At 42.7% G+C, this 144,179-nt stretch overlaps 2 protein-coding genes across 2 annotated transcripts; both read right to left on the bottom strand.

Annotated features, from left to right (window-relative positions):
* Positions 1-2,440: 2,440 nt before the first annotated feature.
* Positions 2,441-13,696, bottom strand: LOC136373418 (hypoxanthine-guanine phosphoribosyltransferase-like). Its single transcript, XM_066338320.1, has 5 exons — positions 13,609-13,696; positions 10,963-11,069; positions 9,327-9,510; positions 3,201-3,266; positions 2,441-2,485 (listed from the first exon to the last, which is right to left on the bottom strand). The coding sequence occupies exons 1-5, from the start codon at positions 13,633-13,635 to the stop codon at positions 2,441-2,443; spliced, it is 429 nt and encodes a 142-aa protein (XP_066194417.1). The 5' UTR covers positions 13,636-13,696.
* A 39,401-nt stretch (positions 13,697-53,097) lies between these two features.
* On the bottom strand, positions 53,098-92,855 carry LOC136373385 (PHD finger protein 6-like). The gene is made up of 11 exons (XM_066338294.1): positions 92,744-92,855; positions 87,632-87,811; positions 87,353-87,454; positions 77,577-77,710; positions 77,232-77,275; positions 66,077-66,240; positions 65,761-65,904; positions 56,874-56,978; positions 55,875-56,008; positions 55,108-55,237; positions 53,098-53,526 (listed from the first exon to the last, which is right to left on the bottom strand). Exons 2-10 carry the CDS (start codon positions 87,767-87,769, stop codon positions 55,108-55,110), a joined length of 1,095 nt encoding a protein of 364 aa, XP_066194391.1. The 5' UTR covers positions 87,770-87,811; positions 92,744-92,855; the 3' UTR covers positions 53,098-53,526.
* Positions 92,856-144,179: the final 51,324 nt, after the last annotated feature.

The raw sequence follows: 144,179 nt of genomic DNA, 5'->3' as shown, positions 1-144,179 counted from the left end.
GGGTGACACCAGACCAAAAACTGACAATGAACCCACAATCAGCGTTACCTGAAAACATCAGTTGCCCTCAGAACTGTGAATGTTTTTGCTACCCCTGGGTGAAGTTAGAATGTGTGGAGTGTAGGTTGGATAGGTGGTATCAATTTAGGGGAAGCAGCTTCCCCAGGTGTATGGAATATAGACGTTGGCACTTCCAGGAGTTTAATAAGTGGGTGTTGTTACCCAAGTGACAGGAACAACGGTTAATTCCCCTGAAACCTGTAAGGAAGTGCTGAGCTTGTTTGAATCTCAGGAGCATTTGGGGCAGGCTATAACAAGCTCCGGAAGCTTGAGCAGAAAGAGGGGGAGAAGGAAGTCAAGGCGATTGAATGTGGGAAAGGAATATTTATCCCTGGGACTTGGGGTGTTAGACCTGATCAGTGGGAACAAATAAAGCCGAGGTGGGAAGAGGAGGACCAAAGAAGATGAAACAGGAGAAGGGCGCAAAGAGAAAGAGACACAGTCAGTTTAAATTTTCCCTGATCTCACAGGGGAAGCTTTTGTTGTTTTTTTTCCCTAGTGATAAAGATGAAGAATAGTTTTAGATTAGATGTGAGAGTTTTTGGGGGTTTCCCTCTGTTACATCAGTAGTGTAGAAAAAATTAACCCGCTGGGATGGCATTGGCAGAATATGTAGCCTACTTGGGCCAATGCTACTAGCGTAAACTCCTTTCATTTATGTTTAGCCATCCCAGGAGACCCTTTCCACACATGTTTAATTGGTATCCCCATGAGTAACTTAACTGGTTTTACAAAATGGTTTATGAGCCAGAGGAAGGATATACATATATATGTCTTGGTTTAGGGCAAATTTGGGAGGAAACCTCTGAATGGGGTTCCTCTGGGGAGCAAACCCAAACGGCCCCTCCCCCAGCCAGTCCGGGAAAAAAGAATTTTCTCAGAGAAAAAGTGGAAAAAACTATTTATTTAACAAACAAAATGCCCACGAGCATGAAGAATGAAACAATTAAACAACAAAACCTCTCGCTGCTCCAAAGAGAGATGGCAAAACTGAGGAAGTTTTCATCAGAAGTTAGCTCGGCTCTCTCTCTCAGTCTTTTATCAATCCCAGTCTCCCTGGTGCTGGAAAATGCTAAGGTCCAGGCCCCGGTGGGCCACGGATTCCGGATCCCAGAGACTTCTCTGAGTTTTCAGTCCAGAGCAGACTTAAACAGTCCCAAGAAAAAGGAAAAAAAAAAAAACAGTCCAGGAAGCTTCTTTGCCTCAGCTAGCTAAACTAACTAAAAGGAAAAAAACCTCTCCCTGGTCACTGTCCGAGTATCCGACAAACACACCGTTTCGAGGAAGAAGGAAAAAAAAAAGGAATGTGGAGGAGTGAACACTTTTCAAAAACAAACTGCGCGCATCTTCTTCCCTGCTCACCCTCAGAACCACTCTTAAAGGTACAGAACACAACCTACAGCACACACAGAACAGACGATTGGGGATACAGAGGCATCATAGTCACCCCAGGACAATATATATATATATATATATATATAAGCAAATGGATCAGGTGCAGAGAATCCCTGGTGTAACATAACCAGGAGTGGTACAAAATTGGACATATAAAAGACTGGGGATGAGGCCAAATGGTGAGGTCTTCCAAGCAGGCTTGATAGCACCATCACTGAATGAAAGAGGACTACAGTCTCAAGAACTGGACCTGTTAGGATCGGTGCCTGGAAATTATTACTTAAACTCTCCATGGCATCAGAATGTGACTAAATATTGCCACAATGGGATTCACCCTGAGAGTGCTGGTGAAATCTGTAGAGACAGGGCATGGCCTGCAACTCCGAGTACTCCATTTGATGGGCCTTGTTTAGAGAAACTACGTAAGATGCTGAACCAGACAACTTAGAGAGTGGGACATAGAATGAAAACTAAAGCAGCTCCTGCAATCATCTCTATTTGCATTAAAAACTAATCAACGGTAGATTTCAAAGATATTACTAATAATAGAAATACTTAATGTAGTTCAAGGCAATGTATCTGAGGCTTCCAGTAGTATGCAAGCACAATTGGTGGGATGCTCTCTTTAGATGGTCACCAACAGCAACTGGAATCTTAAACACCCTATGTCACCCCATCATTATTTTGCTGATAATACTGGACATACATGAGATAATATTAAAAGGAGAATTATCGAAATAGTTGACTAAAGGCTAGGAAGAAGCCTCAATAGTAGTAAAAGAATTTACTAGGTTTATAGAAAAGGGGGGAGATGAGACATAGATTTGAAAAATTCTAGCTGATCCTTTATAGTAGATTTAAGAACATATACTGTATGTTAGAATGTATTCCAAGTAGTACTTTAGAATATATGAGATCCCATTTTAGAAGACATTTAGTAAACACTGAATACTGTGTCTGTTACCCTTTTGCATATTTTTAAGCACTACAAGTACTGAGAGCCTTGGCAATAGTCAGAAGAAGAACTAGCCTAAACAGCAGAATAACAGGGCTAAGGGCACAGATAAAGAAAAGAACACAGGCTCTCCCTTGAAAACGTGCTAAGAGGGCCAAAGCACACACGGGAGAGATAAAGGTGAAGAGGTGAAAGCCTGACCACCACCACCACTAAGGACTGAGCATGCATAGAAGGGCGTGGACTAATTACCATACCAAGAGAGGATGGGCAGGGTCAGGGAATGAATATGCATGAAGAGGGTCTGTGGAATGTCATGCATATGTAAGACCTCAGGGAATAGGAAAGAGGGCAAGTTCGGGGGGGGGGGGGGGGGGGCTATGCTTGTCTTTGGTGAAATTATTCCCCACGCATCTTGATGTTGATAAAAACATACTGCTCTAACAACTATTATTAGTTGTGGAGTTCTTTCCGCTGCATTTCACCTACATCCTTTACATTGACATGCATGTCTTAAAAATCACCTATAAGTGAGGAGAAACGGAAAGTGATGTGTTCTGACAGAGCAGGAGCAGTGGTGCTTTACCCCCTGACATCTGGCTCAACAATCTCCATAGAATCACTGGAGAAAAGCAGATTCTTAATTTACATTCTCCTATTTCCTCCTCTTGTCACTGCCTATCACGGGGACCTGTGTGCCCAGTGTGGGCTGCACCTTACATATCTCAACAGTATGAATTCCCACCACTCCTTCAGTGGAACACCAACACAGACAGACAGAGAGCTGTACCTTTCCAGTCAGGGTTGAGAGGTCATCTCCCCCAATGACCTTGATATCTCCAGTTGACTGATCATTCTAAGAAAGAGAAGGGTGAACATTAGCATGACAAGAATTAAACTGATTTTCTTCTTGCAGTAAATGTCAAAACTGTGAAGTACACAACTAGTAAATGCTAAAGCTTTTAGAAGAAGAGCAGCAACAGCATCTCTCTATGAACAAAGAAATTACAAGTGATTGACTTCAAAGATGGTATTTCAGATTAAAGACTGTTTGACAAGAGATTTGCATCAACACAGGCATAATCTCTCATCTGTGACCATTATATACACATATGTATCTAAAAAGAAAGGACTTACTATGCATTCTCTACAGATATAGAAACAGGACAAAAAGAACTTCTGGTTTCCAAGCTACAGGATGCTATATAGTTGGTAATTTACATTTTAAACTTTATTGCTTTAGAAAGTCTTACTCTGAATAAGAATAGGCAATCATAACAAGAATAGCCAGCAAAGAAGGCACTAATTGCTACTTAGAACAATGAACTACAAAAATAGCCAGAAAAGCTTATGCTTAGTTTACAGCCAATATTGGTAACAAATCAAATTAGTTCTTATACAATTGAACAGTGTTATAAATGACTATTATAAAGTTGGCTTTTCGCAAGATGTGTGCTATATGATTAATAACTTTGTGGTAAGGATATAAGTTTTTATTTCTGCTGTTAGTAAAGAAAATTAGGCATAGTGGTAGTAGTGATAGAGTATGCTTAAACTGTCTGTTTGGCTGGGATAACATCCAGTGAACATGTAAAGAAGACTCTGCTATTGATACACCAGCTATCAGCATCTCCCATCTGAAGAAAGCACGGACCAAGGCCCAATCTGGAGGTGATAATGAAGACACAGCCAAGAAACACGCATGCTCTAAAAAGGTGGACCCAAGGAGGGTCCATGCAAAACAGTCCCTGGAATATGGAAACTAGTTTATGGAAAAATATGAATATTCAACAGACTGATACAACAGAAAGGGTATCTGTGAAATAAACCTGTGAAATAGCAATTTGTGGACTTGGCTAAATGCCAAGTCACCCGGCCGGCCGTACTTTGCTTTTTTTCCTTGGCTAAATGCCAAGTCACCCGGCCGGCCGTACTTTGCTTTTTTTCCTTATCTCCTAATTGAAATGAATGAGATGTAAGAAATTCCCATTTTTTGACACAGTCTGTCATTTGTTAAGAAAGTTATGCTGTTTGTACCAAAATTTGTACCCTCAAAACCTTATTCCAAGTTGTATATCCCCTCTAAAACCCCGGGTTTCCTTTCCCTTCCGTTTGTCTAGGCTGTCCCCATTCCCCACCAGCTCCTCGAACTGCTGGCCCCGCCTAATAGGAAAATCCAAGGACTTCCATGGTGCATCGCTCCAAACCGAAGTGCAGTTACCGGCAAACGGACCCAAAAGCCGCGACCCAGCACAAAATCCAGATAAAAGAGAAACACTACAACACCGAGAAGACCCTCAGCTACCTAAGGACCGAATTCTGCTTCTGCCGCCTCGCCATGACCACAAAGAGACTGGGAAGAAGTGACGCCCCTAGACCACACGAGCCCAGTTGAGTTCCTGGGGATTCCCGCGAGGCAGGAACTCCCGACTCTGCTGCGGGGAGAGCAGCAGATTCGTCTGACACCTGATCCTCAGCGGCGACAGAAGCGAGAACGGCGACAGGAGCAGCGACGGCGCAGGCGACCCCTCGAGTTCCCCCTTGAAAGAGCTGACTAATAAAGGCTTTTCAAAGGAGCAGGTCTCCTGGCCCATTTATAACACTAATTGTCTTATCTTTTATTAAAACCTATTTCTTAAAATCTACCAAAAAGTGAATCTCGTTTTTAACAACAGCAACACAGGTACACCATTACTACACTGCACTTTGCTTCAGTAATTCTAAACTATGATAAAAACGTAAATGAACTGTTATATAGGAAAGTTAAAAACAGCTACTAGGGGTACCTCACAAATCTTTGCAGTTTATTACTCACTCAACTGACTTTAAACCTTGACAGTGTCTCACAGTTCCTATTAGATGTCATATGCATGTGCTAAGTTCCTGTTGGGGGTTGGGTTTTGTTCCTTTTTACTCTAAAGAATTTTTTCCCCATAAGTTACCAAGGAGACGAAATGTCGTACTTAAGACTATTTAACAAAACAAAGGGATGGTCGAAGCTCGGAGGGGGGTGGGGTTTTGGGGCGGAAAAAAAAGGACAGAGTTTCAGGTAGCCAGGCTGTCTGGTTTTCGGCATTCGGATGCTCTTGCTGGAAGATTTCGCTGCGGCCCAGTCTCGGGAAGTCTGTCATCGTCTGCTCACCCTGGAGTTCTGGGCTCCTCTGCCGCCCTACGAGAGCTGAGCCAGCCCTGCCCTGCCGTGGTGGTTCCATGAGCGCTGCTCGTCTGCTACAGCGCGACCCTGCATCCCTCTGCCTTGCCGGGACCCTGCCTCCACTCTGTCATGACATTTCTGCCACTCTACAGTTACCAGCCCGAGACTCTTCTTTTTTCCACTATTCCCAGCTTGGTGCTCTGAAGATCCTGCAGGGGCACCGAGACCAAACTGCCCTGGGTTTTTCGTGAAGCAAAGTCCTCGAAGTTCTTGGTACTGTTTTTGTTATCAATGCTGTAGTTGTGTTTGTTTGTTTGTTATATATTAGTAAAGAACTGCTATTTCTATTTCCAAAATCTTTTGCCTGAAAGCTTTTAACTGAAAAAATTATAATTGGGAAGAAGGGTGGTGGTGGTGGTAGTTTACATTCTCCATTCCAAGGGAAGCTCCGGCTTTCCCTGGCAGGTACCTGTCTTCCCAAACCAAGACAGTTCCTGAGCAATGAAAGGGTGAAAAAACAGTTAAAGATTTCTGACATTGGTTGTAACCAGATTTCCACTGGCAAGAACTTTGTTTAATCATTAAGCAATGTTTTTATTATCTTCAGGAGCCTTATTTCTGTGTTCAGTACTGGTAAGACTTTAATGCTTCATGGTTTAACATATAAGAGTTTTACTGTTTAGATCTGTTTTCACTGCCTCCCTGTTGTCACTGCTGGAAAACAATAATGTTTTACAAGATTGTAACTCCTGACTCAAGTGACTCCAAGATCACCTTTTAAAGTGGCATTTTAAGTTCCTTACAGTATCTGCTGTTAGCAGATACCTTTAAGAATACTGCTGTGACCAGCCTAACCAGAGTTTACCATGTACTCCACCGAATTTTCACCAGTGACAGTGCAACACATCCACTATCTTTTGGCTGCCTTTCATGACTATACAAGCAACATTTGCTCATTTCCATGCTTAAATGCAGGAGACTGGTGAAAAGCCATTCTTTTTGTAACACAAACAGAATAAACTGCTTGTCAAGAATACTGAGAGTCAGATCTGATCACAAACACTATCCTTCCATTTCTTAACAGCCTGCCAGATCATTAAAATACATCTGTAAGGACTTGGAAAACTGGAGTTACAAGTAAAGTTTAATCATAGCTTGATCATGTCAGTATTCTTAGAGAATTATTTTGGGTGCAGTACAGTATGAACTTTACATTGCAACACAAAAAAAAAAAAAAAAACCAAAAACAAAAACATATGCTTGTAAATATTAAATTATCAGTTTGAAACAAGAATAGAACTTCAATTACATCAATTACAGAACCATTACAAAAGTTCATCTGCTTCATTTATGCGACCAGGATATTTTTAACATCTTTTATCCAGTCTGTAAAGGCAGGCAGCATGATCCAGTAATCACATCCAGAGACAGTGAGAAGAGAGTTGAAAGCTCCACTTTCAACTGTCCATTACAGTTAGTGATGATTTTCACACCACTGAACACAGATGCCTTCCTGCAGCAAAGCACAGATCAAAACTGCAGAGCAGATTTAGCACTATGACTGTTACTGATGGAAGACCCAGTCAAGCTGTTACATACATGTCCACAATAGGATAATCTTATCCAGTCTATCAAGTTATGCAATCTAAAGGACCTAAATTTGGCTATTAATAACCACCTAAGAGAGTCTACAAAAAAGAAATGCTCATGAATAGAGTAGTGGAGGCATCACATAACAGCAGCTCCTCACTCATCCAGAACAAGAAAACATTCTTTTTTAGATCTGGCTGACAAAATCAAAAACCCTCAAGCCAACACCTCAAGGAAAATGTTTGGCTTCAACAGCTTTCTGTCTACATTTCTCTGCTTTTCTCCTCATCCACTTGTTTCTATAGTAAAAACAGGATTGTAATCTCCATAAAACTTACTTTGCTGCTGACTCCCCTATTAATATCAAGGCACTGTAGTTCTGAGGGGGAAGAAGCAAAACCAGCTATAGTAAAGAAATGAACCAAAACACACCTGGGACACCAGTAAAAAGGTCAGTCTTGCTTTTTAGCAGACTTTTTTTCAGGTGTTTCAAACTATTTCTCCAGTATTTTTTTCTGAGTTAGAAAGTAGAGAGCATGAAGGGTGTAGTCTTTGTACTGATTTTTTAAACAAGGTAAGTAAGTTATTGGAAATGTTCCTAAGTGGAAAAAGCAGAAGATACACAATTTTCTCTCCAAGAAAAAACAGGTGGAAGTAATAATTTCCTATTCTTTAATAGAGAAATTAAGTTTTCTGCAGCTTTTACAGGCAGAATATAAGGGCATGTGGAGGCTTTGGAGTGAAGTGGACTGGAGGCAGGAGCCTCCCCTTTTGGGAGGCACAGAAGCAAAGAGGCTCAGACTGCTCTCCCTTCCTGATTTTAACACAGTGCACAAGCACAAAGTGCCTTGTGAGATACAACCAAAGGCTGGCACGAGCCCTTCTGTCCAGCCTTGCACTCTCATTAAAGCACATAACTAAATTAGTGCCTCGTGCTCTGCAAACCTGAGTGTGGTCTCCAGGAAACCAACCCCTGGACAGGCTGCTGTGTGTGCACCTCGGGCAGCCAGGGCTGCTTGTCCTGCAAAAGGACTGGACCAAAGCCCCATGCAGCTCTTGGCTTAGTCTGGACTGTTGCAGAACTTGATAAATCCATGATTGCTATCAAGCTTTCTGTTAAGATGTCATGACAAAGTCTGTAAATAATTCCATCTCAAGTTTCACAGTTTAATGAAACAAAGGATGAGAGTGATGTTTTCAATTCAGTTATCTGTATTTTTCTGCTGGAATAGGGTCTGGTCTACAGCTGTAACAAGTAACCCTGACTTCAATGCAAAGCTGCTGATACAGAAGAAACAGCATAACATTGTGAAACAATGTATTCAAACACTCTAAACTGAAACAAATAAAAGTCATTATTTCCATCTTATAGATGGTCTTAGGAAAAAAAAATAATTCTGAAATCCCAAAAACATGAGACTTGGCTGTCAGTAAGCTGGAAATCATACAGTGCTGACAAACAGCTGCTTCTTCCCGACCTGCACAATATAACCCTATGCTTCCTTCTGTAAAACCTAAGTTAGCTCATGTTACAGAATGTTCTGTTTCCTTATAAAGTTCAATACCTGTGTTTAGAATCAAAAGAAATTCTTTCCCTAAAAATCTAAACCCAAGGCAACCTGCCTTGTCTTGAAAAGGTAATGCCATATTTAGAGGCTATTAATCACAAATCTAGGTTTATGTATCTAGTGTTTCCTCATGGCCAAATACAATAAATTTTGTTCATTGTTTAGTTCATCCAAACAAAAATGAGATAGGGAACCATTTCTGCAGCTTTCAAGTCATCCTGTCCAAGAATGATGTCTGGGCCATATAAAAACTTCCAGACTTAAATTTTTGTAATAATAGTTGCAGGAGAATTCTCTGTACCAGTCTAGAGCCACAGCTTTAGAGATGAGGTTGAGGGCAGAGAGGAAATCATTGAACAAGTAAATGACATGTAAAGGGTCTCTCTCCTCAGCATAACGATTTTACTGGGGTGAGGAGATATCAAAGTCTAAAAGAAAACACATATAATAAGGTAGAGAAAGAGTAAATTGGCTTGTGACTCTTAATTCCCTTAATTATTTGTTTAATATTAGCATATTAGGGCAGTAACAATATTAAACCACCTCTGTTAATAATTTGTAGTCAACTTAGCTAAAAATTGCACAGTACTGCATAGATACTTACACAGTAACTCTTCAACCTAATGAAGTCGACTGTCATAGGGATTGATTTGTCACTGTTTCTGTTCAGGGCTTTGATGTAGTCTAATAAATCAGCAAAAAATTTATAGCCACCCTTGAGTACACAGAGTGCCACAATGTGGTGTCCTCCCATGCCTTTCATAATTTCTCGTGCCAGTCTCTCCGTCCTAAACAAAACCAAGGAAGAATGAGCTGTCATAACATTTCATTTGTTCATCACAGCAGCAGCATTTGATACTCCCAGCAGCAGCAAACACACACAGCAAACTTGGAAACACATTTTGCTTGGAAATATTTGCTCACCACTTCGGTCACTTTTACATGTTACTGGTCAACAAAGTTTGTTTTTCAAGGTTAATCCAACAGTAGCACTGCCAAATGTGCTTGTTATCCTATGTCACAGGCAGCCAAAGCAAACCTTAACACCCTGAAACTGTTTCACTGTCAGATATGAGACATGAAGGTGTGTTTTCTCCTTCCAAAGACAGGTTCAGCTTCCATGAAAAAAGCAATGTAAACTAACACAAGCCCAAGAGCAGTAGCCCTCACCAGCTGATGAGCAAGAAAACTTTCAAATTGTAAACTGAAGAGTTTATGTTTATTTGCCAAATCAGAATGTCAGAAACTTGTCCTGAAAGCAGAATACAATACTTTCAAGGCGGAGCAAGAGAACACTGCACCGTTTTTCTGCAATAATTGTTTCTAAATTTATTTTGCAATTTATTTTAGAAAGCATAGTCTGCATTTGTGTGCCAGCTGACAGCAGGTTTCTCAGGGAAAGCCAACCATTATAAACTTTACGTGAATTCCTTAATGACCTGTACTTTGTCTAATTATTTCCTCTATATGGACTTCCAGTGTAAAGTTTTAGTATTTAAAAATACATTTTTTTATAGGGATGCTCATTATATCTAGTCAAACAGAACCACGCAAAATCTAAATGCATTCCTAGTCACAAGATCCCCTGGAAGACCCATACAGCACCACTCATAGAAGGCTTAAATTCACTGAATTTGTTATTCATTCTCATAAAGGAAATTAGCAACTTTCAAACATAAAGTAAAACAAAAATGTCTTGTAGGCATATGAACACATTTCTGATCACACAAGATAAAACTTGCACAGCACATCACAGATTTCAGCAACCACAGAAGTGACAGATTGATATTTGCAGAGGAAAATGTCTTTCTTGGAAGGCAGGAGAAAGTTGGGCATTATTTATCTACCACATCGACATGAGAGAGTCTAAAATGATGTGCTTGATAGTTTACTTTTATTAATATCTTATGGAAATTCAAGAGACTAAATTATCAGACTGAACTGATACAACAAAACATCTTCTAGTTAGATTTTAAGAAGGTAAATCATCAAAGAAACACTGCAAAGTCCAAAGTTGCTACATACTACAAAATTTAGCTTGAGAATTATGACTAATTTTCAAAGAATAGCATGACTGCAAATGAATGAACTCTTAGAGGCCAAAAAAATTATATTTATTGTACATTTGAGTCTCTAATTAAATGTAATCTATTTAGACAGTCTCCAAGCAGCAAAATTATCACTGGAAGATGTTGATTCCAGTTTCATACAATCAGTGTACTGTCTGAAGTCAAACAAACCTGTCCATGATGAGCCCATGAGGAATATAGACTTTTTCCAAATCATCTGCATAATGTTTAGGTATGCAGAACAAATCCAGGTCGTAACCTTGTTCATCATCACCAATCTGAAAAGGAAATAAGGTGAGATTTCTACAAAGCCTTTTAGAAAGTCTGTGCTGAGAAACTTCAAGTCCTTTGCTTTATTCAGTAAAAATTATCAAACCCATGAGTAAAACCTATCAAACCCACAATGCTCATCAGAACCACCTTACTTTCCCCCTCTAAAAACATGTCACACTGAACACAGAGTAATCTAAGAGTTCACAAGGGTTACTTGAAATATTGTGAGTTGTTATGCAATGTGTGTGTCCTGGTTTAGGGCAAATTTGGGAGGAAACCTCCGAATGGGGTACCTATGGGGAAGCAAACTCAAACAGCCCCTCCCCCAATTGGTCTGGGAAAAAAAAAATCTCCTTAGAGAAAAGTGGAAAAAACTATTTATTTAACAAGCAAAGTGACCACAAGCACAAAAAATTAATAATATGAAACAATAAAACCTCTCATTCTGAAGTGAGATGGCAAAATTGAGAAAGTCCTTGCCATGGGTGTAGCTCGGCTCTCTCAGTCTCTTATCACTCCCTCCAGTGCTGGAAAAATGCTGAGGTCCAGGCCCCACTAGGCCACAGGTGCCAGCTCCTGGGTTTTTCAGTCCAGAGCACGTTTAAACAGTCCCAAGAAATAGAGAAAAACACAGTCCAGGAAACTTCTCTGCCTCAGCTAGCTAAAAACTAAAAGCACCACTGCTCCACTGTCTGTCTGTGCTTCACACGAACACAGTCCAGGAGCTGGAATGTGGAGGAGTGAGAGCAGTTTCTCAAAACAAACTCCGTGCTGCTTCTTTCTCCCCCTTCGCTCTCAGAACCACTCTTAATGTTACAGAACACAATATCCAACATAAACAGAACAGACAATTGGGGATACAAGCATCATAAAGACCCTAGGACAGCATGAAATACAAGGTTCTCCTCCAGTAGAGAGCAGGAAAGTGAAGTTACTACACCTCAGTGAAACTCTATATTCCATTACAAAAATAAGCTTTTTAACCCCTTTGATTTTCCTAGTGTAATGCAAAATCTGCATCTGCAATAAAGCAAGCAGAGGTTATGACATGGACACCTTCCAAATCTCCATAACACTCAACGACAACAAAACACACGAGCCAGCTTGCAGGACAAGACAAGAGCTACGTGGGCATGACAAGTTATGCTGCTATGAAGCAACTCTGCTCTGACCACTGTTTCCAAATGGGGAGGTTCAAGATCATTTGGAATCTGAAATTAAAACTTTCAACAACCTGTTCCACATGGGCAAACTCCCTGTATGAAACAGCCTGCAACACTGGCAAGTGCCTATTAATTAGGACAAGGGATTGGCATACATACATAATGATACCAAACACTGCTGAGGTTCAGGGCACGCTGTCTCATCAGTCTTCCTCGAACCCTAACCTTGCTGCAGCTTGAACATGATGTGTTTTTTTAATTACTTCCCTCTCTGGTTATGTAGCTGAACACTACTATGTGAAAAAGAATTTCAGAGGGAAAACAGAAGGTTAGTGCTGACAGTTCACCAGGGCAGACATTTTAAGTACCCATTTTGGCTACAAGTACCCTTGCAGGACTCAAATCTTATTTCAGTGTCTGTGGAAACACTTACCTGGCCAGTGGTCAGACAACTGTTAGTATTTCATCTGGGGAATTTCATTACTATTTCACCGTCTCATCCAAAACTGACCCTGTATGAGCTACACACACAGAGCTCCAGCTCATGGTCCCTGCAATCCACAGGGACTTATTTTAAGACATAAGGCAGGTTCTTCCCAAAACTCATGAGGTTTTTCTTTGGTCAGACCCATCGTTATATCCAGCGTGTCTACTAAACCTTCCGTTCTGCATCTGGCAGGGAATGGGTCCTTTCTACAGGTTTTATCAGGTTTTTTATGGATTGCAGGGATTTACTGTCGCAACCTCGCGGCCATCACAGCTCTCGGCCATCAGATACCGCACGGACTTCATCAGCATTGGCACTTGCTTAAAAACGATAAATAAAAATGAGCATTAGCTCATTAAGCGCCGTAGCAGATGCGGCAATTACGCAAAAATATAAAGGAAGCTGCTCCTGCAGAACCAGACCCAACTCACACACGTGGGGTTCTTTCGACCAGAGCCTCCGGCACGCCGCGAACAGCAACAGGAATAGGAAATTGTGCCGCACTGGGGGAAGTTCTTCCACCTTCGCTCCGGAGGCGCCAACGCGGGCTTTGTCCATCGCCCTCGGACTCCGGATCCCCCTGGATCTGATCCCGAGGGACCCGCGGCCGGTCCGGGAAGGGACGCGCCCGGCCGGGGGCAGGGATGGGCAGCCCCGGGCCTGGCGCTGGGAGGCCGGGGCTGCCCTCAAGGTGACTCCGCGGGTCGGCGGCTCCCGGCGCCCAGGGACGCGACGCGACACGACACATCACACGTTGCGACACGCCACGCCATGCCACCCCCCCGCGTTCCCTCACAGATCATCGTATTCCAGGGAGCAGGCGGGAGACGGCGGGAGACAGCGGCCCCGGCGCCCAGCATCCTCCGTCCCGCAGGCGGCAACTCCTGCACTCACCACGATGCAGGGGCCGGGGTTCGCCATGGACCGCGGCCCCGCCGGCGGCGGCTGCAGGCAGGTCGGAGAGGCGGGAGCAGGCACTAGGAGCGACAGGAGTGGTGGTGGGAGCAGGAGGCGCCGCGCCCGCAGCAGCCCCGGCGCCGCCTCCGTGCCCTCCGCGCTCCCCGCCCTCAACATGGCCGCGGCGGAGCCGCCCTCTGCACCGCCGTGCAGCGGCCACGGGCGCGGGGAACAGTCCGAGGGACGGGGGAGAGGGGACACATTACCAGAGCTGTTCTCTCGGTGGGACTGTCCCCATCCCAGCAGGGTGCAGATGTCCCCGCGCTGTTCCACGTCCCCACTCTTGGTCTTGAGAGTTGACCTTCGCCTCCCACAGGACGATGTACATTCCCTGTCCCCTCAGGATGACATGGGAAGGTGACAGTGCTGTGTCCAGTTCTGGGCCCCTCAATTAGGAAGGACATTGAGGTGCTGGAACGAGTCCAGAGAAGGGCAATGGAGCTGGGGAAGGGTCTGGAGCACAAGTTTCATGAGGAGCTCTCGAGGGAGCTGAGGGTGTTTGGCCTGGAGAAGGACACTCAGGGAGGACCTTATCGCTCTGTACAACTCCCCGACAGGAGGCTGTAGCTAGGTGAGTGTCGGGCTCTTCTCCCGGAAAACCAGCGACAGAACAAGGGGGGACAGTCTTAAGAACAGGTTTAGGTTGGGCATTAGGAGGAATTTCTTCACAGAAAGGGTGATTAGACATTGGATCGGGCTGCCCAGGGAGATGGTGGAGTCACCGTTCCTGGAGGTTTTTAAGGAAAGACTGAACGTGGCACTCAGTGCCATGGTCTGCTTGACAAGGTGATGTTGGGCCATCGGTTGGACTCGATGATCTTGGAGTTTTTTTCCAACCTAATTGATTCTGTGCTTCCGTGACTCCTATGTCTAGAGGGAACAGGGTGAGTAACTGCTGTCATTCCAGAACCAGGCACAGGGATGCACATCCATCGAGTGTTCACATCCATGGAGGGGCTCCACAGACAGAAGTAAAATAACAAGAAAGCATGGATAGTTCCAGTGGTCTCAAATGAGAGAAAGAAAAAAAAAAAGTGTCAACTTTTCCTGTAGATGTGGACAATAAGGACAATTAAGGACAATACAACAGTGCAAATGAAAATTCGTGTTATATTATGTAGCAGCTGAAGACTTTCCCTCTATTTCTCTAAGGGGTGGAAACCAAGTTTTATTTTATGCTGCATAAAATCTTTGTGTCAAGAAAAGGATAATGATTCTTAAAAATAACTTTACTCATAAAGAACTATAGCAATCACCCTCTGATATGCATCTAGCATTATTACTGTTGGCTTAGAAAATACAATAAAATCAAATTAAGTGTTCCTTTGTATGAAACAACCAATTTAAGCAAATTTTAACTAAGAAAATGGGCACGATCTCTCATGAGTGCTATATTGTTACAGTCTGGGCAGGTTAACTGGAGTGGGTGGAAGGAGCCATTATCGAGTTGCCTGGAGCAGCAGAATGAAACACGCCCTGCAGCTAAGGGATATCAGGAACATGTCATAGCTGGGCTGTTTCCAGAAGGCCAGGAAGAACAGCTGCCCTGTTGTAAGGAATAAAATAAAAATCCCTGATGATTATACAAAAGGTGTTAACTCAACTGAGTGTTGTTACTGTAAAGTGCCTTCTCTGTTAAATGCCATTTACCTTGTACCTGTTGTTATTGTAACTGCAAATGCCTTCTCTAAATGCCTTCTCTGTAAAATGCCACTTACCTCGTACCCATACCCCTTTTTTGTAACTGTATCCTTCCCATTGGGTATTGCCTCTGCTGCTCCCCGCATAGCACCCGATGACACCACCTGGCATGCAGATGAGGAGAACTCCCATGGGCCTTAGCACCCAGCAAAAGTAGAATTGACATCTAAAAACCCCTGGAGCCAGCGAGCCATTGCCCAGACAGGACTCCAAACTACGTCATTGAGCAGGGAAAAACATCAGGCTACCTGCTGGGGCTCTGTGTCTTGTCACTGTGAGTTGAACAGCACCCTCTCTGCATGACAACCCTAAACTTTAAACGAGCTAGGGTCTCCCCAGGGACTCTCACAAGGATGGAAGTCCCAACTCTGCTGTGTGGCAAAGCTGAACACCTCCTCTGCGTCATCCATCGGGAGCAGTGGCAGTGTGTGCGGCCCCTCGAGCCCCCACTTAGAGCTGACCCTCAATAAAGGCATTGAAATGGAGCAGGTCTCCTTGCCCAATCATTTCACTGTCAAGTTCAGGGAGAGCCTGACATTAGTGGGCAGTGGGCAGTATCTATGGAGAGACGGCAATCTCAAAAGAATTGCAGGATTGGATTGTATTTGTTACTGAAGACATTTCTCATTAGACTAAGATCAATGTCTGCCATGGAAAGTAGTGTGGTAAATGTAACGGATAAATTCGTGTATCAAAGATTTGGTCTATTAAAAAGCCACTCCAGGGCATCTCTGAGATTCCAAGACGTGTGGTGCAAGCTGTGAAACTGTTAGGATAGGGTTAATAATTTCAGTTACCAGAGAAGCTGGGAATAGAGTCTCCGCTTCACTGCAACCAGGTGTTGCTTTCATTGTTTTAACCAAATCAAGTATAACTCTGCCTGGGTAATCGGGATGGGGGGAGAAAGAGAAGATTGGGACAGCTTGTACGTAGAAATAAAGTAGGTCGGGTGAAACTGTACCTAATCATCATAAGATAGATGATCGAATTGTAATGATTTTTGGTAGCTGAACATGATTATTATTTCAAACTAAAATTGTAAAGAAGGTATTTACAAAATTCATGCTTGGATGTATACAATAGAACAATGTAGGTCTAATGATTAACATAGAGTTATGTAACGAAATGGTATAATACGGGGCCCTTCTTGGACCCTCATTGGAGTTGGATTTGGGTTTGTACCCTGGCTCCCAGAGCTCTTCAATAAAGCACCTCATAATCATTCCGATGGTTATGCGTTTTCCTCGCTAACAAAACCACATTTGCAACAGAAATGACATGGCCGGACTGGAGATGGCCCATTCATCAGGGATGGGCCTCCACTTCACAGCTGCTCGACATCGGATATCAATCTTGATAGGGGATCCAGAGGATGATCAAATCAGCACCCCAAAGACGAGATCCGGGAAGACTCCTGAATCGTCTTTTCATACTTATGGGAACCCCTTTCAAGACCTCACTTGGAAATAAAGAGATACATGAATATTTGGACTTTCAATGGACTTAGCCTCAGAACAAATAAACTGTATAAAAACCTTACACCGGGACCCAGTATGTGCGGTTGAGGTTTTATGGTACCATTGTTACTGTCACTCTGCCCACCCAGCATTCAATCAATGTTGTCCAATTTTATTGCGGCTTTTTAATTTGGTTTTGGAAATTTGCTAAATAAATTCTGTTATTTCGAATTGGCTTCTAATCATTTATAACAGTAGCATCTAACAGCATCTTTCTGATGGCATGCAGGAGTTGTTGGCTTGACTTTCATGTGGTTTCTCCCCAGCAAACAAAACCATTAGTCCTGTTTTGCTCTTCTGGATGAGCAATTTCTTTTTTCCTCCTGCCAAAGAGCACATTCCTGGATCCAAAGCATTTCTGGTCCCTCTGGCACCCCATTATGGAGGGAAAAACAGATTTACAAAAGCAAAAGTATTTGCTGATATTATAAAAAGTTGATTAGCTGAGATCAGCACCAGATTTAGTAGATGACCAGCTTTGCTCTTGCTGGTTATGAGTCCACTGAGGCTTGCAGGGCAGGGTGAGGGAGGGGGTTCAGAGGTACCTGGGAGCTGCACGTTTTCTGTCTAGATGATGCATAAGGTGGGAAAGCCAAAGTTTTGATTTCTCTGGTGTGTGATGCCATAGTTTTTTACAAGGCAAAATAATGTAATAAATGTGTAGAGTGTTTTGTCTCTGAGTAGACCCAATTTCATAATTATTTTGTCCTCTGTTGCCAGCTAGGCATATCTCAGTGCTTAGGCCCAGTGAACCATGGCCTGTGTGAGCAGCAGTTGCAAATAATTTTGTTAACAGACATTTAAAATTTTTTCTTGCTAACCACATGTCCCCACTGGTGAGGCACTTGGAGGTAGCAGCTGAGTATTCATCTTTTGGAAGCACCTGAAATGGTGTGCGCTGGGTCAGATCTTCAGGTCAGTGCCCATTCACCAATATCCCACTTTTCTCCCCATTTTTCCCTCCCAGCTTTGCCATTGCTGCTTGATGACTCACAGGGAATCAGCAGAATTTATCTGCTGGTTTTGTTTCACAAAACAAGTCTCCTAAAAAAGCAGAGAACATTTTTCAGCAGATTAACTAGATCAGCAGGACTCCTTTGTGACCAGAAATTTGTCTGTGCAGATAGAATAGGGGGAAATGGAGAATTCCAGGGATATTAACCCAGTCCTGAGAGGAGCGCCACCATTTTTAATCAAGAGGAAAACCAAAAATAAGTATCTGATTAAATTATATAGAGAGCATTCACTAGAATGTGAATTTAGCGCACAAGCATCCCATCTTCTTCATGGATGCAAAGAAATCCTTCTACTCTGACTAGCAGTTTAAATAGCATTTAATTATTTTTCTAGCCAAATGTTTCAAATGGGAGAGGAAGCCAGATGTACCAAAACATGATTTAAAAAGAGACACACCCTTCCTAAGAAATAGGAAATAGATGTTTGTTGCAAAATATCTTTTAAAATCATGTTTTTGTTCTCTGTCTTGTTGATTCCTGTGAAAATTTGTCATCACAGTGATTCTCAATGGTGACAGTCTCCATGGATTTTGGAAAGTGGTGTCTATCTACTTATTGGTTTCAAAACTGGGATATCCTGGATGGTTAGAGTTTATCAAGTTTTCTCTCCCTGCCCAGATAATAAGTGACAATTTACTTACCAAAAGTAAGATAAGCAAAACCTCTGAACTGACGTACTTCTCTGGAGCTGTAGATAACTTCCCTTTTTCACTAAAAAGGTTTTTGCAGTCCAGGATGGAGGTTAGGGGAATTAGAGACATTTGGTCTTTATTCAGTAGTGCAAGGACTGGTCAGTGACACAAAAATTACACAATTAGTACAAAACACTCAGCAGTGGCTGATAAAAACGTGAACCATCCTGAGAAATGCAGCCTGGATTGCTGCAGACCACGCCACTCTGTGGGCTGGTATTTATGGCATTTATCAGCTTTCGTTTGCTAACATCCATTAGGAATTGTCCCAGCTGCCCTGGCTCAGCGGGACCAGACATGCGATGACTCTGTCACAACAGAGCGGAGGGGCTGGTACTTGGCACTGTGCTCACCCACGGCACCCACAGCCCTGCCTGGCAAGAGGGAGGGACCCACAGCCAGCCTGCTGCTGAGGGCCGGCTCGCCTGAGGTCCCACATAAACTGAAACAAGGTTCATTGAAAATGGCACAAAACAAGCAAAGGCAGATCCCGTCACTGAAGCAGGGGATGGGCTCAGTGCTGCCAGACCTGAAGCACTACCCTGTGCTGTAGGGCCTTGTGCCCATAGAGGTACTCAAGACTTTGGTAGCCCAAGCCCCACGGCTGTGACGTGTGGTGAACCTTCCTCTAGTGGCTCTGGGGTCTGGGCTTGCTCTTCTCCCTGCTCTCCAGAGGCCCATGTTCCCTGGCACAGAAGAGCTATGAGAAGTGGCTTGGATGGAGAGGAAAGCGCACCTGAAATCCAGAGACCCGCCCAAAGGACACTGTGTTTGTTTGAATCTGTTCTGACACAAGGGGTTGAAGCCTGAGCAATGACACTATCAGAAAGGTATTTTTCTTTTTTCTTGTTGGAAATGGCTGTTTTCCGAGCTCAGCTTGACTCACTGGATGGTATGTCCTGATGGAGTTGCTGACTGAGTAAGGAAATAAGTTCTTAAATACAACCACAGCTCAGGATCAGCTGCAGACCCACTTTCAGAGCTGCATCACCAACCTTTTGCTGTATGAGCACCATCCCTGCTTCCACACGAGGGGGACACCAGTGTTTATCAGCCACTGTCATGTGGTGCTGCAAACCCATGCAAGGACACGGTAAGGCCCAGGCTGACCTCCTTCCACTCCTCCCACACCTCCATTGACTGCAGCACAGCCCTTCCCACTCTCAAGGAGTCATCTGAGGTCCCCAGCAATCCCTTGCAACAGCAAAGCAGAACAAAGAGCAGGGCCATGGAAGTTACAACAACCAGATTCCTTTCTTTGTTCTACAGCAAGGAATAGTGAGAGGTACATTTTCTCCAAGGGAACCTCTTTTGCTCCCCTCATTCAGCAGCACACACATCAACAAGATACCTGGGTGACCCAAAAGATTCTATGTGGCACATTTCAGCGTAAACTTTACCAAAATTAATGTGACTGATGGCAGCCACATTACCCTGCTTGTTTTCTCAAAATTAAATGGTCTCTGGGAGCACAGGAGAGGACAGATGTCCACATTGCAACATGCATGTGAAGCAAACTCCCAGGGCTACACAGGAGTAAAAGGACTTCTGGGAGTTGGGCTGTGCATGGGAAATGCTCTTGATCTTAGTCCAGCAGCTTATTTTAGCCAACAACTTAGTTAACACAGCATCAGTTTTCTCAGTCACTCCTTAGATGGAGGCATGAAGCAAGAAAACAGCCAGGACTTCAGCCTGGGATATCTGCACTGGAAGCTCATTGGCACACACCTTCCACTGAAGCCTGAGGGAAGGCTGGACTACTCCAAATGCAGATGGTTGGTGCTGGCAGGTCCTCCCACTAGGGAAGGACGATTGAGGGAGGAGAGTTGTGGGGTTCTCCCCCTTGATCAGTTGTTTTCAGAGGAGTGAACAGGTTAATCTGATTCCACTAGGTACCTGAGTGCAGGAGCTGCCTGCAAACCGCAGGAGCATTTCTAAAAAGCTGTAAAACACTTGCTGTGTCATGTGTCTGAGAAGAGGTGTCTGTACAGCCACACACAGGTGAGCCAGGTGCAAGGATTGCTTAAAAAAAACCCAAACCTGGAGCCTGTTGGCCCCATCTTGGACAAAGGGGCCAACAGGTGTGAGGACAGAAACTCTAGAGAAGGCAAGAGGCAGTGGCAAGGCTATTTGAGTACCAGGGGAGAAGGAAGAGGAAGAGCAGCACAGCTCACAGCCAGCAGCCTGATCAGGTAATGTGGAGGTGGGCGGAGCCCCGGCTGCTCTGCCCTGGAGGGAGCCAAGCTGAGGAGTCAAGGAAGAATTTTGCAACTTCAACCTGAGCCCCTAGGACAAAAAGGCAAACCTCCTAGCTACGGTGACCCGTCTGGAGACCCACAAGCCCCCTCGGGATTTTATGTAGATCTGTTGCAATTGATTGGTTCTGTACCCTTTTCCTCCCACCCTGGTGTCCCATAAAAACCCCTGAGTTTCCTCTGGTCAGCAGAGGTTCCTCGTCCCTGGATCCCTTTCGCTGGTACCCTTGCAATAAAGTACCACCTGCGGAAATTCCATACGAGACCTCTCTCTCTCTCACCACAGCCAGCTAAAAGAGGGGCTAACTCACAAGGGCAGGAGCTGAGAGCACTGGGCTGAAATCACTGAAAGCTGAAATCACTGAGCTGAAAAATCACTGCTCTGCCCGATGCTGAGAAGCCCCTCTGTCCAGCTGAGGAGCGCCTGACCCCCCAAGGAGCTGTTTCGAGCGAGACATCCTTTGGGGTGGCTGTGGCTCTCTGGGTCCCAAGCGGCGGACCCCATCCACCAGCTGGCATAAGGTAACTCGCTGATGAGACAGAAGGGCTGCACTCACCAGGGCTGGCGGATCCAGCTGGCACTGCCTCAATGCACACTAAGCATCAGGTGTCAGGGCTCACATGCCAGGGCCCCTGCCTCCCATGCAGATCATGGCAGCCATATAAGTATCTCAGAAATCTCTGGGCAGATTACAAGGGAAGCAGAGATGAGACACAAACACGAGGCCAGCAGGGAGCTGCACTTCAGGACTCCCCTCTCCTTTGCAAGTCTTGAGTTGTGTGTGGTATGAGCTGGCAAGATTGTAATTCAGATCCTCAAATATGAAATGCTGTTCTAGGAGTAAAACCTGCTCTGAATCTGGATTTATGTTAAGGGTGCAAGATTGGATGAGGTGCCTGGCAAGGACAGAGTGCAATACTTCAGTTGAAGAGTGCTTTTAGAGCTCAGTTTGTATTTAAAAGGGAAAATAAATTAGTTGTTAGAGTTCCCAGCTAAACGACCAGGCAGCAGGAGCTAGAATTCCTGATGTCTGTTACCCATACAGAACCTGCTTGAGCCAGTGGAAAACACCTTCAGAGAACTATCCTCAAAAAGTCCCATGAAACGGGTGGGAAGGGGGAGAACTGCTCTCAAAGGACTGTCAGACCCCATAGCACTGAGAGAAAACTTTTTTTCTGGGACAGAGAAAAAAGGACCTCACCCGAATCCTCCCTCCAGACAGCAAGAAAGCTGAAGGTCTCAGAAAAAGAAATAGGATTGATGCTTTTTAAAGCTGTCTAGCTGCAGATGCTGATCTGACTTAGTGAACAGTATGTTCACATGCTTGCAGAACAGAGCACCTGTACCTGTGGCTGCAGAAATGTAAGATATCATAAAGTGCTCAACGGACATAACAGTAGGAGAATTTTGCTCCAAATACCACTTTTTTGCCAAACCTCTGTACTTATCTCTTACCTGAAATCCATTCCTCAAACTGTAAATCTGTGATACCTGATGGGCTTATACAAGTTTTACAGTGATATCATCAAGAGTTTTTAAATTTACCAAGGCTTATCAAAGTCTCAAGTTGCTTGGTTTCTTCAGAGCCTGGAAAAGTATTCCAAAACTCAGTTCCCTGCTGGTGTAAATATTGTTTGGCAGCATCAGAAAGGCTTTCTCTTGGTTTGGGAAGACAGGTATCTGCCAGGGAAAGCTGGAGCTTCCCTTGGAATGGAGAATTGTCATGGTTTGACATTTCCCAAATTTGGTTTATCAGCTGGGAGATAGGGCTTTGGGAGAAAAAGGCAAAACAGGCACAACTTAAAAGTAAAACCAGATAGATTTTCTTAATATACGCTAAAGAAAAAAAGGGAAAAAAAATGAGACATTCTGAAACATTCAAACACCTTCCCCCTCCCCCTCCCCAACTGTTCCCTTTCTCACACACTACAGAGAGAAAACTATGATTTTCAGTCAGTTGCCACCATTTAAACACGATCCTACATTACCTTGGGAGAGAAGCTTCTCTAGGGTTATGGAGAAAACGCTATAAGAAAAAGATCTAGTGGCTTTCAAAGCCACAGATCTGCAACTGCCCGGAATTTTTGCAGATTCTGTGCAGTTTTACCCATATAACAGTTTTCCACACTGTTTATGGGCTTCCACATGTTTGGGGTATCATTTTAAGAATGTTTTTCTAGTACAAAACAGGGATTTTCTTCCATCTCTAAATTCACTTCTATCTCAAAAGAAATAGAGACGTCCTTATTCTTTCCCAGGAGCCGGGGACATATTCTAATCAAAATTCTCAATTAAAACCCATGTATATCAATACACACAACCCTTTGGCTAGAACTTGCATTCCCCCAAGCAGCATTAGGATATTACAAAAACAGTCCATTTCTCCATAATTCACATCTAGAGAAGTCCGGTCAGAAATGTCAACTTCCTCCATCCTATCTTAAAAATAGTCTTTCTCAGTTCTTTCATTGACTTTGTCTCTCTACATTTCAATCATGCTGTCTTCCACAGAGGAGGAAAAAGGGTTAAAGTCTTTGCTCAGAGTTTTTTCTTCTTCAGCAGATTCAAGGCCACAGGTGATGGTGGGGGAGAGGAAGGGGGAGAGCGCAGGCTCAGGAACGCTGATGGACGAAATCTTCTCTGCCCCTGGTCAGATCTAAAGCGACACAAACTCTGATCAGCTCCCTGGAGCTCCGGAGAAAAGTTCTTAAAAGTCTCTCCTCCTTCAGACCAGTGGTTTTGGCAGCCAAAGCCCAGAGCACAGCCATCATGGTCCTGGCACAGGGCCAGACTGCTGGTCTGCAGTCCTCCTCCTCCTCTCCCCATCGGAGGAGCTGGGAGGGGACACAGGGGGTACAGCCAACCTCACCCACTGTCCCACATACAGGGCCCCCTGCCGAGGCCCGGCAGGCCTGGCCCCAGTGGGACCAGCCCGACCCCAACTCACGAGGTGATGTTACCTTCTCGATGACTGGAAAAGGAAAGAGACTGAGTCACTTGAAAACTTGTGATTTAAGGCTGTGTTTCCAGAGGCGTAGAAACACTCCCATTTGTCAGCCAACCTGTAAATCACAATCCATGCTAAACCACCACAAGAATGTAAACTACCACCCTTTTTCCAATTAATTTTTTTTCAGTTAAAAGCTTTTAGGCAAAAGATTTTGGAAATAGAAATTCTTTACTGGTGTGTATAAAACAAACAAGCAAACCAACAACAACAACAAAAAAAAAAACCCTACAGCATTGGTAACAAAAACAGTACCAAGAACTTCAAGGACTTTTATGCCAGCTGGTGGATGGGGTCCGCCGCTTTGGGACCCAGAGAGCCACAGCCACCCCAAAGGATGTCTCGCTAGAAACAGCTGCTTTAGGGGTCAGGGCACTCCTCAGCTTTCAGAGGGGCTTCTCATCTGGCGGGCAGAGCAGTGATTTTTCAGCTCAGTGATTTCAGCTTTCAGTGATTTCAGCTCAGTGCTCTTAGCTCATGCCCTTGTGAGTTAGCCCCTCTTTTAGCCGGCCGTGATGAGAGAGAGAGAGGTCTCGTATGGAATTTCCGCAGGTGGTACTTTATTGAGAGGGTACCAGCGAAAGGGGTCCAGGGACGAGGAACCTCTGCTGACCAGAGGAAACTCAGGGGTTTTTATGGGACACCAGGGTGGGAGGAAAAGGGTACAGAACCAATCAATTGTATCAGATCTACATAAAATCCCGAGGGGGCTTGTGGGTCTCCAGACAGGTCACCGTAGCTAGGAGGTTTGCCTTTGTCTTAGGTGCTCTGGCTGAAGTTGCAAAATTCTTCCTTGACTCCTCAGCTTGGCTCCCTCCAGGGCAGAGCAGCCGGGGCTCCGCCCACCTCCACAGACTTTGCTTCACAAAAACCCAGGGCAGTTTGGTCTTGGTGCCTTTGTAGGATCCTCAGAGCACCAAGCTGGGAACACTGGAAAAAAAGTCTCGGTAGCTGTGGAATGGCAGAATGTCCCGGCAAGGCAGGGGGATGCAAGGTCACGTAGCAAGAGGAGCAGTGCTGATGGAACCACGATGGCAGGGCAGGGCTGACCCAGCTCTTGCTGGGCGGCAGAGAAGCTCAGAATTCCAGGGCGAGCAGATGATGGCAGATTTCCCAAGACTGGACTGCAGTGAAAATCCTCCAGCAGGAGCAGCAACCCAGCCGTGCCTTCTCCCCAAACGCTGAAAACCAGAGAGACAGGCTGCCTGAAGCTCTGTCCTTTTTTCTGCCCCAAAACCCCACCCACCCCCCTCCGAGCTTCGACCATCCCTTTGTTTTGTTAAATAGTCTTAAGTACGACTTTTAGTCTCCTTGGTAACTTATGGGGAAAAAATTCTTTAGATTAAAAAGGAACAAAACCTAACCCACAACATTATCCAGCCTGAATTTCTTTCCCATACCTACATATTACAATGAGTTTAAACCTTTAAAATATATACACATATATACATGCAAATATGGATACAGGCACAGTGTCATGGGTAGTTCACCCCAAAACAAGGTCCCCTTGAGGTATGCATCGGGTCTCTCCATCCTTTTGCATTACTTACCCGGTGCAACCTGGTACCTGAGCGAAGACAACCCCACGGATGGGATTGTCTTTGCTCGAGGCAGAATTAATCCAAACAGTTTTTCCCAGCATACCTCTCATGTGTACCACTGGAACCTTATCTCCATCTGTTGTTTGCAAAGGCTCAGATTGGGCAGGACCTGCTCGGTTGGTGGAACCTAGACTGTACACCAACCATGTGGCCTTTGCTAAATTAATCTCCCAGTTCTTGAAAGCCCCCCCATCCAGTGCTTTCAACGTGGTTTTAAGTAGGCCATTGCATCGTTCAACTTTCCCAGCTGCTGGTGCGTGATAAGGAATATGGTACACTCACTCAATGCCATGTTCCCTAGCCCAGCTGTTGATAAGGCTATTATTGAAATGGGTCCCTGTCATGGGTTTTAGTTTAGCATGTATTCTATCACCATCTTCAGTTAATGGCCCATCAATGCCTTGTGCAAGACTCATAAAAAACTCCCTCCGGGTGTTATCTCTCTTTAAGGGGCCATCAAGAACCTCCTATATGAGTCATCATCCCATTGTGAGATGCTCCGCCCATGAGGAGGAGCCAAGCATTCTCACCTGGATATAAACAGAGATTTGGGACAGTACAAGCAGCCCTCACTCACTGGATTCCCAGATGACTGTAGCTACCAGACCTTTCTAGGAGACCACTGCTTCAGGAAGACCACCTCGTCTGGACTGCTTCCAACACCCTGATCAGGTTGTATTCTGACTCTGTCAGTGGTGGGGTTTTTTTGTATTATTGCATTTATTTTATTTTATAGTGTTTTTTTCCTTTTCTTCTCATTAAATTGTATTTCTGACTTGGAGCCTCTTACTCAGTTTGTTTTCAAGCCACAACAGTCCCATTATCTGACTCGATTCTCTTAGGGGTACCATGCCTCCACAGGACTTGCTTTTCCAGGCCGAGGATGGCGTTCTGGGCTGTAGCATGGGGCACAGGGTAGGTCTCCAGCCACTCAGGGGTGGCTTTTACCATGGTCAGCACATGGCACTTGCCCTGGCAGGTTTGGGGAAGGGTGATGTAGTCAATCTGCCAGGCCTCCCCATACTTATATTTGGACCACCGCCCACCATACCATAGGGGTTTCACCCGCTTGGCCTGTTTGATGGCAGCTCACGTCTCACAGTCATGGATAACCTGAGAAATACTGTCCATGGTTAAATCCACTCCTCGATCTCGTGCCCACTTGTAGGTGGCATCTCTGCCCTGATGACCTGAGGCATCATGGGCCCATCGAGCTAGGAACAACTCCCCCTTGTGTTCCCAATCTAAGTCTATCTTTGACACCTTTATCTTTGCAGCTTGATCTACCTGCTCATTGTTTCGGTGCTCCTCATTTGCCCGACTCTTCGGGACATGGGCATCTACATGGCGGACTTTTACAGGTATTTTCTTTACCCGAATGGCAATGTCTTTTCAATCATCTGCAGCCCAGATTGGTTTCCCCCTACACTGCCATTTGGCCTTTTTCCACCTTTCCAGCCAGTCCCACAAAGCATTGGCTACCATCCATGAATCGGTGTAGAGCTTTGGCCACTTCTCTCTTTCAGCAATGTCCAGGGCCAATTGAACAGCTTTGAGTTCAGCAAGTTGGCTTGACCCACCTTCTCCTTCAGTGGCTTGTGCGACCTGTCATGTGGGGCTCCACACAGCTGCTTTCCACTTACGGTTCATCCCTACGATGCGACAGGAACCGTCAGTGAAAAGGGCGTAGTGTGGTTCTTCTGCTGGCAGTTGGTTGTACGGCGGAGCTTCTTCAGCACGTGTCACTTGTTCCTGCTCCTCTTCATCCGTGAGACCAAAGTTTTCACCTTCTGGCCAGTTTGCAATTATCTCCAAAATCCCAGGGGGAATTGGGTTTCCAATACGGGCGCGCTGTGTGATGAGGGCAGTCCATTTGCTTCATGTGGCATCAGTGGCGTGGTGGGTAGAGGGAGCCTTTCCTTTAAACATCCATCTAAGCACTGGTAGTTGGGGTGCCAGGAGGAGCTGTGCTTCTGTGCCAATCACTTTTGAGGCAGCTTGAACTTTTTCAGAGGCAGCCAAGATTTCTTTCTCTGTGAGAGTGTAGTTGGCTTTAGACACTCTGTAGCTGCGACTCCAGAATCCCAGTGGTCGGCCTCGAGTCTTCTCAGGTACTTTCTGCCAAAGGCTCCAGGACAGACCATGGCTCCCAGCTGCAGAATAGAACATATTCTTCACATCTGGTCCCGTCCTGACTGGGCCAAGGACCACTGCGTGAGCGATCTCCTGTTTGATCTGGGTAAAAGCATGTCGCTGTTCAGGGCCCCAGTGGAAATCATTCTTCTTTTGGGTTACCAGGTAGAGAGGGCTCACAATCTGGCTGTACTCTGGAATGTGCATTCTCCAAAAGCCTATGGCGCCTAGGAAAGCTTGCATCTCCTTCTTGCTGGTCGGTGGAGACATCGCTGTGATCTTATTGATGACCTCAGTGGGAATCTGGCGCCATCCATCCTGCCACTTTACTCCTAGGAACTGGATCTCTCAGGCAGGTCCCTTGACTTTGCTCTTCTTGATGGCAAAACCAGCTTCCAGGAGAATCTGAATGATTTTCTTTCCTATCTCAAACACTTCAGTTGCAGTCTTCCCCCACACAATGATGTCATCGATGTATTGTAAATATTCCGGAGCCTCACCCTTCTCCAGAGTAGCCTGGATCAGCCCATGGCAGATGGTGGGGCTGTGTTTCCACCCCTGGGGCAGTCAGTTCCAGGTGTACTGCACGCCCCTCCAGGTGAAAGCAAACTGAGGCCTGCATTCTGCAGCCAGAGGAATGGAGAAAAATGCATTGGCAATGTCAGTAGTGGCATACCACCTTGCTGCCTTGGACTCCAGCTCGTACTGGAGTTCCAGCATGTCCAGCAGAGCAGCGCTCAGCGGTGGAGTCACTTTCATTCAAGGCATGATAGTCCACAGTCAATCTCCATTCTCTGTCAGACTTGCGCACAGGCCAGATGGGGCTGTTGAAGGGTGAGTGGGTTTTGCTGACCACCCCTTGGCTCTCCAGCTCACGGATCATCTTGTGCATGGGGATCACGGCATCTCGATTTGTCTGATACTGCCAGCGGTGCACTGTCGAGGTGGCAACAGGTACTTGTTGATCTTTTACTTTCACAAGTCCTACTGCAGATGGGTTCTCTGAAAGTCCAGGCAAGGTGTTCAATTGCTTAATGCCCTCTACTTCCACAGCAGCTATCCCAAATGCCCATCTGAGTCCCTTAGGGTCTTTGTAGTAGCCATTCCTGAGGAAGTCTATGCCCAGAATACACGGGGCCTCTGGGCCAGTCACAATCGGATGTTTCTGCTACTCCTTCCCAGTCAGGCTCACCTCAGCTTCCAACAGAGTCAATTCCTGTGATTCTCCTGTACTCCATTTCCATTCATGTATTCCTGTATTCTCCTGATTTCCATTTCCAGCAATGGAAATCGGTTCTGCCCCCACATGTCCCGATGGCATTAGGGTACACTGCGACCCAGTATCAACCAAAGCTTCATATTTTTGTGGCTCTGATGTGCCAGGACATCGAATCCACACAGTCCAAAAGACCCGGTTTTCCCGTGCCTCTTCCTGGCTAGAGGCAGAGCCCCTCTAGCACTGGTTATTATTCCCTTCCTGGGCATACATGGTAGAGGTTACTTCAAGGGGATCTGACATATCATCCTCACTTCTATAATACTTGGTGACTTGGTCATGGGAGGCTGAGGCTAGCTTCATTTTAGTGGAACCCCCTCTGTAAGTGTTCCTCTCCTTTAGCTCACGCACCCATGCTGCCAGGACAGAAGTGGGTTTCCTATCACACCTTCCCATGTCTTCCCCATGGTCGCGCAGGAAGGACCACAGTTCAGCTCGTGGCGTGTACCCTCCCTCTCTAGCTGGGGGACGTTGGGCTCTGACTCTGGGGCCTGTGACTCGTACCGGTGCCACCTGGGAATTGTTCCTTCTCATCTCCTCCCTCACCACCCTTTTTTCCTCTTTGAGTTCCTTTACCATGGCAGAGACCTGAGCCTGCATTGGGCCATTGATCATACTTTCACAAATCCTGAGCTTGCTGGCTACAGAATCCACTGTCTCTTGGTTGTTATCAGGATTAATTGTGGCAATGAATACGGTGTAGTCAAGTGATCCCTGAGTTGCCAGCGTCCACAATATGTGCTCTGTGCATTTAAGCTTGTCAGGGTCATTATCATGCTATCCACTCCTCCCAAAGAGTACCTCCAATACTGCCACTTCTCTCAGCCTTTGGATCCCCTCCTCAAGGGTCTTCCAGTTCGTTGTATGATGGTGCTGCTGCATTTTTTCTCTGTTGACAAACCTCTCCCTCATACTCCTTAAAGGCCGCTCCCAGAGGGAGAGGGGGCCTGGCTCTCTTACAAATACCTGATTTATACCTGAGTCCTGGGTCAAGGGTCTGAAATTCCTTGCTTTACTGCTATCCAGTTGTATACCTGTACCTATAAGGTCCCAGTCCCAAAGTAGCCAGGTTGTATAAGGCTCACATCCCTGTCATGCAATATCTTTTTGCAGGTTACGGAGACTTTCAAATGACAGGGACTCGGTGATGATCTCAACCTCTGTTTCCCCTGCAGGTTGTGAGGGCCCTCCTTTCTTATCCTTATTACCTGGCTGGTCTGATTTTATCTTGTACTTCCTTGATTCTGAAGGGGCGACTGCTGCTGGCTGTGGCTGCCTCTGTGATTCAGCTGGAACCTGGATGGTTGTAATGTCTGTGGGCTCCATTGCTGCACCATCAGACTCTGCCTTTACAGGGCAGGGGGAGGGTTTCCCATCAGCTGGCGCTAAGGAGGCTAATGAGGCCACCACTGGGGAAATGTGCTCCTTCATCATCTGGCCTATCTCCTTCACCAGAACCCCCACCCAATCCGTGTGGTTCATTTCTGAGGTGGGCTGCAGGGCAGGGTCAGGCAGTGGGCCAGCATCTCTATTCTGTGGGGCAGTGTCAGGTCCTATGGCAGTATCCCCAGTCTCTGGGGCAGGTGTCTGTGCAGTGATCCAAGTTGGCCTCACTTTATCTCTGGAAACTAATAGATAGACTATGACTATTAACCACACATGGGTAGTATCTAGAGGGAATTTAAACCCTTCAAAAGCTGGTAGGGTAGGCACAAAGAACTAGTTGAAGGGCTGGGAGAGAATTTCTCCTCCTGTCATTTCCTCACAGAAAGTACCATTCTTAAAGTAACCCCAAAAACATAGGCTTAATGTGTGATAGCCATGTATCCATGTGCCTGCCTTCCAGAGGAAGTTAAAAATCCATGAATGCCTCACCTTATCCACCCATAAAACAAACTGGATGACAGCCACAGTAGCCTTAGTTATAAGGCCCATGTTTAAATACAGGCCTGCAAATTGGAGGAATATAGCCACAACCACGTGCCATCCAAACCAGGGCAATTTAGACCACATGATGCTGCCTGATGAGATTTCTATATCCAACACACATAAGAAAATACTAGGTTACTTAAGAACCACTATTTCTTTTTCTCTTTCTTTTCTCAATGCCCCCAAGCCCCACACTTGGGCGCCAAAATCTGTCTTGGTTTGGCAAGACAGATATCTGCCAGGGAAAGCTGGAGCTTCCCTTGGAATGGAGAATGTAAGCTGTTGAGAAAAGGGGTCCCTAAACAATGGGAGGTCGGAACAGAGCAATGACACGTCTTAACTGGTGCAGTTATCACATCATTCTCACCTTTATTGCTTATCACAATGGCTTTTATACATTAGCAACATAGCTGACATTATAGATCACACAAAATATGTAAATAAACCTTGCCTTAAGGTGGCTAAGATCAAGAGGCTACAATTCTACATATCAAACCCTGTAATTCCCCAAGACACCTTAATGTAAAAAGTAAATTCTTGCTGCCCACAACTGAGAATTTCTTCTGCGCCACAGAGGCCTACAGGTCCTGCAGTCCCAAGGGGCCCACAGGCCTTACAGGCCAAAGGGCTCAGTTCTGGAATTGCTCAAACCTTACTCCAAATATAAATCATGTCCTTGCTCCTGAAGAAATTCCATTACAATTCTCCCTTTTTCTTTTTGAGCAATCAAGACCGAGTTAAAGGTGCGACTTATCATTTTTTGCATACATCACAGCAAACAAGGCACACACACCAAAACAACTATAATTACAATACCAAATATAATACCGAAGGGAACCAAATCTTTGATCCAACCAGTAAAACTCCACGAATTGAACCACTGATTAAAAGGAGTGTTGACAACTGTAAGCTTTTTCAGGTTGTTCTTCAACTGCAAGAGATGCCTGTAAATGGACTGAGAATGATCATATAAATTCATACAACACATGCCCTCAAATTCCTCACACCCATGTCCCTGGGAAAGAAGAAGAAAATCGATGGCAGCCCTGTTTTGAAGGACTGAACGACGGAGGCTGTCGACATCTGTGGCCAGTTCACTCAATATATTAGATGTTATATTTATTTGTTTCTTCGTCCAACAGGCTAGGGTCCGCAGCTGTGTGAGAGCTTGTGCTGAAGAAACTCCTAGGGCAAAAAATGAAGATACTATGACAATAGGACTTTTCCATAGTATTACTTTATCTTTGCAGTCAGGACCTAGTTGAGACACACTGCGTTTGGTTCGTCGGGATGGTTGAGACAATCCAAGAACTTGGTGAATAGATGGAGCAAACAGTGTTAACTTGCCAAAATAACATGGGCCTCCTACAGCTTTCCTTGGCAATGCAGACCAGGCTCGATCCCCACAAATGAGAAAGATCCCTGGTGAAAGCTGTTTGGAAACTTGTGTTATCGGGGTTACAGATTGAGTCCAATTATTACAATACTCTGGGTAATTGTAATACAGTGAAGATTTTTGAGAAATCCAGGAACTACTATTTTTTTTTTAAAATTGTCCTTTCAACAGGAGATCCAAAAATTAAACAATACTTGTTGAGCACAGAACCAAGAAGGTCGAGCTCTTGCGGCTCAGGACCTGCAGTGTTTAAATATTGTGCAACTAGAGCAGCTTGTGCCCCTAAAGCATTCCTTGAAATGTGGTACTTCTCACACCAATTCTCATAGCGTTTATGGGGGGAAGAGTGCATGAGAGGTCTCATACACCACATGTTCCAAACATCATCCACATTTTGATATATCTGCGTTTGAGTCCAGCCCTTGAATTCTGTCATGGAATTCACTGACACTCCAATTAGACAAGTACGAAACGGATTGGATGGAGTGTCCAAGGATAAACAGAAAGAATCTTGGCCAGTTTGGTTGGCCCAGGTGACCCACATATTTTGCCTTCGGTCAATGTCAAGCAGCGCAGAGACTGCTTGCATCAAAACACTGCTTAGAGCAAATATTTCAATCCAAAACATCCAATGCATCTTTCTCAAGTTCTGGGCTTATCTCTTGTTATGACTACAACATAAAAATTACTTATACCTTATATTAAACTTATCTTAACTATAACTTAAACTTAACTCAAACGTAACTTAAACTTAACTTATCTTTGCAAAACTTAACATAACTAAACACAATTAAACTTAACAAAACTTAATATAACTAAATGTAACTTAATGTAACTTAACATACCTTGGCCAAGTTATAACTTATACTATTTACTTATACTTAGCTTAACTCTATAACTATAACTATGTAACTTATTTTTAATTTCTGTATTCTACAAAATCAGTTCTCAGCAGCGCCAGAGGTGTCACAGGGCACTTCAGGTAAATCGCTGTTGATTTTTGACTGGGGACATGCACGGTTGAATCGACTCGGCACCCAAATAGATCCAGACCCTGTGGAGACACACATATAACCACGACCATTAAACAACACAGGACTAGGTCCTCACCATTCACCCGTTCGCATATCTTTATAATAAACATAGAGTCCTGGAATTGCCTGTAAAGCTTTCTCTCCTGTCTGAGCGGTTGCCCAAATAAACTTCGAAAATGTGTCCACAGTCACATGGACATATTTCAATTTCCCAAATTCAGGGACGTGAGTCATGTCCATTTGCCACAGTTCTAGAGCTTTCAGTCCCCTTGGACTCGTGCCTAGACCAAGACCTGAACCATGATGACTACATTGAGGACAGGCACGCGCAATCCCTTGTGCATCATTCAGGGGAATCTCAAACTGGCGATGTAGGGGTCTGGCATTTTGATGAAAAATGCCATGACTGTTGCAGGCTTCTTCAAACTTGTTCCGTGGGGGAGCATGAACAACACAGCTGACTGCAGCGTCTGCTCAAGTGTTGCCTTCTCCCAAACCTCTGTGACATTGATGACTCCGAATGTGCATGATACAGAAACATGCTGATGCTGCTTCAGCGTACCCCGCAATTGCAGAAACAGTTCCCCCAGGAGTTGATTCTGGGTTTGCCTGATAAGTGCATCTTCAATTCTCTGCACAACTCCAACTACGTACAGAGAATCGGAGATGATGTTGAGTGGTTCTTTATTCCAGGTCTGCAAAGCCCAACACACAGCTTTTAACTCAAGCGTTTGCAAACTATCTTTTGCATCACCTTTGATTAGATGCTGCAATCATTTTCTTTGCTGTTGCAAAACACATGCAGCCTTTTTTGTCTTTCGGCTGGCGTCAGTGAAAACTGTCTGTCCCTCAACTGGTGTCAGGGAACACAAAGGTCTTTCCAACCACTGATGACGAGTAATCAGATGCCACATCAGGCCTTTTGGATTCTTATTGTGAACCACACCTGCAAAACCCAACAGTGCTTCCTGCAGTGGAACAGAATGCCTTAGCAACCATTCTAAATCTGCATTTTTCACAGGAATACTGATATCTGCTGGCTCTTTTCCGTCTATTTCCACAATCCTATCTCTGCCTCTCTTTATCAATGCAGCAAAACCCTCTGTTCGGCACATGACACGACTTTTTGGTTGAACAGGTAAAAACAGCCACTCAAGTATGATTGGTGCCTCCCCTTTTCTTTTTGCCATTGAAAAACAATGGCAAGCGGGCAGTTATGAGCATTAGACAAGAAAAGTGACAAAGGGAGATGCTCCAAACGACAAGCACTCCAACCACATTGTAATTTTTCTGGCACTCGGCATAAAGCTTTACGTTGTTCTGGAGTGCAAATTCGAGGGCTATTAGCATCAGTGCCCTGGAGCCAAGGTAAGAATGGCTGTAGGTCTTCATTAGTAATGCCTACAATGGTACGAACCTACTGTAAGTCTCCAAAAAGTCTCTGAGCATCATGCAAGGTAGAAATTTTGGTGTGTAAAATAATTTTCTGTGGACGAATCTGTGCATCAGTGATCAGCCAGCCTAAATATTTCCAGGGGGTTGATGGTTGGATTTTTTCTGGAGCTATTGTCATTCCATGATGGTTCAACTGCAAAAGCACCCATTTCAAGCTTGCATCTGGCAATGGCTGCTTAGTAGCAATAAGAATGTCATCCATATAATGATAAATAATTGCATTAGAAAAACGCTGACGAATTGAACACAAAGCCCAATCAACAAAAAGTTGACACATGGTGGGAGAATTGCGCATGCCCTGAGGAAGAACAGTCCATTCATACTGTTTGGTGGGGGCTGCTCGGTTGATAGACGGCACCGTGAAGGCAAAACGCTGGGTGTCCTTTGGGTGGAGTGGAATGGTAAAGAAACAGTCCTTTAAGTCAATGACAACAATGCTCCACTCCTTTGGTAGCATGATTGGTGCTGGTAATTCAGGCTGCAGGGCACCCATTGCTTGCATTTGTTCATTGACCTTCCTCAGGTCATGCAACAGCCTCCATTTACCTGATTTTTTAGGTGTTATAAAAATTGGCGTGTTCCATGGGCTCACAGATGGTTGAATGTGTCTGGCATCAAGCTGTTCCTGAATCAGTTGTTCTGCAGTCCGCAGCCTATTTTCAGTCATTGGCCACTGCTCAACCCAAACAGGAGTTTCAGTTAACCACGTGATTTTCAGAATGGGTGGCTGCTCTACAGTGGCCATCAGGAAAAATGCTGATCTGTAGTTAATGAGACACCGAACTGAGATAGTACATCTCTGTCCAACAGTCCATGAAGTTTCGGATGCAAAGGCATAACATATAAGTGAGTTGCAATGACTTGCTTGCCCTCAAAAGTAACAAGAATAGGGTCCTTACTCATGGCAGGAATTTTCATTCTGCCCACCCCCACAATGTGGGTATCTGGAGCTTTCAAGGGCCAAGTAGATGGCCAATGCATGATGTTCACTATAGAAACATCAGATCCCGTGTCAAGCAAAAGCTCTCATTCAATGCAATGAGAGTCATGTTGTAGGGTTATAGTTTTAATTGGTTCTTCTGTTAAATCCATGGCAAGGAAAACTTCATGACTGGTCAAGCCAGAACCATTATCTCCTCTCTCTTTTTCATTTGGTTCTTTTGGATGCTGACATTGTGGCAGGAGGTTCTCAAATGCTATAATTTGAGCAATCCTGCTACCTTTTGGAATTGTCACAGGTGGTTGCAAAGCAAATGCCAATATTTTAATTTTTCCTGTGTAATCTGCATCAATAAGTCCTGGAAGCACAATGACACCTTGTTTGCTTGTGGAGGACCTTCCAAGTAATATGCCACCAACTAAAGAGAGCGTGCTATACATTGGACCATAGACATCAGTAGGAATCACAGTTATTGCATCATTTTGTAAAGTAACTTCTTCCGCTGTTGAAACATCAACCCCAAGGCTTCCCCAAGTGGCAGGTTTGTTCTTCACCAAGAAGCCGTTCTCAGGATCTTGCGGATGGAGGCTTTGATTTATGTCCTGGCACGCTGCCTCGGCGTGCTGTGTTTCAAGTTTCCCGACATGTGACAAATTTCTGTAGCATGAGTGTCAACATTACATTTTTGGCACCACACAGTCTTTTGACAGGTCTGTCTGACATGACCTGTTTCACCACATCGGTAACAAATAACATTGGACAGTCTGTTGTTATTTTTATTACATGTAGATTTGTTATTACGATTAGAGTGCTTGCCTTTTCCACACGACAAAGCGGCTGCAATGATGTGACCCTGTTTTTTCATGGCATCTTGGACAGCTGCTGCAAATGCTGCAGTTTGATCATTTTGCTCTGATCTGGTTGCAACTATTAACATTTCATCCACTGGACTACCTTGAGGAAGAGTAGCTAGAATGGTTCTCGTACATGCATTAGCATTTTCAAAAGCCAGAGAGCGAAACAGGTGTTCCTGTACTTCTGGTGTCGCATCTGGTGCATCTTTCAAAGCAGCTGACAACCTGTCAATAAATTGTCCATACGGTTCTGTGGCACCCTGCTTTATCGTGGAGTAGGGTGCTGGCTTTTTCTTGTCTGGAACTAAAAGCAATGCCTTGTGGGCCAATGATTGAGAAAGTTGGTGGATTTCCATCGGGAAGGTTAATTGAACATTAGTTGTTGAGTAGGGTCCGTGGCCTGTTAACATGTCTCGCTGGATTACATACAATGGATCTCCCATAGTTTGGTGTCTGTTAGCTTCCTCAGTTGACAAACGTCTCCATTCTCGTTCAAAAATAAGAAATTGTGAAGGAGATAACAACAGTGCGGCAATACTAGTAGAATCAGCAGGGCATAACACATCTGCTGTAAAAATATACTGAATGATGTTTCTGGCTGCCTCTGACCTGATACCATAAGTTGTGACTGTCTGTTTTGCTGACTGCAGAACCTTCCATTCATGAGGTTCCCAAGTAGCATTTCCATTATTAATGATAACTGGACAAGACAGAGCACCAGCAGTTTCCCAGTCCCCATCTAACATAGCATTTTTACGAACTGCAGTCCAGCATCTGTCAATGGGGTTGGTTGGCATAGCTGGCAGCGACACCTGCTGGGTCAAAGGGAAAACTGTCGGTGCAGGAGGGGCTGTCGGCACAATCAGAGGAGGGTTATGCTCCTCCTGTGACCGAAGCTGTGTTTGCTTTTCCAGTAAATCCTGTCGTTCAGATAGCTCAGAAAGCTTAGCTATAATTTGGTGCAAGTCTTTCGCACACTGCAATTGTGTCTGAGATCACTGCTGGTTGTGTAAATTGCCATTAAGTCCTTCATTCTCCGATATCTCGATGTCAGAGTCTGAATCACGGGGAAGAGGGCACTGCGCAGCTGCTGTGGAAAGTTGTGTGTATGTTGTTGGCTGCTGCACTGCGACTCCTGCTGCCGTTGCCATAGGAGACGGAGTCACCCTGCCTCCCGCAGGCCTCAGTGCCTCCCGAGTTCCGGGGGAGGGAGGGGGCTGTGATGCCGCACTGCTGTCTCCGCCCCGCACTCCGTCCCCTTGTGTCATCCCTGGGGCCGGCCCCCTCTCGTCACCGACTCCACCTGAGTTCTCATCTTTCACCATGCCCCCAGACTCTGGTGGGCGTGCTCCTTTCTGGCCAGCGTTAGTTCGTGCTGGAACGGATGGGGGAACTTCTGGTCCGCAGGCATGTTGGATTACATCTCGCAAAGTGGGGCTCACTGGAGCCCGCACTCCCCTCATGGGGCAGGTGTTATGAACACCAAAAAATCTCGCGATCCTGGAGGATCTTTGCACTTCAGCACTTTCGGTTCCCGCACTGACTGTGGAGGATGTCCACACCTCCGAGCTCTCAGCCCCAGCCCACTCCAGGGCTTGGATCGTGGCTTCTGCAGCCTTTCTCTCTGCTGAAAGCGTTTGTAAGGTAACTAAAGTCTTTTTCCACACCATGCCTAGTTCTTGAGCGGCTTTTCCTTCCTTCCCACCGCCGATAGCACAGTCCCATAACATTTCTCCTATTTCTCGCCACTCCATCTCGCTGAAGACGGCTTGCTCAGCTTCCCTCGCTTCCTGGCCCATAAGCCCAATTGTTCTAAGCCAGTCTTTTTCAGTTTTTCTCCTCTCTTAGAGATAATATTTACAAGGAGCTGTGTCACTGCTTGTAACTCTCTATCCATGCTTGTTTCCCGCTCTACCTCTTTGTTCTCACCACCGCAGCGAGCGTAGCTGACCTCACCACGGTCTGTCGCTGCAGCCTCACTTTTCACCGCGAGGGAACGCCTTTGGACTTCACCAGCTCCCACAGTTGTCTCCCCTGCCAGGGCTGATTTCTCGCTGGACCCGGTCCCGAAACAAAACGGAGCGGTCCTGCGTCAGAGTAACAATTCCTGCGTCCAGGACTCTTGCGTAGGCGATTAAATCTGTGAATTGCTCAGGGCCAGTGTATATTAGCAATTCTTTCTCCACATCAAAGTGCAGCGTATTTGCGTCCAAATATGCCGAAAGACCTGGGTCAGCTTGCGTCCAAGCTCCATATCAAAACGAAAAATCCCTGTTCAGGTGCCACTATGTTGAAAAAGGGGCCCCTAAACAATGGGAGGTCGGAACAGAGCAACGACACATCTTAACTGGTGCAGTTATCGCATTATTCTCACCTTTATTGCTTATCACAACAGCCTTTATACATTAGCAACATAGTTGACATTATAGATCACACAAAATATGTAAACAATCCTTGCCTTAAGGTGGCTAAGATCAAGAGGCTACAATTCTACATATCAAACCCTGTAATTCCCCAAGACACCTTAATGTAAAAAGTAAATTCTTGCTGCCCACAACTGAGAATTTCTTCTGCGCCACAGAGGCCTACAGGTCCTGCAGTCCCAAGGGGCCCACAGGCCTTACAGGCCAAAGGGCTCAGTTCTGGAATTGCTCAAACCTTACTCCAAATATAAATCATGTCATTGCTCCTGAAGAAATTCCATTACAGTAAACGACCCCCTTTTTCCAATTATAATTTTTTCAGTTAAAAGCTTTTAGGGAAAAAGATTTTGGAAATAGAAATAGAAGTTCTTTACTGGTATGTATAAAACAAACAAACAAACAAACAACAACAAAAAAAACCAAAACCTACAGCATTGGTAACAAAAACAGTACCAAGAACTTCAAGGACTTTACTTCACAAAAACCCAGGGCAGTTTTGTCTTGGTGCCTTTGTAGGATCCTCAGAGCACCAAGCTGGGAACACTGGAAAAAAAGTCTCGGTAGCTGTGGAATGGCAGAATGTCCCGGCAAGGCAGGGGGATGCAAGGTCACGTAGCAAGAGGAGCAGTGCTGATGGAACCACGATGGCAGGGCAGGGCTGACCCAGCTCTTGCTGGGCGGCAGAGAAGCTCAGAATTCCAGGGCAAGCAGATGATGGCAGATTTCCCAAGACTGGACTGCAGTGAAAATCCTCCAGCAGGAGCAGCAACCCAGCCGTGCCTTCTCCCCAAACGCTGAAAACCAGAGAGACAGGCTGCCTGAAGCTCTGTCCTTTTTTCTGCCCCAAAACCCCACCCACCCCCCTCCGAGCTTCGACCATCCCTTTGTTTTGTTAAATAGTCTTAAGTACGACTTTTAGTCTCCTTGGTAACTTATGGGGAAAAAATTCTTTAGATTAAAAAAGAACAAAACCTAACCCCCAACAGGCTTTCCAAGGGACAATGAGAGAGACTGGAGCTCCTGTCTCTTTGAACCCTAGCCAAATGCATCTTAAATTACAAACTTAGACTAGTGTGGTCCTGCTCTTGATGAGAGTTTAAAGAGAATGTAAAACACAATGACACTGATCGTCTGTTTAATTACCATAGAAACCAGATAATTGGATACAGAGGATTAAAACAAAAACTGAGTATTTGATAATACAAAAATTTGAGGCAATAAAAACAGCTGTGCAAAATTGCTGTGTTATCAGTGATTCTTGATCATTTTCATAGCTGAAAACGACCCAGAGATTTAACTAGTCCTGGAAAATGTTTCTCCTGGGTTGTAGTATAGGATGTGCACAAATTATTCTATCACCATCTTAATGAACTGATGAATCCAATTGTTGGAGCAGTGCTCTTCCCAGGCCCCCCTGCCTCTGGAGTGCCTTCTGTTAATGGCCCATCAAATGCCTTGCTGCATGACTCATAGGTAACTCCCTCTGGGAGGTATCTCTCTTTAATGGGCCATCAAGGACCCCCTGTATGACTCATCATCCCATTGTGAGATGCTCTGCCCAGGGGGAGGAACCAAGCATTCTCACCTGGATATAAGCTGGGATTTGGGACACTACAGGCAGCCCTTACCCACTGGATTCCCAGAGGACCAAAGGTACCAGACCTTTCTACAGGATCACTGCTTCAGGAAGATCACCTCAACTAGACTGCTTCCATCACCCTGCTCAGGTTGTATTCTGACTCTGTCAGTGGTCTTTTTGTATTATTGCATTTATTTTATTTTACCTTTTTTCCCTTTTCTTCTCATTAAGTTGTATTTCTGACTTGGAGCCTCTCAAACAACTACACATCCAAATGGGCAATTGGCCTTGACAGCAGGAACAGTAAAGCTCTAAAATACCTTTTCCTGGGTAGGCTGTGGAATCTCTGCAATCTGAGATTTTAATGGAAGTCTGTGGGCATGGTACAGGTCTGGCATAGACGAGGGTTGGAGGTGCAGGGGATAAGAGCAGTGCAAAGCTCTCGGTTCATACACTGTCCTGTGACCCTCTCACATCCAGACCTCCAAGGGAGTCCGAGCTGCTCTGGAGCAAACACTGTGCTGGCAAAGCTCTGGAGCATGGCCTTGGGGCTCACAGCCATGTGTTTCCTTTTTCATCCCTTCTTTTAAAATAGCACTTGTGGTAATAATATCTGTGGGCACAATGGCAGTGTGGCCCACATCTGCAGTTAGTACAAACTTCCTGACACTGCCCAGTGCAAGGCACTCTCCATACTTCCATTTCAAATTTTTGGGAGTACTTCAGCCTTCACAGTGAATGCATCCTATACCTTAAATGTACTTTTTTGTTGTGCAAGAATGAGCAAAGTGACAGTAGAACTTCATATGAATGTAGGATAAGTGTATACAAACCACTTCTTAACTGTGTGTGTATGTGCACTGGGATGATACAGTTTGGAGTGGTTGCTCTCTTACCCAATTACTGTGGCAGGAATCTTAAACCTTTATCTGAATTTTTGCCAGAGATGGAATCTTACCTTGTTTAAACTGGGTTCTTTGCTTTTATTTTTCCTAAAACAACATTCCAGCAGAGAAGAAAGCAACCAGGGCTGATGCTGCCAAGCTTTTCATACCCTGGGTAGATGTGCAGGTTGCTTGGCACACATGCAAGACCCAGTTTTACTCTGCTGGCCAAAAGAAATTCCATATTCCTGTGCAAAAACTCGCATCAGGCTCTGCCTGCCAGTGAAGAGCATTTCAGAGGCTTGAGACAGGGGGAGGAAAAAATTCCCTCCCAAACCATACACTAAAATTAGGCTGATGCTGTGCAAACAGCTTTACGGTGAACTCCCTTCTGGCAGGCAGCCATGCAGCTGCCTGAGAGTTTTAAGCCCAAATACCTCTCCAAAACAGAAAGTCACTGAAGTTAAGCACAGTTAGCAATGCTTTTAATCTTACCATTCCTTGCTGTGTTTCAGCTTCTTCCACTGTGCAGGCAGCTTATTGTTCTAGGTTTAAGTTCATAACTGGGCAGAAACACCAAAAAATGTGGTGGTTTCACATTTGCCAAATTCAGTGTAGTGGTTTGAGTGTTTTTTCTGCTATGAGATAGAATTAGGAGGAAGAGTCAAAACACGTTCAAATTAAAGGTAAACAGATAGTTTTATTAACATACACTAAGAAGAAGAAAATAAGAAAAAAAACCAAAAGTAACTTCCAAAAACTCTTCCCTCCCCTCCCAAGTATTAATTTTCTTACAAACAACATAGGGAGATGTCCTGGGTTGGAGTTTAGGATGTATTCTATCACCATCTTCAGATAATGGCCCATCAATGCCTTGTGCATGACTCAGAGATAACTCCCTGAGAGAGTTATCAAGGCCCATCAAGGCCCTCTTCCATGACTCATCATCCCATTGTGAGATGCTCCGCCCATGGGGAGGAGCCAAGCATTCTCACCTGGATATAAGCTGGGATTTGGGACAGTAGAGGCAGCCTTCACCCACTGGATTCCCAGAGGACAGGAGCTACCAGACCTTTCTACGAGATTTCTGCTTCAGGAAGACCACCTCGTCTGGACTGTTTCCATCACTCTGATCAGGTTGTATTCTTACTCTGTCAGTGGTTTTTTCTTTTTGTATTTATTTTATTTTATTCTATTTTATCTTCCTTTTCTTCTCATTAAATTTTATTTCTGACTTAGAGCCTCTTACTTGGTTTGTTTTTCAAAACCACAACAGGAGACAAAAACAACTGTAATTTTAGTCAGTTATACCATTTTAAAAATAATCTTTCATGAGTTTTTTAGGGAGATGAGTCTCTCTTAGATTACCTTGGAATTTTTTTCCTTCACTGACAACCTAAAACAGTTCTCTTGGGGGTTGTAACTGTTACACAAACAGCCGTTTGAGGAAAACCTGTTTTCTATAAAAATCTCCTCCCATCAGCAGTTTCCCAAGCTGCTTATGTGTCATGTGAATTCAGGCATATTGGGGTGTCACCTTTTAAAGATGAATAACTTCAGAGACAAAGGATTTTTCATCTCAAGGAACTGAGATATCTTCTCACTTCTTTACTGGTGCAGAGGGCTTCTCATTTCTCTCTGTTCATGCATCTTACAGGACCACAAGAATCACAGATTCTAATACAATATTACTCAGTCCATCACAAACATCTTTGCTCAAAAATCCACAAATAAACAGTCATCTCCCCAAATGCATATTTTTTTTTCCCATGATTTAAAGGATAATCTACATATAGAGTTCATTACCATGGCTTGCTAAGAGAGATTCAGCTTAAACTAGCAAACTCTTCAAATCCCTCCTCCCAAAAAGTCTTTTCATTCTCTCTCTCTCTGACTGTCATGCTGGGGCTTCTCTATGTTCACTCTGTCTTTTTCTCCTCTCTCTCTTTCAGTAAACCTTGAAAGCTTCATATTGCCAAGAAAGAGTTAAAAGATCTGGGCCGGGAGGGGGCATGTGCTCATCCCCCTCCCCTGGCCTCGGAATCACTGAGCCCGCACCTTTGTCAGGCCAGGTCGTCCCGGCCCTCCCTCCTATAATTAGAGAGCTGGGACTGCCCCTCTCACCTCCTGCGAGGTCGAAAGTGATAGTATAGGGTTAATGACTTCTGCAGCCGCAAAGCTGGGGAATAGAACCTCAGCTTCACTGCAACCAGGATGTTGCTTTCATGCTATTGTTTTAACCAAATCAAGTATAACTTTGCCTAGGTAATCAGGAGGGAGGGAGGATTAGGACGATTTGTACTTAGGCCTATGTATCTTAGAAATAAAGCTATTCTCTACTAGGTTGGGTGAAACTGTACCTAATCATCATATGATAGATGATATAATTGTAACGATTGTTTGTAGCTGAATGTGATTATTACCTTAAGTAAGAATCATAAGAAACACAAGGGAAGATCTTTACCAAAATTCATACTTGGGTGTATACAATAAAACAATGGGAGGGCTCAATTATTAACATAGAGTTGTATAACAAAAGTATATAATACTGTACACATTTTGAGCCCTTGTTGGAGTTGGATTTGGGTCTGTACCCCGACTCCCAGAGCTCTTCAATAAAGCAGCTCATAATCATTCCGTAAATATTTGTTTTCCACACTAACAAAAGTAAAAGGAAGTCACCAGGCTTCCCAGGCTGTCTGACCTGGAGGTGTATACCTGTATTGAATTAGCCAATCTGGCCATCAATCTTGCAGGTCAGTTTTTACCATCTGTGCTAAACCAACACACTTATTCAGGATCTAAGGTCAGGAAATTTTTTAACCTGAACCATGGCTGAGACTGGTGCTGTCAGTCCCTGGAGTCTGCAAAGCTCAAAGCAGGGAGGAAGCCTCTGATCTAAAACTGGAATGCTCAGGTGACTCTTTCCTGCAGAGTTGGAAGTGCAGTAGCTGGGCTGCAAAAGGTTTTAAAAGTCTCCAAAATTCTGTTAACCAAACATCCTTAAATCCCACTGTGGTGATATTGAATTATTAAAAATATGGATATTGATCTAATACCAATATCCAATTATGACGGACAAAGACTCTCTAACAGTTTAAAGTTAGAAAGTGTATGTTTATTACAACGCTGGGCAGCATGCGGGATAGCTTCCAAATACACACGCGCAATTTACAGATGATCAAAGGGTGTTTTTACATACAGGAGAATTGAATATCCAAAACACAAATGCATATTCATAACTCTAGTCTATCCCATTCCCTGCTTTGTATGGTAATTAGCCAAAAAGCTATTAAGCATGTGTAATTTGTTCTTTGAAACGGTTCAGTGGTCCTTCTTATGAGGAGGGGTTTCAAAATGATGAAGTAAGATGCATCCTCTTCGCTTTGACTTTTTAACCTTTTAGTATTGCATAACAAGTGAATCTTGTATTTCCAGGACTGTTTTGATTTATGATTATATTGTATTCTTGGAGTCTGTTGATTAGTCAGAAAACACAAACATAAGTTGTCAGGCCTCATGATTCATCAGTTCCTTAAATCCAGCTCCTGTTAACAAAGGGAAGTTTATCTATCTTACCTCAGCAATATCTAGTTTAACTAAAGTCCTTAATTCTTCAAAATTAATGTCTCAATATGAAATTGGAAAGTTCGTTCCTTAAATAAGACTACTTTAAAAAGAATAAACACAAGACTCTGGGCAATTGGATTGAATGACAGTAGTGATCCATTCAGGCACTGAAGCCTATGAGCTATTCGAGTTTTTTGTATTTTCCAGTGTTTTTACTGCTTATTAGTGCCAATATTTTCCCCTAAAATAAATCACAGCACATTCTTCTGTACATTTTGACTATGAAGACTGATGTTTCAGTTTCAGTATCAATCTTCCTTCATTTCAATAGTTGCGGATTGCTTTGACATAACAAGATTCACATTTTCCTTTATCACAAGTTTTTAGGAAGAACATTGTAGTGGTTCGAAAGCAAAATGAGTGAGGCTCCAAGTCAGAAATACAACTTAATGAGAAGAAAAGGGAAAAAAAGGAAAATAAAATAAATGCAATAATACAAAAAGACCACTGACAGAGTCAGAATACAACCTGAGCAGGGTGATGGAAGCAGTCTAGGTGAGGTGATCTTCCTGAAGCAGTGATCCTGTAGAAAGGTCTGGTACCTTTGGTCCTCTGGGAATCCAGTGGGTAAGGGCTGCCTGTAGTGTTCCAAATCCCAGCTTATATCCAGGTGAGAATGCTTGGTTCCTCCCCCTGGGCAGAGCATCTCACAATGGGATGATGAGTCATACAGGGGGTCCTTGATGGCCCATTAAAGAGAGAGAGCTCCTGGAGGGAGTTACCTATGAGTCATGCACAAGGCATTTGATGGGCCATTAACAGAAGGCACCCCAGAGGGAGGGGGGCCTGGGAAGAGCACTGCTCCAACAATTGGATTCATCAGCTCATTAAGATGGTGATAGAATACTTTGTGCACATCCTATACTACAACCCAGGACAGGTTGTCTCAGCTCAGAATCTCCTGCTGTAATAGAATCTATTTTACTTGTCCTACCCGCAGCAGTGGGAGAAAGCGTTTATTTCCTTCTTTGCACCTACCTCTAACTGATTTGAAAACATCTCTCCCATCACCTCGAAACCAGCCCAGTCATCCATCCTGTCACCCCTCTCATTGCTTTTCTCCAGTCATCTCCAGCTGATCCCCATTTTCCAGGAAGTGCAGTGCCCACAGCTTGATACCATGTTCCAAGAAAGGCCTTCTGCTGCCACATGAGGAAGAGGGACCATGCCATGTATCTCACAGATTACATTCCTGTTCATACATCCCATAACAACATTGGGGTTTTTTTCAGGAACAGGATGTTGAATTATGTTCAGCTGGTGACTGGCTATAACCCCAGGAGAACTCTTCTGCACAACTGCTACCATAGCAGCCTATCCTGTCCCATCCTGTATTTGTTCAGCTGATCATGGCTTCTGCTGAAGTCTACAAACGCGCATTTGTTAAATCCATTGCTGGTCTTACTGCATCACATGCTAACTCTTTTGAATTTGTCAAGTTCACTTTCAGTTGTATTTGTCTTCCGTTCAGTCAGTAGTTAGCTCAAGTCTGGTGCTTGCTACAATTTAATCAGCATATGCCATCCAAGTTGTTAATGCAAATATCAAGTATTCTCAAATCAAAGAACTGCAGAGAATCCCCCTCGATACATCCCTGCAGTGTGAATTTTTAATAATTCCTGAGTAGGGTTTTCCAAACTGTTTTTATCTCCTCACTTTTAAATTTGTCAGACCATATTTCCCTGCTATCTTATGTAAAGTCATTAGAGTCACTTAAAATAAAGCTGTGCTCACTGCTTCTCTGCTCAAGGAGCTTGTTAACTTGGTGCAGATTAACAAAATGTGATCTTTCTTTTAGACACTCACTGATAAGCTTCCCTTTTCCATTAATTTTCCAGTTTAAACCATTGACCCTGAGTTCTGAGCAGGCAGAAGGAAGCAGAGACAAGCTGAGTCTTCAGAGGTTACAGCAACCCCTTTCTCTCTAATGCTGGGAAGTAATTTACCATATGGGGTGCCCGACTTAGGCACAAGGACAACTACAGTTGTTGTGCTTGTGCTGCAATCCCTTACACAGGGCAGAGCAAGCAGAGCATGTCTAAGTGAGGACCTGACAGCCCTCAAAGCATTCACTGCTCTGTTCTGACATCATGCTACACAAGGACAATGAAAGTCTTTTCCTCCTGTGCCTATGCGTCTCCCCTCCACTGCTAGATGTGTCCAGCCATTCCAGTGAGAAATCACATCCATGAATAAGAGAAGGCTATTCCACAATATCCTGCATTTGCCTCAAAGATCTCAGGTGACTGGAGTAAAACACAAAAAAATCCAGCAAATAAAGTAAACATGCATCCAGTAATAATTTCCATGGCATCTGAAGCCATGTGATGAAACTACTCCCAACATCAACTTTGGCAATAGAAGTTTTAAATAGCCTTTTCAAGAAACCTTTGCAAAGATGGCTGTGGATTGCAGCATCAATAATTACACTCTGGAGTTGTCCTGTGCAGAGCCAGGAGCTGGACTCAATGATCCTTGTGGGTCCCTTCCAGCTCAGGATATTCTATGATTCTCTGACTTCATCAACAAGACCTGATCATCTGGCAACTCTTAATTGAACATGATGCTCAACAATTTTTTCCTGACACCTAAGTCTGTGCAGACAGGATATGATTGTTCTCAGGTCCCAGTAATTACCGACTGTGCTCATTAAATCAACTCTTTGTTTAAGGTGATGACATAATTATAAAATCTTCATCAACAGGGCAATAGTGCCCTTTCTCCTATGGAATTTTCCCAGCATATTTCTTGATTCTTTAAAATCGCTGACAGGTATCACTGTGTTGAGAGTTAGATTTGTTTCTTTTTTACTTATAGATTTTTTCCCATAAGTTGCTAGGAGACTAACTGCTGAGTACTTGTGGGTGCTTGACCAAAACAAAGAGATGGCCAAAAGTCGGGAGAGGAGTATAGCATTGGGCTACACTTCTTTTGTCTCTGTGAGTTTCCCTCAGAGGGGGAAGACACGCAAGTTTTGGGAGCAGCTACGCCTCTCTTGCTCTCATTGGAAGGAGGACGGCCAGGCTGTTGCTTGCTGCGGGAAGAATTCACTGTCATCACCAAGTCCAGACCTAAGAAATCTACCACCATCTGCTCATGTGCCCAGGAATTCTGAGCTCACCGCCTCCTGCCCTGCTGGAGCTGGGCCGGCCCTGTCCTGCCACCGCCACTTCTTTGGCATTGCTTTGAGGCTTTTTACTACACTGTAGCCCCACACTGCCCTGCCTTGCTGGGACATCCTGCAGTTCCAGCTACCACTGTGGAGCTTCTGAAATATCTCATCCACCAGCATGGGATTTTCCACAGTTCCAGCTTGGTGCTCTTGAAGTCCTGCAGGGGCACTGAGATCAGATGACCCCGGGCTTTGTGAAGCAAAGCCCCTTGAGGTTCCTGGTTCTGTTTTGTTGTTAATGCTGTAGTTGTTGTTTTGTTTGCCTTATTATAAATACTAGTAAAGAACTGTTATTTCTATCCCCATACTGTGGTAAATATATACTATATAAAATTTGTGTATTATTGTATCAAAAGTTTAGACTATTAAAAGGCACTCGAGGGTGTCTCCGGGATTCAAAAGCCTATTGTACAAGCTGTGAAACCTCAAAAATTCGCAACATAATAGCAGGGCTGGACTGGAGATGGCCCATTCATCAAGGATGGGCTCCCGCACTTCACAGTTGCTCAACATCTGATATCAATCTTGGTGGAAGATCTTGAGGATGATCAAATCAACACCCCAAAGGAGAAATCCGGGAAAACTCTTGAATCATCTCTTCATGCTTACGGGAACTCTTTCAAAGCCTCGCTTGGAAATAAAAAAATACATGAATATCTGGACTTTCAATGGACTTAGCCTCAGGACAAATAAACTGTATAAAAACTGCACGCTGAAACCCAGTATGTGTGGCAGGGTTGGAAGGCACCTTTGCTGCTGTTTCCCTGTCCACCCAGCATTCGATCAACGTTGTCCGATTTTATTGTGGCTTTTCAATTCAATTTTGGAAAAATGCTAAATAAATTGTTTTATTATGAATTGGCTTCTAATCGTTTATAACAATACCTTTGCCTGAGAGCCCCTTAATTCCAAAATTATAATAATTCGGAGGGAAGGGGTTTATATTTTCCATTCCAAGTGAGGCTCTGGTTTTCCCTGGCAGGCACCTGTCTTTCCAAACCAAGACACACTGTCGTGCTCTAGGCAGTTACATATTTGGACAAATCCAGTGATTTCCAAGTGAGCCTTTGCTTTGGTAATCTCTTATGCTACATTTCTATGGTTCCAAAGTGCATCCCGGATGCAGTTGCATGTGTGCAGTGTGCTTAACTTGCACTGTCATGGAACCCCAGCTGGTAACTCAGCCCCACACAGCCACTCACTCACTGCTCTTCCCGGTGGGAGAAAACTGGGACAGTTAAAGGAAGAAAACACATGGGTTCAGATAAGAACAGTTTAATGGGGCAGAAAAAGATGAAAATAATAATGGTGATGATTGTGATATATGCTATAAAATAATTCGTGCTTAAGAATTAAAGATTTCAGGAATTGAAAAACTACAAGCGGTGGCAGGAGAAGAAACTGATTTGCAATAGAAAAGGAGATGCCATCAATCGAGGATGAACCTCTTCCCAGGATGGGCCTGACAACGCCCTGGTGGTAAGCACCCAATATGCATCTATGATAAGATAATCTGCATCGTCAAGGGTGTGCATCCCAATACCAGATTCCCGCAAGAAGGAACCAAGTATTCATCCCTTCTTGGAAAACTTCAATAGACCGGCAGCCAGAAAAAAACATGATTACATTAGAAGGACAAGAGGGACAAAGGAATGAGGAAACCACTGCCCAGCAGAAAAACTATAAAAACAGACCCTCCGAAGGCAGAATTTGTGAACTGAGGGAGGTTCGGGGTGATAGAGACCGAATCTAAAGTTCACCCAGTGCTGACCCCAGGCTCGGCACTGTTTGCTTGTGGCTTTCTCAAAACTTATACTCCAATTATTCAATAAATTCTGTTTTTATTGATTCATTTGGCTAATCATTTATTATAATGATCATGATAAAAAATTTAAAATATACTTATCAGGTGACGCACTATCCAACTCTCACCACTTGCTGATAGATGCTTGGCCAGTTTCCGAGCAGCCGCCCCAGCCAGTTTTCCCTCCATTTATGACATCATATGGTAGGGAATATACCTTTGGGTCAGCTATCCCGGCTCTGTGCCTTCCCAACTTCTTGTGTCCTTTAGGCATGAGAAGCTGAAAAGTCCTTGACTTAGTATAAACACTTACTTAGCAACAACTAAACCATCAGTGTGTTATCCACTGTATTCTTACACCAAATCCAAAACACAGCACTGTGCCAGCTACTAGAAGAAAATGAACTCTATCCCAGCTGAAACCAAGACATACTCTGCATTCCCTTGATCTCTTAAGTCTAAATTAATTCACTCTTGGGGAAAAAAAAAAAAAAAAAAGTTCTTGAAAGGTGAGAAAGGGAACCTCCAGCAAGTCAGTCACTTTGCATTAAGCAGTGGTAAATCCAAAGCAGCTTGCCCAGTGCAGAGTTAGGAACGGAGACAAGCAGAGTTACCACCAAGTGCCACACTGTAAGCATGATGCCTTCTTACCTCTCTCCTGGTAATGTTTTCCTGGGCCTGTAACCTCAATAGGAAATACTGCATTTATGCATTAAAATGACAGTTTCAAAAGTTATACTTTTGGAAAAAGGACAGATATGCAAACATGAAATTCATAACTCATTTATTGAATATATATATATATATATATATATATGCAAGGATACCAATAAAAAGAAACTAATACTGCAAACTACAACTTTGGAAGTAAAGCCAATATAACAGGAAGAAAATATACATAACATTGTAGATAGCAATGCATTTACCCTCTTCCATACATTCCTTGTCTTTACACCTAATGTAAATATATGCTACAGCAAAAGCTGCAAACGTTGGCCTAACCTGAGTGCTTTCTGACAAGCAACAGCTCTCCAGGATTCGCTAAGGGCTGAGATGTCACTGCTGACTAATGGCTGTGCATACATATGCATGTATAGGAACTGCTTCACCAAGTATATAAATCAAGGGCTGTGTTCTGTTTTTTCACCTCCATCACCAATATAGTGGAATATGACTCTGATGACATGGAAGAGGAGTTACTAATTGCTATCATGCACTTTCAGTTCTCTTCAGATTAATTTAATCTAATGCGGATTAATTTTCTTGTCAATCTGATTCAGCATATTAATATTTTTGGAATGCACTGATTATCACCTGCCAGATAAATCTGATATTTCAAATAGATTATCACCTCTTCATTTTTCACTCTGTTTCAGCATGAAGTTCTCTTTCCTATAGGCAGGAGTAACAGGCAAACTCTCTTCTGTTACACTACATTTTAGGGCCAGATTTGGCAGATTCAAACCACTGTAGATAAGCACAGCTCTTTGTACCTAAAGCTGAGACTTTGTGGAGTGTAGGTAAGACTCCTACTAGAGCCTTATCACAGAATCTCTTGTGGATCAACCCGTACTGAAGGAGTAGATCCTCTGCTCACCTCAACATTGGGAGCTGGACTGACACTGAACCAGCCTTTTCCCCCTGCCCTGGACAGCACAGCCCACTGCTACAGGGTTTGACCTTGGGACTCTGGCATTGCACCAGCTGTATCCTCAAGATATTAGAACAGGATCCTTGTGATGCCTGTCCTTCCTTGGCATGGTCCTTTCTGGGAATAGCACAACCACAGATCTGTGAGACCACAGAGACACAGTGAGTTGGGGAGATCTCTTAATGGAGAGGTGCAGGGAGCTGGAGAGAAACCTCCCTCCTCAGAGGTTCCAGGCATCTTAAACAGCACACAATCATCTTGTGAGCTAAAGAAATGCCCAAAGGCAAAAAGTAACGATAATAAAATAAAAAATAAAAGTGAAACCATTTTTTAAGACAAGTTTTGTTGAATTCATGATGTTGAATTCTTTGATTGTGAGATGAAAGCAGAAGGTGCCTAGTAAAAAAAAAATCTCAGTAATGAAATGACTATTAATTTAACTAGCTAATTGAAACATACCTGGTTCACCTATAAAGCACTTTCATTACTTCTAACATTTCTGGGAAGGCAGTAGATGCTCCAGAATAATCTTCAATATATGTCTGTAAAGATTACATTGCTTTACAAAACAAAACAAAACAAAACAAAACAAACAAACAAACAAAAACAAAAAACAAACAAAAAAAAACCCCAACAAAAAAACCCCCTGCAAACCAAAACAAACCCCCAAAAATTCAGACAGACTGTCTGAAATTCCAAGCTAAAATACACATAAAGACAGTAATGGTAGTATTTTGTCTTTTTAAAAAATGATGTAAATGTTGTATACTATGATACATTGTCATGCTTTTTAAAACTACAATTGAGGACGTAAGAGATGTACAGTAAATACACTGCTGAGGTACATACATTTCTTCTAACTATTAACACCACAACTGAATTACTCCCCAGCAGCTGATGCTACTTGGGAACATATAAACACAATTTTTACATTGTAAGGCACTTTTACCCAGCATACATGAGTTGAAGTCAGTTATGACAAATTTGAGGCTTGTAAGAAAAAGGTTTTGCTTTTGACTTTGCTTCCATGAATTCTGAATTGATGACAGTTTCACCAGGCCATTTCAGCACACAGGGGTAACAGGGAAACCAGCCACTTGCTTTTCTGCTACCTGAAGGTAAAGTGCTGATCTGGTTCTTTGAGGCATGGAATGGGGTCCTTTATCCATAACAGGTGAGCTATTGAACTGAATATTATACTAAGCCACTGACACAATGAATTAGTGCTCAGTCTCAAGTACAGTCAGTATGCTAGCAGATCTACCCCATGCAAACTTAGTTAAATACAGTAGCTGCAAACAAAGTGCCTTTTTTTCCATGGGAGGGCCGTGTCTGAGGCACAAACCAAAATAATTTAAATATTGAAGGATGCTATTTTGCATTCTAAAACTGTTCTGAGTGGCTGAAAAATGTTCCTATTCTAGGAGAAAAAAACCACCTTGATAAACAATTTCAATAATGGATCTGTCATTGCAATTCAAGTCACGCTTTTAATTTTGAAAGTTACAAATACAAAATAAAAATGATCAATGGCATCATGTTTAGAGCAGTAACTGAATATTTTCTGTACATAGCAATATTTCTTTCCAAACAGGATTATTCTCCAGGAAAGCAAACAGAATTGATTGAATTCTAACAGGTAAAATGTTAGAAACTCCAATATACAGTAATTGAGTCCCTCAAGACATTAAGGGAATGCATAAGAAGACAAATGACACACGTTAAATAATTTAAAAATACAAGTAAAAAAATGCTACAGAAACTCATGTTATAAATGAACCGTTTTTGCAATACCAATCACAGAAGAACTGTAGCAGTTTATAGTCAAATCAGTGTCTTTTGCTTGTTTCCTTCCTTCAAATCCAGAAGTTTTGTTGGGAGTTCAGAGTGAAACAAGTCAAAACCCTAAACAAACAATAAGGTGATGGTAGCAACAGACAAACATATGGACTAGATTCAGCTTTTTGGTTTTATTTAAGTAAGTCTGAGGATGTGCTGTAACAGACCAATTGAAGAAGCCAGTAGCCATTAGAAATGACAAGGTGTTTTGAAAGCAGTCAGAGGACTGTTCTGTTAGGTTTGGTATAGCCTAGATCTGGTCGTTCCCTCAAGGAACATCAAGTTCTAGCAAGTAGAATTCCATGATGTGATTGTTGACTTGACAGAGAAAGGAAAAAAAATCACTAAAACAAGGATGATATGCGAAGTTTCCCATATAGTGGTCATATGATTAAAAAACAAATACCAATCTAGCAAAAAAGGTTGTTTCCTCATTCTTCTTACAGAATATGGGACCTTTATGCACATTCTTGTCAAAACATGAAGTGTTCCACACAACAGAGAACACCTGAGGTATGGACGTCAGATATGGTGCCTTAATTTCATAGTGAGTTGTGTTGTAACTCTCTGAAGTAAAAGAGATTGGGCTGCAAAGTCCAAACATTTGTATAGTAGGGTTTTAATCATACTTGTTGAAGTGTTCTTTGTAAATCAGGACTCAGAAAGAGGTGGGTTTTTGGGGAAAGAATTAGCTACAGCCCTTTGACTTGAGTTCTAAAGCTCACAGCTCAGAACCAACAGCTGCTCAAGTAAATCTCCCGCAAACAATGCCGGGCAGAATGAGCAATCACAACAGGAACAGCCTGAAATGTTCAAGCATGCTTCATGTACACCAAGTCCTTTCCTACTGGGTGCTTCCCAAGCAAAAACAATGTGGCTTTGCCATGTACAGCCTCCAGAACTTGTGCAGGAAGAAAATGCAAAATTCACAAAGTACCAGCTCGTTGCCCCTACCGACTTGTCCATGTTGTTAAACTAGCTAAGACCTTCCCTCATTGTGTGAATCCACTAAAGAACTTACACATTCCAAATATTAAAGTTTTTATTCAGTCCAGAAATATAGATCTTACTTCAATTCAATGTCTGCCTTAACTTTTGACACTGTACATATTACATATCATTTATATAGTGTTTCATTTTTTTCCAGACACTGCAGACTACAAATGACATAATATTGACATGTAAAACTCTGCCACTTACTGAAGGCTCACACACATGAACGTTTCAGGCAGTTCAATGAAATTCTAACAGAGTTGGGTAGTAAAAAGTTACTAACCCTTTTCTGATTTTTAGAAAACAATTTAAAAGAATTAGTAGTTATGATGTCTTAGCCATTCCCAGTTCTATAACTGTCTCTTGAACCTGTTTAAAAAATGATGAAAACAATAGTAAATTTAAAATCATACAGAAAAGCATTTCACAGCTCTGACATTACATCTACATTTAGCAATAGAAATGAGGACCTCCCTTCTTACACTGTTACAAAGTCAGTTTTAAAAAACAACAAATCCTCCCCATTCTTCTATAGTACGTCAATAAAAAGTGCTCTGCATACACTAGATTTAAATACTTCACTGCAGTAAACTACATTAATTGTATATTATGTTTCAGTCTTGGTAACAGATCTGTCAGGAGTAGCTTCCATACCTAGTTTCCATTGAGCTGCTGCTGAGGAATGTCATTATGGTCAGTGCCTGATTTGCCACGGCTTTTGCTTTCTCTTTCTTCATCCTCTTCATCTCTTTCATCATTTCCACTATGGTTTTTACAATAGAGTCTGGCACAATAAAAGGAACAGTGAGGATTTACACTGAAAATATCCATCAAAACCTGACTTCTCTCAATTAGTATTGAGATGTGCTACAAGTCAGTTGCAAACTCTTAAGTCATTCACAGCCTTCAGCCAAGCACCAGTTAAACTGGGAGGAAAACAAAGTTCGAGAGCAGCCAACAAAACTGTGACCAATCCCAGTTTTGCAGAACTGCCACCGCACTGCTCAGCAAATGCCCTCTTGTAGGCACAGCTCAGCAGCTCAGCTGCAGCCAAGCCACAGCTCTTCAGGAAGGATGGAAAGTAGTGGGGTCCAAAAAGCCCCGTAAGGAAGCTACAAACACATCAGTATGAAGGAATCGTGACATCAATTTTCTTGATCTAAATGACAGATTACTGGAGAAGGAGAATATAATACAAGTCAAATAATTTTCTCATTTCTCCTATTTACAACACTACAGAAATTTTAAATTAGCAGAGTAACTGAAATGTTTTGTAAAGTCAACGACTACTTAAAAATACTGTTTTAACTTAGATAATATCCTCTTTTCTAAGAACACATTGACTAGTCAAGTTAGGCAGAAAAAGTGTAATGAAATATCTTTACTTTTGTAATAGATTCAACAATTACATTAGTCCTTACTTATAAATTCCTCGTGACATATTCTCAATGTATTTAGCTTTGTCTTCTACTCCACAGTGGTAATGATATGTTTTTATGCAGGCTTTGATTTCACACCCAATAGTAGCACCAGGCTGGCTGCAGAGTGTGCATTTCTGTGCAGGGGAAAGAAGAGAACAGCAACGTTCAACATCTCAGTATTTTGCCTCTTAGTATTCAGTTTAGTGTTCCTCATATTTATGGCTAACATTTTGGAACAGAGTAATTCCTCTGGCAGATCATCCTTCCAATGAAAAGTTAATCCAAGACATGGTAAACCAGAAACTATAAGATACCAACCCACTAAAATATGAATGCTAGGATTTACCTGCCTGTTGCACAGAAAATTGCTACATGATTGCAAAACATGTTATTGCATTTCCAAGGCCATTTTATTGCTGCTGAAGTTAGTATGCCAATATATAAAGAGTCTTAAATTATTTTTTTCAAGGAACAATATTGCTAGTTTTTTATTCTCTCTCTGATCCTCCATAAATTTCTTAGCACTTAAAAAACATCCTGAGTTTAAATAAAATACAGTGTGATGTTTTACCAGCATCCCCATCTCTGAGATCTTAATATGTTTTCCTACTAAAACACCAAAACAGTTGGAAACACTGATATTCACTGCAAGAATTGCATATTCTCCAATTTTATGTGCAGCTTCACATAGTGTCTTTGTAGTAACACAGGTCCAAAGCTGTTACTCTCTTGCAGTTACAGCATGGCTAACATGAATCATATGATTCTATGATAATAACAATTATGTACATTGTCAAAAAGAATCCCAAATACCACATGCCCAAACACCACTAATATTAAGGTGATTCCTATCTGGCTGCCCTTCCCACAAGTAACAATATACTTTAATTTTGTGTTTAGAAAGAGATGGAAAACATTGCTCCATAAAAGGAAGAAGGCAGAGTTACACAGACCTTAGCAGAATCACTAACACATTCACTGCATTCTGCAGGTACATACCATTCTTTTTCCTCTCTTGATTTCTTGAAGTACAGTTTTGATATCAAAATCACCAAATTCTGCCCTTGAAGTTGTTGTTAGCTGGACAGTACCAGAAGAGAACAACTGTAAAACAAGCAAGTCAAAGTAATGTCAGCTCACCAAGATGTTTGGAATTTTTTTCTTTACAGGAATAACTGAGCACTGAACATCCTGTTTTGTGATCTCAGACAGCATGTACTTTACCAACAAACTAGGAAAAACCCTTGCTGAGAAATTTAAGTATTCCTTCTGATCCCCACTTGACTGCTTTAATTAGAGTTGTTGTGCCTTGGAGAAATATATTTTAAAAGACAGAGGAGTAGACGAGAAATAATGATAGGATGAAAACGTAAAGTAGCCAATGGGCAATATTATCAATTACACTACTCAACTTTTTAGGAATATTCCATTTCCTTCCCTGTGACATAAATGTAATTCAGGTTCAACCCTGATGTCAATATAGCTGTGAAGTCCTGAGGGATGAAAATGGAGGACAGGAGTACCATCCTTTCTATCATCATCCTGGTATATTCAACTTTAACTGCCTTAAAACTGAAGTTTGGGTAGACAAATTAACAAAGAGCTTTCCTAGAGTAAGACTCGAAGCTGCTGGTGTTAGGATAGGGTTAATAATTTTGGTTACCAGAGAAGCTGGGAATAGAGTCTCTGCTTCACTGCAACCAGGTGTTGCTTTCATTGTTTTAACCAAATCAAGTATAACTCTGCCTGGGTAATCGGGATGGGGGGAGAAGGAGAAGATTGGGACAGCTTGTACGTAGAAATAAAGTAGGTCGGGTGAAACTGTACCTAATCATCATAAGATAGATGATCGAATTGTAATGATTTTTGGTAGCTGAACATGATTATTATTTCAAACTAGAATTGTAAAAGAAGATATTTACAAAATTCATGCTTGGATGTATACAATAGAACAATGTAGGTTTAATGATTAACATGGAGTTATGTAACGGAGGGGTATAATATTGGGGCCTTCTTGGACCCTCGTTGGAGTTGGATTTGGGTTTGTACCCCGGCTCCCAGAGCTCTTCAATAAAGCACCTCATAATCATTCCGGTGGTTATGTGTTTTCCTCGCTAACATTTTGGCGACCCAGGCGGGACCCTGTGAGCGCTGCTGAGGACCTCCCGTCCCGATCACGCTCCAGCCGGCACCGAGGGATTCTCGGGGAGCCCATCGAGGTGGGACCCCCCGCCGCTCACAACGTCCCCTGGAGAAAAGGTAAGGTGCTTTATTCTGGTCTGGTGCCTGCCTGTCAGACACGGCGAAAGCTGCACGTGGTTGGGCTAAGGAATTCCTGGTAATGCCTAGGCACCGTCCGTTAGACAGGGCGAAAGCCCTGCAGGTTCGGCATTGGTGGTGTTATGTACTGTAACATATGGAGAAGCTGAAGGGTTTAAAAGTAGGGGTTATGGGCGGCAATGCCCCCATACCCGCTTCTCCTTTGGGGTGCTTGGCAGCACACGGGAAGGATGAAAATTTTGGTCAGGAATTACAGAAGGATAAATTGATTAATTATTGCAATATATGGTGGCCTGGTTATGTTTTGCCTGATAATCAGAGGTGGCTGGAGAATGGATCTTTGGAACCGAATCTAATATCACAGCTGATGGAGTATTGCGAATAACGGGGGAGATTGGATGAAGTTACGTATTTGTTTCATTTACAGGAAAAGCCAGAGTGGCTGGCTGAGTATGGGTTAAAAACAACGATCTTTGAAAACAATCAGTGCCTGGCTTGTGTCCAGGATAAGCGTTGTGTGGAACACTTGGTTTTGAGTGCAAGTTTGGGGAAAAGGGGTGAGAAAATGATTTAGAAGCTGATTTGTTAGTGGGACCCACAGTTCCCACCAGTGCCCCCCCCCCCTCGACATTGAGTTCCCCTTCGCTTGGTCTCACCCCACCTAATTCTCTTACCTCTCCCCAGCTTAAGCCTATCTCTTTCCCCTGCTGACACCTGCTCCTGTCCCCCTGACCTTCGTCTGTCATTTTCACCTGCTCCTTCCTTCCCCGAGAAATAACCAAGATGTAGCTGTGATAAAGAGACATGGGGAAGGTGCAGAAGGAGTGGATAGTAGTGGGAGTGATAAAGATAAACCAGTAACCCCAGTATCTCATTGGACCTGGTTAAAATTGGCCCCTGCCTGGCCTAAGGCAGGAGGGGCAAGAGTTAAGAAATTTGGACAAATTACTTGAGGTGGCTTAAAGTTAATAACAATAGAGAAAAGTGGCTGCTAAGAAACAGGGACAGAGTCTTTTGGCAGTTTTACAAGGACAAGGGTGAGGATGTAGTAGAACTGGTCGGAGTGGTAATAGAAGTGGTTTTGGCAGAAGCCATGAAAAACTAATAATAAATCAATGCTTACTTATTTATGCTTACTTACTTATTAGAAAGTCATTAGAAAAAGAGTGCCCAAACCGGTTTACCCAGAATGGTCAGCCCCAAGCAGACAGCGTAGCTGGAGTCATGGTCTTATGTGAAAGAAAGCCAGGATTAAAGGAACCCATGGTGACTTTGTGTTTAGAAGGAAAGAAGGTTACCCTTCTTACATACACATTCTATATTGAACTGTATGGAAGGGCAAATTGAGAATAAGCTGACTGTAATCATTGGAGCCACAGGGAAGGAAGAAACACGGTCATTCCTGCAACCCCTAGATTTGAGTTTTGGGAATAATGTTTTAACACATGAATTCTTGTATTTGCCTGAGTGCCCAATTCTGCTCTTAGGGCATGATTTATGGGTGGCACTTGAAGTGGTAATTACTTTTGAGAATGGTGAACTTGTAATGATACCTGAGTCAAAACAGGAAAGATTTTAATGATAAAAGAAAAGCCAATCCCTAATATTCCTAAGGAGGTAGAAGATGCAGTGATTCCTTCTGTATGTGAAATGGATGTACCTGGAAAATTTAAATTGGCACAACCAGTACATGTAGAATTGAAAGAAGGAGAAAATGCTGTATAGATTAAACAATACCCTATAAAACAAAAGCAAGGCAAGGAATAGCAAAGGCTATTGATAAATTTTTAAAATATCAAATTCTAGAAGAATGTGAATAAGAATACAATACTCCAGTTTTTCCAGTGAAGAAGCCCAATGGTGAGTATAGACTTGTACAGGATTTGAGGGGCATAAGTGAGATAACCAGAGATATTTATCCAGTGGTGGCCAGTCCTTATACATTGTTAGCATCTGTAAAGGAGATATATAAATGGTTTACTGTATTTGATCTAAAATATGCCTTTTTCTGCATACCCCTTGACCAAGATAGTAGGAACCTATTTGCCTTTGAGTGAGAACATCCTGGAAGTGGAAGAAAGTCCTAACTCACCTGGACTCGATTACCGATGGGTTTTAAAAACTCCCCAACCCTATTCAGGAGTCAGCTGGCAAAGGAGCTGGAAATCTGGACTAAAGAAGGACAGGTACCAAGAGACCAGTACCTATTGCTCCAATATGTAGATGATATTCTGATTGCTACTGAAGAAGAGACAACCTGCATAAAGGTAACAACTGAGATTTTAAATTCCTTGGGAATGGGAGGATATAAGGTATCCAAAGAAAAGGCCCAAATCGCCCAACAGACTGTTATCTATTTGGGATGCGAGATCTCCCAAGAGTAAAGAAGGCTGGGTACTAATCGTATTCAAGCTATTTGTGATATTCCAGAGCCACGAAATCTTCATGAGCTGCGAATTTTCCCTGGTATGACCAGGTGGTGTCACCTGTAGATCGTGGACTATGGACTGATTGCAAAACCCTCATATGAGGCTCAGGAGACTCAGCTGTTCGTCTGGGGCAAACCACAAAGGAGGCCTTCCAGAAAATGAAGGAAGCATTGACACTGCTCCTGCATTAGGGTTACCTGATTTATCTAAAGACTTTCAGCTGTATGTTCATGAGAGGCAGCACCTGGCACTGGGAGTCCTGACCCAACGATTGGGAAGTTGGAAAAGGCCGGTGGGTTACTTTTCCAAACAGCTTGACAACGTAAGTGCTAAGTGGCCCTCATGTCTGCGGGCAGTGGCAGCTACTGTGCTACTGATACAAGAAGCCAGGAAGCTCACGATGGGAAGACATATTGATGTCTTCGTGCCACACATGGTAACCACAGTCCTGGAGCAGAAAGGGGGCCACTGGCTCTCTCCGAGTCGGATGATGAAATTCCAGGTAACCCTGACCGAGCAGGATGATGTGACACTAAAAACAACTAACCTTTTGAATCCAGCCTCGTTTCTAGGTACTACAGCTGAAGAAGGTTCACTGGAACATGACTGCGTAGAGGTGATCGAATATACCTATTCAGCAAGAGCAGACCTGAAAGATACTCCTCTGGAGCAACCTGAATGGGAACTCTTCACGGATGCAAGCAGCTTTGTGGAAAATGGAATGAGATACGCTGGATGTGCGGTAACCACAATTAACACAGTAGTGGAAGCAAAAGCATTACCACCTAATACATCTGCCCAGAGGGCAGAGCTGGTTGCATTAACCAGAGCACTGGAACTGAGTGAGGGGAAAGCAGTCAACATATGGACTGACTCAAAATATGCCTTTGGAGTAGTGCATGTACACAGAGCATTATGGAAGGAAAGAGGACTACTGTCCTCCCAAAGGACACATATTAAACATCAAGATGCAGTCCTACAACTAATAAATGCAGTACAAAAACCCAAACAAGTAGCAATCATGCACTGCAAGGCACATCAATTGGGCAGTTCTAAAATTTGTGAAGGGAATGGAAGAGCAGACTGGACAGCCCATCAGGTGGCACGGGAAGTGCAGAAAACAATGGCCTTGATTCCGTCAAAACTTAATGTCTCTCAATTCAATTTACCTCCCAAGCCAAAGTACACAAAAGAAGATGACAGACTGGCACATCTGCTGAAGGCACAGGAGAATGCAAAAAGGTGGTATGTAACCACATAAGGGCAAATAGTGGTACCCCCCTTGGTAATGAGAGAAATCTTACAAATAAGACATAATGAGTGTCATTGGGGTGCAGAGGCATTGGTAAAATCGCTGAAACGAGATATAATCTCGGTACAGATGCAAACAATGGCAAAATCAGTAATGTCAAAATGTGAGATTTGCTTAAAGAACAATCCAGTGGCCAGACAACAAACACAGCTAAGAAGAATTCGGGTAGGGACAAAACCAAGAGATTATTGACAGGTAGATTTTGCAGAATTACCCAGAACTCAAGGATATAAGTATTTGATAGTAGGGGTTGACACATTTTCTGGATGGCCAGAAGCCCTTCCCTGTTGTACCAATCAAGCAAAAGAAACAGTTAAGTGGTTACTACAGGAGATTATTCCCAGGTTTGGGGGTGCCTATAGGGATATCATCAGACAGAGGCCCACATTTTATAACCAGGGTGGTACAGGAGGTGAGTAGATTATTGGGAATCTCCTGAGACCTCCATACCCCATGGAGATGCCAGTCAAGTGGACAAGTAGAAAGAATAAACCAGACACTGAAGAGGCAGCTTAGTAAGATATGCCAGGAAGCCAAATTGCAATGGCCACAAGCATTACCAATAGCATTGCTGGGGATTCGGATAAAACCTAGGAGTGGAATGTCAGTCAGTTCCTATGAGATATAGTATGGGAAGCCATATGTATCTCCAAACCCTAATCCAAATGTACACGTTACAGAGAAACAGGATGTGTATAATTATGTTCTGTCTCTTAAGAAAACTTTAGCACAGCTCCGGAGAGCTCTCCTGTAGAACAGACCACTGAGTCTTGAAAATCCAGTCCACGACATCAAACCAAGAGACGAGGTGTACCTCAAGACCTGGGATGAGGAGCCATTGAAAGACTTGGTCCTCATCAAATACTACTAACCACCTTTACAGCTGTCAGAGTGGCTGAAGTGGAACCCTGGATACGCTACACCCAAGTGAAGAAAGTCCCTCATGGAACTGTGTCGTAGCCTGCGCAAGCTGTAAAACCAACAAAGCTGAAGATAAGACGTCTGTAACTGTTTTCAGTGGTGTCAGTAACCATGCTCGTTTGGGGATTAATGTTAACTTCATGTATTTTAATGTTACCATTAGGAATTACTTTGGGATATGGAATGCACAGAGGTCTACCAACTGCTCTTCATTCTAAAGTGAAGAGAAAGGTACAAACAGGAACACAGGTAATAGAAGCTCCTAATACAATTCAAGCTGAAATGTGATGATTGGATTAATCAAAGACTTTGCCAAAATGCAAAACACCACTAGAATAACAGCCTGCCTGCCAATACCAAAGGCGGCAAGAGACCCAATAAGTTGGGGAATCATAACATCAAAACTACCTAATATAAAAAAGAACAAAACAGTTAAATGTAAACAGGTAACAGAAAATGTGACAGGAAACCCATTAGTGTGGAAGTGTGAAGAAAATGAGTGGAAAGGATCAGAACCGTGGGAATAGTGCATGGTCTGTGGGTATATTTCAGAAATTTCAATATATGGCAAACACTCCTTGGTGCATTAAATGGAAAAGCCCTGAAAATGAAACAGATCCAGCAATAGTAAACACTGGTACTGCTAGCAGAACAGAAACAGCAAAAGTAAATTGGTAGACATGTGATAAGATTTATGACTGCACCTCTGACAACCTGGAGGTAAAACAATGGTCACCCTTGGCTGTAGCCTTGCAAATTGGTTGTGCTTGCAGAGGAATCAAACACAAACAGGGCAAAATCGCACCCAGGATCATAGTAGGATGTAGTAAGAGTACAGTCCGAAGTCCTGGGCAATTTGTGTGGGCAACAAGTAATAGTGCTTGGACAACACACTTGCCAGTAGATGGGGAGGTAAAGGAAATCACTCTGGCTCTCCCCACCTTATGCCCAATCTGGAAAAGGTCCCCATTTAATGGGAGCCGTGAGCTCCTGCAGATAAAAACAAAACAAGATATCTCGAATAATCAAAATCAAGATGACACCTGGCAAGAACCCTCTAGTGGAGTAAAATTCGGGTGGGCCCTGGAATCTCTGTTTGGTCCTGTTGCAAATTATCAGAATAGGGAAATGCTGTGTAAAATCACAGGTCAGGTAAAAAATTAGCAAGAGTTGCACAAGAAGGATTTAGTAAATTCAATATGCAGTTACAAGCTACTACCAAAATGACTTTACAAAATCAATTGGCTTTAGATATGTTACTCCTGAAATAACACGAAGTGTGTGGATATTTAAAAGGACAAATTGACCATTTCTGCATCCACATCCCAAATGTAACAACAAATGTAGAACATGATATTAGCCAGTTAGGACAGATAGAACATGAGGTACAAGAGGAACAAAAAGATTTAGCTACTACTTCGTTAGACAAAATTTTTAAAGGATTAGGATTGAATATTAATTCATGGGTGAAATCTATCCTTCAAAATGTAATAATTTTACTGATTATGTTTCTAGTGATCTGGTTAGTTTATAGGATCCTAAAAGAGGAAATACAAAGAAGAACATCCTGGAACAGAACAATAATGAAGGCGCTGACACGAGACAAGACTGCACCTTCAGCACCTCCGATCTGCACTAATGAAGCCCACATCAACCACGAATTTGAAGCTGAACATCCAGTATAGAAGATGAATGGACTGTACTGAATGAAAGCATTTACACTTAGTAGATTTAAAGTGAAATACTTTCAAAGGGGGGAATGTTAGGATAGGGTTAATAATTTTGGTTACCAGAGAAGCTGGGAATAGAGTCTTTGCTTCACTGCAACCAGGTGTTGCTTTCATTGTTTTAACCAAATCAAGTATAACTCTGCCTGGGTAATCGGGATGGGGGGAGAAGGAGAAGATTGGGACAGCTTGTACGTAGAAATAAAGTAGGTCGGGTGAAACTGTACCTAATCATCATAAGATAGATGATCGAATTGTAATGATTTTTGGTAGCTGAACATGATTATTATTTCAAACTAGAATTGTAAAAGAAGATATTTACAAAATTCATGCTTGGATGTATACAATAGAACAATGTAGGTTTAATGATTAACATGGAGTTATGTAACGGAGGGGTATAATATTGGGGCCTTCTTGGACCCTCGTTGGAGTTGGATTTGGGTTTGTACCCTGGCTCCCAGAGCTCTTCAATAAAGCACCTCATAATCATTCCGATGGTTATGCGTTTTCCTCGCTAACACTGGCAGACATCAACTCTCTGTTTAGTGAGGCTGGGTACAGAAAGTCAATGAGTAACTCCACAGATTGTCTGGACTATTTATTCATTTTGAGGTACAACATGAACCAGTGAAGTTTGCTACCCAAAGCCCTACCTCACTCACAAGAGTGATATGAAAGATGGCACTGTCTGCTCATGTTCATTGCAGTTAGATCCTGTTCAGGCTGACAGTTCTATAAACGTGATCACCTAAAGGCAAGAGCTTTCTTGAACTTCCATATCCCACACTCTACTTAAGTCACACAGACTGAATCCACAGGTCAGAAAATTAATGAAGGTCATGGTTTTTTCTCAGATTGTGCCAGAATGCCTGTGAAGCTGATTAATTCTTAGAAAGGATTCTTTTAGTTAAAACTGTTTTCTGTTTTCCTTTTTAAATACTTCATATACATTTAGACGCTAAGGGAGCATTTTTAATAAGCTAAAGAGTCTCCCTGAGCTAATTCCATCTCTTAGCATGAAGCCAACTTTTATTCATATTGTCTGCAGTGAAAATAAATGAATTGCACACTTTGCAACACTTCAGTGCTTAAGGAGATCATCAGCATACAGACAATACTCAGCATAATTACATGTGAGGGTACTGTATTAAAATCCAAAATAGCAATTCAGACACAATTCACAGAATAGACTGGTTAATAACAATACTCTTACTCACCATGCACTTATAGTGTGCTGCAGCCTTTTTGGCATTAAATATATGAAGCTTTCCTCTAGCTTCATTTTCTTCTTCACCTGCATGACAGAATCCACATTTAGGTTTTGTATCACTGGGGCTGCTTCTGTGGGGAGACCTGTCTCTCTGAAAGAAAAACATTTTACTAAAATATACTGTTACAAATAAGGTTGCAATTTTAAAAGCCTGAGGCCACCAGCTGGAGCCTCAGACAAATGCAAATTTTAATAAAACTTTTATTTCAGAGAAGAAATATGCAATTCTGTCTTCTAAGAAGTTTATCATATTTACTGCTTACATAGGAACTGCTTTCTATTTCATCTGTGCCATGTGAGGTTGTAGATCTAGTGTCTTCTGATTGCCCTTTTAAATTTGTTTTTCTTGGCTTTCCCTTACGACCCCTCCTTTTTCCTTTGGGAGGTGAAGGCTCCAATTCGTGTTCATTGATATTTTCTTCTAAATCTGTTTTAGAAGTCAGAAAACATAATTAAATAAGATTCTCCACAATTTTATAAAAAACAAACTAAGAAAAAAACCCAAACCAAACAAAAAACCTCCACAACCCACCAAAACCAGACAAGAAAAAACACATGTATTTTCTGAATTTTGGTTAGAAATAAAAAAAGCACCTTTTCCCCTTTTATTACAAACATGCAACTGTAGATCGTGAAAACATTACTTTTTATATGTCACACATCTTTGCATCTTTTTAACATAAGAAGTTTAGTGTTTCTTACAACTTCTACTTGAAGACCTAAATGTGTCTTCAGATACACATCTTCACCTTCACTGAAAATAACATTCATTTAAACTACACTGAAACTGGAAAGTGTTTTCATCCATGAAATATGCTAATAATTTATTATTTTAAGATGTACAACTCCAATGTAAATTGACAGTATGCCAGTGTACCCAAATAATACCTCTCTCCGTGCTTTATTAATCGATGCCTGTTGACTTAAGAAAAAAATTCACCCATTGGGTTGTAACATTAACATCAAGCTTGAAAACTGAAAAGTATTTTGCCTTCAGTGGAACAAATCTACAATTTTATGTCATTACAGAATATTTTTAGACCTGCAGCTAAAAGCAGCCTGCAGTTTAGAGGAAATCATCCCCGCTGACAATATCCCATATCAAGTATTTACAGACCATTAAAAATATAAGAACACATTTTTTAATACAGACATACCAAAGAGGTCTGACAAATTCCTTTGCAAATGTCAGCTGAGCTGTGAATGCTACACAGAGCTGAGTCCAGCCTTTGGACAAGCTGTCCTTTGCACAACTCACAGCTCTACACAGGATACAGATCAATTCTGCAAGATTAAGATTGCTTCCAATGTGATCTAGTTAAATTGTGTCTGATACCTACATCTAACAATGAGCTCTATTCAGTCACCAACAACTTTCCTACTCACAGGAGCATCCTCCTTTTTTTCTTTTAATATGTAGCACCCACCCCTGGTTGAACTACAAACATATTTCAGCACACTTGTTTAAAGATCATGCACAGACCCCACTGAAGGACTTTTCTTCTCAAAATCCAAACCACAAACATCAGTATGAGCCCTCAAACAGAAGGAAATGTTAATCAGAAGACTTGGAACATTCACTTGATGGATATTGCCATACTGTTTTAGTATCCAGATAGGACATCTTAGTTGGAGACTAAATACTGCCTTCCCAGAACTTGTCTTTCTTACCTATTATACATAAAAATCAGATCACATTTCTATCTCTTGATAAGGGTGACTCAACTGCACAAAACTTGAAGTCAAAGTGCTGAACATATTCCACAGCCACCAAGTGGGAGCAGAAGACAACTGAAGCTCTGGCCCAGCCTGGTGCACAAGTACATCCTGTTCGGCTCCATCTATTGTATCTGTCACTAATCTCCAAGAAAGCTACAGCTTCTGCTCAGTTATTAAGGAAGGACAGAAAACTCATCCAAATGCATCACAACAGGTTATACTGAAATTTATATAAATCTGCAAATTATTTTGCTTTAAACTTACAGATTATTCAGCTACATACAGATTTGCCCAAGTTGATATTAAGACACATCAGTCTGTCTACAACATCCCTATACTTTAATATAAAAACTACTCTTTTCTAATTACATGTCAAAAGCACAGTTTATTTTACTCTGATAAAACTAAATACATGACACAGATTATGTAATGAAACAATACATTTTACATTTTCTTCTCAGCATTTCCTATCTAACATTATTTTTCATTTGTCACCACTTGCTAAATTGCCCAAGCAAGATGATGCAATTTAGATAATGATCTCTTAGACTGCATATACCAAATTTTATTACAATCTGAAAACCTCTTTCAAAAAGAATTCTCTTTTATCTTGTTCATCATATAAACTCTCCACTGATTATTCAAAGAAATTTGTGAATATTTGTCTCTATTTTTACATTTACAGAAATCATTGACGGTTATTCTAGAAAATCAATCTTACAAAAACGTCACTATTGAATCCATGACCCTTTAAATGACATCAATAAGAAGTTAAAAATATTCCTTCCAAAATAATTCAATGGACTTCCCTAGTGTATTTGATGAAGCAAAACATAGTCCATTCACTGCCATTCCTTATTTTTTCCAAAGCTCCTTGTCAATTTTGTCAGCCAAAATGCTTTCCACCTCAGTTCACCCTTATTTTCTACAATAACATTAAAGCATGTCCTGAACTCTTTACAGTACCTCTTACAAAACTAGAAGTGAGTCATAATTGCTAAAAACTAAGCACACCTTATGAAAACAAATTTCTTATAAGAAGTGTCAATCTCCTAATAGAATAAGTTCTTAAGTGTTATTTTTTTGTCTATAATTATTAGCATATTTAAGATTTGTAAAGTAAAAATGCTGTATTTTTAAAAGATAGTTTCAGTGTAAGATAAAAAACCATGAAGAATGCACAGCTTTCCTCAAAGGAGAACCCCTCTTCTGTGCTCAAAACTACAACTTTCAGAGAAGTTCAGACATCATTAAAATCCAGATGCTACATGACCCAATCCTTCACTAAAGTACAATTCCTTGAAGATTTACATCTCCTACTTCAAGTGACGTGGACCTATAAAGTTAAAGCACCAAGATGTGAGGATCTGCTCTACCACATCTGTCCTTCAAGACTGATACCTCAAAACATTAAAGCTTTTCTTGCTTTTACAGCACCTTGAACTCACAGAATACAACAGGGAGACTGTAACCAGCTGTCAAACACATCTGGCTGGTCTTCATGTTTCATTTACAGCTTGGTGGGTGCCCTATCCCTCCCCTCAAGCCCACTGCCAGCTTATCCTGTGTCCCTGGCATCTGATGGTTGGGTGTTTCCAACTTCTCATGTCAGTTTGAACTAAGGAAAACACAAAAAGTTGTTCAACTCCTCCCTGACCAGGGGATATTTTATCATGGATATCATTCATCCTCTGAATCCCCTGAGATTCTGGAGAATTCCCTCTTCAACTACCCCTCATCCCATATCCCATTACTGCATTGATTTTTAAAATCATGACAATTTTTTCAGTATAACTTTATCTAAAGTGTTCCAAGGAGGTTTCTATGAGCTTCCCTCAAAAGTCCCTTGTTGGGGGTTAGGTTTGTTCCTTTTTACTCTAAGGAATTTTTTCCCCATAAGTTACCAAGGAAAATAAGTGTTGATACTTAACACTACTTAACCAAAAAACCCCAAAGGGGTAGTCAAAGCTCGGAGGGAGAGAGAATGCGAGTTTTGGGGCAGGTAAAGGACAGAGCTTGAGGCAGTTGGGCACTCTGTTTTTCGGCGTTTGGGGAGACAGAACGGCTGGGTTGCTGCTCGCTGCTAGAAGAGTTCACTGTCTCTGGAGGAGTCCCGTCTTGGGAAATCTGCCATCATCTGCCCGCCCTGGAATTCTGAGCTTCTCTGCCACCCTGCGAGAGCTGGGCCAGCCCTGCCCCGTCATTGCAGTTTCGTCGGCGCCACTCCTCTTGCTATGGTGTGACCCTGCACCCCCTGCCTGCAGGGACACCCTGCCCCCGCCTGCCGGGACATCCTGCCACTCCAGCTACCAGCCCGGGACTTCTCCACTGTTCCAGTTTGGTGCTCTGAGGATCCTACAAAGGCACCGAGACCAAACTGCCCAGGGTTTTTGTGAAGCAAAGCCCTCGAGGTTCTTGGTACTGTTTTTGTTATTAATGCTGTAGTTGTTGTTTTTGTTTGCTTTATTATACATATTAGTAAAGAACTGCTATTTCTATTTCAAAAATCTTTTGCCTAAAGGCTTTTAACTGCAAATTTATAATTGGAAAAAAAGGGGAGGAGGGGTGGTGGTTTACATTCTCCATTCCAAGAGAAACTCCAGCTTTCCCTGGCAGATACCCGTCTTCCCAAACAAAGACATCCCTAAATGCTAGATCTGAAAAGAGCCCAATACACAACATGGCCTGAGAAGGGGAGGTAAGGGTAGAAATCAAGAGGAAACAATCTACATTTTAAAAAGCACCTAGGAATATGATATTTTAAATTCAGACAAGTAGCAACAAGCCCCTAATTTGCATTTTAGAAATCCATGAGCAGTATAAAGTACCACAGAAGGAAGTCTGGCAAAATGTTGTATTACATCAACTGTTAACAGGGAGATTCAGCTGCAGAAAGAAATCTAAAATTTTCCTTTGATCATGACTAGAAGGAAAAAGGATCAAGATGTTTTGCTGTTTCAAATAAGGCTTGGCAGAGAAGAGGTTGAGATATCACTGATCCATACTGCATCAGCTTGAAATACACATGGAATCACCCCTTTCCAAAAGCCAGGTTAAAGCAAAGTAATAAAGAATTATGTAATTTAAAGGTTGTGAAAGAACAAGTAAAAAGAGGATGTGTACCATCAATACTGTTCTGTTGACATCCTACATTACCTTAAATAACAGAGTAAGAGAGACAGAAACAAAGAAGGCTAAGTTTGTATGAGGAAGATAAAAACCAAAACTACTGGCAAAATATGTTTGCAAGTAGGACTGGACATGAGAAGAAGCAAAAGCGTAGAATGAGGTGGCTGAGACATGCTGCTATATAAATCTGAAATCACATATATGCAGGTAAAGTTTTACAGTGCATTTGGGATAAAAGAGAAACTAAAAATTAAAGGAACAAAATCAATCTTATTAGATTTTTAGAAGAGAAATGGAATATAACAAAGAAAGAAAAGAGTACTTCAGCATGCTAAAGTAAAATCTCCTTAAACTATGGCTGAAACCAAATAAACCATATGATCCAACATAATTGTTTCAAATTGAAAAGAAACATCAAAAAAACCCAAAAAGAGCCTTATTGGCCCAATAGTTAATACTAAAAATGTGGATGCATCTATAAGCAATAATAAGAATCAGGGATTTGCATAAAACCCCTTGCAATCAAATACAAAATCAGGTAAACTAATCATGAAACAATAGTAGTTTTATCAGCAGCTGATGTGAAATTAACGACTAAAATGCTGAATATATTTTTGCATTATCTTTTTCAATGGAAAAAGAATAAGTTACATTAAACACATCTAAATTAAAGTAATAATGGAGAGGAAAAAATTAAATTACCCCTTAGGTCCTGCCACTAATATGTTTTCCAAAAGCCCCAGATACTTCAAGAAACTGATGATTCTCATGCAAAAGTTATATGTTATGAGGTACTTGAGATTTCTTTAAGTACATTTAATATAGAAAAATAATAAAACAGTCCTTGCTAACCACACAATTTAAATGCATTTTCAAGCAAAGAAACACTGGCAAAGACTGAAGACAGATGATGCACTTGGCTTATTTGCACAATCACAAAGCTTATGACCCCTGGTCTGATGAATTTGTTGAGTAGCTGACCAAGCCTCTCTGTGTAACACCTTGCCTAGATGGGAGGGGGAATTAGAACACTACAGGAGAGCTCCTCAGACAGGACAAACCATTCACCACATGACTTTTACATTTTTCCTTTTACATTAGCCATGGGGTTTTCCATAAGAAAATCCTGGTGTGATACTTCTGCACAAACCCTCATTAGTCTATATAATAGGACACTGCTAATTCACTGCCTGGACCAACTGTTTCTGTGGTCTTTTAGGTTGTAAATCAAGATGTAACCAAAAGTATGTATTCTATTGCCATCTGTTAAAACCAGGTGGAGCAGTGTTCTTTATCTCTTCCAGGACCCATCCTCCCTCCAGAACTATATCTTCTGTTAATGGGCCATTGAGTCTCACTGCATGAATGATAAAATTACATTGCCCCATTGTGAGATGCTCCACACAGTGGGAGGAGCCAAACATTCCTACCTGGATAAAAGCTGAGAGTCAGAATACCAAGGCAGCCTGTTTTCCACTTCCTAGAGGAAGACCAGACCCACCTCACCACCACTGGACCTTCAGAGGAAACCTACACCCTTCTACAGGACCACTGCTCCAACAGAACCACATCTGTCACTCCAGGAGGACTTAATTGGACTGCTATAATCACCCTGACCAACAGGGTGTCAGGTTGTATTCTGACTGTGTCAGTGTTTTATTTTTGTTTGGTTGGGTTTTTTTGTACTACTATATTTTTATTTTAATTTTCCTAGTAAAGAACTGTTATTCCTATTCCCATATCTTTGCCTGAGAGCCCCTTAATTTCAAAATTACAATAATTCAGAGGGAGGGGTTTTACATCTTCAAGGGAGGCTCCTGCCTTCCGTAGCAGACACCTGTCTTTCCAAACCAAGACATGTGGGAACACCATGTACACATTTGATGCCACACCCAGAGCATTCTCCAGGAGACAGACACCAAGTAGGCGGAGTTAGCAGAGCCTGGGAAGACTTTCTCACCATCAAAATCAAAGCAACCTCAAACTGCAACATTACAGAAACATTTTCACCTGACTATGTTAGTGTAAACAACGTGAGGCAAACCTGTGCTAGGACCAAGGCTACAGAAAATGCAACAGGGAACAAACACTGCTTGAAAAATCCAAAGATGAATCAGAATGCTACCTAACTAGAATGTCAAAAAATTGCAGATGTTTTTCCTGCCAGTCTCTGGTTTTTACAGCACTTTGGGTAAGTACTCAGTGCACTATAGGTTGTGGTGTCTCTAAATAGGTCTCAGAGAAATATCATCCTGACTCAACTTACTGAGCAGTGTGTGAAGCACAGATTCCATATCTGATCTTTATAATGACATGAAAAGGATGCTAAGACAGGGAATGTCCTTATTTCCACTGTGGAAACATAATTCCCTGAGGCTTTGAGCACAGCTACAACAGAAATTACAGACATTTTATTTTCTGACCCCACAGTTCTCAAGCATTTGCTTTAAACATTAACAAGAGAAGTCACACAGCTCTTTGTTAGTCTTTGTCTTATCACTGTCCATCAGATGAAATTACATTCTTATCTTAGTTTATATTAAACTATTCCTCATCAGCTGAATTTGTTTTAAATTCAACACGAGCCAGGGCAGCCCCACCTGCAGGGAACTGAGAGGCCATTTTTTTAATTTTTCAACAATTATTTCCAGTACATTGGAATAAATTCCAACAAACAGTTCCAAAACATTAGTTCAACAATACTTCATTCTTCAAAAAGAATAAATGCAATTGTATCAAACTGAACAGTAATTCAACTAATGGTTAGCTGTGATCCTTTGAAAGCACTGGCACCAATTCCTGTAACCTCTTAGGTACTGAAAACTTAGACAGCTTGCCTAAAATTATGAATGAAGCTGTTACCTGAAGTTCAGTTATTTTGTTAAATTTGTAACCAGCAAGGCAAAAAGCTAGATGTCCTTTTTCCAGTTAATGGGAGCAAAGCACAGAAAAAATCACACTGAATTACACAAAGGAAATATAGGAGAAATACAATTTTCCTATTCTATGTCACCTAAATGCCAAGCCATATAGATAAATTAGATAAACCCAAGAATCTGTTGAAACAGATAATGAATTTAAGACCACAGTACTCTGCTGCCATGTTTCACATTTTTATATTCAAAGAAAGCAGAAGCTAGTTCATCAAGTTCTGTGAAGTGAAGAAAAATTAATTCCCATCACTCATTAATTTTGTCTTGATGAGTAGATACCAAGTTGGATAAATCCTCAAACCACCTGAATTTCATAACAGCAATAAAAAACATCTATGAGGTCCTTTTTATTAAATCTCAGCAGGTAACTTAATTCCAACATAGGTCCTTCAACAACATTTCCATGCAGCCTCATATGGGTTTTACTTACACTTCTGACGGCCAGCCTGGCAGAAATGTGGCTAATATTAATTAGCAAGACCGCATGATCAAGTGTGTCTTGAAAAATCAAAAAGGTTTTAATAAAGAAGGAAAATAATACAAAAAACAAAGCCAAGCACAGCACAGAGACAAATCTTGCTTGCTACAACACCTCGAAAAGCATAGAGTTTCTTTGTTCTCTCTTTAGTACTTAACAGCTTAAGTGGGCTTTTTGGCCCTTGGCCCAATGAGATGAACAAGACTTGGAGTTACATTCTTGGAGTCAAATCCACACTTCTGTGCTGGCTCCGAGCCAATTACAATGAGAAACCTACAGAATCTTCCAGTTAAACTTCCTAACAAGTCTAAAGGTAAACTGAAACTCTTTCCCTATCTGGAAGCACCAGCTGGGTGTGTAGGAGATGCTTTACTACAGCCTCAAGAGATTTTCTTTAACTGTTATTAAGACAGACAGTCTTTTTAAACTAGAACTTTGAACAAAAGTACATGAGCCAGATCTCAGACTTGGGCAAGTATGCCCCCAGAAGCATCCATATTCTAGGGAAGGGAAAGGAAGGGAAGGAAAAATCTCACTGTTATGCAGCAGTGCTGCCTACAGAAAAGAAACTGTTCTGGACAAATCAAACACTCCTAAAAACTCTTTGAACATCTACTAACATAAGTGACAGAATAAAAATACTTGGACTGGAACAATTAAATCTGGATAAAGAACTAAGCATAAGAACCTACAGATGTTCTAAACTGACCAAGAAAAAACCCCGCAATAAATAATAATAAAAAAATCCCCAACCAAAAAGCAACCCAGAGAAGGAGCAGTTAAGTTTCCCTTATAAAGGACTGATGGTTCCAGCACCTCCATGCACCTGCACTGGGTGACAGAACCACCGACAACCTTTAACTGTGCTGTTAGGAAAACACTGCTAAGCAAAGATTAATGAAAACAAAACTAAAACAAGATTAAAAAAAAAAAAAGCGCCACTATGTTAGCATCTAGTTTCCCTGCCTAATCTAGTCACATTTCTCTGCCAAGTCCTTTATCTGGTTTCACACACCACCATTCTTTCACATTGAAATGCCTCCTCGACGTTCACATTTTCATCTAGAAACAAACAAAATACATATATAAAGCTTAATCTCACCATCCAACACCTTCCAGCTGTCATTTCACGGAGCAAACTTCAGCATTTAAGTATTAAGGAAAAAAACCTCAAAAGTCCATTCTGAAACTCTGAAAACCACCCTGTAATTTCTGTCTGCTAAAGTTAATTAGTGTTCAATGTAGCAAAATACCATTGCTATGGAAATTACTTATAGCATTGTATCAGGCATATGCAATTTTTATTTCTACTTTCTTTGATTTAAAGGAAGTCTATCACATAAGAGCCCTGGCTTCTGACATTATCAAATCCACAACTGTAAATATCAATTATTTGACAGGTAAAGTTTCCAAAACTGTATGGACTAAAAAGAAAACATATTCTTTGGGAAAGAGCACTGAGTGGAATTTCAGTGAAATATTAAATAAAGAACTGAAAACAGGAATGTGAAGTATAGTTCTAGAAGTGCAAAGCTATTTCTAGAAGTGTAAAGCATGACAGAAGTAAATAATTTAAATAAAAAAATGTGTGCAAAGTGCTAAATAATATACTATTGGGTTCTTTGGCCTCAGCTATTTTGAGTGACATTGTGTATTTCTTCTCTCCTATCCTCAGTCTAAGAGGCTCTTTATATGAGTCTAGATTAATGTTTAATAAACTACCATAATCAACATTTAATAAAAAACCCCACTATTTTTTCCCAATAGATCTATATAAAATTTAAAAGCCTTTGCTATTAGAAAATGACACTGTAAAATTGGAGATAATGGTTTCCAAAAGCTCTTAAAGAAAAGCACAAGTTCAGATCCTGCAAGAAATCCCAAGGAGAAAAAGTAATCCATTGGTTTTGAGCTCCATGCAGAGTTGGAGGCATTTTTAAACACACGTCAAACACTGAGTCATTTGTGAGTAAGTATAAAAGATTATTTAAAATATCAGTTAAAGAAATTAACCTCTCTGGACTCAAAATGTCTTTCATATTCTGTGTCTGCTAACACACAAAGCAATCCCCAAAACAAAGTGCCAAACTACAAGATAATGTGTCCCCTTCTCTTTGGAGAACTGATCATAACATATATATTGTTTTTCTCGTTTAAACCCAGTAACAGTAAAATAAGAGTTTCATATATAGGCACACAATAATTATGTAAATAGACTAAAAAAAGAAATCCATTTTCTTTGGTATTTTCTGTTGCCATTAGAATCTTTCTGAACATTGAAATAACATCCAAACCTTTGCCATTAATAAGTCTACTACCCGTAGCATAAAAAGCAAAATATTATCTTAAAAATACATTTGGCATAGAGACTGAAGTAATTTATGAAGTTTAATCTTCAGTAAAAAGCTATATACTCCTCATTAGTTATATCTGATGACATTTCAGTTGAAAGCAATGCAAGAAGTAAACTACCGTTTGCTTACCCAAATTCAGATACAGTAGAAAAAAGAAAAATACCTTAATAAATACACAATAAATAAATACACGCTAGTCTGGAATTTTAAGACCACACAATATATCGACATTTGTGGCATTTCACTATTCTTTTCAGCAAAGCTACACAGCTTTCATGAATGGATCCATAAAACTTTTTTTTTTTTAATCAATATGATTCAGAAACTTATCTGTAAGTGAACTCATCACAACCCTTTTCATTTACTGTCAGGTGTTTCTTTTTTCAAGAGTTAAACTCTATTTACTAGTAAAAAAAAAAAAAAAAAAAAAGAATATTCAGGAACATTAGCAGTAGCAAAAATCAGCTGTTACCTGACAAAATATTTCAGATGATAATATTGCGAATACTTAACTACAAATATAAGCCAGCTTCTTCCAAGCAGGGAATTTATAACTTCTACCCAAACTTTGGTTTTATGGAGCATCATATTTTTTTTAACATCCTAAAATTTATGGTTGGGATTTTTCTCCACCTCAATCAATAATTTTTAGAGAAAATACAGAAATCAGATGGACTTCCAAACTCATTGTTTCTCAAAAAAATGTAGTTCTAATTTTTACTGAAAACATTTATATTCTCCAGAAAAATAAAATTTAACCAAGTATCTTTCTACAATGGGAAAAATTTATATTGAATAGTTTTACCTTCAGAGTTATGCGTAGTTTTCTTGTGCTTTCGACATAAAATCCTATAAACAAAGTAGTTGAAAACTGTCAAGTCAGTCACGAATCACGGATTATTTACTCATCTTTTAAATTTAAAATGCCAGTACAATTTTCTCCCACTTATAAGACTCACTGATACACAAATCTCGCAGTGAAAATATGTTTTTCTAGCACATCACTATTTTGAATGCCACAATCATAGTTAGAATTTTTTGCAACAGTTTTGTTTAGATTCCAAAGTGGGGTTTTGGTTTGCTTTGTTGTTTGTTTTTTAAACAAAGAATGTAAAATAAAAATTAAAAAATAAACATAAATAATAGTTACATGTAAATGCCTTGTGAAGGTTTCTCTCTTATCTGAGCTTTATCATGCAAAGCACAGTAGTAGTGATATGTCTTGTGACACGTTTTCACATCACAGCCAATGGTCGCTCCGGGACAGTGGCATAAAGAGCACATCTGGAAAGGAAAAGAAAGCACAATTCATGGTACTTTTTGTTTAGTACTTCTGAGTTCAAAAATAATATATTTACCACTCCTAGTGACAAAACAAATGGATTTATGCACTTGGTATTATTCTTCCTGCTCTCAGGTGTTTTGCATAATTTATTTTAAAATTAAGAAATTTGTTAAAAGTGTGCAACAGTGCAATAACCATCAGATGCATTATCAACTCAACCACCATTATCAACTCAATGAAGAATATAAGTAATTTATTTCTGTGGAATGTATCTGATGAAAGTGACAGCCATTCACCTGAATATCCCTCACACAAGGAGAGCCTCTTTGTACTAAACATTTTCAAAAAGTTAAAATCATAATTGTACCTGTTTAATTCTGAATTATATTATAAAGGCAAGAGGGAAAAAATGACATCTATTTGAGAATGAATCCTGCAGTCAGAAATACTGATGATCTGCAAATTTACCTCAGCATCAGCAGCTAACTTTACTTTTTTTTCTACAGTGATATCCTTAAGTTCTTTCCAAAAAACTGAATTTAGTGAAATATTTGGTAAACACAATTAATTTATTTCAACTCAACTAAATTTTGCTCTTTATACTTATATTACAAAAAATAAATTAAAAGTGAGGCTGTTGCTTTACTCTTCTTTCCCATTAATTCTTCTAGTATCAGACACATAGATAACAGCAGCTATCTGCCTTCTAAACTGCTCATGGTCTTTGTTATACTGTGGTAGGAAAGGAAGTAATTGACAGTATCACAACATTTTTCTCTTTATTGTTCTCTACTGACTTAATATTCCCCAAAATCTCAGAATTTCCCATTAAACTCACCTCCCAATACACTGGAGCTTTTTCTTTGTATCCTGCATATTGCCTTGTTCTGGGTTGACCTGCCTCCTATCCCATATATCCCATATCCTGGATACATTGTTGTGTCTGGCAGCTGCCCCTCCCTCTCTGGCGGGGCCTGCTGTTTTTTGCTTTTGCTGCTGCTGGCTCTCTCTGCTGCTGCTGCTGCTGGCTTTTCTGCTTCGTTTTTTAGCTTGCTTTTGCTTGGCCTGCTGTTTCTCTTTCTTTTATTTCTTTCTCTCTCTCTCTCTGCTTGCCCCTGCTTCTGCTGCTTCTGTTTGTTTTCTTCCTTCCTCCCCCCCCCCCCCCCCCCCCCCCCCCCGCCAAGGTCTGAACTAGCTCCGGACCTGACCTGACAAGTTGGAGAAGTCCTGGGTCTGCAAGAGAACCTGAGTACCCTTCCCGACAGTAACGCGGTTCCTTTTCCCACTTTGGTGTTGGGGAGTGTTCTTTTCATTGTCAATAAACCGGTTTTTTCCACTTTTCCTCCAAGGTATTTTTCCTTCCCGAACCCAGGGCTGGGGGGAGCGGTGGTGGAGGTTTTGGTTTAGGGGAGTCTCTTTAGAGGTTCTTCCCTAATTTATTCCAAACCAGGACATTTCTTGGTGCGTTGGCCGGGAAACAGGCCAGAGAAAGTGGAAAAAACCTTAATAATAATATTGGTGGTTCTAATTGTTTTGTGGGTGTATTGGGATGGTTTTTTCTGGATTCATAATGTCATTTGGGGTGAAAGCCTGCCAATATTTCTGGTCCCCAGGGGTTTTTGAGGTCTTAATACCTCTGTGGTACCTAGGCTTATTCCCTTACTTAGAAAAAGCTCTGGTATTGCTCCTAATACGTAGGTTTTGGGGCTGTGGGGCACTAACCAGAATATTCATTGGACTGGGCTTGTTTGTGGTGTTTTATAGGAGAGCTGTTAAGATGCTTGAATCTATTCCAGGAGTGTATAGTTCGTTGTTATGGTGGTGCATTCAGTTTGTTAGGGGAGAAGCAGGGGGAGAGTTTCTTCAGCCTCTGTCTTCCCTCTTCTCCTTTGAATTGTTTACATCTCTATTAGAAAATGTTCAGTTTCCCCTGAGTGTTAAAGAGACCATCTTTCTGGCATTTAATTTAGTAAGTTTTCCCTATACTGTCTGCAGTTTATATAAAATGAGAGCTGAGATTTCCAAAGGGGCTAATGAGACTTCTGATTCAGGGGTAAAGCCCACAAAGAGAAATCTTGAGTGGAGTGGGAAATGGGAAGATATGGGCCAAATTTTAAAGGAATTTTCTGATCCTATAGTCTGGGACTTCCCATCTGAACAAATTCAGAACCCAGCTGAGGTGGCAAAGTATTTGAAAGAGAAGTGCTGTGGTAATACTAAGGAGAAAAGGATTATTGCAGTGAGCTGGGCCCTGGCATATGTTTATCGTACTCTGCTAGATACTGAAGGACAGCAGATAGAAGAAAGGGAACAGGGAGATAAGCTAGTTACCATCCCAGTCACTCAGGCTGCAGCTAATATCCCGGGCTCCAGGCCAACAGCTAAACCAGACAGGGAGTCTAAGACACTGGCAGTTGCCGGGGCAAAGAGCACGAAAGACTGATCAACCAGTGGAGGATGATGATGCAGGTTGAAGGGCCCTCAAGGCCTCCCGAGGACACCCAATCAGAGGCTGGACAAACTGACATAAAATCAGAAGCCGAACCAACTGACACCCGATTGGAAGCCGGACCAACTGGCCTAATATCAAATGCCCAACCAGCTGGCACAAGATCAGGACCCACTATTGATTCTTTTTCCCTGAAGGACCTTCGAGGCTTAAGAAAGGATTACGCTCGACGACCAGATAAGTCTATAATTAGTTGGTTAGTCCATCTCTGGGATGCTGCAGGTGAAGCTACAATTCTGGATGGCACTGAAGCAAGGCATTTGGGCTCCCCGTCACATGTTATTGACCAAGGAATGATGAGGGAGGCTACCCCTTGCAGTCTCTGGGAACGAGTCCTGGGAAGTGTGGCACAAAGATACCTGTGTGCAGACGATCTCTACATGCAGCAGACCCAGTGGAAGACCATAGATCAAGGGATTCAATGCTTGAGAGAAATGGCAGTGGCAGAGATAATCTTCTCAGATGACCTAAACACTAAGAACCCAGACTTGGTACCATGTACACCCGTGATGTGGCAAAAACTTGTACGACTTGGACCATCTGAATACGCTTCTGCTCTAGCAATAATGAAGCAGGAGGAGACATACAAAATCGTGCTCGATATGGCAAGGAAGCTTCGAGCATATGCTGATGCAGTACATGGCCCAACTCACGCCAGGATTGCAGCTGTGGAAACACGACTGCAGAAATTGGAAGATAAATTAGAGGAAAATCACAAAAAGCTCAGGGAAGAGATTAGGGAGGACTTCCTCCAAATTTCTGCCATTCAAATTAGAGGCCCTGGTGTTCAATGCGGGCGTACCTCTGTTGGGGAGAGAAGGCGCATCCCGTGAACCGAGTTGTGGGTCTTCTTGCGTGAAGCTGGGGAGGACATGAGGAGGTGGGACGGAAAACCCACGGCAGCTCTGGCACAACGGGTGCGTAAATTGAAAGAAGGTAGGATTCAAAGAGGAAGTCCTACTAAACAGAGAGCAGCACCAGTTGTCTGCAGCCGGGACGATGATGATATGTCTGATCCCCTGGAGGGAACCTCTAGGACATATGTCCAAGGAAAGAAAGACAATCAGGCTTAGAGGGGCCCTGCCTCTAGCCAGGTAGCGGCTGGGGAGAATCGTGTGTTTTGGACTGTGTGGATTCGATGGCCTAGCACATCGGCGCCACAGAGACATGAGGCTTTGGTTGACACTGGATCACAATGTACTTTGGTGCCATCGGAACATGTGGGGGCAGAACCAATTTCCATTGCCAGGGTGACAGGGGGAGTACAAGAGTTGACTTTGTTGGAGGCTGAGGTGAGCCTGACTGGGAAGGAGTGGCAGAGACATCTGATTGTGACCGGCCCAGAGGCCCCGTGTATTCTGGGCATAGACTTCCTTCGGAATGGGTATTTCAAAGACCCAAAGGGATTCAGATGGGCATTTGGAATAGCAGCTGTAGAAACAGAGGGTGTTAAGCAACTGAACACCTTGTCTGGACTATCAGAGAACCCATCTGCTGTAGGACTGCTGAAGGTGGAAGATCAACAGGTGCCAATTGCCACTTCCATAGTGCATCGACGGCAGTATAGAACGACTCGAGATGCAGTGATTCCCATCCACAAAATGATCCGGGAGTTGGAGAGCCAAGGGGTGGTCTGTAAAACCCACTCACCCTTCAACAGCCACATATGGCCTGTGTGCAAGTCTGACGGAGAATGGAGATTGACTGTGGACTACAGGGCATTGAATGAAGTGACTCCACCGCTGAGTGCTGCCGTGCTGGACATGCTGGAACTCCAGTACGAGCTGGAGTCCAAGGCAGCAAGGTGGTATGCCACTATTGACATCGCCAATGCCTTTTTCTCCATTCCTCTGGCTGCAGAATGCGGGCCTCAGTTTGCTTTCACCTGGAGGGGTGTGCAGTACACCTGGAACCGACTGCCCCAGGGGTGGAAGCACAGTCCTACCATTTGTCATGGACTGATTGAAACTGTATTGGAAAAGGGTGAGGCTCCAGAACATCTGCAGTACATCGATGACATCATTGTGTGGGGGAACACTGCAGTTGAAGTGTTTGAAAAAGGAGAGAAGATTATCCAGATTCTCCTGGAAGCTGGTTTTGCTATTAAGAAGAATAAAGTTAAGGGACCTGCTAGAGAAATTCAGTTCCTGGGAATTAAGTGGGAAGATGGATGGCGTCAGATTCCCACTGATGTCATCAATAAGATCACAGTGATATCTCCACCAACCAACAAGAAGGAGACACAAGCTTTCCTAGGTGCCATAGGTTTTTGGAGAATGCATATTCCAGAGTATAGCCAGATTGTGAGCCCTCTCCACCTGGTAACTCGCAAGAAAAACACTTTCCAGTGGGGCCCTGAGCAGCAACACACCTTTACCCATATCAAACAGGAGATTGCTCATGCGGTAGCCCTTGGCCCAGTCAGGACGGGACCGGACGTAAAGAACGTGCTCTATTCTGCAGCCGGGAGCCACGGTCTGTCCTGGAGCCTTTGGCAGAAGGTGCCTGGGGAGACTAGAGGCCGACCACTGGGATTCTGGAGTCGAAGTTACCGAGGGTCGGAAGCCAGCTATACTCCAACAGAAAAGGAAATTCTAGCAGCCTATGAAGGGGTTCGGGCCGCCTCAGAGGTTATAGGTATGGAAGCACAACTCCTCCTGGTACCCTGACTACCGGTGCTAGGGTGGATGTTTAGAGGAAAGGTTCCCTCCACCCACCACGCCACCGGTGCTACCTGGAGCAAGTGGATTGCCCTCATCGTACAACACGCTCAAGTTGGGAAATTGAATCGCCCTGGAATTTTGGAAGTAATTACAAATTGGCCCGAAGGTGAAAGTTTCAGTGTTGCAGATGAAGAACAAGAACCAGTGACCCGGGTTGAGGAAGCTCCGCCATACGACCAGTTGCCAGCAGAGGAAATATGCTATGCTTTATTCACTGACAGTTCCTGCCGTGTCATAGGGATGGGTCAGAGGTGGAAGGCAGCTGTATGGAGCCCCACACGACAGGTCGTAGGGGTCGCTGAAGGAGAGGGTGGATCCAGTCAATTTGCTGAACTCAAAGCCATTCAACTGGCCGCCCTAGATATTGCAAAGAGAGGGAAGTGGCCAAGGCTCTATCTATACACTGATTCTTGGATGGTAGCCAATGCTCTGTGGGGATGGCTGAAGAAATGGAAAGAGGCGAACTGGCAGCGTAGAGGAAAACCAATTTGGGCTGCTGAAGAGTGGAAAGATATCGCTGCCTAGTTAGAAAACCTACCTGTGAAGATTCGCCATGTAGATGCCCATGTCCCCAAGAGTAGAGCTAATGAGGAGCAGCAAAATAATCAGCGGGTAGATCAAGCTGCAAAGATAGGGGAGTTGAAGATAGATCTTGACTGGGAACACAAGGGAAAGTTGTTCTTAGCACGATGGGCCCATGATGCCTCAGGTCACCAAGGTAGAGATGCCACCTATAAGTGGGCACGAGACCGAGGGGTGGATTTAACCACGGACAGCATTTCTCAAGTTATCAGTGACTGTGAGACGTGCGCTGCCATTAAGCAAGCCAAGCGGATGAAGCCTCTCTGGTATGGAGGGCGGTGGTCTAAGTACAAGTATGGGGAGGCCTGGCAGATTGATTACATCACACTGCCTCAAACCCGCCAAGGCAAGCGTCATGTGCTGACCATGGTAGAAGCCACCACAGGATGGTTGGAAACCTATCCTGTATCTCATGCTACAGCCCGCAACACCATCCTGGGCCTTGAAAAGCAGGTCCTTTGGAGGCACGGCACTCCCGAGAGAATTGTCAGACAATGGGACTCATTTTAAAAATAATCTTATTAAAACCTGGACTAGGGAACATGGTATTGAATGGGTATATCATATCCCCTACCATGCACCAGCTTCAGATAAAGTGGAGAGGTACAATGGGTTGTTAAAAACCACCCTGAAAGCATTGGGTGGGGGGTCCTTAAAAAACTGGGAGCAGCATTTAGCAAAAGCCACCTGGTTAGTTAACACTCGAGGTTCCACCAACTGAGTGGGTCCTGCTCAGTCCCAGCACCTTAACGTAGTAGATGGAGATAAAGTCCCAGTGGCCCATGTTAGAGGTTTGTTGGGAAAGACAGTATGGATCAACCCGAACTCGAGTACAGGCAAACCCATCCGTGGAGTTGTCTCTGCTCGAGGACCGGGTTGTACATGGTGGATAATGCAGAAAGATGGAACAATACAATGTGTACCTCAGGGAGATCTGAATATGGGGTAAGATTGATATGTGCTGAATGTTACTACCATTGTCTGAGCGTTAGATCAGTCAGACATGAAACAGAAGGAAATGTGTAAGTGTCAAAGGTCTGAGTAAGTGAGATAAAAGTTTTAATTGTGTATTCACGATATGGGATAAGGGGTGGAATGTTCTGGGTTGACCTGCCTCCTATCCCATATATCCCATATCCTGGATACATTGTTGTGTCTGGCAGCTGCCCCTCCCTCTCTGGCGGGGCCTGCTGTTTTTTGCTTTTGCTGCTGCTGGCTCTCTCTGCTGCTGCTGCTGCTGGCTTTTCTGCTTCGTTTTCTAGCTTGCTTTTGCTTGGCCTGCTGTTTTTTCCCTGCTGTTTCTCTTTCTTTTATTTCTTTCTCTCTCTCTCTCTGCTTGCCCCGCTTCTGCTGCTTCTGTTTGTTTTTTTTCCTTCCTTTCCCCCTCCACCCCCCCCCACCCCCCCCCAAGGTTTGAACCGGCTCCGGACCTGACCTGACCTGAGAAGTTGGAGAAGTCCTGGGTCTGCAAGAAAAGCTGAGTACCCTTCCCGACAGTAACGCGGTTCCTTTTCCCACTTTGGTGTTGGGGAGTGTTCTTTTCATTGTCAATAAACCAGTTTTTTCCACTTTTCCTCCAAGGTATTTTTCCTTCCCGAACCCAGGGCTGGGAGGAGGGGTGGTGGAGGTTTTGGTTTAGGGGAGTCCCTTTAGAGGTTCTTCCCTAATTTATTCCAAACCAGGACATGCCCACAGGCCCAAAAGGTTACAGTCAATTCCAAATTTAAGTATGCAATGTAGGATATTCCCTATGTATATATATGGATACATTTTTTCTCCACTGCACTCATTTAGTCAAGTTCTCCTTGCTACCCTAAAATAGGAAAAAAAAAAAAACAAACCACCAAAGTTACCAAATATACCACCAGCCTGTTTTTCAATTTTAATGAAGTCAACTGAACAGTAAAAATGTCAAAGCCTTGGATCATCTCCATTTACTCCTCTGCAAGCTCTGAAATGATACAGTTATATACTGTTCCCTAAATGTTATCTAATTTGTATGGGCATTTTATCTCATAAATCTGTTACGCATTATGGTTTTATATATAATAATTGCTGATCAAAGTCCTTTAGAGAAGCCTAGGCTTATATATGCAGCCAATCAAGTTTAGTCAGAACCTCAGTTTTTTTGAAAGCCAGAAATGACTAAAAGAAAACTATATTTTTATCAACACCATGATATGTCTGTAAAACAGGGCACACACGTTTCATCCATGTTTCCAATAACTAATAAAATGCTTATTCCATTGGCGTGTGTCTGCTGTCCAAGTGGTCACTAACTGAAGTTATACTGGGTATTAAAGAAGTTTGATAAGCTGTAAATTATGAATGTTCTTAAAAAAACCCCAAAATTTTCCCATTCACAGATACTAGAAATAACACAGATAAATAAAATAATTAAGATATCGGCGACTTGTACTTCCAAATATTTAGACTTCATAAGCTTTTGTGACTGGCCTACCAAGGTTTGAACCTACCACCTTTTCTCAGACAGATCTATTACCATCAGAAAGTCTTTACATTCTGTCACTGTCACTCTGGTAATGAGGTCCCCACTGTCAGTGCCCACCTGGCCAGCAGCACCTCCTGAGGGAGGACAAACTGAGCCCAAGTCATCAATATATTCACTTAACCCAGTGCACTGAGGTTTTTGCTGAGTGTCTTTCCCCAGAATGGACCAGGCTAGACCAGCAAGTAGACCTGAGAGAAGGGATTTGGACTAATGATAAACCTTTACCCTTAAACTTCCTACATGCCAATGGAGAAAGACAAGTTCCTCCAGAGAGTGATTCAGAGCTGCAGCTTTCTGACAGCTACAGACACACGGCACCTAACTTAAGATCTAAAATTATCTTGTACATTTTCTCCAAAGAGAAAACAACTCAGGACTATGAATCTATTAGATTGACCAGAACCAGGTTTTCTACAAAAACCTGAACAAAGTGTCTAGTACACACAGCTGGTGAGCTACAAGAATGGAGCCATTGCAATAGAAGGAACATAAAGAGATTCAGAAGCAGAAAGAGAAACCACCAAAGACATAAAAAGAAAAAACCTTTAAAACCTGTTAAGAGACACAAGAATCAAGAAGTTTCTTTATGACCAGTAGTTTCATTTACTACCATGTTCTTTGGGAAGTCCTAATCACAACATGAATGACTTGTGAACAATTATTTCTTTATGCTTCAGCTAATTAGAGCAAATGAAGTTCCCTGGACTGGAAAAGATTCAAATGAGACAGTGGATGAAATAGTAGACTATTATTATAAAACTGTAGTTCTACAATAATACTTTGGACTTCTCTTAGTGGTCCAAGAACTGGTAAATACATAGCTTTAAACAACTAAACTGAAAGGTTTTAATGTGAGGAGTAAACTGATAATCTGCTAAAATTATTTTAAAAAGAGCCTCACTCATTTCCCCAAATGGAAAACAACTAGTTCTAAATAAATAATAATAAATTTCTCATGAATTATCTTCTCAGGAATTAAAAAGTCATTGCTGCTCAATCTCTTTAATTTGGTGGAGCTGCAATTACTACTGTACCCACATATGTCATAAGCCGTCTATATTCACAGCATTATTTATTAAATCAATATAAAAGAGCAAAAAGTGTATTTGGTAGTTAAAACTAGATTTTGATAGCAAACCCAAATACTAGTAAAGGCACAATAAGACCCTTCCCAGGACCCTAGAATGTGGGTTTCTTTCAGAAATCTAACAGAAAATATTAAATACATTAAATACACTCAACAACTTCCTTGCAAACTTTATGGAAGATATGAAAATATCGTTTTCCATTTTCAGAAGCCAAAATAGGGACTTACCAGTTTTGTGCCTCTCTTTATTTCTTTCTGAATATCTTCAATAGAGAATCCACCAAGACTCTCATTATCAGTGTGTGAAGAAACCAGTGCGGATGAGAAGAGCTAAAATTGCAAAGACAATACCTGTATTTTAATTTTTAAGGGTATAAGTGATAGAGGAATTTATAGATATGAAACCCACCAAATTGCAGTGGTTAACCATGCACACCAATTCCAATCTGGTAGGCTCTTCCACGTGTTTGCAGCGTTTTCGGCTCTGTCCCATTCCCGGTCACTCACCATACACTTGTGATGTGCTGCCACCTTCTGGTTCTCCGACATCAGCAACTGCCCACATTCGTTATCTTTATTCGACCGACAGAACCCACACTTCCTTTGTCTGGAGGAGAATTTCTTCTGTCCGCCTGAGCTTGTCATGATTTTAAATGACCTTAGAATGCCACTGCAATCCTCTCAATGCTACAGGGAAAAAAAATCCTGCAGTCAGCATGTTAACAGCAACAAAAGGCAAATTAACATAGCTTTATACAGTATTGGATGCTTGGAAGTGATTTGTCCCTTTTTGTTATACTACTTTAATATAGCCAAATAAACAAGCGACTGGCAGAGGCAGTATTTTGCCAAATTTTAATGACATTTCTTTAGCAAGAAAAAGCAGTTTCTTTATGCAAAAAAGTTTGAGAATTAAAATAAAACTTTGGATGCTAATACAAAAGCAGAAAATGGAAAAGAAATAAGTGGGAAATACAACAAGAGAATCACTGGGGAAAAAGTTACTGTAACTCATTTTTATAAATATTTATTACATGAAAGGAATTTGTAGAATATATATTTATATGTACATGCAATGAAATTCATGCTACTGAACGTCTTCAAAAACAGAAGCAAAGAAAAACCCAGAGTCCAGCATAGCCTCGAGCACAGGTTTTGGCTGTAAAGGCTCACAAAGTCTCAGGGCAGATGAGTAGAGATGAGATTATAAAATGTTACCACTTGGTATCAGAGGTATCTTGTGGCTACTCAAAAAGCATTAGGAACAAAACTTTAGACACCTCTCTGACTAAGGTGTTGCAATGGAAACCTCTCCATGACCCACAGTTAGTTTGGCAGTACCACACCAGGTTTCAGTAAGTGCATGAGAGCTGCTGTTCTCAGCTCAGAAAAGTAACTTAAAATTAAACTCAGTATGAATCACAAACTTTTCATGTGCTACCAGCAACACATTTTAAAATGTAACACTGAGGTCACAGTGCCCAACTCAGGCAGACATGGCTCATGCAAAAGTGAAAATACTCAATGAGTATATATGAACTTCTTGGCCCAGTATTAAAAAGTTTGTGTTCATTTGCTTCTATATCTACCAAGGAATAAAAAAAATCATCTTCTTCAAATAGACTTTCTTAAAGCTTTTTACTTTCGAGATTTGAGCCTTACTATCAGAATTTGCCACAACTGCAATAAAATCCTCCTCAGCCTTTCTCTTCATTTGACTCGGCTAAGTAAGAAAAGCCATCGTAGAGTTTGATATTTGTGTTGGAAAAAAGTGTAAAATCCAGCCATAAATAAGAGCAGAGTTGCAACACATCTGGACTGGGCTACAATGGCACAGGATCTGCATGAAAATGCACAACTACTCTCTGGAATTTGCACAGGCAGACCCGGTGCTCCCCAGTGCTGTCAGAAGCTCATAATTCTGGTATCACTCACTCCTTCTCTAACTGAAAGCAGCACGTCCTCCTGCTGACAGACACTCCTGCTGCCTCCTGCTTCAACAGATTTTCACAGACTGAGTTGTAGCTGTTGGCCTTGCACTGTTTACTGCAATACTCATGCCTCAAAAGGTGCCTGTCCTGTCTCCCTCGCCTTTGCTTTCCCAACAGCTTCATTTGCTTTCTGTTCTAACTGTGAAGAGTTTACACCACTGACGCACACTCAGCACAAGAACACAAAGATTTCGGATCTTGCTGATTTGCACAAAAAATGTGCCAATCTGGATAAACTGGTCACACCCTTTTGCAGTGGCAATAGGGAGTCCTTAAGAGTTAAACACAAAAGAATTATTATACTGTATTCTTCTAAAGAAAAAATAAAACAAGACTATTCTGTAATCTCTTCTAAAGAGAAAGAATGGTTCCTGAAGAGACAGACAGATAGATATATAGATATGTATGTATGTATATTAAAAAATAAAAACCTGGGTAATTTTTAAAACTTAAATAATATTTGGGAGCAGAAAAAGACCTACAAAAGACAAGTAGGAAGTAATATCACAAAGATTACCTGTTTACATCTCACACTCAATAGATCAACATAAATCACACAGGGATGTTTAGAAATATAAAATAATGTAAAATGCAAAAAGTTCTGTTTTTGTATAAACAGTGCAGTATATACACACAATCACTTGGGTCTACCTGTTTCATTTTATATTCAGATTATATTATTAAAATATTGACATCAACCATACCAGTTATTAAAAGGAAGATCAGGAATTTCCTTGTATATGTGCAAAGGTCCTACTGACTCTCAAGAACAAGAATTACTACTAAAACAGAGCTACCCTTGAATCTAAGCAGCATGTTTGTATTTTGGAAAATGAAAGTAATTTATAGCACACATAAAAAATTTTAAGTGGCTCTCATCATATTTAAGTTATAGGAAAAACAACTTTCCAAGATGCAAGATTATAAAGAACCTTCTCACAGCTCGCTGCTTTCCACCTCTCAGTGCACTACAGGCACATCACTGCAGCAGCACCAGAACCTGACACAGCCTGACTTCCTCAAGTACTTCTGCATAATTAGATTTTTTAAGGCTCACAGTGAAGTTAAAAATAATACCAATCTTTACTCGATACATGGATGCTGATTTTTTTAAAAAAGCAATTATGTTTTGAAATACTTCACAATTAAAAATAATTTAACACTTGAAAAATTATTCAAAACTCAAACAGGCCAAAAAGGAAATTCACGTTCTTTTCACCATCAGATTAAATTATTCTGAAAGCATTTTACAAGGGTATCTAAAAGTTTTCTCTCCAACCCCGCATTTGGGGGGTTGTTTTGGTTGGGGTTTTTGGGGGGTTTCTTTTGGTTTTGGTTTTTTTTTTTTTTTTGGTGTGGGTTTTGTTTTTTTTTGTTTGTTTGTTTTTTTGTTTTTGTTTTTGTTTTTTGGGGGTTTTTTGTTGTTTTTTGTTTGTTTGTTTGTTTCACTGAGCATTTACCCTATTTATACATTTTTAAAGTGTAGAAAAAAAACCTGAGCATGAGAAACATCTATAGATCTCTCCATAAATTATATTTGCTTTCTCATGTGAGAAGACACTACTCTCGGATCACTTTTCTTTGTGTCAAAATGCACTTATCCTGTCCATTAAAAAAAAGAAACAAAACACATTTCCTGAGAAAGATGAACCAAGTTATGCAGCTGCAGCCCTACAATTCTGAATGCAAGTACACAAAATTCTGTTTGCATCTCTCAAGTTAAATCACCCAGAGCAACTAGTTTGCCAAGTACCAAGCTACATTTCAATGGAATGAAAAAAAAATGCAACTTAAAACCAGCTCAATATTTTGGTTTTCCATGTTTAAAAGGCTAACAAATGAGTAAGAATTACAAAAAATAGTGATTACATCTACTGTTGACAGAATCTTGCTTGTCAGCTTTGTCAAAGTCTCACAGACTGGATCACAAGGAGTGACATACTGTGGCTGGGAGATTTTCACTGTCTCCACCAAAATGGAACATACATACTACAAACACAAAGATTATTCCATAAAGATCAATTTTCCATGGGCTTGACCTAAAAAATGAGAAGTTACATGTACCCTAGAATCACACAAGTAGAAATTCACTCAACCATTCTTCACTGAAAAATTTGGGTTCATTTACATTCACATTTTTTATGTGCATCAAAGTATTAAATGTGGTGCTTTCCCTCACAGCATCTTTATTTTATCTTTAAAGCAGCAGGGTTTATACCCTCCTGTAGCTTCTGTGCTGCTTTACTGAGCTCTAGACAACAGATTTCCCAATATAAAAGTGCAAGTTCAATGACTCAGGCACAGGATGCCCTCAATGCATGAGACATTGTTCTACACCCAAGAATGGAAAGTAACCTGGACTCTAATTTCTATTTATTGCCCAAACATGTTTCAGGAGCCTGATTATAGGAGTTAAAACCTCATTTGCATTTTCTACAAAGGACAGTGACCTACACGCTGCACTTTTAAAGTTTGTTTTACTGTGTGACCTGTACAATTCCCAACCTATATTTCAAAAAAATTAGAATTTATATTTGTGAAGAAAATTTCAGACACCTAAGGAAAACCTGAGAAGTAAACAAGCTTCAGAAAATGCCACTGCAGATGCTGAAGTAGTTTGGTCTCTCAGGAAAAACTACAGAAAATATTTGTGCTGATTTTTCCAAGATGCTTAATGAAGATACCAGAGTCACAAGTTTACAAGTGTTTACAGTTTTCCGGGTCGGTGATCCATGGGAGGGAGGTTTATTTTGGAGAAGGGGGGAGTGAAGAAGGGGAGAGGGAAAGTATCCTGTAGGGTTCTGTGGCTGAGAACCCAAATCACAGGTCCCATAGAAATTTTTATGTAAGAGTTACATTCACACAGCAGTCACTATAAAAAGTGGGATGGGAATTTGTCCATGCAACTTCCTTTAAAAAAAAAAACAAAAAAGACACCGAAGAGGGGGCAGATGCGAAGGGAGCAGGGCAAACCCTCGAAAGCCTAAATAATGAGAGCAGAGCAGGTGACAAAAAATGACACAAAGAAAGCCCGCGGTCAGGGAGATCTGGCAGACGGCGCTGAGGGTTCTCCAGGAAAGTTTACATTCTCCCACGGGCAGCGGGAGATGGGCCGATAGAGGCACCTCTGCCGTCGCCTCCCCGGGGGATCAATGGGGCAGGACGGCATCTCCCGGGGAGGAACTGCCCGACCTCCCCGCGGGGCCCGGCCGGCACCGCCGGGGTCCGACCCCTCCCCAGCCGATGGGCTAGCGGGGGGCGCTGGGGAACGCGGGAAGGGCGACCTCCTCCTGATTCCCTGAAATTTTGGGGGAAAAAGGGACCGGGAGACGGGGGGGGGGGGGGGGGGGGGGGGGGGGCGGATCCTCCCTGCAAGGAGGGCGCGGGCCGGGGCAGGCGGAGTGAGCGGCACCGCCGGCCCAGGGAGGGGGCAGGGGGGCGGTACTGGCACCCAGGGCACCCCTGAGGGGATACTGCGGAGTGCCCCGACCCTCGAGGGGCTGCAAGAGCCGGTTGAACCCCCGGGACCGGCGGGCGGGCCGGGGGCGCCGCGCCTGCCCCTGGCGCGCGGCGCAGCGGCGGTGGGGCGGGCAGCAGGCGCTCGGCGGGTCGGTCGTCGGTCACTCACCCGTGCGACGGGCGGGGTGCGGGCGGAGGAGCCGCTCGGCACGGCACGCCCCGTCCCCGCTCGCGGGTCGCTCAGGGCCGCTCGCCCGCCGGGACCGGCGCGTTCATTCGGGACTCGGGACGTGCCGCCGCCGAGCGCATGCACGCACGGTTCGCCTGGGCCTGGGCCGCGGCGGCGCTGCCAGGCGGTGCCCGATTGGCGGGAGCCCACTTGCGGCCTCCTTTGCGTACACGCGACGACACGCGGACCCTTCCCGCTCCCGGCTCCCGCTTCCCCGCAAGGCCGGGAAACGGAAGATGGGAGTGTGGGGGAGCTGCGTCTCTGCGCATGCGCACCCGCAGCCGCCACTTCCCCGCGAGGTCCCGGCGCGAGCGAGCCGGGTTGGTGGGAGGCACAGACACACAAGGAACGGTGTGCATGCGCAGCGCTCACCCGCAGCCGTGGTGGGGGGGGGGGCACACGGGACACGCGCTGCTGCGGCCGCGCAGTCACAGTGCCACGCGCGTGCGCAGAGCGGGCAGCGAGAGGCGGGCGGTGTTGCGGTCCCGCGCGTGCGCCGCTTGGGGAGGGGGGAGTGGCCCCGCGCGCGCTCCCTCACGGTGCCCCCTCCCCCCCGCCGCGGTCCCTCACAGCCCGCTGGGCCCGGCGGAATAGAATGGTCAAGGGTGAAGACCATCGAGATCATCAGGTCGAGCCGTCCATCCAGCACTGCCACTACAACCCCTAAACCACATCTCTCAGCACCGGATCTAGACGCCTCTTAAACATACCTTTGGATCAGGAGTTGCAGTGGCAGTGCTGGGTGATGTGGTTTAGTGGTTTGCGCTGAGTGGATGGCTGGACTTCATGATCTTGAAGGCCTCTTCCAGCCTTGACGGTTCTGTGATCCTAAATCACATCACTCAGCGCCAGATCCAGACACCTCTTAAACACCTCCAGGGACAGTGACTCCACCACCTCCTGGAGCCCGCTGGCTCCCTCAGCCGCTGCTTATCAGACTCGTTCTCCAATACTTCCAGGAGCCCTGCTGCCTTTTGCTCCAGCACCTCCACATCCTTGTAAGATGTCCAGAACTGAATGCAGCACCTGATGAATAAAATGTAAGAGATTCCCATTTTTGACACAGTCTGTCATTTGTTAAGAAAGTTATACTGTTTAAAATGTTATGCCAGTTGTACCCTGTCTGTTAAGAAAGTTATGCTATTTGTACCAAAATTTGTACCCTCAAAAACCTTATTCCAAGTTGTATACCCCCTCTAAAACCCTGGGTTCCCTTCCCCTTCCGTCGGGCTAGACTGTCGCCGTTCCCCGCCGGCTCCTCGAACTGCTGGCCCCGCCTAATAGGAAAATCCAAGGACTTCCATGGTGCACCTCTCCAAACCAAAGTGCAGTTGCCGGCAAACGGACCCAAAAGCCGCGACCCAGCAGAAAATCCAGATAAAAGGGAAGCACTACAACACCGAGAAGACCCTCAGCTACCTAAGGACTGAATTCTGCTTCTGCCGCCTCACCATGACCAGAAAGAGACTGGGAAACAGTGACACCCCTAGACCACCCGAGCCCAGTTGAGTTCCTGGGGATTCCCGCGAGGCTGGAACTCCCGATTCTGCAATGAGAACAGCAGAATCAACTGACACCTCCTCCTCAGCGGCCGCCCGAACGAGAATGGCGACAAGAGTGAGAACGACAACAGGAGCGGTGACAGCGCAGGCGACCCCTCGAGTTCCCTCTTGAAAGAGCTGACCAATAAAGGCCTTTCAAAGGAGCAGGTCTCCTGGCCCATTTTTAACAATTTGGGCGCTCGTCCGGTATCTAAGCCATGCCCAGAAGAGGACCAGGACGGGAAGGTGCAGCCCAGCCTCGGACCTCCTGGACAGCTGGACATCCCGGACCAGAGGACGACGCTCGCCAGCCTCGTGAGACACCACTGAGCAGCATCAGTAAGAATAACCGGTGGCAGGAGTGGAGATGAGCGAGTGTGGAGTGAATGAGAGGGAAGCTGGTAGCTCAGACCCCCCAAGCGATTTTGGACTGCTGAGTACCGCGTTTCCGCACCCCCGCGAGGGGGCCAGCCAGGAAACGGAGGAAGCGAGTGGACTGGGAGTGACTGAGGCGTCTCCAGGGGCATAGGGGCCCCCCTCCAGACGTGCAAAGGAATTTAGTAAGTGAGTGGCATGTCAAAGAAGTGTGTGGCAGAAAAGGCTTGGGCCCATTTCAAGCGTGCGAAAGGGCTCGAGCAGTGTGAGGCACGCACCACACTGGCTGAGGTTATAGCCCAGAGTGTCACAAGAGACTAGCGCTGGCTGGGGTGGCAGCTAGAACCCTAAGGGCGGGTTGCCCAGGCTACTTTCGGGGCTTGTGAGTTGGCATTGACTGGGGTAACTACCAGGGTGTGGGGAGAGAAAGAGAGCACTGGCTGAGGCTACGACCTGGGGCGTCTGAGTACCGGCTGGGGTAGCAAAGATAGGCTGCTTTCGGGGTGCTTTGGAGGCTGGCTGGGGTAGCTGTCGGGGTGCTGGGATAAAAGAGTCTGCATTGGTCGGAGGTATCTTGGGTACGCTTTCCGGTTTCGAGGGTGTCGTATTGGTTGGGGGTCCCCAGGGGAGAGGTACGCTGTCCAGGTACGGAGAGGTAGAACTGGTCGGGGGTGCCCAGGAGGATGCTGTCCGGGTGCAGAGGAGTGAGAGTTAGGAAAGTCCCAAAGTGCGAGGGACCTAAAGGTAGGGTGAGCGAGTAAATCACACGCTGTACGTCCAAATCCTGGCAGTAAGTGGTGACTGGAACCCTGGGCCCTGGTTGACCGGCCACTTATGGGGATTTGCCTGACATACAGGAGAGAAAAGGAGTGCTGGCTAAGGGGTAGTGGCTGAGGCCGTAAGGGCGGGTCACCAGGCTACCTGTGGGGCATTCCGAGCACTGGCGGGGATAGTGCCCAAACCCTGAGAGAGGGTCCCTGGGGCCACTTACGAGTGTTCAAAGAGTGAGTGAGAGTTAAAATTTGGGTTGCCCGTCTTTAAATTTGTGTGTGTGTGTAGGGGCACCTTAAAGAAGTTTAGTTAAAACAAGGTCAGATAATTTTGCTTTGTGTTGCCCTGAAGTAAAGTTTCTGTCAGGGTAAGAGCACCGCAGTTTTTATTTGAGACCCAGTGAAAATGGGGGCGTACATAAGTAGACTGGAGCCAGTTGAAGAGAAAAAAGAGAAAAAGATAAGAAATATTACACCAGACAGTCCACTAGGACAAATGTTGGAACTATGGGAGGTTGATGAGGCCACTAAAAGCTTGGACAGAATCAAGATGATCCATTATTGCATAGAGGCTTGGCCTAACCTAGATTTACCTGAAAAATGGCCATGGTGTGGAACTAGAGACCCCTGGATGTGTTCACAATTAACTCAATACTTGAAATCCCAAGGAGATTCAAGTACCGAACAAATACTCTATGCTGTCTGTTGGCAGAAACAAGTAGTCAAAAATGAAACAGCAAAAATATGTAAGTTACAGCAAGGGAAACAAAAGAATGAAAAGCAGAAGGGAAACCAAGAGGAAGCTAGCCATAATTGGGACCCCTTAGAACATTTGCCTCCTCCTCCAGTTTATCCTGAAGTACTACAAACTATCCCTACTAATCCTCCAACCTCACCTGAAAATCATATCCCACCTTCCCAAACTGTAATCCCTGTTCCTTCCCCAGCTTGCCCCCCTCCAGCTTATAACCCCTCTTACCTTCTGCCATTCCCTAACACTCGTCTAGCCTCCTCTCCTTCACCATCCACAGTCCCTGCACCTCCTCACAGCTGGGAGCTGGGTCTGGCACCTAACAGTGCATCCTGTCAGGCAATAAAAAACCCAGAAGGACCTTGCAGTAACACCAGGTCAAAAACCAAACTCTTTCCCCTAAGGGAAGTCCCAGTGGGTGGGGCAGTTGGAGGAATAGGATTTGTCAATGCACCTTTAACAGCGTCAGAAGTCAGAAATTTTAATAAAGAGCTGGGGAATCTAGTTGAAAACCCAGTGGGAATTGCCAACCAAATTGACCAGTTTTGGGGCCCAAATATTTATACGTGGGGAGAACTAAACTCCATCTTAAATATACTCTTCAATCCAGACGAGGTTCGGCTGGTTAGGACAGCAGGGATGCGCATCTGGGAAAGAGAAAACTGAATGGGCCCTCCCGGTGACCAGAAGTTGCCAATAGCTGACCCAGGGTGGGACCCAAACAGAAGAGAAGGGAGGAGAAATATGGAAGATTATAGAAACCTGGTAATAAGAGGCATTAAAGAATCAGTTCCCTGGAGTAGTAACACCAAATTAGCCTTTGACAGGGCCCAAGAAAAAGATGAAACCCCAGCAGCCTGGCTGAGCAGGCTCAGACAGAATTTCCAGCAATATTCTCATTTAGATCCAGATAGCCCAGAAGGACAGATATTATTAAAATTGCAATTTGTCACAAGATCCTGGCCAGATATCAAAAGAAAACTTAAAAAAATAATAAAAAGAACCAGTATTAATCGCCTAAATTTCCTAGGAGAAAAGGGCCTCAAAGTGTCAAAGAACAAACTGCACTTTGTAGAATCACAAGTCACATACCTCGGACACCTCATTGGGGAAGGGTGTAAGAAATTAAGCCCTGAAAGAATCTCTGGTATACTCTCAATCCCAGCTCCAACCACAAAAAGAGATATAAGAAAATTATTAGGACTATTTGGTTATTGCAAGCTGTGGATAGAGAAATATTCCCAAAGTGTTAAATTTCTATATGATAAATTAGTCCAACCTGAACCTGTGAAATGGACAGATAGAGATGAAGCACAATTGAAAGACCTAAAGACAAAATTGTCTTCAGCCCCTGTCCTGAATCTCCCAGACCTTAAGAAAAAGTTTGACCTATTCATTAACTCTGAAGGGAGAATAGCTTATGGAGTATTAACCCAAGAATGGGGAGGACACAAAAAGCCTGTCGCATATCTTTCCAAACTTCTGGATCCAGTCGCAAGAGGGTGGCCGGCTTGCCTCCAGGCTGTAGCAGCCACAGCTGTTCTTGTGGAGGAAGCACAAAAGCTGACACTGCAAGGAAAAATCATTGCACACACCCCCCATGATCTCAGGACAGTGTTGAGCCAAAAGGCTCAACAATGGCTGACTGACTCTAGAATTTTAAAATATGAAGTGATTTTAACCGGCACCAGTGATTTGGAGCTAACCACATCAAAAAGTCTAAATCCTGCCCAGTTCCTCTCAGGGGAACCCACACCAAACTTAGAGCACAATTGCCTGGAAATCATAGATTTACAAACAAAAGTAAGAGAGGATCTTGAAGATACACCTCTACCATATGGGAGGGTGCTATTTATTGATGGATCATCTAGGGTGACAGAGGGAAAAAGGATATCAGGCTATGCAATAGTCGAAGGTACAAAAAGAGACAATTTAAAAGTTATAGAAAAAGAAAAACTACCCCCAAAGTGGTCTGCCCAGTGTTGTGAAGTCTATGCCCTCAAGAGGGGATTAAATTTATTAGAACAAGACCAAGGTACAATCTACACAGACTCGCGATATGTATTTGGAATAGTACACACATTTGGAAAGATCTGGGAAGAAAGAGGCTACCTAAATACAAAAGGGAAAGATCTGATACATAAAGAATTAATTAAATTGGTATTAGAATCTCTTATGAAGCCCCAAGAAATAGCAATTGTACATGTCAAAGGACATCAAAAAGGGGACACATTTGAAGGAAGGGGCAACCAAGTAGCTGATCAAGCAGCCAAACTAGCAGCTCAAAAGCTGGGAGAACCAATAAAAATTCTTACCTTGAATGATATACCAGCTGACAAAGTTAATAAACCAGTGTATGATGAGAATGAATTAAAAGAAATAAAATGTTAGGTTTACACCAAGGGAAGCAAGGGGAATGGCTGACCCCAGATGGAAGAAAATTCCTAAATAAGGCAATAGCTCGAAAGATGCTGGCAGAAATACACAACTCACTGGAGCACCCAAGGGCTGTGTGATCATTTCCTGAGAGAACACCTATGTGTTGGAGTCTATAACCTGGCTAAAGCAATTACTGAAGGATTCCTAATTTGTCAAAAAGTAAATCAAAAGGTAATGAGAAAAGCCACACTAGGGGCAAGACAAATAGCATTAACACCCTTTCAGAGTATACAAATGGACTTAACAGAAATCCCTCCAGAACAAGGATATGAGCATCTTTTGGTTATAGTTGATCACTTAACGCATTGGGTGGAAGCCTTCCCTACAAAAAGGGAAACAGCACAAGTGGTAATAAAGATACTACTAGAACACATCATCCCCTGGTATGGACTGGTAAATAACATCGATTCAGACAGAGACCCCCACTTTGTAGCACAAGTCCTGCATGATGTTGTTAAAGCCTTGGGAATTAGGTGGCGGTTACATACACCCTGGCATCCTCAAAGCTCAGGGAGAGTTGAGAGGATGAATAAAACCCTCAAAAATGTATTGACTAAATTCATAACAGAAACTAGAATGAATTGGATAAAATGCCTGCCCCTAGCACTCTTGAGAATCCGAGTTAGACTGAGTTCTAACATAGGGGCTTCACCATATGAAATGATCTTTGGACTACCTTTCTTAGTGACTCCTTACAGCACTGGAGATTATTTAGAAGGGGAGGCAGCCACTCAAGAATATATAAAAACAATCGGAAAAACATTGGCCAATCTTAAAAAAAGAGGGTATCTTCCTCAAACCTCCCCCTTGGACGCAGATGTACACCAAATAAAGCCAGGAGACTGGGTCCTAATTAAATCTTGGAACACCACTCCGCTAATCCCCAAATTCGAAGGTCTGTTCCAGGTCCTGCTCACAACCTACACTGCAGTGAGAACCCAAGAAAAGGGCTGGACACACATATCCCGAGTAAAAGGACCATTGCCACTTCCCAGTGACTCTGTTACCCCAGCAAAGACTCCCTCCGAATGGACTACTGCTAGAAACCCAGACACACTTAAAATAACCTTCAAGAAACAACCAAAGCCCAATTAGAAACGAAAGAAAACCCTTTGTTCAAAATCTTTCCAAGTTGTTTTTAAAAGCTGTCAAAAAAAAAAAATGTTCTCTGTAAGTTGTTCTAAGTTATCATGAAGCGTTAAGCTGTTTTTTTTAAAAAAAAAAAAAAAAAAGTTGTGATGATAATAATATCATTACAGATCTCTCATAGGGCACACCACAGAAGGGCTAATCAAAAACTGAAAAACAAGTGGGAACACACTGAAAGGAACTCCATAAGGCCAGCTAGATAACTTCCCCAACCCAAGAGGCAAGACCAGGTGAGATCGAGACAATGGTTCATACTGGACTCTTGGGAGGACTCATCATAGTCCTATGAATGAGCAAACACACCATCCCATCTATGACGGGGAGAATCTACAGTCCCTTATAAGAGTTCACGTTCATGGGAATCCCACGTGTTTTGATATAAAGCAGTATTGGATTGCAAAAAAATGCTGCAACATTTAAGCAGCGCCGAACTGGAGAGTGCCCTATAAGAGAATGAGTTTACTTTGATTGATTAGAACCCCAAACTAAAGAATTAAATAAAAGATATACTCCCATGAATCAGAAACTGCCAATTGATGCAGGCAAAGGCCCGATCAAAGAAATAGAGGGGGGACTGAAATGAATAAAATGTAAGAGATTCCCATTTTTGACACAGTCTGTCATTTGTTAAGAAAGTTATACTGTTTAAAATGTTATGCCAGTTGTACCCTGTCTGTTAAGAAAGTTATGCTGTTTGTACCAAAATTTGTACCCTCAAAAACCTTATTCCAAGTTGTACACCCCCCCTAAAACCCCGGGTTCCCTTCCCCTTCCGTTGGGCTAGGCTGTCGCCATTCCCGCCGGCTCCTCGAACTGCCGGCCTCGCCTAATAGGAAAATCCAAGGACTTCCATGGTGCACCTCTCCAAACCAAAGTGCAGTTGCCGGCAAACGGACCCAAAAGCCGCGACCCAGCAGAAAATCCAGATAAAAGGGAGACACTACAACAATGAGAAGACCCTCAGCTACCTAAGGACTGAATTCTGCTTCTGCCGCCTCGCCATGACCAGAAAGAGACTGGGAAACAGTGACACCCCTAGACCACCCGAGCCCAGTTGAGTTCCTGGGGATTCCCGCGAGGCTGGAACTCCCAACTCTGCAATGAGAACAGCAGAATCAACTGACACCTCCTCCTCAGCGGCCGCCCGAACGAGAATGGCGACAAGAGTGAGAACGGCGACAGGAGCGAGAACGACAACAGGAGCGGCAATGGCGCAGGCGACCCCTCGAGTTCCCCCTTGAAAGAGCTGACTAATAAAGGCCTTTCAAAGGAGCAGGTCTCCTGGCCCATTTTTAATACCTGAGATGTCGCCTCACAGTAAGTAATAAAAATTACACTTCTTTTTTATCAAGTTGTCATCATATTGCACATGTTGACCAAATTACAATATAGTGAGTAACCCAAATTCTAATACACATTTAAATTTTCAAGCTACTACCATTTTACATCACAATACATGGATGCTTTACACACTTATCCCTGCAGAAATTTTTCTGCCATCTTGTTCTTTTGTTTGTTATATTTAATTAATTATTAATTACCTTTATTAGTAAAAAGTATTTTTATTTAGTTCCAGAAGCCACTGTATGTCATAAAGAAAACCTCTCCTTTCCTCCTTTCTCTTTGGTGTTCTTTGGTGTTTACTTAGTAATGAATGTTTATTGAATATCAGTCGTTGAGGAGGGAAATAAAGCCATAAAACAATTGCTTTGTGTTTTGCCTGAAAAAAACTTTTCCAGTGGTTGTGCTTTCTTCTGAAGACAACTATTCTTGTTCCCCTCTGGCAATATTTTTGTCCTCCTTTGGCACAAGGAGCTTTAGAGAGTAGCATTTGAAAATACAACAGTAAAGATGGTGGTGATGGTTGGTTGATTTGGCTGCGGTTGAAGTCAGTGCAGTGCCAGGTGCTGCTGTATAGCCCCAGCCTCTGTGGAGGTGGCAGGAAAAGCTTTCTGGGGAGAATCCTACAGGTTTCACGTTCAAGTACAAGGCTGAGAACCAAAGGTGTGGAGCACAGGCTATAGGTGGAGGCTACCTTTTGTGTGCTTTATCAGAAAGTGGTATTTAGTCCTATTTTATTCCTGATTTTTCCAAGCAGAAGTGTATTTTCCTTTCTGAAGGAACTTAAAATTAACATAGCCACTATCTTTACTCCTTACAGCACTCTAGGGATGCTGCACCTCACAGGAATACCGAATTCTTACACACTCATTTTCAACAAGAAGCTCAGCAAGGCAGAAGGATTAATGAGTTTTAGAAAGAGCACATCCAGCTGACTTCATGTTTTGTCATCGTGATGTTTTACAGCCAAAGATCCCAGGAATAATGATCATGTGCAGCAGCATCACAGATTTAGTTAGAATTCCTAATACCAGGTTATGATGAGCTGATTGGTTTCACAGGGGAAAATGACAACAAAAGGAGATGCAAACTTCAAGGTAAACTATTTTGACCATGTTGCCAAGGAGTCCACAGGCATTAACAACTGCAGGAGCTTTCAGAACTTCTCAGTGCCTTGGATTTGGCAGGCTCATTACCCACAAACTCAATTATTTTCTTTCATCCATCTCAAGAGAACAAGAAATGTCATAATAAAGAATCTAAAAAGACTGAAATTACAAAGTGGAGTTTGTCATTTAGTCAGACTCAGCATTAACTCAGTTACTTTATAGACCTCAGACTTATATAGAAACCATTTATCTCTCATCAGAGACATGATCAGCTTTGTTGATTTTCTGTAGCCCAGCTGTAGTGCAGTCCAGTTTACCGTGACTTCAGTGTGTGCAGCTAATTATTTCAGTTAAAATCCTGGGGAATAAAAACTTATTTATTTCCCATGAAGCAGTGCCTGATTAAAACAAACCCCAAATATTATATAAGGCATGTAAGAACAACCGGGGGGGGGGGGGGAATTATTTAAGAAAAATCATTTTAGGAACAGGTTCAATCCTCTAAAAAAATCTCTCTTTAGCTGCTGTATTTCTGTGAAGCAATTCAAGTACCATCCAAACAGGAGCAGACAAATCTTGCCCTTTCTGCAGTCTTCGTTTAGGTACAAGATGTAGCTGAAGTTAAACAGGGTGAGACCACTGCAGCTGCCAAGAACAAACAGCTCAACCAAAACCCAGCTACTCGCTGAAACATTCCTCACATTCTCTATTTGGACAGTGCTTTACACCTTATGAACAAAGGCAACCTGTGTACAGGATAAGATTCCAAGACAAGCTCTGCCAACTTGGCTTTAAGGACATTCACAAAAAACTGATTGCAAGGAGAGAAATGAAGATAATAAGAAAATTGATAATGGGTGTAAAGTGTTCTGGGAAAAGAGAACACTGAATGGCTCAGCCATCCTGCAGGTACTCCCATTTATATCTTATCAGAAGAAAAAACAAAAACCCAAACAAACCAATAAAACTTCTTGTAATTTTATTAATGGCCATTCAAATGTAGTTTAAAAATTATAATGACTAAAGTTGACTGTGTGTCCTAGCTGGAGTCAAATATGGACATCAAAGGCCTGTGCCAAGGGAACTTGTGTCAGACAGCTTTGAGCTCCACCCCAAAACACTGCAGGCAAACAAATCTCTTCTCTGATTTCACTGTACAACAGCAGCTTGGTTTTAAACTCTGGAATAATTCCAAGCCAATATGTATTAGATACTTAACTGCATTTGCTTGGTTTTGTACAAGATTGTTGATCTTACTTCCTTTCATTCTCAAAGCAGCTACAAAATGTCCAGATGTTGAATCTAAAGTGAAGCAAAACAAGTCCCCATAAATTCCCTGTCAAAAGAACAAATGTTGCCAATGGTGACTGAAACCCTAATTACTACTACTGATTATTTTAGCATAAAGATGTGTATAAGGTACAGTGTTCCCAGTCCTGAAGCAGCTCTATCATCTTCCACAATTACAAAATACAGAGATTCCTCACTCACTCACTCACTCACTCACTCACATTCATATTAATTGAGCTCGAAGCACATGAGTCCAACAGCACATCGGCTGGACAAGGTATCACATGCACTGTGCTGTGTATCCACAAGGACACTGGTTTAGTGTTCTGTCACCTCAATAGCTGCATCTATGTGCCACACGCTGCTCTCTGTTGTTCTGGGATAAATGCTCTGTTAAAGTATGAACAGATGCTTTTCCCAACCTAAGCCCAAGATTTGTCTCTCAGTTTCTTGATGTTTCACATTGTATGTGTTGTACCCACAATTAGTCTCATGTCACTCCATCTCACTGCTTTTCTCTCTGTCTTATCCATATAGGTTGCAAAGGTTACAAGCAGGAGTTTCTATCTACAGGCTTATACTGCAGCCAGCATCCTGCTATTTCCTAGGCCTCTAACTACTATGTTATACAAGTATTTAAGAGATGATATTTCATATGTATAGACAGAGATCTAGGTCTCAGTTACTTGATTCTTTACCTGTACTATGGTATCTTGCAGACTTAAGCATGACACAATCAATAAACTCAGTCCTGCTCCTGTACAATTCACAAACTAATCCTTAAAAGGCAATGAGCGTTACAGATCATCAGGATATTATAAGTACAAAGATAAAATGGCAACAAGAAGTAAGAATTTCCCACCATTTATGAGGTGGGAAATATAAGTCAATGTTCAGATTCTTCTTTTGGAAAAGGAGAGAACTGAGATAAATGTGAATGCTATGTGTAGGCTTAACCAGGTGGACTTCACTGCTAATATAAAGAACATTGGATTTTCTATTATTTTATTTCTAAAAGTAACAGAACAATTCCAAACAAATCTGAAAAGGATTAATACAAGTTGTACTTATTTTGATTTAAGATGTAATTAATGCAGATTCTGCCCTTGTTTTAAATACACAACAGATGTTTGTGGTTACAGTCAGTAAGTGGAATATGCAAATCATTTAGCCTAGAAGTATAAAGAAGATAAAGATCAGTGAAGGCCATTAAAACCATTTGGGTTCCAGTAATTTTAAAAGATTTTTTTCCTGCTAAAATATAAATAGCTAATGCTACTCTAATTTAAATAACCATCTTTAAGTTTCTGAATTAAACAAGTCAGGAGCACTGGATAGTTCTGGGAGCCATTGTCAGAGCTACTGTTTCAAGCGATCTGTGGCTTATGGCAAACATATTCTCATTTGAATTCAAAATATTTTTAAAACCATCAGCACTTCCTTAAAAATAAACCAATTTCAGCTTGTACACCTCAGTTTTCCATCTAGGAGAGGATTTCACAGCTATGGATTTAACAGACTCTTGTGTTTTTTGATACAGAATATCTTCTTTATAGTCAGACAATAAAGATATTTTAGACCAGCAGTTCCTAAACTTTCTGGATGAATAAATACTGTTAACTTCTTTATGAGTTAGGGATCACTGTCAGATGGATCTGAAAACATTGGCTTGTTGTCTTGGTTTGGGAAGACAGGTATTTGCCAGGGAAAGTGGAGCTTCCCTTGGAATGGAGAATGTAAATCACCACTAGCACCTTTTCTTCAATTATAATTTTTTCAGTTAAAAGCTTTTAGGCAAAAGATTTTGGAAATAGAAATAGCAGTTCTTTACTGGTATGTATAACAAACAAACAAATAAACAAATGACAAAAACAAACAAATCCTACAGCATTGATAACAAAAACACTACTAAGAACTTCGAGGACTTTGCTTTACAAAAACCCAGGGCATTTTGGTCTCAGTGCCTTTGTAAGATCCTCAGAGCACCAAACTGGAACAGTGGAAAAAGAGTCTCAGCCTGGTAGCTGTGGAGTGGCAGGATGTCCCTGGCAGGCAGGGGCAGGGTGTCCCTGCAGGCAGGGGGTGCAGGGTCACTCTGTAGCAGATGAGCAGCGCTGATGGAACCACGACGGCAGGGCAGGGCTGGCCCAGCTCTCGCAGGGTGGCAGAGAAGCTCAGAATTCCAGGGCGGGCAGATGATGGCAGATTTCCCAAGACTGGACTGCAGTGAAATCCTCCAGCAGGAGCACCAACCCAGCCGTGCTTACTCCCCGAAGGTCGAAAACCTGACTGACAGGCTACCTGAAGCTCTGCTCTTTACCTGCCTCAAAACTCCCACCCCCCTCCGAGCTTTGACCACCCCTTTGTTTTGTTAAATTGTCTTAAGTACGATATTTAGTCTCCTTGGTAACTTATGGGGAAAAATTATTTAGAGTAAAAAGGAACAAAACCTAACCCCCAACACTTGTGAATACTGGCAGAGGCATTGCAGAATGTCATCTGGGAATACCTGCATGAGACAAGTAAAGCTGCAAAGAGTGTGTAAGACATGAGTGTTAGAATAACATTCAGAGTGAAGACATTCAGAGAACCGTCCGTAGTTTTGGTCAGGCTTTCTCAAAAGCAGTGGATAATCTGTGTATGTGATTTGGGACTTGACTTTTGACTATGTGGAGTTTATACCCTTTATCACAAAGAATACAGATCCTTCTGTCTCCCAGCGAAGATGCGAGTTGAAATGAATAAAATGTAAGAAATTCCCATTTTTGACACAGTCTGTCATTTGTTAGGAAAGCTATGCTGTTTGTACCAAAATTTGTACCCTCAAAACCTTATTCCAAGTTGTACACCCCCCCTAAAACCCCGGGTTCCCTTCCCCTTCCGTCGGGCTAGACTGTCACCATTCCCCGCCGGCTCCTCGAACTGCTGGCCCCGCCTAATAGGAAAATCCAAGGACTTCCATGGTGCACCGCTCCAAACCGAAGTGCAGTTGCCGGCAAACGGACCCAAAAGCCGCGACCCAGCAGAAAATCCAGATAAAAGGGAGACACTACAACAATGAGAAGACCCTCAGCTACCTAAGGACTGAATTCTGCTTCTGCCGCCTCGCCATGACCAGAAAGAGACTGGGAAACAGTGACACCCCTAGACCACCCGAGCCCAGTTGAGTTCCTGGGGATTCCCGCGAGGCTGGAACTCCCAACTCTGCAATGAGAACTCTGCAATGAGAACAGCAGAATCAACTGACACCTCCTCCTCAGCGGCCGCCCGAGCGAGAACGGCGACAGGAGCAAAAACAACAACAGGAGCGAGATCGGCGACAGGAGCTGCGACGGCGCAGGTGACCCCTCGAGTTCCCCCTTGAAAGAGCTGACCAATAAAGGAGCAGGTCTCCTAGCCCATTTTTAACGAGTGATCACCAGTATCTTTATTTTTAAAACCAGCTCAGCAACCTGTTCTGACTGATTTTAGGCCAGCAGCTCTGTCTGAGCCTGGGAGTGACAATGTGTGTCTGGGGAGGGAACCCACTTCCATTGACAACACAGACCCAGCTGGACTGACACAACTTTGGGAGGGCATTTTTTTCAGGCTGATTTTCAAAGCACAATAGTACAATTTTGGTGTATGGCCCAGGACAGTCTGCTCTCTGAAAATCCACCTGGCCCCACAAGGTAACTTTCTGAGAGCCCCAAGCTCTCCCTGTGAGAAAGATGACTGATTATTCATTAAATGTCAGCAACCAGCATGTCACTACCTCTCACACAACACACACACACACACACGACTGACTTGTTGCCAGATCTTGTCCCAGAGCTGCTGGCTTTGAGCTCAGCTGATACAAACCACCCTGCAGAGCTCATTACTATACACTCCAGCAACATTGTGTGTTTGAATGGTGTGGAACAGCCGGGCAGAAAAACTGTAAACAAAACACACACACTGCCATTGTGTCTTATTGCAGCTTCCATGGTTTTCTGAACTGAAATTGAGGACTTTCCAGCAAATTACATTAGCACTGCTGCAAAGTCTTTGTATTGCTATTTGTTACCTAGCCAGCACCACAGAGGCATCTCAGTGTCCAAAGTGCTTTCTCATCTCCAGTACTTTTGGCATTGTGTGTTGCCTTCATACTCTTGTATCATCCTGGAGAAGATAAAATTTAGTTATCACAAGAACTACTGCCTGACAGGAAACCAGCCTTCTGACAGGTATAGCAAAGGCTTGCAACAGTAAAAGTATCTGTGTGTTATAAATGATAAGAAGCCAGTTCAAAATAACAGAATTTATTTAGAAAAAAAAAAAAAAAAAAAAAAAAAAGCCACAATAAAATTGGACAACATCGATCGAATGCTGGATGGGCAGAGTGACAGTAACAACGGTACCATCCAACCTCGACCACACACATTGGGTCTTGGTGTAGGGTTTTTATACAGTTTATTTGTCCTGAGGCTAAGTCCATTGAAAGTCCAAATATTCATGTATCTCTATTTCCAAGAGAGGTCATGAAAGGGGTTCCCGTAATTATGAAAAGACGATTCAGGAGTCTTCCCGGATCTCGTCTTTGGGGTGCTGATTTGGTCATCCTCCGGATCCCCTATCAAGATTGATATCAGATGTCGAGCAGCTGTGAAGTGGAGGCCCATCCTTGATGAATGGGCCATCTCCAGTCCGGCCATGTAATTTCTGTTGCAAATGTTGTGGTTTCACAGCTTTCACCACAGGTCTTGGAATCTCGGAGATGCCCTGGAGTAGCTTTTTAATAGACCAAATCTTTGATACACGAATTTATCCATTACATTTACCACATGTGTGTGGGCTAAAACTCACCAGGATTTTACATATCCCATCTGTAGTAATGCACTCCCACACCTGAGCAGGTGTCTCTAAATAAGGAAAAGAGGTTTCATATTTTTAGCCCTGACTATTATGGAAAAGAACCAGAACTTTCCATTCTTCGCTCATCAGCATTGGCCCAGAGCCAGCACAGAAGCACTGGTTGGGCTTTGGAAATGTACCTCAAAACCTGTAGCTGCTTCTATTGGCAGCAAGCCAAATCGTCCCTCTTTGATCATCCTATACTTAAGAACAAGCTCAGAGGTGCTCGGTGATTTTGGGGTGTCTTAGCAAGGTGTCAGGGGCTTCTCTGACACCTGTGCTTGGCTTTTGCTTTTTGTTTCTGTATTGTTTGTTATTTTCTCTTTTATTAAAACCTTTGCTTTACAAAACATACCCAAAGAGCCGTCTCGCTATTATTAAGCCCCTCTGGGAGCTTGCAGGTCAGCCCTCAGACTTGATACATCTTCATGGAGCTTATTACACTCTGGCCACATGTAAGACTGCATCACCCATCAAACACTTCTTGACAGTTTTCAGCTCATCACTTCATGGAAATGCACTGCAGTTATCAGCAACTTATTACATTTAAGATTAAAAAAGCAAAAAGCAATTCTCAGTGAAAATAGACTGTGAAATGTATTTGAAAAGCAATGCAACAACGGCAAATTATATTTTAAGAGCTTTCTTCTAGTTACAGTGTGCGGGCAGTCACAGGGTCCTAAAGAGAGACTCCGTGTCTCTGAGCCCGGGAGCGCGGGATTGTAAGGGCACGACTGTAATGGCACTGACGAAGCAGCGATGAGACGGGTTCTCATCTGAATATCCAAAGACTGTTTATTCAGGAGCAAAGGGGTCCAGGGACACAGAATAGAGGTTCAGGGAGGAAAACAGCTTTGAATAGAATCAGGGACGAGAACGAGGCCGAGGGCACAGGGTTATAAACGAGGCAAAAGGGGCAGATCTGAGGGTCAAGGGCCAGTAGGGATAGGGAAAAATGGTGCAGAGGGGTGGCTAGGAACCAGGGGCACTAATAGGATCACAGGGGTTAGTACTGCGGCAATACAAAGCCAGTGGGGTTCAAGGGAAGGAAGAACATTCTAGGAGGGGTGCATATATGGTGAACGGGGGCTGAACAGGGTGACATAAACTTAACAAACGAATAGAACAACGAAAACTAAGAGATATTAACATGTGGCTGCAAAGGCCAATGGGAGAAGGTTTTCCTCACCCTAATCTACAGGGGTGTTTCTCCTGGTGTCTGCCTCAGCCCCTCCATGGCTGAGGCACAATAACCTTGGTGGCAAGACCCTTGGCCTCCACATCTTCTAACAGTAACTATCACACTAACTACAACATTGGGACACTGGGAATACTTAAACTTGATAGTCTAGCCCAAGGACCGCAGTAAGCTTTAATAAGATTATAAAGTCATTATCTGGAGTACCATTTACAATGGTTTCACTTGTCAGAAGTGGAGATATCCAGTATTTTAAAGACTTGTGTTATGAGGGAGGCTAAGAATTAATTCATGCTTGTAATAATATTTTATATAAAGTGCTGAAAGTTAAATATAGGAGATATATGAAGCACCCCTTTTGTAAAATTCAGACTGAAAAACCTAAAACTCAGGGAGAGACTTCATTTGCATTTGAAGGCACAGAACAAAGTTCAGATCCAAGGGGGAAGACTTCATTTGCACTTGAAGGCACAGGGCGAAATAACATTTTTTCTTGGAACGAGACAAGAAGCGATCATCATCGCTGTCTGACCAAACACCTGCCACCTGGACATCATCGCCGGGCCGGAGGGAAAGACAAAAGGACTTCAGTAAATAACTATGCAATGCAAAAGATAACACTATATCGGACGGCTGAAAAGATTTACATCCTGAGTCTAGCCTGAGGGCACAAAAACTGTATAAAAATCTAAGCTCCAGCAGCAATTTCTGGTGAACAAGGGGAGGACTGTCCGCTGGTCCGACCTCGTTCACTAGGTGCCAAATCCCGGGCTTGGTGTCTTCAATTTTTTGTTTTGGTTTATTTTGGTGGTGGACTTTTTATTTCTTTGTAACCGAATTGACTTTAATAAATTTCTTTATATAAAACAATTCGGCTATTTTGCCTATAACACTTGTGACTCAGAATCTGCTATTGTACCCTGCCATGCTTCCATAATCTGAACCTGAGCATTGATTCTCAGAAATATCCCGAGAGTATGAAAAAAAGTGCTAATCAAATTAAGTGCAGTGTTGGACTTTTCACTTTAAAATGGTAAGCCTTATCTTAAACACACGGTAAATCTAGCAACTGCTATAGTGCTGAATTTGTGTTTATCTCCCCTTCTTTCTGTAGCTCATTTAGTGACATCATCAATACAACAAAATCGTGGGAATAAAGCCCCAAAAGCATTTAAACCCAGGAAAGGCACCAAATCAATCATTCCAAAGATATTTTAAATTAAATTATGTAATAAACTTCCAGGTTCCTCCTTCTAGAACAGGCATTATGGAAGAAGGTGCAATGCTGGGCAACATTCTGCATGTGACAGCAAGGACCCCAAGGACTAAAATCAGAAAATGGCAAGTGTGATATATTTTGTGGAATTAATTCGTGGTTTATTGTAAAATGTGGTATAAAATCATTCATGTGTAAGAAATAAAGATGTTCGGGAATTGTGTCGCCTCTGCCAAGAACAGGGGAAGCGACCCATTTGCGACAGAAAGAAGGGTGTCTCCACCAGGAGATGGGTCTCCTCCTAAGATGGGTCTGTCAACGACCCAGTGATCAACACCTGATAGACATCTTATCTACATCATCATGGGTGTGCATCCCAGTGCCTGGTTCCTGTAAATGTAATCAAGTGTCCATCCCTGCCCGGAAAACTATTCATAGGACCAGCAGCGAGGAGGAAAAGAAATATGAATATGCAATCAAGACAAGAAGGACAAAAGGATGAAGCAACCCACTATCCAGTCGAAAAACTGTATAAAACCTGTTATAAGTATTGAAGAATTAATTCGTATTTTTATAAGGTATTGAATCATTTTAATTCCACCAAATAAAAAGTAATTGTGAAATTGCAAGCCTCTGCCAAGAACAGGGGAAGCAACACATTTGCAACAGAAAGAAGGGTGTCTCCACCAGGAGATGGGTCCTCTCTGAAGATGAGATTGTCAATGACCCAGTGATCAACACCTGAAGAAAATCTTATCTACATCCACCTGGGTGTGCATGCCAATACCAGGTTCCTGTAAATACAATCAGATGTCCAGCCCTGCCCGGAAAACCATTCATCAGACCTGCAGACAGAGACAAAAAAATATGAATATGAAACAACGACTGAGTGGACAATGGGATGAGGCAACCTTCTTTCTGGCCAAAAAAACTGTATATAAGTCGGCCCTGCAAAAGTGGACTTGGTGAATAGAGGAGGATACGGCACGCTGCCAGTTCTAAGGTTCACTCAGCATCGATCCCGGGCTCAATGCTGTCTGTTGATTGTGGCTTTTTCAAATTTCTATTTCGCAGTATTTCTTAATAAAATAGCATATTGATGAAATTGGGCTGATTACTTATTACAAAAACTGAACCTGCGAAGACTGACTTCGTGAACGGGGGAGATTCGGTGCGATAGAGGTCGAATCTGAGGTTCACCCAGTACTGACCCCGGGCTCGGTGCTGATCTTTGCTTGTGGCTTTCTCGGGCTTTCATTTTGCAATTTGTCAATAAATTTCTTTATTGATAAAATTGGCTGATCATTTATTACAGCAAGTGAGGGAGTTTTACTGCAGGAGAGGAGAGAATTAAGGAGAATTCACCACCGGAGTCAGGCAGGAGATTAGTTTTCATTTGGTTTAGCTTCAAGTCAAATGGGCTTCTAAATCACCACAGAGAGAGATGAATGCAGTAGTGATTGTGGATTTGGGAGACAGAGGAAGAAAGTTGGCAGCAAGATTGCCCTTGGCCACAAACGCCATTTTTGCTTTACAAAAGCAGAGGTGAATACTGAGCTGTGCAGGCTCAGCCTTGTGTAGAGCAGCCTGGAGAAGACAAGCCTCAAACACAGGACAGGACAAAGGCCACAAAAAGCTGCTTCAGCTTGTCACCCCTGAACTGGATGCTTCTGCTTAAAATATCCCAAACGATTCCGCAGTCTCTCCCCTTCCTCCACTTACCAAGCTCCAGACTAGACTATAGTACAGCCGTAAAAAACCGAAATGAACAAACCAACAAGTTTGAATCTGTGCAATTAATTTTACTTCCTTGCATCCATTTTTGTTCCTCTCAAATTGCCTCTATCCAGTTACTTTTCCACTTTGAACACTCCATCCCCTGTCCCCCTCTCATAAAATGTAGCCTCTAGTTATAGGGTAATTTCGTCCTATAGCTTCTTATAACTTGATTTTTTTAAGCTAGCTATTGTTTAATTACTACTTTGAAGTCAATTTAGCAGAAGAAAAATCCCTAGTTTAAGGTGGCTTTTTGCAACCCCACCAAGCTATTCAGCAGGGCATTCATCCAGGATATAAAACTAGGCTGAAGCTTTAGGAGTTGAATAGATCACTCCAGTAGAGATTTAATTTCCATGAAATTCCTCCATGAAAATCCACTCACTCCTCTTAGATCTGACAGACAGTCAAAGACCAGCCACTACCTTTGAACTGAGTAATTTTTAAATGCATCCCACCCCTCTTTGCCCCCCAAGTAAATATGAATTGCTGAGGCTCAGAGCGCCCTGGTAGCCTTTAAACCACTTACAGAGTGTGGGAAGAAGGGGAAGCAAAGGCAAGCACATGATTCTGTGATGACTAAACTTGGGATGGTTCGATCAATTAGCCCAAATTCGCTCCGCTGCGGGCTCTGTCCCCCTGCGGCTGAACCCGGAGCTGTTCCCGCAGGGGCAGCGGCTGCGGCTGAGGCAGCGGAGCCACCGGCTCCTCCCGCGCCTGCCAGGCCACCGCTCGCGGAAACCTGCGGGCAGTCACGGCCTCGAGAAGAGCCGGTCCCGGCGTCCCCGGTTCTCTGGCCCTGTGTGACAGCTGCCGGAGATGCGCCGCCCGCCTGATGCGCTATTTCATTGCCAGGTGTCTGCGCTTACAAACCAAACTCTCCCCGCGGGCGCGGCGAGCCCGGCCGGGTGCGCGTCAGTTCCCGAGTGTAACACGGGATAATCCGCCGCTGCCGCCGGGAGCTCGGTGTGCGACCCCAGTGCTGCCGGCAGCACGGTCCCGGTCCTGTGCGAGAGCTTCCCTGTTCCCTTCGCAGCCGGAATCATCCCCATCCCCGGCCGTGTGCGGTGCGGAGCCCCGGCCCCGCCCGACCCCCTCGGACCCGGGAGGTTTCTGGACAGACAGCACGAAGCCGAGCCGCCGGCGCGGGTGTGGATCCAGCATCTCTCCCCTCGCCTTTTTCCGCCCCCTGCTACTCCTGGACTTCCACTCGTGTTTTAGAAAACGCTCACCCCGAAGTGACCACGTGCGTCACTTAATGGCTGGGACAAAACACGGGGGATTATCTATTTATAATGCTTTAATATACCAGGCAGGCAAGATTTTTCTACATTTATTCACTTCACTTTTCTTCATTTAACAGCTGCCAACTCGCTCCTTATTTTCCCGAGCGGTGCTGCATCCCTACCTCTCTGTGCAAACCCTATTCCCGAGTCCTGGCTGCTGTTTTAACTTCGCTCGGATGCACACTTGGCTGTTCGAATTTCAGTCCATAGCCAAGCGCTTCTTTTCTTGCCTGAAGCAACTCTTCAGTTAATCTCCTGAAGTTTGCTGATTTTTCCCTTAAGCCTTGTTTTGAACCCTCAGTTTCGAGATCTTTCCTGAATCTTGCCCGTTGGCTCTGGAAGCCGGAGGCGGGGAGAGAGGGGTCCGCAGTGAACCCCATTTTCCCTCCTCCCATTCCTGCTCCCCCTCCCCGGAGCTCCACTCGCGGCTCCCGGGCATTTCTCGCGGCAAAGCTGCCGATGCCTTTGCATTCCAGGCACAATGACCTTCTGTTCCCTGGAAGCTTTCTTCAGCTCCAACATCTAAATCACCAGCCCCACAGTAGGCAGAATCCCCTGCTCTTTCCTCCTTTGAAATATTTTTCTTTGCACCTCCTAACTCAGGTTCATATGCTCCAACAAGGAATTTGGGAACCCCTTCTTTTCCTTTTGAACTCTTTTTCCTCCAGAATTTTTGTAATTGCCAGGTTGCAGAGGGTTTTTTTTTTTATTTATTTTATTTGTTTGCTTGTTTGTTTTCACTTTTTTTCTCCCTCGCAATCCAGTTTTTCAAACATCAGTGATTCAGATTGATTAGCTTGACTAAAAAAAGTCCTGAGACTGAAATTAGGAGACATATCTCCCTCCTACCAGTGTTTTCTCTCCATTCCTAAAAAGTTTGTTTGCTATCGCAGGACAAAAAAGAATGTTTGAACAATATAATTTCACTTTGATATGATGGTTTTATTCTAGAAAGGTGTAAAACTTTTAATACCTTTCCTTAGCAGTTCTGACATAAGGAAACACACACCAAGGTGGTTTCATTCAGTGTGAGAAGGTGTCTGACAATACACCAACTAAACACACAGGAACTCAGCCATGTTTTAGCTGTTGGAGTGATATTAAAGCTGTTGGTATGATATTAGTTTGTTGGCGGAAATACACACTTTTAAAAACCAAATAAATGTTACAGTTCATGCATTAAGCAAAACTTATTTTTAAAATTCAGTCAATTTTATAGGAACTATGTTTGAAATGCTTACATTTACGGATTACAAATTATATTTGTTGTAAACTCGCTTAATTGCATCACCACTCAAACGCCTCAGAGGTTCTTAGTTTTAACATTTGCATTGGGATCTGAATATATGAAACATGGCTGTGTTTTAGGTGCTAAGTGTTATTTGAGAACTGTGGAGGTATCAGATCTCATTACACTGAATTACTAGAAAGCTCTGCAGAGTATAGACAGGCAATAGAGGCTGCTTCTGGTAACCTTGACAATTGCCCTTTAATCCTGATTTACAGGATTCCTGATATTCCAGCCACAGCCCATTCTTTGTGTACAAAATGAGCAGAGACACATTTATACAGAAACACATTTCTGGAGGAACTTCAAGGGTATCTCCAAATCCCCATCAATTGAAACAAAATTAGGACATGAATCAAAACTTCCAGGAGTGAAAAATTTGGAATATGTTATTATCATGTTTATTCAGAGTTATCTGTTCAGGTATGTTTTATTGCACCATAATTGCTGAACTGAGGGAATGAAAAACAGTTGTTAAAACCAGAAAAGCAACAAATTTTATCTGGATTTTCATCAAAATCCCATAAGAAAAACTATAATAGGTGAAAATATTGCAGAAGGATTATGGTAAATGTATGTTTGTTCTCAGAATTGGATCATCTAAAATAAAAAAAATTATAAGAATTATAAGGAATATAAATGAGACACAAACAAGATTTTTGACACAGACTTTATATTTGTGCATGAGGAAAGTATTAACTAAATAACCAGTAATATTTCACTTAACCAAAATTAAATAATTGGGCAGCAGTGAGTTCAGAGATGCCTTATTAGGTGCTGAGGTATCCCTATGAGGTATGAGTAAATTGAAATACAAATGCTGCAGAAAGGATGTCTTCTACTTCACTTTCCATTTAAACTTCTCACTGACATTAGAAGAGGTTCAGTGTGAAGTGGAGGCAGTCTGAAGTCCTGAATTTCTGTCTCAGTTGACTGAGGATTAATAATCATAGAATCTATCTTCCTCCTCTGTGGGATTTTGATCCTCCTGATTCAGCAGTGATCAGACAGTGGCACAGTTGTTTCCGCCCAGATTCAAACAAGCAGGTACCTCTGTGTCAGAGGTCAGCACCATGCTGGGCTCAGAGACTAAATTAATCTGGAGAGGAGTCTGAAGTCACACAGGAAGTATCTTATTGGTCATAAGAGAATGGAAACTTCCTGTGAAGTCATCCTACAACACGAGTGATGTGCACTAAGAGTGCAGATGACAGAAATCTGCAGCCTGTTCTGCAGTGAGCAGCCTTTCAGGGCTTCTGTAGGGCAATTTGCCAGAGTGGTGCTTTTATGGAACAGATTAGGAACAAACCCACAGCTAGATAAAGAACAAAGGGGAAAAGGAAGAAAAGAAGCAAGACAGGATGAAAGAGAAAGAAAAGACAGGAAGAGAAGGAAGGAAGGAAGGAAGGAAGGAAGGAAGGAAGGAAGGAAGGAAGGAAGGAAGGAAGGAAGGAAGGAAAGAAAAAGAGAATGTAAATACTATTATTTATCCACTATAGTGCTAACCTTTGACTCATTCCAACTGCGTATCCCAAAACTCAGCTCCAAACTTTGGAAACAGGATTTCTGACCAGATTACCAATGAACACAATTAGCCTTGACACCTTTGCTTCATAATAAGAGTAGGCTGAGTTCCAGTGCAGCAAATGAACAAAGTAAAACCAAACAACAAATACACATTTAGTCAGACACTGAAAGTTTGAATTTTCAAACTCCCCAAAGGATGTGGTATTGTGTAAGCAAAAGAAGCACTTCTAATTTCCTCCCACCATCCTCAGCTGAACTTTTCTGCATCCTTATTCAGACTCCAGCCTTTGCTTCATGCTGCAATCAGCCAATTCAGCTCAGTGAAGGGAGACTGAAGGAGAGCCCCCTTTGTACCTCTGTCCTGCTTCAACACTAACTTGGGCACACAGGGAACTGCCCCAAGCACCCACCCAGCTCTGCCAAGCTGGTTTGCCACAGAAACCTCAGCAGGACAGTAACTCTGGATCTCAAAACATTGTATACCCATCACATAAATTGATTTTATGCATCTGTGTGAGACTGTACAATGTGGCCTACAAAAATAATTTGTGCTGGCATAATTGCCTGATAAATCAATTAAAAATTAAATAGTAACAGAAGGAGTTACTGAAACACTATTCCCAAATGGATACATATACTCTGGGCAGCTTACTCCTCTTCTTCTACAGAAGTAAATTATACAAGTTCAAAGCAACTGACATGAATTATACCTGCCTTTGGAGCTTCCCACATTCAAGTAGCAGCTCTCCAGCCATGTGCTGATGAAAAGCTCTGGAAATGCAACAATTTTGGTTCAAAATCTTTGAGACTGGAAGCTTATCCTCTCAGTCTTGCCCTAAAAATGGACTACCTTACAATATGTATTAGACCTCTGAGTTAAACTGATAGCTAAGGGGCACAGGAGAGGAGGGGAAGAGAAATTCATCAAATTTCCTGATGCAGCTGGACCTCAGAGGAAGTTGTTGCTTCCTGCAGCTTGGGTAGGGGAGCCCTACAAGCCAGATGGAGATTTGCTTCAAGAAATATCTATTTAGGTAAGTCAAAAGCTGGGCAGGAGCAATCAGAGAGAAGTGCCAAACAAGGCTGGAAAGAATACCACTGGTCACAGAATCACAGAATGATCTGGGCTGCAAGGGACTTTAATGATCAACTAGTTCCAACCCCCCTGCCATGGAAATGCACATTCTTAAAAAAAAATAAAATCAGAAGACACTAGATCTTATGCTCTGAGAATAGATAATCCCATCATGTTATAGGAATATGGTACATCCACAGTCAAGCCCTGTATTTGTGGAGTGACAAGGACATTGTGGAAGGGAATGGAGAGATATTGCTGCCTCCAGCTTGTTACCTCAGTCCTCTGCCAAAGATTGCTGAGCCCGTAGATCTAAGGACATAGTGACTGGTACTTCATGAGATATTAATTTTAAAGAATTAAGGACTTTAGTTAAAGTAGACGTGGACTTGCTGACGTAGACTTCCCTTTACATTTTGAAGAGCACGTAGACTCCCCTTTTACTAACTAGACATTGCTGAGGTAAACTTCTTCTTTTAACATAAGCCGGATTTAAGGAACCGATAAATCAGGAGACCTGTCAACTTAATCAATAGACCCCAAGAACACAATGTGATCATAAATCAGATAGTCTTGAGAAAACAGGATCCAGGTGTCACCAACACTAAAAGGTTAAAAAGGCAAAGCGAGGAAGACGCATCTTACTTCATCATTTTGAGACCCCACCCCCTAAAAAGGACCACCGACCCATTTCAAAGAACAAACTACGCATGCTTAATTGCTTTTTGGCTAATTACCATACGAAGCGGGGAATGGGATGGACCAGAGTCATGAATATGCATTTGTGTTTTGGGTATTCAACACTTTTGTACATAAAAAGACCCTGTGATCATCTGTAAATTGCGCGTGTGTATTTGGGAGCTATGCCTCACGCTGCCCGGCGTCGTAATAAACATACACTTTCTAACTTCAAACTGTTAGAGAGTCTTTGTCGGTCATAGTTGGATATTGGTATTAGATTAATATCCATATTTTTTTTAACAAATCATTTGGCAACCGCGGCAGGACACTGCTCTCTCTGGCCGAGGGGGCCATCGGGGTCTGGGACCCCTCAGGGAGCCCGCCCAGAATTTCCTGGGAAGAGGGGCTCCCACGGCCCCGCTGACACCCCCGGGGAAAGACCAGAGCCTGCTGGAACTACGGACAAAAGGTATGTTTAAAATATTGGGAACAGGTACCTTGGAATAGAGGCGGCTTATAAGTCATAAGAGACGTCTTATGCAAAGCAGAAGCCTGACTGGGTTTTGGAAACTCCGCGGAGTCTTGTAAATGGTTGGTTGTGTTCCAGGTAAAGCTGGTAACTTGTAGCTCCCTCCCGTAGAGGGGAGGGCAGCAGCGGCCCCAGGGCTGCAGGTTTTGTTGGTTTGGGGAGCAGTGGTGGCTCCAATTTTGGTAATTTAAAGCTCCCTCCCGTAGAGGGGAGGGCAGCAGCAGCCCCAGGGCTGCAGGTTTTGTTGTTTGGGGAACAGTGGTGGCTCCGATCTCGGCTTGTAGTTTAAAGGTGCACCTTGGTGATCCATAATCTGAAAGGCCAGCCCGAGTTTTGGGGCACGGAAGGTGTCGTCTTGGGTCGTGGTCCCGCGCCGAAGGTGTGTGTGTGGTGGTCCTGTGGTTTGGTGATTGTGTGCGTTTTGGTGAGGAAAAGAATCATTTGTGTACCGTATGTGTTGTGGTTTGTAAAAGCTTGTGTAGTACGCGTTTTGGTTTGTGTGACTTTGCTGCGTGTTACTAACCTTTGTGAGTGTTTTTGGAAGTTTTGCAAGTTTATGTCGTGATTGAAGTGTATCTGTAATTTGAATCAGTGTGTTGTTTAGTAGAAAAACATCTGTGGGTGAACAAATTGTTTAAAAGAAAAGGAAAAAAAAAAGGAAAAACAAACAAACAAACAAACAAAAAACAAGCAAGGGTAAGGGGTTTTCCTTTTCAAAGTGAATGCCCGACACAGCCGCGGTGATTGGGGGTGATTTGTTTCCCCGGTAACCGCAGAGGAATCTAGGCTTGCGCAACCTCAAGCCACGTCCCTTAGCTCTATGTAAGACGCGGAGAGGTTTTGGCGAGTGGATGTTTTAGTTAAAAAGAAATATTCTTATCTATTTGTGAGGTTTGCAGTTGCCAGTGTGTGGTAGTATCTTAAAGTGCTGGTGGCTTAGTCCTCAACCACAGAGGAGCAGAAAAGCAGTGTAAGATCAAGGTCTCCCCCGCTTCCCCGCTTTCCTGCGGAAGGGTCTGTGCTACGTCCCGGCTGAAATCTGTGGGAATTTTGGCGAGACCTTGTTGAATTTTTTTGGTTGAATGTGTTTAGGGTCGCAAGGGACCCTGGCTGTTTCTTTTGTGAGCCTAAAACTGTTGGTGTTTGAAGCCAGGTCCCTGCAGGAAAGGGAAACCCGGTCTAGCAGCTTTTGATTGTGTGCAGAGAACGGAAAGCCCAGTGCCAGCCGAGGTGGCCGGGATTTTAGTAGAATTGTTGGATTCCTGCGAGAACTCGGTTGATACTCTGCAAAGTTCACATTTGTTAATTTTAATTATTTTAGTAGTAATATACCCAAGGCAAGGCATAACAGAAGACCCGGTTTAATAAGTGATTAATAACCAGCAATTTGGGTCAAGTGCCTGGCTGATTGTGTAGTGTTTTTTTTAAAGAGGAATTTTTTTTCCTTTTTGTGTGTCAAAAGGCATTGGGAAAAATAGGATCCTGAATATGGGGGCAAATGAAAGCAAAGAGATTCCCAGAGGAAGCCCTTTGGGGTGCATTTTAACACACTGGAAAGAGCTGGTGGGTTGTGATGGTACAGAAACCAGGAGGGAGCTGGTTAAGTTATGTACACAGTGGTGGCCACTCTATAAACTTGATGAGGGAGTGAAGTGGCCAGCAAATGGTACACTGGACTATGAGACACTACTACAGTTAATGCTTTTTTTCCAGCGGGAACAAAGGTGGTCAGAAGTGACATATGCAGATATGTTTTTCAGCCTTCGAAATCACCCTGAGTAGCAAAGGCATTGTGGAATGAAGCCTCCATCTGATCCTTTAGTACTGGCCCTTGAAAAGGACAATAAAGCTACTAAAGGGAAGCCCAAACGTTGCTGCAGCACCTGCTCTATAAATCAGAGGTGCACACATCCTGACAAGGTATACCAAGTAGAGGCTTTGGAACAGGAGACAGAAGACATACTTAAACCACCTCCCAAAAGACAGGAAAGGGGGAGGGTGGTGGGAAATGCAGATTCAGAACCACCATTAAGCCCAGCCTCCCCTGCTTCATCTGTAACTTCATCTTCCCTTGGAAGGACAGCAACTAAGGCAGGGGTTTCTCCACCCACTCCTGAACCATACCCACCACTGCCTAGCAGTGACAGTGAGTGGGATGAACCTGAACCTCCCCTGTCAGCCCCCAAACTTCCCCCACAAGGGCCTATAGCATCCAGGACCCGAAAACAAACCACAGGGGTCATACAAGCATACATACAAGCAGATAAGCAATGACCTCTGATGGAGAAACAAAACTGATTAAAGTTCCCTTTTCCTCAATTGATTTAGAGATCTGGGAAAAGAGTGCTAAGGGTTATCGAAGTGATCCAATAGGGGTTGCTAAGAAAATGAAGTTTATTATTAAGCAGCATTTACCTGATTGGGCAGACCTCCAATTGCTGCTTGATGCCTTAACAGAAACTGAAAAGCAATTAGTTTTGAAAGTGGCTAAAGACCCAGGCTGGGATCCTAATAATGATGAGGGGTTGGGACAATTAAAAACATACCAAAAATTGATAGTAGAAGGGCTAAAAAGAGCAATCTTCAAAACCATAATTTGGTCAGCACTATATGCTGTCAAACAAGGCCCCTCCCAAACACCTTGTGGATTTCTAGATGACCTGCAAGATGCGATGCGCCGACACACCACCCTGGATCCTGGATCTAATGAAGGGACACAGCAATTAATAAATTTATTTTTAGGACAGTCTACAAGAGACATCAGGTGGAAACTCCAGAAGATCCAGGGTCCAGACAGCCGGAATCTAGAAGGTTTACTGGATGAGGCCTGAAGAGTTTAATTCTTAATAGACAGCAGGGCAACATTTTCAGTGCTAAATAAGGTCCTAATACCTGTAACCAATGACTATGTTATGGTAAAAGGAGCGACTGGCCAATCTGAAAGAGGTTACTTTTGTGAACCACTGGAGAATAAATTGGGAAATAATAAAAAATTCTTCAATTTTTATATATGCCTAAAGCTCCATCTGCACTTTTGGGCACAAAACTGCTAGAGCAGGTGGAGGTAAAAAAAAAAAAAAAAAAAAAAAAAAAAAAGTATCAAGTGTTTCCTGGAGTGTGGGCTTCTGACATACCAGGCAGGGCAAAGAATGCACTACCAGTACAAATCAAACTTAAAGAAGGAGAACAGCCAGTAAGAGTTAAACAATAACCCCCAAAAGAAAGAAGATAGAGAAGGGATTAGTCCAATTATTGAGAACTTTCTGATTTTAACACTCCTCTCCTGCCAGTGAAGAAGCCCCACTGCTCATACAGGCTAGTACAGGACTTAAGGGCTGTTAACAAGATAACTGAAAATTTGTATCCAGTAGTTGCTAATCCTTATACCTTGTTAAATCATTTAACTCCCTGAACTAACCTGGTTTACCTGTTTTAGATTTGAAGGATGCTTTCTTTTGCCTCCCTCTCCATGAAGCCAGCCAGAAAATCTCTGCATTTGAGTGGGAGAACCCCAAACAGGACGGAAGAACCAGCTCACATGGTGTGTGCTTCCCCAGGGGTACAAGAATTCACCCACTATATTTGGGGAGCAGCTTGCAAAGGACTTAGAGTCTTGGGTACCTCCACCAGGAGAAGGACAGTTGCTCCAGTATGTGGATGACCTCCTAATAGCCACCCAGACCCAGGAAACATGCGTGGACTGGACGGTAAGCCTCCTAAACTTTTTGGGCCTGCAGGGGTATCGAGTATCTCAAAAGAAAGCCCAAATAGTGAAGCAAACAGTAATTTACCTGGGCTATGAAGTGAGTGCTGGACAAAGAACCCTAGGGCAAGATCGCAAAGAGGCAATATGCCAGACCCCAAAGCCTCAGACAGTGAAGGAACTGAGAACCTTTTTAGGTATGACAGGATGGTGCAGATTGTGGATTTATAATTATGGATTACTTGTTAAACCTCTGTATGCCTTGATCACGGAAGGAAGCAGAGATCTTCAATGGACAAAAGAAGCAGCTCAAGCTTTTGACCAGCTAAAGAAGGCCCTCATGTCAGCACCAGCCTTGGGACTTCCAGATGTGAGTAGGCCATTCTTTTTGTTTTCTCATGAGAAGCAAGGGATTGCTTTAGGGATACTAGCACAAAATCTGGGTCCATATCGAAGGGTAGTTGCCTACCTCTCTAAACAGCTGGATACGGCAGCTAAGGGGTGGCCAGGGTGTCTCAGAGCCGTCGCAGCAGTGGCAGTGAACATCCAAGAGGCACGCAAGTTCACCCTGGGTCAGAAGATGACAGTGCTAGTGTCTCACACAGTGTCTACAGTCCTGGAAACGAAAGGGGGGCACTGGCTCTCCCCACAGAGATTCCTGAAGTACCAAGCTATACTGGTGGAACAAGATGATGTTGAGATTGTGGTAACTAACATTGTGAACCCAGCTTCCTTCCTCAGTGGCAGTATGGGAGAACCAGTGATCCATGATTGCCTGGAGACCATTGAAGCCACCTACTCCAGTCGCCTGGATCTGAAAGATACCCCGCTTGAAAATGACTGATGGGAGCAGCTATGTCATCAGTGGAAAGAGACATGCTGGGTATGCAGTTACCACAAGCAGAAAGGTAATAGAGTCCAAACCATTACCAACAAATACCTCTGCACAGAAGGCTGAGATAATTGCCTTAATTCGAGCTCTGGAGCTGGCAAAAGGAAAAAGAATTAACATCTATACGGACTCAAGGTATGCATTTGGAGTAGTTCATGCACATGGAGCCATTTGGAAAAAGAGAGGACTGTTAAACTCACAAGGAAAGAACATTAAACACGCACAAGAAATATTGAGACTGTTAGATGCAGTGCAACTGCCTGAAGAGGTAGCCATCGTGCACATCAAGGCACACCAGAAAGTGAGCTCGGAGTTGGAAGAGGGGAACATGCTGGCGGATAGAGAGGCAAAAGAAGCAGCAAAAAGTAAGATAACTGATGAGACAATTGAGGCAGCATTAATCCCAGATGGAAAAATTTCTATTGAAGGTAAGCCCATATACAATAAAAAGGATTATTAAGGCAGAAAAGGCAAGTTATAACCAGGAGAGATGGGCTGTGACAGAAGAAGGAAAACTTGTAGTACCCTCCTATTTGTTGTGGTCATTAGTACAGAGAGAACATGAGAAAACACACTGGGGAATAGATGCCCTGTATAACCATTTAAGAGAAAGAATCATGGCCAGGAAATTGCAGGGCACAGTAATACAAGTAACTCGTCAGTGCAGTCTTTGCCTCCAAACTAATCCCAAAAACACCCCAAAGCCTAAAGTGGGACAAATTGGGAAAGGCTGTGGACCTGGGCAACAATGGCAAATTGACTTTACAGAGCTGCCCAGGAGGGGAAGATATCGTTACCTATTGGTGTTAACTGACACTTTTTCAGCATGGCCAGAAGCCTTTCCTGCCAAAACAGCTAAGGCCTGAGAGGTAACCAAAGCACTGTTGCAAGAAATAATACCTCATTTTGGAGTTCCAGCCACCATATCCTCAGATAGAGGACCACACTGTATTTCACCCCATATCACCCTCAATCTAGTGGCCAAGTGGAAAAAATTAACCACTTGAACAAAGACTGATACTGGGGCAAGAAGCAAATTTGCCCCGGCCCCAGGCTCTCCCATTGGCATTATTGCGAATTCAGACAAAACCGAGGGCAAAAGAGAAACTGAGCCCTTTTGAAATATTATATGGAAGGCCATATGCAGTTCAAGAAGGAACAACACCCATGCAAGTAGGGGAAGAAACCCTACATAGATATATGGTGGCACTAAATAGACAACTCAGAGAAAATGAGAAACATGTGGCTGGAGCTCAAAACAGGGAATTAGATGGGCCAGTACATGATATACAACCTGGGGATTATGTATATATTAAGTCTTTTGCAGAAAAGACCTTGGAACCACAGTGGGAAGGACCATTCCAGGTGCTTCTTACTACCTTCACTGCAATCAAGGTCAAGGAACAGAAGGCCTGGATCCATCACTCCCGAGTGAAGAAAGCCCCAGAAGGAATCTGGAAGATCACACCAGGCGATAATGAACTGAAGCTGAAGCTCACTCGGAATCACGAATAGATGTATTGACAGTATGGACATTATGTGGAAAGTTGTAATTATTGCAGTAATTCCCTTAACCATAACGAGAGTCAATGCAGTACCTCGCAGGTACAATGTGACCGAGATAAATAGGTGTCAAGGGAGAGCTTATGATGCTTACTCTCGTAAGGCTCTAAATAAGATGCTAAAAGTCACGAATGCAAGCTTGTGGGAAGGAAGAAATGTTTGGGGATGTAAATATGCATTCGTACAGGATGGGTTCCACGAGGCTTACCACCCACCCATGAGATCCATCCGCATTAGTCCTGAATGTTGTGACAAATGCTTGAGTAAATGTCCACAGTTTAGGCTCAAAATAGAGGGGTGTGCAATAAGAGGGTATGACATTGACTTTAACATCACTCAAGTATGTACTGAGCTCCATAAGGACCAGACCAAGATTACTCCACCAGTGCCAAAAAAGGCTGTGATCAACCAGGTGCCAGCTATCCCAGAAGTAGAGGAACAGATAACTCCTGTAATTACCAAAATTGGGCCATATGCTATTAAAAAGACGGGAGTACAAAAACTGATAATTAACCCAAAATGGTCTTTAAAACGAATAGAAATGGGAGTACAGGTAAATGCTTCTCACGTTAGGCCAGAATGTGCTCCATTTCTCAAGAACTCCTTTACAGACTGGACTACTTGGCTCCAAAAAAGTATGCCTCCTGATGTTAGAAGTAAGAGGGATACTACAGGGTTGCTAGGAACAGGATTAGGAATACTAAATACCATAGATTCAGAAGTATTGATGAATAAATTAGCTTCAGTAGGGAATGATTTAGTCCAACTACAACAACCTTTGCAATCCTCTCTACTCTCACTGGGTAACAATCATTGGAAACTGACCCAAATAATACCAGAATGGGAAAATACAGAAGAGCGAGATCACGAGGTAATAATTAATGCACTGGGTACAGCTAGTAAAAACATTTCACTGGCTCTAGGATGTACTCAGGCACAATTGTGGATGCAATCAGTGGCCGCTGCGGTTATCAGAGAAGGTGGAGAAGGAACATTCCCTGCTGAAATTCGCAAAATTGTTTGGGATAATGCTTCTGATATGGAGAAGGAGCTTCAGTCTTGGTGGGTGTTGGTCAATTTCACCTATAACCCTGTGACTAGTATAGTGACAGCCTTTGTTTTAACCATACATGATGCCTCAGTGGACCTGATACATCCAATAGTCCCCTTAGGATTAAACCATGAGGGAACTGTATTGTACCCTTCTGAGCACAGGATGTGGGCACGAGAAATTGAAGGAAAATGGCAAACTGTTAATCTAGAGCCCTGCACTGCGAGGAGACAACTAGGATACATATGTGAGGGGACATTAGAAGGTGTCAAAGACACTTGCTTAGATACAGATCAAAATATTTGTCACTTTGAAACGCATCCAGGCGAACAGAAAACTTCATTGGTGTATACAGGACAAGGTTGTGTCTGTCTAAGGACAGCGTGCCCCATTATAAGAATAGACAGCCAAATTGTAAGGGAGACCAAATTCAATTTGTGTGTTTGCAATTTTGTCAGAATTAAGGGATGTGATTTTTCCTATCGAGCACCTGTAGTATCACAACAATATATAAAGACTAACCTAACCACTGTAGAGAAGATACTGCCTGTGCCCATAGGGATGAATTTGACTCTAGTTGCTCAATTGATGAAACACCCTGAACTGAGAGAAATCTTAAAGGAAATTAGAGAAGGGGGCAAAAAGACATTAATTACAATTCACCATGATACAGAGACCATCAAAGGAGTTTTTAAAAGGTTTGAAGAACATTTGTCTCATCATTGGTGGGATGTTCTTTTTGGGTGGTCTCCAACAGCAACGGGTATACTAAACACCTTAGTCCACCCCATAGTTGTGTTGCTTATTTTAGTTAGTATAAGTTTAATTTTATCTGTTGCAATACTTGTTTGGAATTGGAGGATGCTACGACGAGTAGCAGCCTTAACCTCACTATCAAAAGCATATGGCTTAGTCTTGAGAGACACCAGCTGTGCGGCTTGGATAGATGAAAAAGACTCTCTATATTGAGTAAAGGAATTTACTCACTTTAAAGAAGAAGTGGGGAATGAGATATTAATTTTAAAGAATTAAGGACTTTAGTTAAAGTAGACGTGGACTTGCTGACGTAGACTTCCCTTTACATTTTGAAGAGCATGTAGACTCCCCTTTTACTAACTAGACATTGCTGAGGTAAACTTCCTTTTTTTAACATAAGCCGGATTTAAGGAACCGATAAATCAGGAGACCTGTCAACTTAATCAATAGACTCCAAGAACACAATGTGATCATAAATCAGATAGTCTTGAGAAAACAGGATCCAGGTGTCACCAACACTAAAAGGTTAAAAAGGCAAAGCGAGGAAGACGCATCTTACTTCATCATTTTGAGACCCCACCCCCTAAAAAGGACCACCGACCCATTTCAAAGAACAAACTACGCATGCTTAATTGCTTTTTGGCTAATTACCATACGAAGCGGGGAATGGGATGGACCAGAGTCATGAATATGCATTTGTGTTTTGGGTATTCAACACTTTTGTACATAAAAAGACCCTGTGATCATCTGTAAATTGCGCGTGTGTATTTGGGAGCTATCCCGCACGCTGCCCGGCGTCGTAATAAACATACACTTTCTAACTTCAAACTGTTAGAGAGTCTTTGTCCGTCATAGTTGGATATTGGTATTAGATCAATATCCATATTTTTTTAACAAATCATTCACACACTCTCTCTTTATTTTATTTATTTATTTTTTAAAAATGCAAGTCGGTTGGAGAAGCAGTTTCGGTTTGGAAAGTATCCCTTATCTGACCCTCTCACATCTGACTTGTGAAGAGCTGTGTTGCTCTGTAGGTTCCCAGGTTTTCCTGGAGGTTCAGGACTGTCTATGAAAAAGAATTTCCTTTGCCTGCTCTTAATAAAGATTTCTCCTCTTGCCAGCAGGTCTGTGTCCCTTCAGAGAATTGGAAGGGTTTGTAGATGTCTCTACAAACGTCTGTGATTTCCGTGGGTTGTACTGGTTACTGGACACAGAAGTCCAAGGGAGTGTTGGAAAAAACTGTTTCCCATCCTGCACTCCATCCTCCTACAGAACAGCCCTGTGTGAACCTCTAACAGGGTTAATGGAGGTGGGAGAGCCTACTGTTGCCTTTTCATAGCTGAAAGGGCACAGGAGAGCAATTACAGCTCTTCATACTCCCTTAAAGGTATTTTGCTTTTCATCAAAACAACAAACATAAAATACATTCCTGAGGCTTGTAATAAAGGATGATAATTTTTGTAGTATGTAACTTTAAACATGAAATTATAAAAATAATATTTAAAATGTAATTATATGGTTTGAAGTGTATTTTATATGTGCCTTTCTTGTACATGGTGCAAGTTCATCTATATAATGTCATGGAAATGTGTGACATATAATATTATGTTCTTCAGCCTCAACATTTACTTAGCCAAGGATGTAATTAACACCTTGATAGAATAAAGTACATCCAATTTGTATAAGTAGTGAGTGTTTGGTCTATATTGAGCAAGAGCTCAATATATGAATATTTATTGGAATAAGCCTTCCCCTCAGTTCTTTCAGCTTCTGTCCTTGTTTTAAATGGAAGCACTGAACAAAACAGAAACAAACCATTCTTAGCCCCAAAATCTATATTTTTGTCTGATATTAGTTTCTTTTTGTTTTAGGAAATCCTATTTTAAATTACCCTTCAGGCTGCTGGAGGTACCTGGCTGAGATGAGCACATGGAAATGGCAAGCTGAGTTTAGGAAAACAGGGTCATCAAACAAGACAGGATAGTTTGGAGCAGCCAGGAACTGCTGTTTCATTAGAAGTTAAATCTTCACTCACTAAATGTCAGAACCACCAGCTGCAAAGGAAATCATCTTCTTATGGCATAAATGAGTGTGATCCATACATTCAACCACACAAAATACATCCAGTATTAAATATCAGTGATTCAAGGCTGCTAATCTGGAAGTGACTTTCCAGTCTGGCTGAGATCCAGCCAATATTTGATCATTCCAGTGGCTGATAGATAAACTGGTTTAATGTAATTCTGGTAAATTATAAATACCTTCCATTTCCAAAGAAAGAAAATATCTGAACAACACAAATGAAAAAGCCTTCTGGATGTGGATACTTGGTCTTTTCTTCCAATTTCCAGGTGCACTCCATCTGCTCTTAGGAAAATCAGCATTGTACCTTGAGACTACAGGGCTGAAGTCTTGGAAAGGGGAGGGGCTACAGGGGATACAGAAAATAACTTTAAATAGATTCTCTTAACTTGTTTTTCAGGGAAGATTTGGGAGGCTTTGGTATATGTTTCAGTACAAAACCCACTAATTAACAAACTGCAGTGTTTATGTTGGGAAATGCATCATGCTCTTCTGTAAGCAAAACGAAACGTCCTTATCTTGATGGATTCTTTTCAAAAAAAAAGAAAAAAGAAAAAAGTGAATGGATCACAGAAGCTTCTGCCTGCCTTGTGGGAATTTGGCTTAAAAGGGAAGATGAGAACATGTGGCAATCCACTGACAAGTGCCATGAAGCTTTTCGGAATTAACTGTTTCAGATTTTGCACACATTTTTTGTTTTATTTATTAGGAAACTAAACAGAGCAACGCTTGCTTAGAGGTAACACACTTTCCATGGAACACTTTACCTTGGGAAATAACTCATTTTCCATCTTTAAAGGATGGGATCAGCCTGACTTGAAGCACAGAGGAGCCTGACATGGCACCACAGGCTCCAACACTTGGAGTCAATAATTAAATCAGGAGTCTTATCTCAGCCCCCAGTGTCAGGGAATGACTCTCCTCTCTCCCAGTCCATCTCCCTCCAGGATGCAACTTCATGTTTGATCATTCCTCATCCCTTGCAGCCCTGCTCCAGCTCTTACACAGCTTCTGCCTTTTCTCTACCCTTCTTCTATTGCTGGGACCTTGGGAACTGCTTCAGAGGATGTGGATGTGCACGAAGGAGGGGGAGTGACCACCGGAGTCCTTCTCCTTCAGAGCTGACTTTACCCAGGACACAACACTTCGAGCCCCAAATTCCAACAATTAAATGCTGTACTGCACCTCCCCATAAAGAGTCACCTTGTATCAGAAACATAAAAGCTGAAACAGGGATGGGAGTGTGCTGTGAGGATGTTAAATAGATGGACTACTGCAAATAACAGCATTTATTTAGTATGATTAATCTCATTTTAAGGATGAAATACACATATTTAATAAATGTGCTTAGTTCTTTCTTGACAAATTTCAAATGTGGGCTGTAAATTTCCTGTCTGAAATATAGTTTTCATTAGGCTTTTTAAAAATGTAAGGGGTACTTAAGAACCATGATTTAACTGGAAGAGATAATAATATTTAGATAATAAAGAAAATAATTTGTTAGTGCTTCACAATAAAGTTACAAATACATAGTGAAGTCCTTTAAAAAAGACAGTACAAAATCAATTAACCAAATTAATTACAGCTAGATATTAATATTGAATTTTTGCTGATTTGCAATCATTATGTGAATGCTAAGAAATACTCCAGGATTAATTATGTGACTTTATGAATAGATATTTATTAAAGTTTGGATATTGAACTGTGTGTTAAATGAAACCTTTTCTCTTGAACTGCAATCTTAACTGTAATTTAACAAATCCTGCAACTTGAGTTCTGCTACATGTAATACCCTCTATGCCTTGACCAAATTTAAGGTCCTTTAGCTGCCTTTTTGTACAGAATTTTAGTCTAGGAGGAACAAATGGATGCACTTTTCGCAACGCTGGAACCCTGTGACCACTGGGAAATCAAAAGGGTGGTGAGACGAAGGAAAACTATTGTCCATAAAAATAAGCTCTTCAAGGGGCACCAGGAATGCACAATAAAATCCCAGTTTCCTTTGTGTAGCTGTTTATGCCTATGGCTTGCATCATCCAGAGCTCAAGAATAGATCTAAACTAAAAAGGAATTCAAGTTTCTAAGAAAAAATCTATATTCTTAAAAAGAAAATCCAAAAACTATGTGAAAAAAAAATCTTTTAAGAATTCATCATTTCTTTACAAATAAAATATATAAGTCTGAGGTAATGGAAATCCTCCTGTCCTCTCTGTGGGAATTGGAGAGGTAGATTTAAAAAGTGATTCCAGCAAGAAGGAGCAGATGGGAAAGTATCCCCATTTGTCAGAACTGGACAATTTAGTGAATTTGTTGCCTTCTTTTGTTACTAGAATGTAGCAGCATGTAAGAGTTTAATTAGAGAATGAGCTCTGCTTTGATCTGAAAACATTTCAAGTAAAAAGGAAAAAAGAAAAAATAAAAAAAAAAAAAAGGACTGGTCTTAAATTCTTAATTAAGCATAGCTGTAATTTAACCTAGTAGCCTTTTTTCCCCCCAGAAGACTGAAGAACATAGAAAACTAGAAAATAAAAAATATAGATAAATAAAATTGTGTGAGCCTCATGTTATACTCTCTGAAAATAATTTGTTGTGTCATATTTTGTTAGAAAAAAATTTAAAAAGTTATTGTTGTTTAAGTCTTATTCAAAGACTTTCTAATTCAACTTGAAATCAGTGAAGAGAAAAAATTCCACTGACTTTAGTAACCTCTGTCAGGGAACTGCCTAGTCATTTATGCAGAACATTATAATTAAATTTTCTTCTCATAAAATTGTTCAATAAAAATGTGTAAGTTTTGCAGTTACCACACTTGTTTGTGTTTAAATGTTACTCGGGTATTTAAAGTGAAAGAGCTGTGTGAGTGGAGCACGTTTAAGCAATGAAATGGTCAGATACTACTTGTAAGCAAAAATGAAATCAACAGATTTTTCCCATTTCTCCTTAGAGACTTTTCAAAAAAGTAAGCAACAGCAGATTTGGAGAAAAAAGCCCAAACAAACAAAGCCACAGTTCAAAAAGCTGTAGCTTTAACAGTTTACTTTTATATCAGGAAAGTGAAAAAGTTTTTTTTATTATTTTTAAAGTTTGTTTTAAAATTGTATATTTTTACAATTAAACTGATTGTGAGAATTTATTCATGGGTAATGATGCTAAAAGCAGACACATTTTATGTTGCAGATGTTGGTCATGTCTAAAGAAATATGTAAAGTACTCACTTTTGGAAAAGACAAACTGTCCTGAAGGCATTAGCTTTTAAGTTACTAATGCATGTAACCTTTTTTTAACAATCATTTTTGATTGTGGGTGTTACGGGGAGAGTGGAGGAAGCGATCCTGATGGAACTAGTTGTGCACAAGCCGGGAGAAGCTGCAGGACAAAGCCCCGAGGAACCCTCGCCGGGAGCCCAAAGGCAGCGGTGACCTCTGGAGCCCTGGGGCACCTCACGCCTCCTGCACACCCTGCACACAAACTGCACTCACTCCCAGCCGGAGCTGCAAGCACTTTTTGAAGTGAGTTACCAAATTTCCAACATAACAAAGAATCAATTTACCTGGAATTCTGTGTAATCTTGTAACAGAAAGTAAAGAATTGAAATGCTCTCACATGTTGATGCGGTTTTTTCCACATTTAATCAAAACTTGCTGTTACAGAGGTCGAAAGGAGATTGCAAACAGGCAAATCTCAAGGAGGAGGAATCATGTTAGAATTCATATTATTCTCACTGAATCTTCAGTCTTCATAAAGTTTTGTGCTTTCTGGTTAGTAAATAGAGGAACTATTTCCTTTCTGGGCAAGGCAAAGTGCTGTCATGAACTACTGTGATGCCACAAGCCATGGCAGTCATCAGCATTTTTTAATGCAACACTCATCAGGAGGAATTTAAGAGAAGAGGATCTGTGTAAATGAGTAATGTAGAATGGAAAAGTCCAGCTAAATCAAAATAAACACACAGAAAGGCATATTTTCTTAATACTTTACATTGCACTCTGTGTAAGGTACAGAATTACTGATGCACTGAATGCTTAAATTATACAGAGGTTCATGTGGAAAATCCTGCTGCAGAATCTGCATTTTGGTTTTAGATGTAAATTATATATATATATATATATATATATATATATATACTGTGTGTACTCACATATTTTGCCTTCAAACCTTTTATGTTCTTGACAAATTGCACGGAGTTATTTTAAGCAGAACAGCCAAAATCTAACACAGAGGTACATGGCAGAAAATATACTTTAAATCACTAAACAGATTTTTTTTTTCTGCTTTTTAATACAAAATTCTGGGTCCATTATAACAAAAGGATGCACTTTGCATGACCTTGAGAGCTTGTGACCATTGGGAAATCAAAAGGGTAGTGACACTAAGGAAAACTATTGTCCAGAAAAATAAGCCTCTCCAAGGGACACCAGGAATCCACAATAAATTCCCTTTTTCCAAGAAAATTCAGGCATTTCCATCAAAAAAGACTGGTAAAATAAACAGAATGTCCTCATAAGCCACAGATTCTTAATAATACAAAATGCCTAAGTCCGTGGTAAACAAAGCCCCAAGGAAAACTAACATCTTACTCAGGCTTCTCAAGACCTGGGTCATGACTCAAGTGCCTTGTCACAAGGTACCTCAAAAGCATTTCTGAGGTGAAATTGCAGGGAATTTGTTTTGCATAACATATATTTCAGTTAGAGTTTGACTCCTTGCAGAGCTCATAAAACTCCTACAACTGTCTCCTTGCTCATAGATGTGATTTCAGGGTTAACAAGAATTGCTGCTGTTATCCTTTAAGGATTTCAGTTTCCATGTGAACACACACTGATCTGAAAGAAACCCCAGCATGTTAGTTGCTTTCTTCTTTTCTGCCCTTAAATTTTGTGCATTTTTGCGCTTTTATCCCTAAGTTTTTAAATAAATCCATTTGGAGACTTTAAAAATCAATAGTAATGAATTTTGCTATACATTTTGCATTTTGCTTTATAATTTAGCATTAAGACTCTTAACCTTTCAATTCCTTTTTTTTTTTTTTTTTTTTTAACTTGATTCTTTTCAGTTTCTTTTAATGATCCCACGGGAGAATAAAATATTTGTGATAGATTCAAATCTCAGAATGTACTATTTTGTGACAAATGAGTGTGGCTATGGTGACAAAGTCATTTGCAGAACATCTGGGTTTAGGTTGAGTTCTGCCTGTAGCACTAAACTCACCTTATTCTACCCTAAACCTGAATGAGGCAGAAGTCAACAAATCTTTCATCATTTTTTGCTGTTCAAAGGCATTTTTGCTATCGAATGCCAAGGTTTTGCTAGTCAGCACTAGCAAGAATCAATTGAACAAGAGAAGTTATATATATCAATATTTTTAGTTGATTTATACTTTTGAAAGGCTCATTCTGCAAATATTTAGATACATGAGTAAATCTGCTCACATAAATAAAATTACTTGCATGTTTAGGTGTTTGCAGAATTGACCTATAAATTCCATAAAAATCTAAAGAAAACCATGTCTGATTTTTCTCAAAGAGTTAATAAAAGGACACATGTAATGGGAGGATGTGAGAACTAGATGATTTATATATTAACTCAGTTTAATACAAATCCTTAAGAATTTCTGCCTCCAAGAATTTCTACCACTTGGCTCTAATTTTAACTTTTTATTCCTGCAAAAAACTTGTGGGGAGCATTATTAAAGGTAGAATATAATGAGTTTCAAGGGCTGAATCACAATAATCTGTGTTTTCACTAATTTTTGCAAAGCTAACAACTTTGTGATGTAAACTGCAAATCTGTCATAGCTGGTTGCATATGGCTCATATTTAATCAGAAAATAATTTTATGTAAGGAGCTGCACAGTAAACAGTTCTTAAACACTGACAGGACCTGGTGTCTTGAGATGCATGATTCACATGAAAAAATACCTTTTATTCACATCGATTTTGTGTTCTTTGTGGGTTAATGAAATTACAGCACAGAAGTGTTGCTTCGTAATAGGCTACAGAGCAGGAATAAAATTATGCAAACAGGGAGAGGGATGTCTTTCCCGAACTCACAACTCTAATTTCTAGGAAAAGACTATGCCAGGACGGATGATTTTTTTGCACATCAGAGGAGGCAGGAGCTGTCTCCTGGCTGGAAGGCGGCAGGAGGAGGCAGTGGCAGGACGGACGGAAGGCGCTGTGTCCGCCCGCGGATCGCCGGGGCTGCGAGACAATCTCATAAGCTGTGCAGAGCAGCTTTTCCTGCCCCATCAGATCCTGGACTGCCATCGCATCCCGGGCTGCCACTGCCACCGCAGAGATGCTGCTGCGCGTCCCGGCTGCCAGCAGTGCCCACCCCCAGCCGCTTCCCCGGCGTCTCTGGCTTCACTCCAGATGTCCCTGTCCCTCCCTGTTATTAAAGCGAGTGGATATTATTCCGTCTTTGGAATACTTTCCTTTCCTAGTGCTGTACTTCAGCCTGTTTGCAGCCTGGGGGCAGAGCCACACCGGCTGGTGCCGGCATCCAGGAAAAGCCGCTTCCAGGAGGGTTTTGCAGCTGGGACAGGTTCTGGACGGGGAATAACAACCCCTTCCCTCTGTTTGACATTTAGTTACCTCATTCTGAGGCAGAAAGGAACTTCCCTCCTAAAAGGATGTTTTTTAACCTCATCTTTGCATGTTTTTATGTGAACTCCAGCCTGTATCCATCCTCAGCCTTATTTCCCATCTGGGCTGGATCTGTGGACTTTATTACTCCAAGCAAGCACATTTTCCCACTATGCTGAGGTCAATTACACATTCTTCCTCGTGGTAAGGTTTGTTTACCTCTTGCCATGCTGTTCTTTTCCAACAGAACATTTTGATCTTGGGATAACAGGATCATCCTTTTAGTATGCACATCCCAAAATGTGTTAAACTACTGTTAATATATTTTATCTTCTTAGCAGGGATCTGGAGCACGCACAACACACACACTGGAAAAAGGAGTTGCCTTGGGATGAGAGGTGAGATCCTGTGTTATGCCTGTAGCCATAGAACTGGGAATATATAACAGGTTTAAGATGGTTTTATGCCCTTCTAATCCTGAGCTGCTCTTCAGGCTGGGGTAGATATCCTAGTGCTTAGTCAGCCTGAATCTCAATGTATTTTAACTAACCTGTGAACTCAGCTGTTCCCTGAATTTACAAAATGCTCCTGTGAGAGGCAACAACCTCTGAAATGCACCTTCCAGTGCCCATCTCCTGCACAAGTGTTGGTAAGGGAAACCACCAAAGGGGAACTTTGACATGCTGCATAATGAAATACCTCCCTCAAATGGATGTAAAAACTACTTCACACTGTCCTGCTCCAAGGAGCTCATCCTAACTGGCATGATTTTGAATTTAGTGAACACATACAGAGATTTCTGTCTAGGACATCTGCTCCAATCAGTCTCTTGAAGCACAATCTGATGTTGCACAGAGAAAAGGGTCTGAGGGATGCTCTGGGTGCTGGGTGAAGGACAAGCATCCTGCCACTTGCAGGTGGTTTACAGAGCCTGCCCTGCACCTAGACAAGTTTTGTACATTTAACAAGCAACCCGAGAGCTTCTGTCTGTAACTTGCTCATGTTTCTGCTGAAAAAAAGAGAGGAATCCTTGCATTTCCTATTGCATGCAACTGTCGGAATTCAAGAGTGGAAAAAAAGTACCAGCTTTTTTTTTTTTTTTTTCTGTGCATAAAGATCAGGTGTGTGTGTAAACTCCCAGATTTCTTACATGTACAATACCCAAACCTCTGCCTCTTCTCAGAGGCTACCTGACAGAAAGAGCTCTCAAAATCTAATACCTGCTTGACTCCCTTGAGTGCACACAATCTGATCAACAGGGGAGAGATACATGTCTTCCCTGGGATCAATATACAAACCACAGGACACAATGGAAACATGAAGACAAGGTCTGGTCTCTGGGTCTTCTCATCAGGTCCTTACATCAAATATTGGTAATATATTTGGATTTCAGAGAAATGCAGGAAATGCTGTACATCATCCTGCAGTAACAGTTAATGAGCCCAACAAAATAACAATTTTATGTGTAACCTGGAGTCAAATAGTAATTTATTGACTCATTTCTAAAATGCCACGTGGTGTAAGGGAAGTATATTTTGGAAGGACATGTCTCATCTAGAAATTACTTGAGCATATTTTTAAGTTTAGGCACAGATAAAAAGGTTAAACCAGTCCTGTTTAGTTCCCCTTCCCTGAAGGAGGACTTCAGAGAGTGCACAGAGGTGTGTGTGGGGCTGGGGCAAATTCTTCCTGAGCTGAACCTATGGATGGACTGAAGCATCAACAGGAGCACTCATGTCCAAATTACCCACCATATGTAAAAAATGTGTAGGATCAGATTCATGGTGCAGCCTGCCTTTGTAGCTTGTTTTGATGGAAAGAACACCACTCCTCAAAACACAGCTTTCATGGTTTGCAAACTTACATACTCCTCATTTAAGTTATTTACACAGTTTTAAGGGCTTTAGCCCATATTTGGATTATGTGGCTCATCCAAATATTAAGATTTACAGAAAATCTAGTGAGTTCACAACGTATTCTGATTGCCAGCTGTGGAGAAATAAAATCTATTAAGCAATTTTACAAAAAAGGAAGTTGTACACTGTTACAAAATAGAAACTGTACTTCAAAATTTATATACAGGGACATATGCATGAATTAAAATGCTGTGTTATATACACAAGTTAGAAAACTCATCAAAATACCAGTAATATTTGGCAAAATTGGAAAACTGTGTGTGATAGGAATTCACCCATGTAGAGTAAAATGAAGCAGAGAAGTTGTTACACAACAAAAACCTTCTAATGAGAATGGCAAATCTCAAACCACAGAGACTTAACTGCAGCGGTGTGGACAGGTACAATCCATGATCCATCAAAATGGCAGCAGGATGCATGAGGTGTCTAAAAATGTGTTTAACAAGATAGACAATCCAGAGAATCTGAAACAGAAAATAGATGGCCAGCATTCAAACCCCTGCCTTCTGAGAATTGATTTTGACATGAAAAAAATATAAACCCTGTTCTTCAGCAAGTTCACGTGGGAAACATTTCTAATTTCAGCATTACACATGGCCCTATCCTGTACCACAAAAAGGTTCAATTAGTCATGCAAGTAGCTGCCTTTCAGTTTGACAACTTATAACCAGTTTTCAGGATTTAGCCCACATGAAATGGGAAAGAAATAGATGAAGAACTGAGTGCTGTGAAAGGATTAGCTAACTTCCCATGATGTTATGAAGGTGGAGGCAACTCACAGAATCAAACCCTATAGAAATTGCATAAGGGCTTTACAGAAATGTAATTTCAGCCTGCTACAAAGTAATACAGATACATAATAAGTGAACAGGATTGTTGTGGTTTAAAAACAAACCAAGTAAGAGGCTCTAAGTCAGAAATAAAATTTAATGAGAAGAAAAGGAAAATAAAATAGAATAAAATAAAATAAATACAAAAAGAAAAACCAGTGACAGAGTCAGAATACAACCTGATCAGGGTGATGGAAACAGTCCAGACGAGGTGGTCTTCTTGAAACAGAAATCTTGTAGAAAGGTCTGGTAGCTCCGGTCCTCTGGGAATCCAGTGGGAGAGGGCTCCTTCTACTGTCCCAAATCCCAGCTTATATCCAGGTGAGAATGCTTGGCTCTTCCCCATGGGCGGAGCATCTCACAATGGGATGATGAGTCATGGAAGAGAGCCTTAATGGCCCATTAAAGAGAGAGATAACGCCCGGAGGGAGTTATCTCTGAGTCATGCAAAAGGCATTGATGGGCCATTAACTGAAGATGGTGATAGAATACACCCTAAACTACAACCCAGGACAATCCACCCCTTATTCTATTACCATCTACAACATGCCTAAATCAATACATTCTTACAGATGAATGCATATATACATACAGAATGAAACCTTACACACTGCTCTCACTTAAAATTAAGTCTCCCTGTGGTACACAACGGGTTTCTCCATCTTTCTGCATTACCCACCAAGTGTAGCCAGGTCCTTGAGCAAAGACAATCCCATGGACGGGTCTGCCTTTGCCTGAAGTGTGATTAATCCAAACACTCTTTCCTAAAATGCCCTTCATGTGTACCACAGGTACTTTGTCTCCATCCACTGTGTGTAAGGGTTCAGACTGGGCAGGACCACCTCGATTGACAGACCCTCGGGTGTTAACTATCCATGTGGCTTTGGCTAAGTTTAGTTCCCAATTCTTGAAGGTTCTCCCACCAAGTGCCTTCAGGGCAGTCTTTAATAGTCCATTGCACCGTTCAACTTTCCCGGCAGCTGGTGCATGATAAGGAATGTGGTATATCCATTCAATACCATGTTCTCTAGCCCAGGTGTTTATAAGGTTGTTCTTGAAATGGGTCCCATTGTCCAACTCAATTCTCTCAGGGGTGCCGTGTCTCCACAGGATTTGTTTTTCAAGGCCCAGGATGGTGTTCCGGGCAGTGGCATGAGGCACAGGGTGGGTTTCCAGCCATCCAGTGGTGACTTCCACCATGGTCAGCACGTACCGCTTTCCTTGGCGTGTTTGGGGAAGGGTGATATAGTCAATTTGCCAGGCTTCCCCGTACCTGTACTTCAGCCATCGTCCACCATACCACAGAGGCTTCATTCGCTTGGCCTGTTTGATTGCAGCGCAGGTTTCACAGCTGTGGATGACCTGTGAGATGCTGTCCATAATGAGGTCCACCCCTCGGTCACGGGCCCATCGATATGTTGCATCTCTTCCCTGATGACCAGAGGCATCATGGGCCCAACGAGCTAGGAATAATTCTCCCTTGTGCTGCCAATCTAGATCCACTTGTGATATTTTCACCTTGGCAGCTTTGTCTACCTGCTCGTTGTTGCGATGCTCCTCATTAGCCCGGCTTTTGGGTATATGCGCATCCACATGTCGAACCTTCACGGTCAGCCTCTCTACTCGGGCGGCGATGTCTTGCCAAATGTCAGCGGCCCAGATGGGTTTTCCTCTGCGCTGCCAATTGGCCTTTTTCCAGCGATTCAGCCATCCCCACAGAGCATTAGCTACCATCCATGAGTCAGTGTAGAGATAAAGCCTCGGCCACTTTTCTCGTTCAGCAATTTCCAAAGCCAGCTGGACAGCTTTAAGCTCTGCAACTTGACTCGATCCACCTTGTCCCTCGGTAGCTTGTGCAACTTGTCGTGTGGGGCTCCATGCTGCAGCTTTCCATTTCCAGTTAGCTCCTACAATTCGGCAGGAGCCATCAGTGAACAGAGCATATCGTCTTTCAGTCTCCGGTAGCTCATTATATGGTGGGGCTTCCTCAGCGCGTGTTACTTGCTTTTCTTCTTCTTCTTCAGACGATAATCCAAAAGTTTCACCTTCCGGCCAGTTCGTTATAACTTCCAGAATCCCAGGGCGATTTGGGTTTCCAATGCGGGCGCGCTGTGTAATGAGGGCAATCCATTTGCTCCATGTGGTATCGGTGGCATGATGTGTGGAAGGAACCTTTCCCTTAAACATCCACCCCAGCACTGGCAGTCGGGGTGCCAAAAGCAGCTGTGTTTCAGTGCCAATCACTTCTGAGGCGGCTTGAACTCCTTCATAGGCAGCCAAGATCTCCTTCTCTGTGGGAGTGTAGTTGGCCTCGGAGCCTCTGTAACTTCTGCTCCAGAATCCCAATGGTCGGCCTCGAGTCTCCCCAGGCACCTTCTGCCAAAGGCTCCAAGACAAACCATTGTTTCCAGCTGCGGAGTAAAGCACATTCCTCACATCTGGTCCCGTCCTGACGGGGCCCAGGGCTACTGCATGAGCAATCTCTTGCTTGATCTGAACAAAAGCTTGTTGCTGTTCAGGCCCCCAGTGGAAATCATTCTTCTTGCGGGTCACCAAGTAGAGAGGGCTCACGATCTGACTGTACTCAGGAATGTGCATCCTCCAAAAGCCTATGGCACCTAGGAAAGCTTGTGTTTCCTTTTTGTTGGTAGGTGCGGACATGGCTGTGATCTTGTTGATTATCTCTGTGGGGATTTGGCGACGACCATCCTGCCATTTGACCCCCAAGAACTGGATTTCTTGAGCTGGTCCCTTAACCTTGCTTCTTTTAATGGCAAAACCAGCTTTCAGCAGAATTTGGATAATTTCTTCTCCTTTCTTGAAGACCTCCTCTGGTGTATTCCCCCATATGATGATGTCGTCAATGTACTGCAGATGCTCTGGAGCCTCACCCTTTTCCAGTGCAGCCTGGATCAGTCCATGGCAGATGGTGGGGCTGTGTTTCCACCCCTGGGGCAGTCGGTTCCAGGTGTACTGCACGCCCCTCCAGGTGAAGGCAAACTGAGGTCTGCACTCCGCTGCCAAAGGAATGGAGAAGAAGGCGTTGGCGATATCAATGGTTGCATACCACTTTGCTGCTTTGGACTCCAGCTCGTACTGAAGCTCTAACATGTCTGGCACAGCAGCGCTCAGTGGTGGCGTGACTTCATTCAGACCACGGTAATCCACCGTCAGTCTCCATTCTCCACTGGACTTACGCACCGGCCAAATCGGGCTGTTGAAAGGTGAACGGGCCTTACTGACCACCCCTTGACTTTCCAGTTTGCGGATCATCTCATGTATGGGGATCACAGAGTCTCTGTCTGTGCGGTATTGCCGACGGTGTACTGTTGCTGTGGCAATTGGTACTTCTTGTTCTTCTACTTTCAGCAGTCCCACAGCAGAGGGGTCATCTGAGAGACCAGGCAAGGTATTCAATTGTCTGATGCCTTCTTTCATCACTGCGGCTATCCCAAAAGCCCAACGATATCCTTTTGGATCTTTGAAATATCCATTCCTGAGATAGTCTATGCCGAGGATGCATGGGGCCTCTGGGCCAGTTGCGATAGGGTGTTTCTGCCACTCCTTCCCAGTTAAACTCACTTCGGCCTCTAATACAGTCAGTTCCTGGGACCCTCCTGTTACTCCTGTAATAGAAATGGATTCTGTTCCTACATACCTTGATGGCATCATGGTACATTGGGCCCCAGTGTCAACCAATGCCGTATATCTTTGTGGGTCAGATGTGCCAGGCCATCGGATCCACACAGTCCAGTAGATCCGATTGTCCCTTTCCTCTTCCTGGCTAGAGGCAGGGCCCCCCTATTCCTGGTCATCGCATACGTTGTTCTCTTCCTGTAAATGAGTTGCTGAGGTTCCTTCAAGAGGATCAGTCATATCATCATTCCTGTAACGTCTGGAGTTCTGTGCACGAGAGACCGGAGCAACACTGATTCTAGATGAGCTTTTTGTTGTAGGCATTTCTCTTTTCAGTTCACGTACCCGGGCTGCTAAGGAGGAGGTAGGTTTTCCATCCCACTTCTTCATATCTTCTCCATGCTCCCGAAGAAAAGACCAAAGGTTACCTCAGGGTGTGTATCCTCTCTCCCTGGCTGGGGGACGCCTGCTCCTAATCGCAGAGACTCTCGTCGGCTCTGGTGAAATATCGTAAATTTCTTCCTTAAGTTCTTTTTTCAGTTTCTGATGGCCTTCTTCAATTAAGTTCCTGACTTGCTCAGCCAGTCTTGTTTCCACAGATGAGACATGGGCACGAACTGGGGCGGTGACAGTGTCCTCGTAAATCCTTAGTTTATTAGCCAGGACACCCACCTTGTCCTCACCTTCTCTCCATTGCAGTGTTGCCAGGTAACGTGAGTACATTTCTGGTCCAAGCCGTGCAAATCTCAACCACATCCGTGATGTGCACTGGACATCATCTGGGCTCTTAGGAAATCTCTCATCTTCTGCAAAAATGATCTCCAGCACAGCCAATTCCCTTAGGCATCGGATACCTTGTTCTATTGTGTTCCATTTTCCTTGGTGCACTAGGAGGTCTTCTTTACAAAGGTATCTGTCTTTCACACTTGTTAGCAGTCGCTGCCAGAGGCTGAGAGTTTCTTGGGTTTTTCCAATTCCCTGGTCAATGACCACATCGCGGGACAGTGATCCCAGTTGCCTGGCCTCAGTTCCATCCAGAATGGTGTCATTGGCTGCAGCATCCCAGATGCGGAGCAGCCAGGTGAGGATGGACTCGTTGGTCTGGCGGGTGAATTCCCTTCGCAGGTCACGCAGCTCACCCAGAGATAGAGAGCGGGTGATGATCTCTGTCTCTGTCTCTTCAGCTGAGTGCGAAGGTCCTGCTCCATCCTCGTCAGTCGCTATGCGGACTGATTTGCTCCTTGATTTCTTCTTCTGAGTGGTGGCAACTGCTACTGGTTTAGGCTGTTCCGGTTCAGTGACGGTTTGTGTGGAGATGCTGACAGCACTTTTGGTTCCTTTTTCCTCTGTGAGAGTCTGTGTAGTCGTCGATGTTATTGCTTTGCTTCTTTTTACCTCTTCTACTTCTTTAAGAACATGCTTCAACACACCATGCAGTGTTTTGATTCTAAGCATGGTGCAGGCTGTACAGAGAAAACCAAGCAAGACTAACAAGAACATTATGCTGTCCTTGGCATCCAGAGGGTACTCAATATTTTCAAAAACTGCTGTGTCCTTCCTGAAAAGCTGGAAAAAATCATTCTTTACTCCTCCCCACAGGGGCTGGGTGAGATTGTTGAGGCTCCAGACGTAGCATCCTAGACTAGAACAAGAATACAAAACTGGGTATATATTCTGAATAATGTTCATTGCCTCAGATTTTATCAAGCAATGGACATAATAGACCAGTAAAGCAATTTTAGTACCATATCCTGGTCTATGCAGGAGTATTAATGCCGGCAGATAGTGCCCCACGTTTGGAAAAATATAGAGAGATAGGTATAAGACACATGTAAGCATGTTGGACATCATAACAGACAGGTGTCCTCAATAAGGTTGTAATTTCTGACTTTTCTTATTGCCTCTGCCGCACGTTGGGCGCCAAAAATATGTTGTGGTTTAAAAACAAACCAAGTAAGAGGCTCTAAGTCAGAAATAAAATTTAATGAGAAGAAAAGGAAAATAAAATAGAATAAAATAAAATAAATACAAAAAGAAAAACCAGTGACAGAGTCAGAATACAACCTGATCAGGGTGATGGAAACAGTCCAGACGAGGTGGTCTTCTTGAAACAGAAATCTTGTAGAAAGGTCTGGTAGCTCCGG

The sequence above is a fragment of the Sylvia atricapilla genome, chromosome W, assembly GCF_009819655.1.
Source record: "Sylvia atricapilla isolate bSylAtr1 chromosome W, bSylAtr1.pri, whole genome shotgun sequence".
NCBI lineage: Eukaryota > Metazoa > Chordata > Aves > Passeriformes > Sylviidae > Sylvia > Sylvia atricapilla.
The sequence above is the reverse complement of the archived record's forward strand: the minus strand, read 5'-3'. Positions and strand labels throughout refer to the sequence as shown.

Bases quoted from the DNA above. Each gene is read 5' to 3' on its own strand.
- LOC136373418 (XM_066338320.1), bottom strand. From the start codon at position 13,635: ATGGCGAACCCCGGCCCCTGCATCGTG. The intron at 9,511-10,962 runs GTTTGTTTGACT...GGTTTTGTTTAG, and splicing joins CATGGGCTCATCATGGACAG to GACGGAGAGACTGGCACGAG. The intron at 3,267-9,326 runs GTAAGTATCTAT...TCTCTTTCTTAG, and splicing joins TTAGGTTGAAGAGTTACTGT to AATGATCAGTCAACTGGAGA.
- LOC136373385 (XM_066338294.1), bottom strand. From the start codon at position 87,769: ATGACAAGCTCAGGCGGACAGAAGAAATTCTCCTCCAGACAAAGGAAG. The intron at 77,711-87,352 runs GTAAGTCCCTAT...TTTCCTTTCCAG, and splicing joins TAAAGAGAGGCACAAAACTG to ATGTGCTCTTTATGCCACTG. The intron at 56,979-65,760 runs GTGAGTAAGAGT...CTTGTTTTACAG, and splicing joins CAGCACACTATAAGTGCATG to TTGTTCTCTTCTGGTACTGT.